This window comes from Cajanus cajan, chromosome 8 (genome assembly GCF_000230855.2).
Source record: "Cajanus cajan strain Asha chromosome 8, NIPB_CcT2T_4, whole genome shotgun sequence".
Classification (NCBI taxonomy): domain Eukaryota; kingdom Viridiplantae; phylum Streptophyta; class Magnoliopsida; order Fabales; family Fabaceae; genus Cajanus; species Cajanus cajan.
Window position 1 is genome coordinate 47,101,570 of NC_138524.1, and position 144,179 is coordinate 47,245,748.

General features: G+C 34.8%; 1 protein-coding gene and 1 long non-coding RNA gene across 10 annotated transcripts; both read right to left on the reverse strand.

Annotated features, from left to right (window-relative positions):
* Positions 1-25,412: 25,412 nt before the first annotated feature.
* On the reverse strand, positions 25,413-109,893 carry LOC109815502 (protein ZINC INDUCED FACILITATOR-LIKE 1). Of its 9 annotated transcripts, none has more exons than XM_020384906.3 (18): positions 32,135-32,355; positions 31,825-32,022; positions 31,088-31,128; positions 30,184-30,244; positions 29,993-30,095; positions 29,797-29,899; positions 29,576-29,629; positions 29,432-29,494; positions 28,653-28,702; positions 28,470-28,545; positions 28,083-28,271; positions 27,874-27,961; positions 27,315-27,400; positions 27,122-27,229; positions 26,952-26,996; positions 26,776-26,864; positions 26,272-26,315; positions 25,413-25,883 (listed from the first exon to the last, which is right to left on the reverse strand). In XM_020384906.3, exons 2-18 carry the CDS (start codon positions 31,976-31,978, stop codon positions 25,771-25,773), a joined length of 1,467 nt encoding a protein of 488 aa, XP_020240495.2. In that variant the 5' UTR covers positions 31,979-32,022; positions 32,135-32,355; the 3' UTR covers positions 25,413-25,770. The 9 variants fall into 9 exon arrangements, with proteins under 9 accessions (XP_020240495.2, XP_020240494.2, XP_082918391.1 ...); XM_020384905.3 differs by having other exon boundaries at positions 32,139-32,352; XM_029274803.2 differs by lacking the exons at positions 25,413-25,883; positions 26,272-26,315; positions 26,776-26,864; ... (13 more) ...; positions 31,825-32,022; positions 32,135-32,355 and adding exons at positions 94,445-94,828; positions 104,040-104,083; positions 104,369-104,457; ... (13 more) ...; positions 109,475-109,666; positions 109,763-109,893.
* LOC145950942 (uncharacterized) lies at positions 73,971-74,934 on the reverse strand. The gene is made up of 2 exons (XR_014428768.1): positions 74,376-74,934; positions 73,971-74,195 (listed from the first exon to the last, which is right to left on the reverse strand). It is a non-coding gene; the product is annotated as an uncharacterized LOC145950942 (long non-coding RNA).
* Positions 109,894-144,179: the final 34,286 nt, after the last annotated feature.

Genomic DNA, 144,179 nt, shown 5'->3' on the forward strand with positions numbered 1-144,179 from the left:
CCCTTGATCATATTATATGTTAGATACATCATGGAAGAGGGTGTAAAGAGTTTAGAAAAGTCATAGAATCTAATTTGGTCTTGAAGGGAAGTAGTATAGTTAAGTTCAAAGAAGTTTGAACTTCCCTTAAGATCAAAAATAGAAAATAAGACACCATGAGATGTATCTAATAAACAATATAAACCAAAGGTTGGGTGCTTTATTAGAACAACTAAAGAAAGAGAAGTCCTAAATAGACAATGGCTGTCTACTTTGGGCACCACCAAAGTAGTAGCATAAGAAGTAGAACTAGGTGAAGTCCACTCCTTCTTCACAAGACTAAGAACTTGGGATCCTTTATTTTCAAAAATGTTTAGGTTGTGGATCTTAAGCTCTAAGGTTGTGGCAGCAGTAGAAAAAGAGCTAAAATCTTTGTGAAGAAGAAAAGTCTTTTTACAATCATTTTGAATTAAAAAGTGACTTTCCTTTTGCACAAGATTTTTGGAGGAGACACTATCCTCCTTACACTTTTCCAAGAGTAGTGTCTTTTTAGTGTTAAAAAGGTGAAGAGGTTGTTCAACTAGAAGACATTTCTTGATAGAATGTTTTATTAAAAATTGACTTCTAGGAACAACTTTCTTGGAGGAGACACTACCCTCCAACTCCAGAACCTTCTTTTTCTCCTCTTTTCTTTTTTTTGATTTCATAAATACTTGATCCTCCAACACTTGTGAAGGTGAAAGAGGAGTCAAGGTGTGTTTCTTTCCTAGGTGGACTAGGCGAATTTTATTTGTAACACCATCATGAATGGCCTTCCTATCATGTTGCCAAGGCCTTCCAAGTAAAATGTGGCTTGCATCCATTGGAATTATATCACATAAAATTTCATCCTTGTATTTTCCAATGGAGAAAGGCACACTTACTTGATCCTTAACTTCTATAGGTCCATCCTCATTAAGCCATTGAAGTTTATAAGATTTAGGATGGGCTATAGTAGTTAGGTTAAGCTTATCAACCAACCTTTGGCTTACAAAGTTATTACAAGATCCACTATCAACAATGAGAGAACAAGTTTTCTTAAAAATTTTGCATCTAGAATGGAAAAGGTTCTCTCTTTGTGATTGGTCTTGATCATTGGGTTGGTTGGTAAGTAACCTTTGGACAACCAATAGGTCACCTTCACATGGTGCTTCCTCACTAGAACTAAGACTAGTATCTTCTTCACTTGAGGAGGATGAAGAAGATGAAGTGCTTTCTTCACTTAGGATCTCATTACCCCTAATGATCATGGTCTTTTTTGTGGGGCATTGGGAGGCTATGTGTCCCCTCCCTAAGCACTTAAAGCACTTAATAGAACTAGTTCTAGGCTCATCGGAAGGTTTTTCTTTTTGTTTTTCTTTTAGTGGCCTTTCTTTTGAATAGGAGGGTTGATCCTCCTTCTTGAAGTCCTTTCTAGGGTATGAGGTAGATTCCTTCCTAAGGGTAGGCTTTCTCCTAAGTTGTTGTTTGATGTATGAAAAACCGCAAGTGTACGGTTGTCGTCAAGTAATAAATATCGAATCACAGGGACTACGTGTTTGACCTAGAATTACTAGTATTTTAATTTGAATTTTAAAACAGATGGAATTTCTGTTTTGATATGATAAGATCAGATTTCATGGTAAAAGAGATAGTAATGCAATTAATGAATAAGATAAAACTTTAAGATAAGATAAGGAGATTTCCGGGAATCTAGGGTTCGCACAAAGAGTTCCAACATTATTGAATTATTATTTTCATTAATTAATTCTATTCCATCTTGAAGGTAGTCTTAACCTAATTTAATCCTTGCACCTTCTCAGGCTACGAAGACGTGTTTAATTAAAATTAATCCCTACTCTCGTGGTAATTACGTTCAATTAAACCCGTTAAGATCTTTGTTAATCTATTGCTCCTCGAAAGCTTAAATCTACTCTCGTGATTTAACACTCAAGTCTATTCCTTTAGGTTCCGATAATTAGGTTCTCCTCTCAGTTCATCCCTAATTATCTATGATTATGAAAATTAAGATTAATTGTTTATCATAATTATAATCAAGTTCTCCTCTCAGTTCATCCTTAATTAATGTTATTATGAAAACAATAATATTAAAGTTCATATATAAAATATAAAAGAACAGATCAAGAATTGGAATAAAATTAAGAAACTGAATAATGCATTAATAAAGAGGTTCTCAGAGGCTAAGCCCTGATCCCAGAAAAAGGGAAACTACTCACAGGAGTTCATAGTAGTTCTCCAAGAAGAAAAGAATAAAAGAAAAGCAAACCTTAGAGTCGATGGCACAGGCGCCCAACCTTCTCCAAGTGTCAAAAACTAAAAACTCTCTCCAAAAAGCAAAAGTCCTGTTCTAGGCTAACCTCATCTAATTTATAACCTAAAAGGGTAAAAAGGTAAAACTACCAAGATAAAAATTACAAAGATAAAATAAAAAATAAAACATAAAACTTAAAAAGCTGGGACGCGAAGTGAATCACGGCCGTGACTGAGAATCACGACCGTGATCTTCTCTGGAGCACATCTATGAAGGGTCAGTGGCGTTCACGGGTGTGATTGGGAATCACGGCCGTGATTTTCTCTGGTGAATCACGGGCGTGATTTAGAATCACGGCCGTGATTTTCCCTGTAGCTCAGCATTTCCTCTTTAATTCTTAAATCTTGATCCTGCTCAGAGAAAACACAACACATACCAAGAAAAGCATAAAATAGGAAAATGATATAAAAATTTATTAAAAACATGAAAGATATGCATGATTATGCTATGAATTCTTGTGAATTAAAGTGCTAAAATATGAGTAAAATACACAACATCATTGTTCTACTCTCACACAAAGTTGAACAAGCTCATTTAGATCTCTATAGGGTAATAGTTCAACTTTATCCCTAATCTCTAGGTTTAGGCCACTTTGAAACCTAGCTATGGTGGTCCTCTCCTCTTCCCTAATTCCAGCCCTCATCATAAGCAACTCCATTTGTTGCCTATATTCCTCAACACTAAGGTGTCTTTGTTGGAGTCTTTGGAGCTTGTCCATCAACTCCCTCTCAAAATATGGAGGAATGTGCCTTCTCCTTAAGGCAATTCTAAGCTCATTCCAATATTGAATTGGAGGCTCATGATGAGTTCTTCTTTCTCTCTCAAGGGAAGTCCACCAATACATGGCATACCCTTGAAAGCTTAGGGTAGCCATGGGAACCTTTCTCTCTTCACTCACGTTGTGGCAAGTGAAGAGTTGTTCAACCTTCATTTCCCAATCTAAGTAATCATCAACATTATCTTTTCCATGGAAGGGAGGAAGGTCAAACCTAGGTTCTCTAAGAGTAGTTGCATCATGCCTAGGCCTATGATGCCTAGGGGGTCTTTGATAGTAGCCATCATCATGGTGACTACTATGAAACCCTTCACTTGTAGATGAGTGAGTGTGTGTTTGATGGCTTTTGGGCCTAGATGACCCATCATCATGTGAGTTTCTATGAGACCTAGAGGGCCCCTCATTATTATGTCTTTTGGGCCTAGAAGGTCCATGACCCTCATTGCCATGGGGTTTGCTAGTCTCACCCACCACAAGCTTGTTTAACAACTCTCTTATGGTTTCATTATTTTTTTCATTTTCTATATCTTTTTTCCTAATATAATCCCTAAGTTCTCTAAGTTCATCTTTAGTGCTTTTATGAGTCCTAGGAGAATGATGACCATGCACACTACTCTCATGATAATGATCACTCATTTTTGCAAGTTAAAAGGTTTTCACAAGTCGTAAAGAATTTTGCAAAGTGAGTGATAAAGATTTTCACAAAGATTTTCTCTTTTTGGTGCAATACTAAGTACTTGGAGGTCTAAGTATACAAGTTGCACTATCAAGGGAGGTGAGCTACAAGGAGCCACTTAATAACCAAGCCTTTTCAAGTGGAAATTACTAAACCCCCTTATACTTTTCTTACAAAACAAGTTTTTCACACAAGTAAGCAAAGTAGTTGTGTGTGTGTGCACGAAACCCCTAGTAGGCAATGGAAGCCTTCTAAACGAACTTAGAAGCTAAACAAGTAAAAAGAAAGCAAGTAAAGCATATACTAGTCGTAGGGTCCTAATGTGGAAGTCCAAGTGGCACTTGAAGCTTTTTGGGACACTTCCACAAATCTAAACGAAGTATGAAAGCAATAAAGCTAGGCGTGTCCTAATGGAAGCCCAAATGGCACTTAAAGCCTTTGGGGACCCTTCCACATGTACTAACCGAGTATATTAGACTTTATTTAGAACTATTTAGGAAGTGGTGGAACTTAAACAATGTTCCAAACAACCACTCCTAAATGTAGGTTTGTATACAATAGCAAAATTAAACAAAACTAACCCAAGGTAGGGTTAATGAGTTACAAGACAAGGAAACTAAACAAAACAAAATCTTCTTGAAGAATTTTCCACCAAGGGCAACTAGGACAGGTTTGGAACAGCCTTGAAGTCAAGGGGAAGCTTCCCAAATTGGTCTCCACCAAGCCTTCACCAAGTTAGCCAAATCCGTCACTAATGGCTTCAAATCCGTCACTAGTTTTGTTTCCAAATCCGTCTCTAATTTGTGACCTAAAATGAAAACAAGTCTTGGCTGCAAAACAACAAACAAATTAGCCTATCCAAAGGTGTTTCACTCAGGTTGGGTGTACCTCAATCTCCTTCAAGTATAAACTCCTTTGAGATGATCCAATATGTCTCAATTAAGCCTTCCTTCCAAGTGTGATGGCTTGAAGAAAAATTATGTCTCACAAGGAATAGCAACCAAACAAGAGAGAATAGAGGCCAATGAATGAAAACTGAAAAGCACAATTTAGAAAAGGCTATACTCTAATAGGAATTAGTGTGACAAAACAAAGAGAGCCAAGAAGACACAAAGCAACAAATAAAGGCAATTTTCAAAGGCTAGCACACAAAGGATTAAACCTAAGAATGGCACTAGAATGGATTACAAAAATTAAAACAAAAATTTGTGCAATGTTTTGATGGTTTTAAATTCTTTTTCCAGCCACTGGACAGCAAGCAAACCTCACAAAAATTCACACAAAAATTCAAGGCCAAGTGCTACAAAATTTTCTTTGTTTTCACTTTAATTTTTCTAGGTTTTCTCTTTTGTTTTCTTTTCTTTTTCTTTTCTTTTTGTCACTTTTCTTTCTTTCTTTTCTTTCAATAAAGAGTGTAAGCACTTCAAACAGAGGCCAAACAATTAATAAAGAGGTTTTCAAGTGGTGGAGAAAAGAAGAACAAGAAGAGTAGAAGTGTAAGTGTACTAGTCAAAAATTTCAACACAAAATGTTACTAGTTTTAGTACTAGTTTGTTATCTTCTTTTGTACACTTTAATTTTCGTTTTCAATACACTTCTACCTCTGTTTTCTTTTATCAAAACAAGCACAAGACACACTAGGAATTGCTGGTCACAAATTGCTAAGAAACTATTAGCAAAAGAAGTTCACAAAAATTGACTCTAGAACATGTTAGGTCTAATAACATGCATTGGAATCTTTTATGAGCACTCTAAGATTTATTTAATGTCCAACCAGCAATAACACCATACAAGAACAGAGGTTAACACATTAAGATTCAAAAAGAAAAAGGTACAACAAGGATTTAATGACAAGAAAAACAACTACACATGACTCTAAGACAAAACTAGTAGATTAAGAAATGTAAAAAGCTTGTAATCTTGTTTCTTTTTAGGAATTTCTTTATGACCGAAAATTATAGGAGTCCAAAGGAAGATATAAGCAGTCCTAAAACAATTAAAAAGACATACAAAGATTACCTAAAGGCACATACAAAGATTGATTCACAAGAAATTATAAAATGAATCAAGAAAAGCAAGACAAAGTGAGTGTGTTCTATAGATTTATAGTTGTGACACAAGAACCACTCAAGGCACACAAACACAAGACTCAAAAAGGAAATACATGTAGGAACAGCAAAGACACATATTAGGATGATATGAACCGAACAAAACAAGACAAAGAAGCATAGGAACGAATTTACCAAGGAGACCTAGCTCTTGATACCAAATGATGGAAAACTTGTTGGAGAATCCGGATTGATGTTGAATTCCCTTCAAGCTCCTCCCTAGATCTTGAACTCCTTGATTCTTCCTATGCTTGGTTAAGGCTTCCTATGGAGGAGGAAGCCTTAAGGCCACCACGGTTGGTGGAAGAACACTCCCAAGAGGCGCCACTCCTTGGAGAAGAGATAAGCCCCTTCAATTCTCACCACACTCTTCTATGGAAGGGATAAGAGAATTGGATGCACTCAAAGAGGTTTAGGGACTTTTGGAAGAGAGAAATCTGATCTCAACTCAGAAAATACAATCTCTAATTCATCAAAAGTGTTTTACAAAGAGGGAAAAACGAAAATATAGGACTAGGAAGCTTGGAGAGTAAGCTAGTCTTAACCATGGTTCACTAGGAACCATGGTAAGGTCTAGCTAACCACCCATGGTCTAGAGGCTTGGAGAGCAAGCTCCTCACTTAGCTTGCTTGGTAAGCTAGCTAAGGAGAAGTTTGTGCTTCAAGCTTCCAAGCTTGAGAAGAACCAAGCTATTTGGCCAAGTGTGAACACAAGTGTGAACACATATAGGTGGGTGGCTCTTTGGACTTAATTTACTCCAACCGGTTTTGAAATTGATAATTTGGTTTAGTTAGGTTCATCCAATGTGAATGGAACCTAGCTAAATCAAATCTATGAAAAATTAGGAGTAAAATGAGTCCAATATGTAAATTTTAGCCTAGGACCACCTTTTGGCTAAATTGCTAGTAACACTCTCTAGCTTGCTAATGGCACTCTCTAGCTTGCTAATGCCACTCCCAATCCTACTACTAGAAAACTAAGAAAAGAATGTATTTCTAGGTTAGGTTAAATGGAGTCCAAGTGTCCAAGTAACCTACCCTAGAAACAATATACAATAGCTACTAAAAAGGAAATAAAGTGCCTCACAAATACAAAGGCAAAAATACACCTATACAAGTATCTACTATATACAAGGTACAAGAAAACAACTATACAAGTATGTACAATGGAAACTTAAGATACTTCTAAGAGGAATCATAATCAATGCTCATGAAGAGCAAAGGTCTAAGAAGCACCTCCTCTTTAGAAGCCTCTTCTAGCTTCCTAACCATGGACCTTGTCAAAGGTCCAATGGCCTTCATGGGTGAGCCTCCTTGGATCATCCTTCACCCTTCTTGGTCTTTCTTCTTCCAAAGGGATCCTTGGGGATTAGATTTCCATCAGAATCTCTGCCAACCATCCACTTCTCTACCCACCAACACAGGGGCACATCAAACCTTTCCTGCCCATCCACCTAGGGGCAGTCTTTCATCGCACAACACCATTGAGAAGACATCAAGTACAAGTACAAAGTGGGTTACCTGACCTTAGTGAAAGGGTTGCTAGATCCCCAAAACTAGTACAAAGTGGGTTACCTAGATCCCCAAACCCTAAACCCTAAACCCTAGATCCCCAAAACTAGAACAAATTGGGTTACCTGACCTTAGTGAAAGGGTTGCTAGATCCCCAAAACTAGAAAAAATTGGGTTACCTGACCTTAGTGAAAGGGTTGCTAGATCCCCAAAACTAGTACAAAGTGGGTTACATGACCTTAGTGAAAGGGTTGCTAGATCCCCAAAACTAGTACAAAGTGGGTTACCTGACCTTAGAGGAGGTCGGATGAAGCCTTAAAATATCAGTCCAACTTGGAGAGGCTGAGCTAAGAAACTACTTTAATGACAAAGTGGGTTACCTGACCTTAGAGGAGGCCAGCTGAAGCCTTAAAATATTAGCCATCTTGGAGAGGCTGAGCTACGAAACTACCTCAACGAAAAAGTGGGTTACCTGACCTTAATGAAAGGGTTGCTAGATCCCCAAAACTAGTACAAGATTGAAGAGGGTTACCTAACCTCAGAGTGAAAGAAGCTACAAATAAAGGAACACATTATCACAAGGGAAACAACGCAGAAGCACCAAAGAGACGAAGAGAAGACCCGGACGAAATGTCTACGTCTTTCCTTGCCTTTGGAAAAGCAACACATTACTATTCCAAAGGACAAGTAAAGAGGGGCAGCTGTAGACACCCAATTTCGTCCGGGGGCATACAAACAAGGAAATTGACCTCTATTATGGAGGGAAGGAGCTCCCGAAGCATGCAAACATCAAGACAAGACCTTAGAAGGCCCAAAAGCCCAAACAAGTTGATTTTAAAAGACTGGATCGGGCTGTTCCAAAACTGGAACAGGTCGTTCCCAATTTGGAACGGGCCGTTCCAAGTTTCTAAAAGGGCCAAAAACCCTAAATTGGAACGGGCCGTTCCAATCTTATAAAAAGTGGGTTAAAACCTTTACTAGAACGGGCCATTCCCAAACTAGAACGGGCCGTTCCAAGTTAAGAAAAATGCCTAAAAACCCTTCTTTGGAACGGTCGTTCCAACCTAACCAACATTGTGTTATTCTCATCGCTGGAATGGGTCGTTCTAGTTTCAGAACGGGTCGTTCCAATTATAAAATTTACACAGAACGGTCATATCCGGAACGGGCCGTTCCGATTTTGGAACAGGCCGTTCTGGACCCTTTCTGAAGTCTATAAATAAACTGCTTGGGCTCATTTCTCAGGACTCCAAAATTTCGTCCAGACTCCTTAGAGTACGAAATTTCTCTCTTTTTCTCTCTCCCCTCTCTTTTGTATTTCTTGAGATTTTGTGAGGCATTGTAGTGTGAATGGTTGCCACAAAGCACCTAAAATCTTCCTGTTTTGAAGATTCAATAGAGCTCATTCAAGAGGTATTTCAGTTAATCTCTTTTTCCCTTTTTTTATTTATTTTTTCTCTATAATAAACATTTTTATAATAAAAATAATCATGTAGACATTTTAGGATTAATTGTATAATTTAAATTTCAAGCATGTAAATAATTATTAATAAAAGGGGATTTAATATTTATATTATTATCATTTATAATGCTAACTTCACCATAGGGTGCCAATTAAGGGCGTTGTAGGGGTGCTTAATACCTTTCCTACACGTAACCGACCCCCAAACCCAATTCTAGTTATCAAGGCTATTATTGGATTTTTTAAAAAAACCTTTTCTTTTTCCAATGTTTTGAGTAAAACATTAGTTGCGACTCCATGAACTCATTTTTTAAACCATTAATTAAGGATTAGTTTGGTGTCCGGGCATTCCTTAATTGATGAGACTTTTAAAAGGATGTCTAAACCATTAGTCGTAAGATCGGAAATTTTCGGGTTGCGACAACCCTTTTACCAACGTTGAATATTTTATTCTTTAGTTTATTTACAAGATTTATTTATGTATGTGTTGGGGGTAGTAAGGGTGTCACATTTAGTGGTATCAGAGCAGGTCGATCCAATCGACCGTGAGTTATGAGTCTACTATGCTTGTTTGGTAGATAATTGATGGAATGAATTGATTGTGGAATTTGTTGATATGTTAGTGCAATGATTGATTATGTTTGTTGTTTATTTAATTAGAGTATAATTGTTAACTTTTCTAGAGATCAAAAAAATAATGGCAGGAGGTAGGAATGATCGTGCAATCGCTAATGCTCTACAAGCGATGGCTCAGGCTCTTGGTAATATAAACTAACGACCAGAGGTAGATTGGCTGGAGAGATTCCAGCGAAATAATCCACCAAGCTTCTATGGAGGTTATAATCCTGATGGAGCTGCTGACTGGATTTTTGAAGTTAAAAAGATATTCCAAGCTATGGGATGTCCTTTGATACAGAAGGTGACTTTGGCTGCCTTCATGCTTTCTGGAGAGGCTGGCATCTGATGGCAAGGTGTTTTACAAAGAATGATAGCTACATGTACCCAAGTGAACTTGGAGAATTTCAAGCAGCTATTCTTGGAGAAATACTTTCCCCGAGATGTGAGACATAAGAAACAGATGGAATTCCTTGAGTTAAAGCAAGGAGAAAATTCTGTGGCTGAGTATGTGACTAAGTTTGAAGACTTGGTCAGATTCTGTCCTATGTATGATGGTGTGGGCAATGAGGAGGAAAAATGTGTGAAGTTTGTGAGTGGTCTTCGCCCTGAGATTAAACAAGTTTTCAATTACCAAGGGATCACTCAATATCATGATTTGGTGAACAAGTGTAGAGTCTATGATGAGGACAACCATGCTAGAATAACTCATTATAAGAGTGGAGGACCCATAAGGAATCATAATAAGTTTGGGTCATCTAGTAATGGTAAGCCTTACACCAAGTCTGTTGGAGATTCGAGTTCTAAAGTGAATAACCAAGGTTCTTTGCAACAAAAGAGTCAAGCTCCAATGACTAGCCAAACTTCTAAAGGGGGAAGTGTGGGTTCTGTTCCACACAACAATTGATTCAAATGTGGAGAGCCAGGTCATAGGGCATATGAGTGTCAAGCATCAAAAGTAATAACATGTTTTAATTGTCAAGAGAAAGGACACAAAGCTCGTGAATGCCCTAAGAATAAGAAAGGAACAACAGAAGTTGGAGGGAGCGCTAGCAAACCTAGGGCGATGGGAAGGGTGTTTGCCTTGAGTGGTGCTGAAGCTACTCAATCCAAAGACTTAATCTAGGGTATGTGTTTCATCGATGGAACTCCTCTAATTGTCTTGTATGACTCTGGTGCGACTCACTCTTTCATATCGCATGCGTGTGTCCAAATTAAAATTACCTGTTTCTGCTTTGTCTTTTGAATTAATAATAAAGTTTTCCATAAACTTAGTACCAGGAACAAGACCTATTTCTATTGCACCTTATAGGATGTCACCCGTAGAGTTAGTAGAGTTTAAGAAACAAATAGAAGACTTGTTGGAGAAGAGGATTGTGAGGCCTAGTGTATCACCTTGGAGAGAACCCGTACTCTTAGTCAAGAAGAAGGATGGTAGCATGAGATTGTGTGTAGATTATCGCCAATTGAACAAGGTAACCATTAAGAATAAATATCCATTGCCTAGGATAGATGATCTTATGGACCAGTTGGTGGGTGCTTGTGTATTTAGTAAAATTGATCTTAGATCGGGGTACCATCAGATTAGTGTTAAGGGTGAGGATGTACCTAAGACAACATTTAGGACTCGTTATGGACACTATGAGTATCTAGTAATGCCTTTTGGTGTGACGAATGCTCCTGCAATTTTTATGGATTACATGAACCGAATTTTACATCCGTATTTGGATAAATTTGTAGTTGTCTTCATAGATGACATATTAGTTTATTCCAAGACTAAAGAGGAGCATAAGGAACACTTAAAGGTAGTACTTCAAACCCTCAGGGAGAGACAAATTTATGCCAAGTTGTCTAAGTGTGACTTTTGGCTAGAGGTGAGTTTCTTAGGACATGTGATTTCAAGTGGGGGTATAGCAATAGATCCATCTAAAGTTGAGGCAGCGCTTAAGTGGGAGACACCTAAGTTAGTTAGTGAGATTAGGAGCTTCCTTGGATTGGCTGGATACTATAGAAGATTCATAGAGGAATTCTCTAAGTTAGCATTACCCTTGACAAGTTTAACTAGGAAAGGAGTTGTGTTTGTATGGGATAGTAAATGTGAGAATAGTTTCCGAGACCTTAAGGAGAAGTTGACTAGTGCACCTGTTTTAGTGTTGCCTGACCTTAGTAAGACTTTTGTGGTTTATTGTGACGCTTCTAAGATGGGTTTGGGTGGAGTGTTAATGCAAGAAGGAAATGTCGTATCTTATGCATCTAGGCAATTGAAAATGCATGAGAAGAATTACCCCACCCATGATATTGAATTAGCAGCTGTAGTATTCACACTTAAGATTTGGAGACATTATTTGTATGGTTCAAAATTTCAAGTGTTTAGTGATCATAAGAGTCTTAGGTATTTATTTGACAAAAAGGAATTAAATATGAGGTAAAGAGATGGTTAGAGTTCCTTAAGGACTATGATTTTGATCTTAGTTATCATCCAGGCAAAGCCAATGTGGTGGCTGATGCTTTAAGTAGGAAATCTTTGCATTTGTCTTCCCTTATGATTAGAGAGATGAATATTTTTGACTCAATTAGAGATTTAAGTTTGGCTTATAAGGTTACCCTTAGTAGTGTGAGACTAAGTATGACTTGAGTAACGAATGGATTGTTGAAGAAAATTGGAGAAGCATAATTAGTTGATTCATTTTAGTGACAAGATATGAGGCTATAGGATAATGTGATGGATAAAAGTTTGACTTGGGTGTAGATGGAGTGGTGAAATTAAGAGATCTGATATGTATACCTAGTGAACCTACGCTTAGGTGCTTGATCTTTAGAGATGATCTTAGAAGTAAAACCAATATTGTGGCAGATGCCTTGATTATGATGACCTCTGATATATCATTTTTGATGATTTAAGGGTTGGATTTGATTGAAGAATTTAGAGACTTATGCTTGGTGTGTGAGATTATCCTTAGGAGCATTGAATTGATTATGTTGAAAGTGACTAGTGAATTAATGGATGAGATTAGAGAAGCCTAGGAGTCAGATCCTGTCTTAGGGAACCAAGTGGAGAAGATTGGTAGAAGTATAGATAATCATTTCCGAGTAGAAATCGACGTTATTTTGAGGTGCAAGAACAAACTTAGGTGCTTAGAAACCTTGAATTAAGAAAGATGATCTTGGAGGAATGACATAAGAGTACTCTTAACATTCATTTAGGAGCTATTGAGATGTATCGGGACCTTAGGAGGATGTATCAGAGTGGTGCAGCGGTAGCATGGTGGCCTAAGATAAAGAGAGGAGTAGAGGAATTTGTATACTCGTGTTTAGTATGCTAGAAGTCTTTAGGAATTTTTGTAGCACTTAGACGTCCCATTTTGGAAGCGAGATGGTGTGTAGATAGACCTTAGTTATAGGTTTGTCTGAGATGCTTAAGAAATTGATTCTTTTGGATTATAGTGGATAGACTCACCAAGTTTACTTGTTTTACCCTTGTTGATAATAGACATTCCTTGGTGAAATTGATAGAGATGTACATCTATAAGGTAATGAGGTTGCATAGGAATTAGAAAGCAAGATGCAAGGAGTCTACCATTACAAAAATTTCGGGAACGAAATTTCATAAACGAGGGGAGAATTGTAACAGCCCAATTTTCACTAGGCCAAGAGCCCAATTAAGGTGGTTTAGTAGCCCAGAACGGGCCGTTCCAAAATTGGAACGGGCCGTTCCAAATTACTAAATATACCTACTTTTGGTAGCCTAGAACGGGCCGTTCCAGAGGTGAGAACGGGCCGTTCCGAAATATGACCGTTGTGAGTATTAAATGCACCCCAGAACGGGCCGTTCTAGTTTGAGAACGGGCCGTTCTGGATGTGATTTTTACGCATGATTTAAGGGTCCAGAACGGGCCGTTCCGGATTTGGAACGGGCCATCCCGGCGAAGCCTGATGCCTATAAATTTTGCTCTCTGCCACTCCTAAAAGGCACACCTCTCATTTTCTGATTTCTTTTCTTCTTTTCTCTCTTCTCTTCTTCTGTACTCTCTGAAGACCGAGAGGAACCCAACGGAGGAGATCAACCAGATCCTTAGTTTCAGCTACTATTTATCCAGGTACGGGAGAAAAGGGAATTATTTATATGTAAAGCTACATGAGGGAATTGGATAGAGGAAGAGTCCCTTAGGATTATGAGTAATTTTATAATTATTTCTGTTTAAGGAATTATTGATTCCATTAGACTGTATATGTATTGAGGATTAGAAATATGCTAATAATTTGTACAAGTGATGATCTGGGAGAGAGAACGAAATTGTAGAAAAGTGTTTGTGAGTTAGGTTTTGGAAAAATTGGGGGTTTTATTGTTTGGGTTAAGATTATATTAAATTGCTAATTCCATTGATTATTATACTAATTTATGAATGTTATTGTTATATTATTTGATAAAATTGATGATCTAGATGAGGATTCATGGTGAATTACTTGAGGGGTATGTGAACCACTATTTTGTGTGGATTGTGTATGTATTGTGGAATTGTGATGTGGATGTGGATATGGATATGAATGAGAATGTGATTGTAGTTCCTCACACTTGTGACCAGGGGTGGCATGACCTTAGGCAAGAAATGCTACAGGCGTGACCTTGGCATAGGATGGGATGTGTGAGGCAATTAATGCTTATGTCAGGGGTGGCACGACCTCGAGCAAGAGATGCTATAGGCGTGACCTTGACAAAGGGTTAATTGTAAGATTTGTGTGGATTGTGATGGATTGGTGTAATTGTGAATTGAGATGTGAAGATGAATGATTGATAGAATGATGATATATCTATAGAATGCTTGTACATAACATTCCAAGTTATGATAAAATGATGTTGTGAATTTCTTTGTGTGCTTTATATATAAATATTTTCTTTTCTCACCGTACAATTTGAGGATGTTTTAGGTGAGGAAGATCCAGCTGTGAGTGGCATCTAGAATGTCAACCGTTGAGTTGTGGGTGTGCTATGATATTGTGACATCAGGGCAGAGAATTCTAGGATAAATTTTTATATGTATTTTGAGTTATAACTTCTCTTTTGAAAGCAATTTGTAAACTCTCAAGTTTTACTTTCTAAATTTTATTTTTAATTATTTTGGTTATTTATGAAGGTTTTATGTGAACCCTTTTACCAACGTTGAATATTTTATTCTTTAGTTTATTTACAAGATTTATTTATATATGTGTTGGGGGTAGTAAGGGTGTCACATTAGTAGCCCAGAACGGGCTGTTTCAAGAGCAGAACGGGCCGTTCCCAAGACCGGAATGGGCTGTTCCCAAAAAGGAACGGACCATTCCAAAATAGTTTTTTATAAGCAAGATTTGAACCCAGAACGGGCCGTTCCACTTTAGGAACGGTTTTTTCTAGATTCTTATTTTTCCTATAACAGACTTGCCCAGAATGGGCCGTTTTAATGTTGGAACGGGCCGTTCCAAATCATCAAATGGGCCTAAAACGCTAGTTTGGAACGAGCCATTCCGGAACAACTTGTTGTAAGTTAAATTCGAACCTAGAACGGGCTGTTCCACTTTTGGAACGGGCCGTTCCAGATTCTTATTTTACCCATAACAAACTAGCCCAAAACGGGCCGTTCCAAATTCAGAACGGGTCGTTCTGGCCCTCATCTGATACCAATAAATAGAAGTCTTGGGCACAGTTCTCAAGGCAGCCAACAAAATTTCGAATAAGACTCCTTTGAGCATGAAAATTCCCTATTTCTCTCTCTCCTATTGTATTTCTTTCTTGAGATTTGGTGAGGCAATTGTAGTGTGAAAGGTTGCCACAAAGCACCTTGATTTTTTCATATGTGAAGATCTAACAAAGCTTGTTACGAGGTATTTCAATTAATCTTCTTCTCTATCTTTTATTTCTTATCTTTATCTTCTTCCCTATCTTTTATTTTTCATCTCTAATAGACATTGTTATAACAAAAACAATCATGTAGATATTTTAGAGTCAATTGTTTAATTTAAATTTCAAGCACGTAAATAGTTATCAATAAAAGGGGATTTAATATTTATATTATTATTGTTTATATTGTTAACTTCGTCATAGGGTACCGATTAAGGGCGTTGTAGGGGTGCTTAATACCTTCCTTACACGTATCCGACTCCCGAACCCATTTCTGGTTATCAAGGCCATTATTGGACTTTAAAAAAACCTTTTCTTTTTCTAATGTTTTGAGTAAAACATTGGTGGCGACTCCTAAGAACCTATTTTCAATACCATTGATTAAGGATTAGCCTGATCTCCGAGCATTCCTTAATTGATGAGACTTTTAAAAGTATGTCTAAACCATAGGTCGCAAGATCAGAAATTTTCGGGTTGCGACAGATGGTGACTCTGCTAGGGAAGTTTAAAGAGGGTCAGACCCATATAAATGATGAAGTTAATAAAATAAGAATAATAATTTAAATATTTTTCCCCTTTACTTTGTTTGTTTTATTTGCTTGGCTTTCATATCTGTTTGCCTGTTTAAATTCAACACTTGTTTGAATAAAAATTATACACAAACCTTTGCACACAACAGTTCCCCCTACACCCGGGGGCATGAGGGTATTAAACATAGGGAGTGGTTGACGTACGACCGGCCCAAGTTTGGCCTCGGAGCCTACGAGCCTTGTCGGAAATCACACTCAAGGTGATAACCGGTTACTCTAGCCCGAAATGTTGCGAAAGACCTTAGAGTTTGTCAGGTGTCAGCGACAGAGATACTGGGTCCCTATAATGGGGGCACCTTGGGGACCTTAAAGACCAGTGAGATTAGAACCATCCTATACAATGCACTTTTCTCGACAGGGACCACAGACCAAGGATTTGAACATGATCGTTCGTGGGTGTACGTTGATTGAGCATGTGTGTGTGGATTTGTTTGCACTATTTGTTCTAATAAGAGTGAATTGGAATTTTAAAACAAGCAAACTGATAATAAAAATATAAAAAACTAGAGAAATTTATACCTCTTTCGTACATTCTTAGGCCATCATATCATAGCATCATATAAGTAGTTTCCTTTCCAAAAAAATATACGTATAATAGCTTTAAAAAATATATATATTCGTATCATGCATCATATCCCATAGTTAATCAAAACATGATAAAGTTTAAGCAAAAAAAAATGGCATGCATTCTAGGTTAAGATTAGGTAGTAGCAACATGTAGAGAAAGTTAAGAAAAGTGAATGCTCTAACATATGACAATGTTTGCACTCTAAAGGAAGAAACCAAATCAATTTTTTTAAAAAAATAAGCCCTTGCTTTGATATGTTTATTGAAGCAAGTCTTCTTAGAATCCAATATAGATTCTCGCTTAATATTGTCAATATCTATTTAAGCATTCATAGATAAACAAATCAATGAGACTGATATTTATCAATTCTCAACTTTCTTTACATTATGCATTACATTCATTTAGAACATATCCTTCCTTGTAAAAGAATAAATGAGAATAAAAAGGGAAATTAACCTATGTGCGTTAGTCAGAAGTAACGGAAAGTAAGTCACTAGTAGCCAAATCGACACGATGGAACGGGGCACGCTCAATGGTGAAACTAGTTATTATCCAAGGGGCAAAGGGATAGGAATGCCAAAATTAACTATCAAGACGTCGGGCCTTTTCCCATACAACAAGGATGAAGCCATGTCGGGGGTCCGCGAGAATCCAAGCATCATCATCAAAGGACCCATCCAGCATTACTAAGGAGGAGGACAAATCTCAAACGTGTAGGGCAAGTGGATAGAATTTCCATATCAAGATAATTACAATATGGAAAAGGAGTATCATGTTTAAAGACATTGTTTGTCAGAAGCCCATTAGGACGAAAACCCGCAAAGGGCGTCCTAGGCAAAAATTAGGGTTCAAAACAAAATAAAAAAAAATAAAGAAAGTCAAAATTCCCGATAGGATACGTCCTATGCAAAAGTTAGGGATACAAAAAAGTAATATCTTCCAGAGTTGAAAGTCGAAAGGCAGCTTAGGTATCCTTTTCAAAAAATAATGGCTTAATACGCGATAAGGAACTCATAAAGATCAATCAAATTTGACATGACTTGTGGATAGAAGTCCAAACAAAATGAGTGCAAGGGGCATCCCTCTTTAATGAAGGAATGAAGAATGATCACAAATGTTGCAAAAAAAATAAAAGCCCGGCAGGAAACCCACTAAGGGGGCTGCGTAAAAGTTAGGGCAAGGTATGCTAGGAGACTCACGAACAAAAAGGGTAACCTAGGCAAAAGCAAGGATCGAAAAGGAAATGTCTGCTAGGAAATACATCTCAAGTTACCTAGACAAAAGTTAGGACAAAGCAGCATCCCGAACTGAAAATCGAGAGGCAGTTCGGGAAGATCATTTAATCAATAAGCAACCTCAAGTCATCGTTTAACTTTGAAAGGAATATTAAGCTAATGCAGAAAATGGTTTCCTTCCTTTGAATGTGCTTGTTCATCAGCCTAAACACTAGCCAACCTCGGCCAGCCGTTCTTCTAAAATCAACAAAAAAAATCCTTTTAAAACAAATCTTTTGAAAAATAAAAAATATCCTTTTCTTTCTCTTTTCTTGACCGATATGGCATTAAGATAGTATTGAGAGATACACGGAATATGCACAGTGAACACTCATAGGGAAAAGTTGGAGGTAGGTACACCTGATCTAAGAGCTAACATATCATATCCAGTACAAACGAGAGGGCTGAACTACACAAACCTCAAGTTCAAGTAGCAACACTTGGAATGAATTCGACAGGACTAAAGGTTGACAATCGACACCATCGATTAATGCGCATAGATTAATTTCTTGAAAGCAAAAAAAAAAACAAATTTTCATTTTAAGCATTAGCGTAGAGACATCATTGCATAGCATGCATACGGAACAAGGATTCACAAAAAGGGTATATATATATAAATAAATAAATATATATTAGAAAATTCAATCCATTCCTGCCTTCCATTTTCATGTGCAGCCATGCATCCATGTTTTATACTTGCCATGGAGCATCCACAACCATCCATCAACAATCAAACAATCAGTCATCAACAAACTGAAAAGACTCTGCATCACGCTTGGAGAGGCATCACAATACTCACACGACAGGGGCAACACCAGAATTCTTGTCACCCATCCACTTCTTTGCCCACCAACACAGGGGCACATCAAATATCTCTTGTCCATCCACCTAGGGGCAGTCTTTCATCCCACAACACCAACAAGAAAAGCCAAAAAAGAAACACAAATTCCAATTGATAGCATTTGAACAATAGACAAAAACAACCCAAATTAGAGGCATCACGAAACACCATCCTGCCCAACATCCTTGGGGCAATATCTACCACAAGTCAAGCAAACCAATGAGGGCACCGACAGTTTCCTCAAAATACAACAAAGGTCTGGAGAGACTATACTCACATCCCAATCTGGTATACGACAAAGCCGTGAGGGAAAGGTCTGGAGAGACTGTACTCACCTCCCAATCTAGTATACGAAAAAGCCGTGAGGGAAAGGTCTGGAGAGACTGTACTCACCTCCTAATTCGGTATACGAAAAAGCCGTGAAGGAAAGGTCTGGAGAGACCGTACTCACCTCTCAATCCGGTATACAACAAAGTCGTGAGGGAAAGGTATGGAGAGATTGTACTTACCTCCTAATCCGGTATACGACAAAGCCGTGAGGGAAAGGTCTGGAGAGACTGTGCTCACAACCCAATCTGGTATACAACAAAGTCGTGAGGGAAAGGTCTGGAGAGACTGTACTCACCTCCCAATCTGGTATATGACAAAGCCGTGAGGGAAAGGTCTGGAGAGACTGTACTCACATCCCAATCCGGTATACGACAAAGCTGTGAGAGAAAGGTCTGGAGAGACTGTACTCACCTCCCAGTCTGGTATACGATAGAGCTGTGAGGGAAAGGTCTGGAGAGATTGTACTCACATCCCAATCCGGTATATGACAGAGCCGTGAGGGAAAAGTCTGGAGAGACTGTACTCACATCCCAATCTGGTATACGACAGAGTCATGAGGGAAAGTTCTGGAGAGACTGCACTCATCTCCCAATTCGGTATACGACAAAGCTGTGAGGGAAGCTAAGCTACAAAAAATACTCCCTCTTCAACAAGCTACAAGTAAAAGAACGCACTATCACAAGAGAAACAATGGAGACTCTACTTGAAGACCGAAGGTCAAGTGTACAGTTCGTCAGCCTTGTTACCCAATAGAGTACGCAACAAACACTCAACTGCTCTAAAGGGCGAGGATACAAGCAAATACACTTATCTAAGAAAAGCAACGTAGAAGCACCAACACAAAGAGACAGAGAGAAGACTCGGATGAAATGTCTAAGTCTTTACTTGCCTTTGGAAAAGCAACACATAGCTATTCCAAAGGACAAGTAAAGAGGGGCAGCTGTAGACACCCAATTTTGTCCGGGCTCACAAAAGCAATGAAATAGACGTCTATTATCAAGGAAAGGAGATCCCGAAGCATGGAAACAACAAGCCATGACATCAGAAGACCTAAAGCCTAAATAAGCTGGTTTTAGTAGCCCAGAACGGGCTGTTCCAAAACCGGAACGGGCCGTTCCCAAGACCAGAACGGGTTGTTCTCAAAACGGAACGGATCATTCCAAAACAGTTTTTTATAAGCAAGATTTGAACCCAGAACGGGCCGTTCCACTTTAGGAACGGTCTGTTCCAGATTCTTATTTTGCCCATAACAAACTTGCCCAGAACAGGCCATTCTAATACTGGAATGGGCCGTTCCAAATCATCAAATGGGCCTAAAACTCTAGTTTGGAACGGGTCGTTCCGGAATAGCTTGTTGTAAGTAAAATTCGAACCCAGAACAGGTTGTTCCACTTTTGGAACAGGCCGTTCCAGATTCTTATTTTACCAATAATGGACTAGCCTAGAACAGGTCGTTCTGACCTTCTTCTGATACCTATCAATAGAAGACTCGGGCACAGTTCTTAGGGCAGCCAAGGAAATTTCGAATAAGACTCCTTTGAGCACGAAAATTCCCTATTTCTCTCTCTCTTATTGTATTTTTTTCTTGAGATTTGGTGAGGCAATTGTAGTGTGAAAGGCTACCACAAAGCACCTTGATTTTTTCATATGTGAAGATCTAACAAAGCTTGTTACGAGGTATTTCAATTAATCTTCTTCTCTATCTTTTATTTCTTATCTTTATCTTCTTCCCTATCTTTTATTTTTCATCTCTAATAGACATTGTTATAACAAAAAAAAATCATGTAGATATTTTAGAGTCAATTGTTTAATTTAAATTTCAAGCATGTAAATAGTTATCAATAAAAGGGGATTTAATATTTATATTATTATTGTTTTTATTGTTAACTTCGTCATAGGGTACCGATTAAGGGCGTTGTAGGGGTGCTTAATACCTTCCTTACACGTAACCAACTCCCGAACCCAATTCTGGTTATCAAGGCCATTATTGGACTTTAAAAAAACCTTTTCTTTTTCTAATGTTTTGAGTAAAACATTGGTGGCGACTCCTAAGAACCTATTTTCAAAACCATTGATTAAGGATTAGTCTGGTCTCCAGGCATTCCTTAATTGATGAGACTTTTAAAAGGATGTCTAAACCATAGGTCGCAAGATCGAAAATTTTTGGGTTGCGACAGTTACCTAACAAACTTTAAGGTTTGTCGCAGTATTTTGGGCTAGAGTAACTAGTTATTACCCTGAGTGTAATTTTTGACAAGGCTTGCAGGCTCTAAAGCCGTTCTTGGGCCGGTCGTACGTCAACCACTACTTATATTTACACGTTCATGCCCCGGGGTATAGAGGGAATTGTTGTGTGTGAGCGTTTGTGTGCAATTGTTTATTTCAAACTTACAGATATAAAATCCATATAAAACAAATACATACAAAAACAAACAAGGTAAAGGGAACAAATATTTGAATTACTATTCTTATTTTGCTATCTTTAAGCTTCCCTAGTGGAGTCACCATCTGTCGGAACCCGAAAAATTTTGATCTTACCAACAGATGGTTCACTTCCCGATTGAAAATATCATCAATCAAGGAATGCCCAAATACTATACTAAACCTTAATTGAAGGTTTTGAAAACTAGTTCGTGGGAGTCGCCACCGGTGTTTTGCTCAAAACATCGGGAAAAGGAAAAGGTTTTCAAAAAATTCCAATTTGGCCTTTATAACCAGAATTGGGCTTGGGAGTCAGTTACGTGTAGGGAAGCTATTAGGCATCCTACAACACCGTAAATTGGTACCTTGATGATGAAATTAGAGCAATATGGAGAAATAATTTAAATATTTAGTTTCCTTTATTGATTATTATTTACATGCTAGAATTTAAATTTACACAATTTACCCTAAAACATCTAGATGGTTGCTTTTAACTGTAGGCTTATTTATGACTGAAGAAATAGATAAAGGGAATTAGAGATTTGATGAAAATACCTCTTTGAGCACTTTTATAAATGCCTTGAATGTCGTGGTCTTAAGGAACTTTTTGGCTACCTTTCACACTACAATATTCCTCACAACTATCAAAGGAAAATACAAGAAGAATTAGAGAAAGAGAATACTTCTAACTATAAAAACTTTAATAGACAGTCTACTCTACTGTTTTCGGTCCCTGAACACTATGCATGAGGCTCACATTTATAGGCATGAAAATCCACCAGAACGGGTCATTTCAAATATCAAAACGGGCCGTTTTGGAGGTATATGTTGCATGCAAAATTTAAAACTAGTGATGGAAGCTCCCTTCCATTGATGAAGGATGAGTCAATGGAGGAGTCTCCTTTGTCCAAGGATCACAACACACCAAGAGAGTCTAGCCTTCAAGGATGATTTGGACATTCAAATGGAGGAAGGAAGAGGCATGGAAGGTGGAGGCTCTTATGGTAGGTTGGCACACTCTAAGATGAAGATAGAGGCCACTCTAGGGTTTATCACTCACCAATGGTGGAGATATGAATAGTTTAGCCAAATTTAACCTAGGGACTAAGGATAAGATTTTGAGGCATGAAATGCTCACTCAATATCATAATAATCCAAAGTGTTTACAAGATGGATAGCCTAGGGTATTTATAGAAGGGAGAAAGCATTTAGGGTTGCATTTGAGAGTGCATGGCCAAGTAATACAAGCCAAATGCACTTCAAAAGCACCCTAAATTAACCCTAGATGCTACTTGGTGGCCAAGGATGAAATCTTTGGGTTTGGTTAAGCTACAACTAGGTGCATGATAAGACCATGCAACCTAGGTGCCCTCCTCTTGGACCTAAGCCTTGCCAAGTCCAAAATAAATCCAATGCTCACCAAAAAACACGTCTAGACCTAGTTTTCAACCTTAATAAAATACCCTAGTTACAAAATAAAATCCCATAATCTAAGGCACCCGATAATACAAGGGTAAAATGAGAAATACAAGAAAAGAATAAATCCTATGTTTAAGGTACCCCAAAATACAAGGGTAAAATAGGAAATACAAGTAAAATAAATCCTATGTCTAAGGTACCCAAAATACAAGGGTAAAATAGGAAATTAAAGACAAGGGCAAAATAGGAATAAAATATATTCTATTCTAACAAGGCTTAGGAGAATGATCAATATTCTATAGCCATAAGAAGCATGTCTCTAGGGGTGTTAGCTCTCATATCCTCTTCTAATCTCCTAGAGACTAACCTAGTAATGGGTCCCACATGAAGCTCCAAGGATGGTCCTCCATCAATTGGAACAGCCCATTCCCAAAGCGGAATGGCCTATTCCGGAATTAAATTTTGAATGTAACAAACTAGGTCAGAACGGGATGTTCTAACCTTGGGTTATAGGCTTTTTTCAAAGCTTGGAATGACCCATTCCAATTTGAGAACGGCTTGTTCCGGGCTCCTAATTCTGGCCCTTTGCGTCTTTGGGCCTCTGGATGCCATGTTTGTCTATTTTGATGTTTTTTTCGGGCCTTCGAGGGCTCTTTGTTCTTATGTTAAAAGTACACTTCCTTGTGTATTCGTCCCGATCGAAATTAGGTGTCTACAGGCACTTTTTTGCAGCCTTGCACTCTAGAAAGTCCTCACAAATCTCAAGAAATACAAAAAAAGGGAGAGAAAGATAAGCTTTTGAGCTATATAGGACTCTAGTAGGCAATTTTTTCCAGTCTCGAGCACTGTACACGAGGCTCATATATATATAGACGTTATTCTTCATCGGAACGGGGCATTTTAGACTAGTCTGTTATGAGCAATTTTTGAATTTGGAACGACCCATTCTAAAATCGAAATGACTCGTTCCGTATTTGATGGTAACTTATAACAACCTGGGCCAAAATGGCCCGTTCCGGATTGGTAATGCCCCATTTTGACCTAGGGTTTCTAGACCATTTTAGAAGTTTGGAACGGCCCATTCCTGGCTCCTAATTCATCCTTTTGGGTTTTTGGGTCTTCTGATGTCTTTTTGGTCCATTCTGATGTCGTACTTGGGCCTTCAAGAATTCTTTATCCTATACTAAAGGCCCATTTCCTTGTTTTCATGTCCTAGATTAAATTAGGTGTCTACTACATGCAAACAAGGAAATGAGCCTTTAGTACGATACAAAGGAGTTCCTAAAGGCTCGAATATGATGTTAAAATGGACCAATGTCACATCAGAATGACTCATTGGCATCAGAATGGATAAGGATGATATCAGAAGGCCCGAAAACCCAAAAAGAATGAATTAGAAGCCCAAAACAGGCCATCCAAACTTCTAAAATGGCCTAGAAACCCTAGGTCAAAATAGGGTGTTCCCAATTCGAAACAGGCCGTTTTGACCCAGGTTATTTTGAGTTAACTTCAAATTCGGAACGGGCCGTTTCAATTTCAGAATGGGCTATTCCAGATTCAAAAATTGCTCATAACAAACTAATCCAAAATAACCTGTTTCGGTGATCAAAACGGCCAATCCAGTTAAGTTTGACGTTTATAAATACGAGACTCGTGCTAAGGGGAAATTTCCTACTAGGGTCATATATAGCTCTAAAAAATTCTCTCTCTCTCTTTCTCTCTTGCATTTCTTAAGTATTGTGAGAACATTTGTTAGTGCGAAAGGCTGTTAAAAAATGCCTAACCCCCTGCCCCCCACATTTGAAAGAAGAATACTATAAAAGCTCACTTCAAAGGTATTTTTTAGTAATTCTCATCTCTCTTTTTTATTTAAAACTGCTTTATATACATGACTTTGCCATAGAAAAACTGTAATCATATAGACATACCATTTTCAAACGTATGGGGTCTAACCCCCTTATTTTTTTATATATAAATAATCATAATTTAACACATAAATGATGATTAAAAAGGGGAATAAATATTCAAACTATTATTTCTTTATTATGCTAATTTCATCATAGGGTACCGATTTAGGACATTGTAGGGTGCCTAATACATTTCCTACATGTAAACGACCCCTGAACCTAATTCTGGCTATAAGGCCCATTTTGGTAATTTAATTTTTTTTTCTGATATTTTGAGTAAAATATCGGTGGTGACTCCTTTAAACTTTTTTCTAAAACTATTGGTTAAGGATTAGTCTGATTTTTGGACATTCTTTAATTGATGAAATTTTCAAACGAAAGTTCAAACTATTTGTGAGCAAGATTGAAATTTTTTAGGTTCCAACAGTCATTTATACAAATATTTGAGAGTGGGCCCTAGTCATTCATATACTCGCTAGCTATATATTCCTATGATTTGATTGATATTTACAATAAATAACATTTCATTTTGATTGATATACTTTTACCATAAAAATTTTCGTTAAAGTCGACTATTTAAATTATTTTAATTTTTTTAATATACTTATTAATTATTTGATTATCTATAGTTAGATGCCAGTAAAAAACCTTTATAACATTAATGAATAATTAACTCCAATTAAATTCATATATACACACACTTGAGATTCAATATAATGGAAGACAAACAAAAAATTGTTAATTCAAATAATTTGATAATTGTGTTATTTATTTAAGAACCCGACAAAAACCAATAAAAAGGAGTTGGTGGACCGTAAACATTCTGTATTCTTTTTTAAATTATTGTTATCACTTGTTCTTTCTAGTTTGTTATTTTTTGTGATGCTTTTTTTTTCTTTTTCTTTTCATTATTATTTTCTTGGAAAGTTACATATTGAATTGGTTCCATCAATTAGCTTCAATCATCGTTGGTCCCCGTGATGACTAAGTTGATGCACCAGTTACCATCACTGAGCAATAATACACAACAACTGAGAATATGCTATAATGACTTAAGCAAAATGGATTGGTATCAATGTAACTGATCTGAGTGAGTTTTCTTCTTTTCAGCAAGGAATGGTTTGAAAAGCATTAGTATTCCAATTCCTTCAACAATATTCAGGATAGAGAAGACCATATGTGTGCCTGCAGTTAAATGTACAACAGTAATTAAGCTCTAGTAAAAGAAACTATGCTCTGTTCAAGACTAAAAGACTTTTAGCTGTTGCCAAATGTGAGAAGAAAAACTATTGTCATTAAAGTTACAAAAAATAAATTAAGCTTCTACATAAGATAAAATTGTCTATACAAGTTAAAAAAATATATTTTTGAAAAACTACTATGAGAGAGCTCCTACAAATTAATTTATGTATTAACTAATTTTTAATTTTGGACAAGCTTATTACATTTTTCCATGATATTTTCTTTTTTTATGAATACATGTGGAGAAGTTTATCCCAATAGATCCTTAAAGGTTCCCTTCTGCCATAAATTAAACAGAAATCAGCACAAATAAATTAGTTGAGCATCATACCTGGGAGGAATGAAGCATCCAACCGCTTTTGTGACCAAGTTAATCTGCATTCACCATGATCATATAAGAAAATTGGAGATAATTTTTAATGTATCAAACGTTTAGTCAGAAATTATGTGGTTAAAAACTTCTACTGATGAGAAAACTGTTAACTGGTAATGGATTAAAGTGGAGTGAGGGTAATTTCTATTAAATATCTTAATACACCAATAAGGCTCAAGGTATTAACAGAAAACAGGCTACCTATATCATTCAATCTAGTGAACTAACAGTTAGGCATGAAAAACCCATATCATAAAGGAACTTAGCATGAAGTTTCAAGCACAGATGAATTTGATTAATCTATGTTATTACAGATCATATATGAAAAAAACCCGTACATTGAAATGCAAGTGGTATAGCAATTATCGTTTGAAATATCTATCCCGTTTAGATGTCTAGATTGACATATTTGAACTGACAGGTAAGTTGAACAAAAGCCGAAGAAATTATAGGAACACTCACATGACACCACCTGTAGCAGGGCCAATAGCTTTGAACAGAGACATGCCTGTCATAGAAATGCCATTAGCTGCCCCCCTTTGGTGTTGTTCCTGTTTTCCAAATCAACATGGCATCATCAACAACTAGTCTTAACCATTTATAGAAACTATAGACAATGAAATTATCCAAAAGTTTACCACTGCTCGGTTTTGCAAAAGGAACAAACCAGTTATAATAGTTGTCTGAATAAAAAAAAAAACGAGTACAATCAGTCATATTTCTAACAAACTGAATTTCAGTATATCGAATTCAATTTTAAACCTTCAAAGTTACAAATAAATGATTAAATAAATAGAGGTGCACTTACAGACAAAACATTCTTCAGAATTGAAGCAATACTTATCACTATGTATAATGCTAAGCCTGACAGCAATGCTATGAAGGGGTAGCTTTGCAAAAGAGGTATGGATAACATCTGCATATGGGACCAAAGTAACAGCACATATTTCAAATAACAAAAATTGAAATGCAATAATTGCCACAATTAGATGAAAACTCACCCCTGAAATGCGGGCAATACCAATAGGTCCAAAAGCTTTTTCCACAGATGGGTATGTGGTAAGTTGGTAAATTATAAGTGCAAGACCTGAACATTTGAGAAGTAATTATACATAATAGCTATTATTCAATAGGAAGACAAAAAACAACACTAAATCTACAATTTTTCTAAATCTTTGTCACTTTCAAATCCGAAGTACAAACAATTTTTGCTAAAAGTATAGGACAGAAGAAATAAATTTAATATGGTTCAGGTGCTATTGTATTTTGTCAATACTGTTCCAAACTGATTATCATGCAAACTTGCATATTGTTCATGAATCCTGCTTCCTATTATATAAAGATAAAAGAAATAGGGGCCTGAATAGATGTACTGCAACATTTGGAGTTCAATTTGACCAACCAATATAACATTTTGGGATCAAAGAATTCTTTTACTATATATAACAACTGACTAGTCTTGATTTAGGCACTCAAAGATATGATATTTGAAAGTAAGTTAGGAAGGAAACATGTAAGGCCAACAGTAATAAGCATCTGTTGTTAGTTCCAGAGATGCACCTGATATTGCAAGAACATTACCAACATCATCCGTTGTAAAGTTCAAACCCCCTAGCCTTTGAGGACTGACAGCCCATAAGGAGAAAACCTAAAGAAAGCATGATGAATGAATATTTTTGACATAAAAATGCATTAAAATCATGAAAATCCAAACAAACATGTATTAAAGGAGTTGCAAAGACCATTTTTAACATCATTAAGTATCATACCTCTTGATAAGCAATATCATGAAGTGAAAAAACACAATAAGCAATGATAGATGACATTAAGGGCCAGTTCAGGAGGAGGTTTTCATTCTTTCGGATTATCTTGTCTTTAGCTGCCCCACTGCTTCCATTTTCTAAAGCTTCGGCATTGTCTATGGATTCATCACTACAATTGTGGTTGTGAAGTGTTTCCTGCAGGTATTTTAAACAATTATATTGATGTGAGAGACAGACTAGACAATATACACAATGAAGAAAAAGCACAACTGAGCTGAAAAAATCATATAAAAATGGATCTACATTATAAAATGTCATAATAAAAAACACAAAACATGAAGATAGAAACATATACATTCAATGAACATATATGTTAGAACCTGAGATACTTACCGGAATCCAGATACAGACAATAGCTACTACAACTGCAAATACTGTTATTATAAAGCTGGGCAAGAAGTATGGAAACCTGAAAAATGATTTATGTTTGGGAAAATGAAAATCAGCACATCATTAAAGAATAAAAGGACAGAAAGACAAAGGCGAGAGAAAAATTAAATCCAAAAGTCCACTTACTTATCCAAAAAGGAATCCTTTGGAAATACATGAGGGTACTTCTCAACAGGCTACAATGAAAAATTTCCCAAACATTAAAGAAACAAGTGATAAATGTAAACATAAATGTCTGTCACAGTCCTTGTGCATGCACACTTGCACAAAACTTAAGTACTTAACAATAAAATGTTAAATAGATGCAAAAGACCATTTTTTTTTTATGATGGAAGATGGGTTATTTCAAAAAATTCTCTTCCTCATTTAAATACAGAATTTCAGGCATCAACCTTTACAAAAATTCATAATTCTTTCAATTCAATCAAAACAATTCATTTTAATTCGTTAGAGCAGTAAAACTTTTCCTTTGTTTTTTTACGGTTGTAATTAATTATTATTGTTTGTATTAGTGGGTAAAGTTTTGTTATAATTATGCTTACTTACTCCAGTGGGTAATATCTTGCTAGGTATCTGAGTTTATGCAAAACTATATACTTAATGATGGTGGGGACATGCGTTTTACTGACACCATTTACGGGCTCTATATATGGCTGTCATTTTTCATGTATTTACCTTATATATGAATGAAAAATATGTAAAATGGTATGGTTATCCAGAAAATACAAAATTGCTCTGTTTCATGGCTTTTCCTCTTCTCTTGTTTAATGGTTTTTATGTTTTATACTTTCGCTGCCCATTGCATGCCCTAACATAATTACATCACAAACATATACAAAATTCAAGGCTTTATGCAAGATGCATCTTATAGTTATACTCCAGATGGCAAAGAACATAGATAGTACCTGAGCCAAATAACCTCCCAATGCTGGGCCTATGATTAAACCTATGCCCCAAGCTGCACTGACCTAAAAGCAAATCACACTTTCAATTATTATTGTGGAAATATAGTTCTAATAACTAATAGTGTAAGAGTTGGTGATGCTTACAGTTGAGAGTCCTATAGCTTGGTGTTCTTCTCGAAAAAGTTCAGCGGCATAGGCCTGTTAAATGGAGAAGTCAGGCAAATAAATGTACAAATGGAAGTTTGAACAAGTTATATACTTATATATCCAATTTTAGTGCACAGCACACATATTCAAAATTTATATCCTGATGCTGGTAGATGAAACATGAAAGTGCTAACTATAAGGAGTTAAAAATATGATACCTTCACTGGTCCAAGCAAACCATTAAAAACTCCCAGAAGAAATCTCATGATAACAGCCATCCAAAAATTTGTGCTGAGGCCAAATAGTGTATTGAAAATGATTCTGAAATCAAGTAAGCATTGATAATTATGGGAAGGTGCACAACATAACTTATAGAAAGCTTACAAATTCCAATTCATTAAGATATATACTTACACTGAAATAATCCCTATAATTAAAACAGGCTTCCTTCCATAGCGATCAGCTATAATTCCCCATAATACAGATGTAAAACATCTTCCAAGCATGTATGCAGAACCTACAACATTTTTTATCATACAGGCATCACTAATAAATAACTTGCTAGAATTGTTAAGACTTAAAAAAACGGAAATGATAAATCGTACCCACATAACCAGCATAAGAACTAATATCAGCTTCTGTTTTTGCAATATTAAAATCCCTTACCTGAAAATATATGTTTCATTGTTGAGGATTATGTTATGTGCATCAGCATAAAGTTAAACATTAATGAAAGATTTGATTCCATGAATATTTCATTACAAATGACAAAGCAGAAGGGAGAGCAATAAGAAATTAAAAATTTACTAGAGGTACTTGAACTACTAGAAAGTTCATGTTTTTTTATGCGGATTGGTATATTGAAAAAAATATTCTGATTAATGACTCAGAGTCAGAGGCTTCTAAATTATTTGGATTGAACATTATGCACTTCTTGAGACCATTGATCACCAAAATTGCAATTTGTTTAAGTATAAGTGGTCTCATTGGAGGAGTAAAAATTATTCACATTGGCCAAAGAGTAAATTGCTATTCGCAATAAAACATACTTTCCATTAATAGCAATTTTTTTTCAAAATTAAAAACCTACCACCTCATGCATCTCTTCCTTCTTAGTAGTAGTGGGAACCAGTTACTGGTAGATGACTTTCTTCAAAAAAATTTAATTGTTTTTAAGACTGGAACAAAGATTTGAAGTATAAGTTTATCCAAGTACAGTAAACCCAACATTATGGAAAGAATTATTTATATTATATATATAAAGATGTGTAAACAGGGAATTGATACTTAAATTCCTTTTTGAAAGGCCAGAAAAGAGATGATGTCAGAATTGAGGGGTGTGTGCACTTCTTATCTTCATTTTTTAATTATCAATACATATATAAAAACTGAAGTTGAAGAACTCAATAAATAAATATTTGCTCACACAACTTCTACCAATGTCAAAAAATCAGATTATACATCAAGTCAAAAAGGTAAGAGTAAATCCCAGATGATAGTTAAACTCACCATGAAATACAGGAATGGAAAGAGAGATGATATAGGCAGAGCTGTAAAGAAGAAAATAAAGTAACATCAGAAAGGACAAAGTAGTTTCAACTGATTGAGAAGGACAAAAAAGTGACAACTAGTAACACACACTATCAAATACTGATTTTCCTTTCAAAATATTAAAATTGGAAATTCCGTGAAACGATTTAGCATTGGGGTGACCTTTTTTTTATGTTTATTTCCAAGAAAAACGACCAGTATTGCTATTCTGTTTCTGTTTTGTAGGCACCAACTTTTATGCCGACCTGGCTTAACTTTTAATATTTTAGCAACCTCTGAAGGCAACATATGCATCTAAAGTGTAATTAAAAACAGGCTATACACAAGGATGAGTTATAAGCTCTTCTTTTTTTTTTGGTAAATACTATCTGCTCTTCTGTTAGAGACAATTTTGTTCAAGTAAAGTAAAACTACCATGAACGGCAAAATCTCTCATCTGAATATTTAATACAATTGTGTATCCGGTACTTAAACTCCAATCATGTAGCAGTTGATCTACGCGTTAGATGGTGGTATAAACTCTGATACCATATTAAAGTTCTTAAAAAATCAAATGACTGTAAGAGAAGTTCAACAGCCATGTATGCTGCACCACAAGGCAACATGGACTTTCCAACACAAAAATGTCACAAAAAGGCAAGCAACTTTTTCAGAAGTGAAAATACTCAGAACTCAAAATGGAGTTAAATGCATACCAGCACACAGCACCACAATCCATATGATCAAAAGATTTTTAACGGGTACACCCTGTCCCTCACTCAGCTCTTTGGCTTGATCTACTTTGCAACCAGGGCAGTCCTCATAATACTTCCTCTCCAACAAAGGCTGTTTGACATTATCCTCTCCCATGTTTGTGAGAGAACAACAACAACACTTGTTGTTTCACTATATCACTTTACATGCATCATTCAATTTCAAACCCAGAAAAGATGATCAGAAAAGATGACAAGGCACTTTGTCTTGAAGCACAAAACATGGAGAAAAACAAAGGTTTTGGAAACTAACATACAGTGCCAAAAGAGAAACTGTTGGACTTGCCCTTGATTTGAGAATGCAAAATAGAACTTGAACAACACAACGTCTGGTCTCTCACATTTTATACGAAGACAAGGGACACTTGTTCTTTTTCCTATAGCCACAACTTTAGACAAACGTGAATAATAACGAGGAAAAAAGACCAATGGGGACAAAGATGGAGCCAAAGTCGTATAATTAAGAAAAATTAAAATATTACCGGGCATGAAGCTATTCAATCTCCATTATCTAACACATGTTAAGGATTAAAATGCAAGAAACTGAGAAATAACAAACAAAAACAAAAGGGTCTTACGCCAACAGAAAAAGATGGCTTGCAATTTTGGTCTAATATGTTATATAACTCGCTTTATACACACGTTTTTTATGTTTAAGTTAAGCATAAAATGTCTTCAGAGTCTATCTAATCGCATCACCTGCTATTGAAAAGTTATTAAATCACTTGCAAATGTGCGGTTTATAGTTTGCGTTTCAAATCTTCATTTTTCGACATGAAGCATTTATTTTAAGATCCATATCAACAAATTAATAAGGCAAAAATTAAATAATGATGTAAATCTGTGATAAATCTAATCATAAAAGACCATTTTGTAGGTTCTATAATAAAAAAAAGAATGTACAATTTTGGTTAACTCTGACATCCAATATTTTACAGAATTGTCAATATGATATACTAGTAAAGTGTGGGATTAACATGTGTTATATACTAATGTAACAGTATCATGTCAATATTTTTATAAAATATTAGATGTTAAAGTTAGTAAATGAACTAAAATTACATAAATAAAATTATGGAGAGATTAATTACATAAACTAATAAAAAAATGACAAAACAAATTTAAGAAATGAGGAGAATAAAAAACTTCAAGCCATTTAAGTTAAAAATATAAAAACAAAATAAGAGCATAACAACGTGGAAAAACCAGACAACAGAATCTATCAAACACGGATTGCTTCACATTTTGAAGTGGATATTTATGGCCTTTGTAATTGTTTATATAATATATATATTGATATTTTATATGTAAGAACTAAAATGATGAGAATCTTGTTAGAAATAAAATTAATTAAATATGTATCAAATAATTAATACTTTAACGAATTTATCATTTTTTTTCCATGTCACTTTCAAAACTAATTTATAGTATAATTTTTAATAAGCCAACTTTTCATTCTCACCAAATTTTATAGATGGTCGAAGAAAAATGAGTTTATAAGTGAAGGGCCAACTGCTATGTATGAAAGTTCTGACAGAACTTAAATTTGATGCTATAAAATAATAAATTGTTACCCAACAAAAAAAGTTGCTATAAAAATGTATAAGATTAAAAGTGCCACGAAGTTTCTTTATTATCTAATAAATTGGATCGAGTGATTCTTGAATTCGTCAATCCTTGACCACACGAAATCCAGATCCAATTTGCGCCAAATACAAAGTATGGACAAGCTAGAAGAATATTTAGGACTGAGTTAAATCATACTCATATTTTTAAGATTGGTATTGTATTTTATTATAATAATTATTGTATTAGATTACCAGTTTTTGGTTTGAGCAGTGTTAACTCGTGATATGAATAAAATAGTATATAATGATATAAAATACGATCACATTTATCTCTTTATAATATAAAAATTGAAAAGTGAACTATAAAATCGACACATAAGCATGAATATTTGTTATTTTTAAGTCATGTTGTCATTAACTTTATTTATGAAGTCATGCCATCTTGAACACTCTACAAAAACCACTTTTATATTTCAATTTTAACTATATTAATTAATTAATAAATTTAAATTATTTTTAAATGAATGATATTAATTAATAATAAATTTTTAGTTTTTACTCCTAATAACTACATTCATATCACAATAAGGAAAGAAATTGGATGTTCTACAAAAATTCACCTCTTATATTATGTATTTAGACCTAAATTTTGTTTTCTCATATCTGAATGCTCTAAAATGTATTTCTCAATATTTCTTTTTACTTTTATTTAACTATATAATTTCATTCCTATTTTGATTTCTACATTATTTGATTTCACTCTTTTGTTGAATAGTCTTTCTTTACTATAAATCTTTTTATTCTCGACATAGATGTTAAGTCGAAAGGTAACCCCTTAAACTCAAAGTTTTAATGCTAACAAAAAGAAATGTTTTTATAAAAATACTTAATGTTCCATATGATTATTCTTCTTGTTGCATCTGACTAGCGTTACTACCTCACTGCAGAAAACGTGCAATTTTTTGTTATATCCTATTCAACCCTCCTTCTAGTGTTTATCTTTTCTCCACAGTTTGGTATCAAAGCTCAGTCTTTGACAAGGTTGAGCATCTAACCATGCTAAAGGACAATGACCCATTATGAGAAACAATGAAGGACAATATCTACCAGAAGGAGCCTCTCTTACAAGGCCCCTGCCTTTAATGGAGTGGACTACCTGTATTGGAAGGATCGAATGGAAATGTTCATCAAATCCATCCAATACCACCTTTGGAGAATCATCACTCAAGGTGATGTTTCTGTTACCAAGCCATGAGAATGAATATCCTCAGGAAGACTACAACACATTGCAACTCAATACCAAAGTAAGATACATCCTTGCTTGCTCTTTATCCAAAACAAAGTACAACAAGTTTTATAGTTGCTCAATAACTAAAGAAATGTAGGATGTCATTAGGGTAACTCATGAGGGTACTAAAGATGTAAGGATCAGATGAGCTACCACACTTCAAAGACACTATGAGTTGTTCTCCATGAAAGAAAATGAATCCATAGACGAACTATTTAGAAGATTCCAAATGATTCTAAATGGTTTAAAATCCCTGAGAACCAAGTTCTCCAAAGCTTAAAATAATTTCAAGATCTTGGATAGTCTCCCTGAGATCTGGGAACCCAATGCCATAACCATCTCAAAAGCATATGATCTTAACGTTCTCACTCTTAATGAACTTCTTAGAGCTTTATAAATTCATAAGGTTCATTTGAACAATAGAGATCACCCTAAAGCAAATGACATTATTACTTTGAAGGGTGATGAGAACAGTAAGAGAAGAGTAAAAGGGAAAGAACTTAAGGTATAATTTGAGCTCAACAACTCAAATGATAACTCCGAGGACTCTATAGACGATGATATATCTCTCATGTCTAAGAAGTTCAAAGACATGTAGAAGAAGAAAGGAAGATTGGGAAACTTCCACAGAAAGAAGGTTAGGTTCAGAAAGCTCAGTCAAACTAACAACAAAAAAGTTGTCTGCTATGAGTGCAAGAAGCCTAGTCACATGAAGATTGATTGCCCTTCACAATGGAAGAGGTGGTCTTCCAAAAGGAAGGCCAAAAAGAGTCTAATGGCCACCTAGGAGGATCTGGATAGTAGCGAAAATAGTAGTTCAAAAGATGAGAAGGCCAACATATGCCTCATGGCAAACACTGAGTTAGATGCTACAAATGTAAAGGTAAAATCTAACTTTAGCTCTTAATCATTTGAATTTGATGATGATGAGATGTCCTATGAGACTCTCCCAACAAACTTTCACGTGATCTCTCTTAAATAAAAGAAACTTAAAGAAAAACAAAATATCTTAGAAAAACAAAATCTTGAACTGAATGAGAAAATGTCAAACGCTATAGGGGAGATAAAGTCTCTCAAGGAAAAGATCACTAGCTTCATCCCACTTAAGGTTACAACATTAGAAGTTGAAAACCTATAACTCAGGAAAGACTTAGTCAAGTTTGTTGACAGATGTTCTATGTTAAACATACTTCTAAAGCATTAAAGACTTTCATTTGACAAAAGTGGTCTTGGCTTTAACCCTAGTTTAGGGACATCTCAAGCCAAACCCAAGGTCTCTCTTTGTAAAGCCAAGGTCTCTCTTTTGTAAACCTATGAAGATAGAGCTCTAGGTAGATAAACGAATATGACCAAGGGAATGGGACTAAAAGAAAAGAACCTAAGAAAATCTGGGTACCAAAATCTCAAATAATCTCTATTGTAGATATCCTTATTGGGAAAAAGAAATCATTCCCACTAATACCTGGATAGTGGGTGTTCAAGACACATGACGAGAGAAAGATCTATGTTCCTAGAGCTCCAACCACATGAAGGATCAGTCTCCTTTGAAAGTGAAAAGGCAAAATCAAAGGTATAGGTAAGATAGGTAAAGACTCTATACCTATTGTAAATAATGTCTTATATGTTGAAGGCCTAAAGTATAACATTTTTCTAATTAGCATACATCAATTTTGTGATAGTGGTATACAGTAGTCTTTGACAAAAATGTATGCATAGTCAAACAAGATGATGAATCTATATTTTTATTGCTTAGAGAAAGAATAATCTCTATGAGATCAATTTGACTAGTTTGAGCAAACAGAATGTAACATGTTTAGTATCTAGAGAAGATTAAAAATGGATTTGGCTCAAAAAGCTTGTACATGTCAATATGAAACACATTTCAAAATAAACCAAAAAGGTTTTAGTAAAAGGCCTGCCTGAAATTTCTCAGAAAACACATTTTCTTTCACTAGTACAAAATATGGAATTTACGTCACTGTATTCTCGTCGGATAGAGAAAAATACGGCGTTAAAAAAATGCAGTGACAAACGTAAAATATCTACAAATTTCCCCGCGCCACTTCCTCTTCTTCGCGCGCGTCAATATTTAAACAACAGATCTTTGAGTGTATGTGCAAAACGAGTCTTCTGAGTTAACATTTCGTTTGAGTGCATTGCATTTGAGTGTACGTTTGGGCGTTTGGGTGGTTCTTGAGTTTTTGACCGATTGCATTGGGCTTGCGTTTGAGGTTAATTTGGAAAATCCTTTCTTAATATATTAGCTAATTTTTTGAAAATAAATGTATGTATTGATCTATTAATATATTAGTTAATATTATCCTCTTCTTTGCGTTTGGGTGGATCATCATTTGTTAATATATTAGTTAATATCATGTGGAACAGCCTGTTCTCCAAGCAGAACGGCCCGTGCTTCAATCAGAACGGCCCGTTCTCCAAGCAGAACGACCCGTTATTCAAGCAGAACGACCCATTCTGCTTGCACTCGTTATGTTTTTTTTTTGGTTTACAACTTTTTTAGGTCGGGTCTTGGCAATGTCCGACGTAAATTTATGTCGGCTATCACAACCGATGTAAATTTACGTCTCCGCATTAATGTTGGACTTTTTTCTGACGTAAAAAGCTTAAAATAACAGACGTAAATTACCCTTTTTGTACTAGTATTTGTGAAGTATGTTAGAAAGGGAAACATATTAAAACATCTTTTAAAGCCAAGAAAATTGTTTCCACTTCTAAACCACTAGAATTATTGCATATGGATTTGTTTGGTCCAACTAGGAAACTCAATCTAGGAGGTAAAAAGTATGGATTTGTCATTGTAGATGACTATTCTAAATATACATGGGTACATTTCCTATGCCATAAACTTGAGTTGTTTAAGGTCTTTGAAATATTATGCAAACGTGTCCAAATTGAAAAAGGATTTTGTATTGTTGCCATAAAAAATTATCATGGAACTGAATTTGAAAATTCTAATTTCAAAACCTTTTGTGAAAAACATGGTATCTTTCACAACTTCTCCTCACCGAGAACACTACAACAAAATAGGGTAGTTGAAAGAAAGAACTAGATTTTACAAGAAATGGTAAGAACTCTCCTTTGTAAAAATTATTTGCCAAAATACTTTTGGGAAAAAGTCGTGAACACAACGTCTTACATTCAAAACAAGATATTGATAAGATCATTACTAAATAAGACTCCCTATGAAATGTGGAGAGGAAGAAGACCCAACATATCATATTTCCATGCTTTTGGATGTGAATGCCATATCTTGAATACTAAGGATCGATTGCGAAAGTTTGATTTCATAGTGGACAAAAGTATCTTCCTTGGATATTCAGACACCCCAAAGGTCTATAGAGTTTACAACTCTAGAACCTCTATGGTTGAAGAATTTATCCATGTAAAATTTAATGATGCATTGAAAATTGATAACAAACAATTAGATCTAGAAGAAGATTTTTTGAATTGGAGAAGGGCAAATGAAGGAACTAGACATTATAAACCAAATGATGGACCCTCTTGAATAATAGACGAATTAATCCACCAGACCTTAGAGAGACTGGAAGTTTGTCGACTATCATCCACTACAATAAATGTTACATATAGTGACATACAAAAAGTGTCACTATAAGTATAATATATGTAGGTATATATCTATTTGGCATATAGCTACACACAATTTTAGTGTTGATTTTGAATGAGATTTAACAACATATTTTGTGTGTCACTATAGCTTATACCCACACTTTTTAACAATATACCAACATATATTATATTTATTATGTAGGTAAAAGTAGTTTTTAGCGACACTTATGTTACTATAGAATGTATGTCACTATACGACAATTTCCTTGTAGTGATCCTAATGATCGGATCTTAAGAGATAAGACTAAAGGCTTCAAGACTATATTTGCTCTTAGAGATAATGCCTCATGTGCTTTAGATTTTGAAAAAAGAACCAAAGAACATAGATGAAGCATTAAGAGATAATGACTAGATCATTGCCATGGAAGAGGAGCTCCATCAATTCGAAAGAAATGACGTTTGGACCCTAATACCAAAGTTTGAACACCAAAATGCAATTGAAATTAGATGGGTATTTAGAAATAAATTGAATGAACAAGGTAAAATGGTAAGGTATAAGACTAGATTGGTAGTTCAAGACTACAATCAATAAGAAGGTGCTGATTTCAATGAAACATTTACTCCTATTACTAGACTTAAAGATATTAGGATCATGTTAGCCTTTGCCACTCACAAAAACACAAAGCTTTTTCAAATGGATGTAAACAACACATTTTTATATGGAATAATTGGGGAGGAAGTGTATGTTAAACAACTTATGAGTTTTGAAAATCCTTATTTTGGAGAACATGTTTTTAAACTTGAAAAAGGCTCTTTATGATCTAAAACAAGCTCTTAGAGCTTGGTATGATAAACTAAGTAACTTTTTACTTAGCAATGATTTTATGAGAAGTAAAGTCGATAGACCCTCTTTAGAAAAAAAGGTTTGAACAGATTTCATTATAGTTCAAATAAATGTACATGATATAATATTTGGTGCTACTAATGAATCTTTATGTAAATATTTTTTCCAAGTTAATGTAGATAGAATCTGAGACAAACATGATGGGTAGACTGATGTTCTTCTTGGGACTTCATATCAAACAAATAGATGAAGACATCTTCGTTCATTAGCAAAAATATACTAAAGAACTTCTTCAAAAGTTTAGAATGAATGAGTACAAGCCAATGTCCACAACCATGTATCTTTCTATAAGTCTGTCAAAAGATGAATTAGGTAAATAAGTAAATTAGATGATCTACATAGGTATGATAGGATTCCTACTCTAACTAACTGCAAATAGACTTGATATCATGTTCAACATCTATCTTTATTTTAGGTTTCAATCTGATCCCAGAGAGTCACATCTAAAAGTTATCAAACTAATATTTAGATATCTTGCAGGTTCTACTAACCTTTGTCTATTTTATGAAAAGAATAATAATTTCAGGCTAAAAGAATTTTGTGATGTTGACTATGATGGAGATAGGATTGAGACAAAGAGTACAAGTAGAGTTAGTCAATTCTTGGGAAGCTGCCTTATATCTTGGGAAAACAAGAAATAGAACTCTATAGCTCTTTCAACTATAGAGGTAGAGTATATTTCAGTAACTGGATGTTGCTCACAACTCTTATGGATATTTATGGCCTTTCACTAATGGAAAAAAAAACTTTTAAAATCGGTCATTTTTTACTTTTAAAATTGGTTCTCTGACCGTTTTAAAAGAGTCGATTTTAAAATGTTGCACTTTTAACATCAGTCATGCATAAGCCGATTTTAAAAGTCATACTTTTAACATCGGTCATGCATAAACCGATTTTAAAAGTTAGACTTCTAAACTGGAACAGGTCGTTCCAGGTTTCTCAAAAGGCCTAAAATTGTAGTCTGGAACGGCCCGTTCTGCAATCAGAACGGCCTGTACTGCAACTAGAACGACCCATACTGCAACTAGAACGGGCCGTTCTGGTGTAGTACAGGCCGTTCTGATAGCAGGACAGGCCATTCTGGTTGCAGTACAAGCCGTTCTGCTTGCAGAACGGGCCGTTTCAAATTCGATATTTACCAGAATACAGCAAACTAGAGACATGAAAAGAGAATGAGAATGTTACCTGGATACAGTAGTCTTGCAAAGAAAATGAGAAACTAGAGACTTTAGATGAGAGCACGAGAGAGTAATTAAAGAAAAAGTTCTGACATTTTTAAAATCAGCTATTCAAGAACCAATTTTGTATGTAGTATACAAAATCAGTTCTTGAACCGATTTTGTATACTATATACAAAATCGGTTCTTAAATAGCCGATTTTAAAAGTAGCACTTTTATAATTGGCTATTAAGAACTGATTTTAAAAGTAGTACTTTTAAACCCGGTTCTTAACTACTTTTAAGATCGGCTACTTAAGAACCAATTTTGTATACTACATACAAAATGGGTTCATAAATAATTGATTTTAAAAGTAGCATCAGAGACTTTTTAAAATTGGTTAAAAGATAGCCGATTTAAAAAGTAATGTCATTATTTACGAAATTGTCACCGCGTCACTTTTAAAATCGGCTACTTTATAACCGATTTTAAAAGTGATTTTTGTACTAGTGTTTGTAACTATTTATTTTTATATAATATATATATATATATTTTGATATTTTATATGTAAGAACTAAAATGATGAGAATCTTGTTAGAAATTAAATTAATTAAATATGTATCAAATAATTTATACTGTAACAGATTTATCATTTTTTTCCCATGTCACTTTCAAAACTAATTTATAGTAAAATTTTTAAGGAATCAACTTTTCATTCTCACCAAATTTATAGATGGTCGAAGAAAAATGATTTTATAAGTGAAGGTTCTGACAGAACTTGGATTTAGTGCCATAAAATAATAAATTGTTACCCAACGAGAAGAGTTGCTATAATAATGTATAAGATTAAATGCGACAAAGGCTCTGACTGATATAGGTAAGGAGTATGGAATTAAAATAGAAAATGTGCAAACTTTCTTTATCATGTGATTGTTGAATTCGTCAATCCTTGGCCACACGAAATCCAGATCCAATTTGCGCCAAATACAAAGTATTGACAAGCTAGATGAATACGATCACATTTATTTCTTTATAATATAAAAATTGAAAAGTGAGCTATAAAATCGACATATAAGTATGAGTATTTATTATTTTTGAGTCATGTTGGCATTAACTTTTTTTTATTATGAAGTCACGTCATCCTGAACACTTTACAAAAATTAATTTTATATTTCAATTTTTAAGTCTATTAATTAATTAACAAATTTAAATTATTTTTAAATGAATAATATTTATTAGTATTAAATTTTTAGTTTTTACTCCTAATAACTACATTCATATTACGGTAAGGAAAGAAATTGGATGTCCTACAAAATTCACCTCTTATATTGTGGATACTACAACAAAATTGTCAAATAATGACATCTACCATATAGTGACACTATACATGTCACTAAAAATTACTTTTACTCACACAATAACTATAATATATATTGGTATATTATTAAAAAGTGTGGGTATAGACTATAGTGACACACAAAATATGTTGTTAAATCTCATCCAAAATCAATACTAAAATTTTGCGTAACTATATGTCAAATAGACGTATACCTAAATTTCTTGTAGTGATTTAGACCTATATTTTGTTTTCTCATATCTTAATGCTCTAAAATGAATTTTTCAATATTTCTTCTTACTTTTATTTAATTATACAATTTCATTCCTATTTTGATCTCTAAATTATTTGATTTCACTCTTTTGTAGATAGTCTTTCTTTGCTATAAATCTTTTTGTTCTAAACATAGTTGTTAAGTCAAAAGACGATCCCTTAAACTTAGAGTTTTAGTGTTAACAAACAAATTATTTTTTTGATAAAAGGTACTTAATGTTCCATCCAACTATTCTTCTTTATGCATCTAACTAGTGTTACTATCTCACTACAAAAAATGTGCGAGTTTAGGGTTTAGGGTTTAGGGTTTTGTAACTAGTATTTAGCTTTACTCCACAGTTTGGTATCAAGACCTAGACTTTGATAGAGTTGAGCATCTAACCGTGCTAAAGGACAATGATTCATTATGGGAAGTAGTGAAAGACAGTACCTACTTGAAGGAGTCTCTCTTACAAGGCCTCTTGCCTTTAATAGAGTTGACTGCCTGTATTGGAAGAATCGAATGGAAATGTTCATCAAATCCACCCAATACCACCTTTGGAGAATCATCACTCAAGGTGATGTTGTGTTACCAAGCCTGAGAATGAATATACTTAGGATGACTACAACACATTTCAACTTAATACTAAAGTAATATACATCCTTGCTTGCTCCTTATCTAGAACAAAGTACAACAAGTTCTACAACTGCTTAATAACTAAAGAAATGTGGGATGTCATCATGGTAACTCATGAGAGTACTGAAGATGTAACGATCAGACGAGTTGCCACACATCAAAGACACTATGAGTTGTTCTTCAAGAAAGAAAGCGAATCCATAGACAAAATATTTGGAAGATTCCAAACAATTCTAAATGATTTAAAATCCCTGGGAACTAAGTTCTCCAAAGCTCAAAATAATCTCAAGATCTTGGATAGTCTCCCTAAGATTTGGGAACCCAAAGCCACACCCATCTCAAAAGCACATGATCTTAAGGTTCTGGCTCTTGATGAACTTCTTAGAGCTCTACGAGTTCATGAGGTTCATTTGAACAATAAAGATCACTCTAAAGAGAATGACACTATTTCTTTGAAGGTGGTGAGACCAATAAAAAAAAAAGAAAAAAAGAAACTGATGAAGGCAAAATTTGAGCCCAACAACTCAAATGATAGCTTCGTTGACTCTACAAACAATGAGATATCTCTCATGTCTAAGAAGTTCAAAGACATGTTGAAGAAGAAATGAAGATTGAGAAACTTCCACAAAAAGAAGGATAGGTCCAAAAAGCTAAGTCAATCAAACAACAAAGAAGTTTTCTACTACGAGTTTAAGAAGCCTGGTCACATGAATGTTGATTGCCTTTCACAATGGAGGAGGTAGTCTTCCAAGAAGAAGGCTAAAAAGAGTTTAATGGCCAGTTGGGAGGATTTGGATAGTAGAAGAAGCAACAATTTAGAAGATAAGAAGGCTAACATATGCCTCATGATAGACACTAAGTCGGGCATTATAGTCATAAAGGTAAAATATGATTCTAAGTGTTTGCCAAACCCATCAAAATTCATGTTCACAAAACTTCGTCTGACTCAAATGATAAATCCTTGCCCACCATCTTCATCGAAAATCCTCCACCTCTAGGCTCAAAGTTCTCTTTTAGCCTCATCCACCAATTTCATCCTTTATCCAACCATCTCAACCACCTCTTCAACCTCAACCCCAGCCACCTCAACAAACCACCCTAGAGCCTCCCCTAGCCTACAAGTGATGTGACACCCTTACTACCCCCAACATATACTTATATGTAACAATGTAAATAAACTAAAGAATAAAATTTTCAACATTGGTAAAAGGGTTCAAATAAAACCTTCACATTTGTTCTTCAATATCCAAAATAATTGAAAATAAAACTTGGAAAGTAAAACTTAAGAGTTTACAAATTATTTTCAAAACAAAAGGTACAACTCCAAATACATATAAAAGTTTATATCCTAGAATCCTCTACCCCGATGTCACAATACCAGAGCAAACCCACAATTCAATTGTTGGCAATCTAGATGTCAATCAAAGCCGGATCTTCCTCACATACAACATCCACAAATTATACGGTGAGAAAAAAAAATATTTATATGTAAAGAAAATACAAACACACCACAATGTAATCTCATCATAACTCATTACATAATGAAATATTTACAATCATTTCTACATATCATAATTCTATCAATCATGCATCAACTTTACATCACAATTTCACAATCACACCAATCCATCACAAATCTTGCAATTAACACTATCATTTTCACATTCAAAATCCACACAAATCTTACAATTAACATTATGCCAAGGCCACACGCCACATCTGACATAAGTGATACTAGTTAATTGCCTCACTCATCCCACACTATGCTAAGGTCACGTCGTCCTTGTAACATCACTTACCCAAGGGTCGTGCCATCCCTGGTCATTAGTGTGAGGAACCACAGTCACATCACAATCAACATTCATTAAACATCCCATCTCATAACTCAAATTCCATATCACATACAAATAAGTCTACACAATACAATGATTCACATACCCTTCAAGCAATTCACCTTGAATACTCATCTATAACAATAATATAACAATAATATTTATAAACTAATATAAAACTCAATTAATTCACCAATTTAATACAATATTAAATCAAATAGTAAAACTCCCAATTTTTCCAAAACCTAACTCACAGGCACTTTTCTACAATTTTGTTCTCTCTCCTAAATCATCATTTTCACAAATTAAATATATATTTCTAATCCTCAATACATGTAAAATCTAATGGGATCATCAATTCCTCAAACAGAAATAATTAAAAAATTACCTATAATCTTAAGGGATTCTTCATCTACCCAATTCCCTCATGCAACTCTGCATACAAATAATTCTCCTTTGTCCCGTACCTCGATAAGCAGTAGCTGAAACTAAGCAGGATTTGTTTGGTCTCCTCCTCTGGGTTCCCCTCGATCTTTAGAGAATGTAGAAGGAAAAGAAGTCAGAACTGAAAGAAGTCAAAACTGAAAGGTGTGCCTTTTGGGAGTGCCAGAGCGCTCTATTTATAAGCATCAGGCATCGCTAGAATGACCCATTTCAAATCCAGAGCGGCCTGTTCTGGACTCTGATGGCATGTGTAAAATTTCACATCCAGAATGACCCATTCTCAAACTAGAACGACCCGTTCTGGGGTTGAATTTTAACCCATAACGGTCATGTTTGGAACGACCAATTCCCAACTAGGGTTATAGGCCATTTTGGTGGTTTGGAACGACCCATTCTGGGCTACCAAAAAATAGCTCTTTTTAGTATTTTGGAACGACCAGTTCCAGTTTGGGAACGACCCGTTCTGGGCTACTGAATCACCCATATTGGGATTTTGGGCCTTCGTACAATCTGAGAAATCTGTGAAAATTGGGCTGTTACAATTCTCCCCTCCTTTTAGAAATTTTGTCCCCGAAATTCACCTGAAATCAGACATAGGTAGTCTCCTCGTATCTTTCTTGCTAATTCGTAAGTCATAGTGTCTCTAGTCCCCTTTCAGAAACTCTACTAGTAGGAAAATTCAAAATAACCTTACTACCTCACTGATGTACATCTTTATCAATCTCTCTAAAGAATATCTAATATCAATAAGGGTAAGGTGAGTAAACTTGGTGAGTCTATCCACTATAACCCAAAAAGAATCAAATTTTGTAATCATCTTAGGCAAGCCTACAACCAAGGTTTATCTACACACCATCTCATTTCCCAAAATGGGACGTTTGAAGGTTGCAAAAGTTCTAAAGACTTCTAGCATACTAAACACGAGTACACAAATTCCTCTACTCCTCTCTTCACCTTAGGCCACTACACTTCCGCTGCGCCACTCTGATACATCTTAGTAGCTCCTAAATAAATGCTAAGAGTACTCTTATGTCCTTCCTCTAAGATCATCTTCCTTTATTCGAGATTATTAAGAACCCAAGTTTTGTTCTTGCACAACGTCGATTCCTACTTAGAAAAGGTTATCTATAATCCTACCAATCTTCTCCACTTGGTTCACTAAGAAAGGCTCTAACTCCTGGGCTTCTCTAATCTCATCCATTAATTCACTAGTCACTTTCGACATACCCAATCCAATGCTCTAAAGGGTGAGCTCACACATCACACTTAAGTCTCTAAATTCTTCTATCAGATCCAACCTTAAAATCATCAAAGATGATAGGTGAATGGTCATCCTAATCAAGGCATCTGCCACAATATTAGTTTTACTTCTATGACTCTCTCCAAAAATCAAGTGCTTAAGCATAAGTTCACTAGTTACACATATTCAGTCTTAAAGTCTTACCACTCCATCTATACTTAAGGCAACTCTTATCCATTATCATGTCCTATAGCCTCATATCTGGTCACCAAAATGAATCAACTAATTATGCTTCTCCAATTTCTTTCAACGACCCACTTGTTACTTGAGTCATACCTAGTTTCTCATTACTAGAAGTAATCTTACCAGTCGAACTTACACCCCTAATTTGAGCCGAAAGATCCATCCCTCTAATCATAAGGGAAGATAATATAAAGGTTTCCTACTCAAAACATCAGTCACCACTTTGGCTTTGCCCAAATAACAAATAAGATCAAAATCTTATTCCTTAAGAAATTCTAACTATCTCCTTTGTCTCATATTCAACTTTTTTGGTCAAAAGATATTTAAGGCTCTTATGATCACTAAATACCTCAAGCTTATAATCATATAGGTAGCGTCTCCCAATCTTAGTATAAATATTACAACCGCTAACTTAAAGTCATGGGTAAGGTACTTCCTCTGAAGTCCAACTTAGAAGCATCACAAAATACTTACCAAAATCCGGTAATATTTGTTGAGCTTAGGAGAGCTTAAAGAGTTTTGATGATCACAACATGAGAACAACCACTTGGAGCACAAAAACAAAGTCAAAGAAGAGTCAAGAAAATGCTATGAGTTGGAGCTATGTAATAGAACTTAGGATATAAATTGTTGTGAATGTGTTTCTATATTTTGTGTGCTTAGTATGCTTTGTGCATAATCAAATCTTATCTAAACCAAGTAGAGAGTATATGATGATGAGTTAAGAACATTGGAAAGTTATTTTGAGTCTTAAAATGAAGTTTTAAGAACTAACTCAAAATAATCGATTATTGTTAAATATAATCGATTATTTCAGCAAATAGGCTAAGTGGAATGCCTTGCTGTAATAATCGATTATTTTCCGAAATAATCGATTATCCCAGGAACAACTCTCTGGAATAATCGATTATCCAGCTAAATAATCAATTATATTGTTCTTGGTTGATTTCCAGAAAATCTGAAGAACAAAATAATCGATTATTCTTTAAAATAATTGATTATCTGTGTCTGAAACTTTTATAAATAGTTTGAACTTTGAGAAACTTCAGACATGAGTTAGAACTAATAAACAATTTGTGAAAAACATTTTTGTGAGTCTTTGTGACATCTTGGAGAGTTTTCTTTGTGAAATCCAAGAGTGAAAACGTTTGTGAAAAGCATTGATAAAAGATCATCATCATCATATTCTTGAAAGGGGAAGATAAAGATTTGTTCAAGAATTCTAGGTGAATTCGTTCCTTTTATTCTTTGTGAATCTTTGTGGAAAATCTTGAGAAGGGTTTCTCAAGTAATAAGGTTTCTTGTAGTGGGTTCTACAAGGGGTGCTTTCTTGGGGTCAAGAAAGTGGTTATCTTTAGTATAGAAGTATATGCATGTGTGTTTGCTTGTAAACCTTCTTGATTAAAGATAGTGGAACAAATCTTAATCAGGTGTTCATTAAGGACTAGATGTAGGTCACATGTGGAGTGGCTGAACCAGTATAAAAGACTTGTGCAATCTTCTTCTACCTTATCTCTTACTTTGAGTAATTGCTTAATTGAATATTAAAGAAGATAAAACTTGATTAACAAGTGTATGTGAATCCTGATGGTTTAAATCTGTAATTGAACATTATTGTTGAACCTCATTATGTTGTAATCAAGTGAGCATATTGCATTCATATTTTTGTAACAAGTCTTTAGAAAAGCTTCATTTGGAAATTCTGTCATAGAAAAGTTTTGATTGAAATTAAGATCCAAAATACTCTGATAAATTTTAAAGGGTCATTGAATCCAATTCACCCCCCCTCTTGGATTGTGCCATTCTTTTCTATCAATATTAACATTGACACACTAGTTAATCTTTTCTTAAAAGTTTGGAAACTACTCTCACATGTACTATCCCACACAAAGACAACATTCTTCCTAGTCAATCTAGTCAAAGGTAATGCTATCTTAGAAATTTACTCAATAAATCTCCAATAGCAAAGAACTAACCCAAGAAAACTCCTAACCTCACTAATAGACTCAAGTATATCCCACTTAAGCACAACTTCTATTTTAGATAGATCTACATTATACCTCCGCTAGAAATTTCAGGGCCTAGAAAACTCACTTCATGCAATAAAAAATCACACTTAGATAACAACATAAAACCATCTTGGATACATCTTCATCCTCATCTACAATATGATGATATCACACCCTAAGGTTAATCTTACTAAACACATAAACACTCGCTAATTGATCCATAAGGTCATTTATCCTCATATCAACATACATGCATATCAAATCATATTAGAATACCTACTTTAAACCTTCATATATACCATCCCTAACCATGTACGAATCAACCACTGTTTACATCATATAGCATGTACATGAACCAACCTTACCACATAGCATCATACCATCTTAAACAACCTCTCAATGAAAACACCTCAGAACATCATATCCAAATCAGTTTTTATCCTTGTTATGCCTAATAACTCAAAAACATCATGACAACATACACCGCCCTTCAACAACTGTCAAAGAAAATGACACACAGAGATTTATACTTATCCAAATGATCTCAAACCTATCTCAAAAGAAAGCTAAGAGAATAAGCTATAACTCTTATGAAGACATAAGATTCTAAAAAGATCATCTTCTTAGCTAAAAATTCAAAACCACAACAAATATATTCAGCGATTATAACTAGACTTTTGATCACCAAAGCAACTATAACTGGAATTCTAGACCTTTGTTTTACTTGATTCTAGTTCCATTAGAAAGATAACGTCCAAGGCTACAACTTTTATGAAGACAACAAAATCTAATTCTATCAATATAACACTTGTAGTGGGACAATAAAACTGTAGTGCAAACATTCCCTACACCAGACAGCAATAGTGTATCAACACCTAATCCCACTAAAATATCTCAATCCTTCCAAACCCACTCCTTTCCACCTCAAACTCATATCCAAGCTTCCCACTATAATCCTAAACCAAAACAACTCACATATTCATCACAAAAGACTTAGAAAATAAAACTCACATGCTACCTAAACCATAAAAGGTTAACATGCAAGCACCAACTCCAGAAATCATCAAAACTTCAATCTCTCCTTAAGAATACCAAAACCCCAATTCTCAACATACAACCTCCTTGGATTCAACTGCTACAACTTTAGATTTCAGAAACTCCACCAATCGTAAACTCTTAATACACTCGATAAATCAATGTCTCACCCACATCCAAGGTTCTAATAGTTCTAGTTGGTTAACACAAGGCTTCGTCCATTACTACTGGTACATATGCTCGCAACACGAGCGATACCACTCAACCACTACTTCTTACATAAGAAAGAAGTATCAAAAAAAATAAGCAATCATGAATAGCATCAACTAAGCTATATCATGTCTTTCAGTCAAATTTTGAGACAACAATGTACAAGTAAGCACAACACAAGGGAAACATCAACATCAACATCATTATCCTCATCATAAAGCAAAACATTGTTAGAGTACACACAATTAAATAACAACAAACATAATTAATCATCATACTAGCATATCAATAAGTTCCACAATCAATTCATTCCATCATTCATCTACCAAACAAGCATAGTAAACTCATAACTCACGGCCGATTGGATCTACCTACTTTGATACCACTAAATGTGACACCCATACTACCCCAACACATATATATGTAACAATGTAAATAAACTAAAGAATAAAATTTTCAATGTTGGTAAAATGGTTCACATAAAACCTTCACAATTATTCTTCAATATCCAAAATAATTGAAAATAAAACTTGAAAATTAAAACTTAAGAGTTTACAAATTATTTTCAAAAGAAAAGGTACAACTCCAAATACATATAAAAATTTATATCCTAGAATCCTCTGCCCTGATGTCACAATACCAGAGCAAACCCACAATTCAATTGTTGGCATTCTAGATGCCACTCAAAGTCGGATCTTCCTCACCTAAAACATCCACAAATTATACGGTGAGAAAAGAAAACATCTATATGTAAAGCAGATACAAACACACCACAATGTAATCTCATCATAACTCATTACATAATGAAATATTTACAATCATTTCTACATATCATAATTCTATTAATCATGCATCAACTTTACATTACAATTTCACAATCACACCAATCCATCACAAATCTTGCAATTAACACTATCATTTTCACATTCATAATCCACACAAATCTTACAATTAACACTATGTCAAGGCCATGCCACATCTGACATAAGTGATACGGGTTAATTGCCTCACTCATCTTACACTATGCCAAGGTCACGTCGTCCTTGTAGCATCATTTACCCAAGGGTCGTGCCATTAGTGTAAGGAACCACAATCACATCACAATCCACATTCAATAAACATCCCATCTCATAACTCAAATTCCATATCACATACAGATAAGTCTACACAATACAATGATTCACATACCCTTCAAGCAATTCACCATGAATACTCATCTATAACAATAATATATCAATAATATTTATAAATTAATATAAAACTCAATTAATTCACCAATTTAATACAATATTAAATCAAATAGTAAAACTCCCAATTTTTCAAAAACCTAACTCACAGGAACTTTTCCACAATTTCGTTCTCTCTCCCAAATCATCATTTTCACAAATTAAATATATATTTCTAATCCTCAATACATGTAAAATTTAATGGGATCATCAATTGCTCAAACATAAATAAGTATAAAATTACCTATAATCTTAAGGGATTCTTCCTCTACGCAATTCCCTCATGTAACTTTGCATACAAATAATCCCCATTTCTCCCGTACCTCGATAAGTAGTAGCTGAAACTAAGCAGGATCTGGTTTGTATCCTCCCCTGGGTTCCCCTCGGTCTTCAGAGAATGTAGAAGGAAAAGAAGTCAAAATTGAAAGGTGTGCTTTTTGGGAGTGCCAGAGTGCTCTATTTATAGGCATCAGGCATCGCCGGAACGGCCCGTTTCAAATCCGAAATGGCCCTTTCTGGACTCTATTGGCATGTATAAAATTTCACAACCAGAACGGCTTGTTCTCAAACCAGAATGGCCCATTATGGGGTTTCATTTTAACCCATAACGGCCATGTTTGGAACGGCCCATTCCCAACTAGGGTTATAGGCCATTTTGGTGGTTTAGAACGGCCCGTTCCAATTTAAGAACGGCCCGTTCTGGGCTACCAACAATAGATCTTTTTAGTAGTTTGGTACGGCCCGTTCCAGTTTAGGAACGACCCATTCTGGGCTACTGAATCACCCATATTGGGCTTTTGGGCCTTCGTACAATCTGGGAAATCTGTGAAAATCGGGCTATTACAAGTGACACCTCATGCGTGGCCCCAAATCAACCCAAGCCTTAGAAGAAGAGAAAGTTGAGCATCTAAAGCTTTGATCAGGAATGTACCCAATCAAATGCAATGAAATTTTTGTTGAGATTCATGGATGATGAATCAAACTTAGCTCTGAAGTTTGAGAGTTTTGATGATAACAAAGAACACAAGCTAATCAAGAAAGGAAGACATGAAGATCATGAAAGAAGATAATATGTAATATGAGTAGTTTACATGATCTTATATGTTGAGTTGCCTTGTTGAGTTTATTCTGCATGTGTATGCTTTGTGCATGAGTTAATCAATCTAAATTTACTAAGTGAGTATGATGATGATTCAAATAACTTGGAAAGTTTTCTAAAGTGTGAAATTGGATTTTTGAAAACCAACTCAAAATAATCGATTATTACTAACTATAATCTATTATTCCAGCAAGAGGTTCAGAGAACCTTGATGTAATAATCGATTATCTGTGAAATGATCGATTATTCTAGGAAGTACTCTCTGGAATAATCGATTATCCTGCAAAATAATCGATTATTCTATTCTTAAGTAATTTCTAGAATTCATGAAGAACCAAATAATCGATTATCCTTAACAATAATCGATTATCTGGGTCTGGAAAACTTTATAAATAGTTTTCACACTTTGAAATAAGAACAGAGAGGAACAGAGAACAGAAGAGATTATACTATTGATTTTGTGAAGTCTTTGTGACCTTCTTGGAGTGTTTTCTTTGTGAAACCAAGAAGAAAAACATTTTGTGAAATGCTTTGAGAGAGATCATCATCATCACTACATTCTTGGAAGATAAGGATTGAGATTTGTCAAGAATTCACATTCTGATTTTTTCAACTTTTAGTTGAATTCGTTCCTTTAATTCTTTGTGTAATGTGTAAAGAAATCTTGAGTAGGTCTCTCAAGTGGTAATGAATTCTTGTAGTGGGTTTCTACAAGAAGTTCTTTCTTGGGTGCAAGAAAGAGTCTATCTTGAGTGTTGAAGTGTGTGCATGTGTGGTATGCTTGTAAAACTTCTTCATTGAGATAGTTGAACAAATCTTGATCAGGTTATGATTGAGGACTGGATGTAGGTCACATGTGGAGTGGCTGAACCAAGATAAAACACTTTGCACTCTTTTTTCATCCTTATCTCTTTACATTGAACAATCTTTAATTGAATGTTAAGATGGCTGGCTTTGATTAGTATGCTTGTATAATTAAAATGGTTTAAACTGGAACATAAGCATTGCATGTTAGTTGTTTGTTATGCTAATTCAATAAATATTAAGCAAGAACTCATATAGGAGTCATTCCCATTTACAACAGGTTCAATTTGTTAGAAAAGAATGGCTTAATCCAAGAGGGGGGTGAATTGGATTTTATGACACTTAAATTTTTTTTAGAGTTCTAAGGATCTTTATTTCAACTTAAACTTTTCTAATATGAATTCTCAAAGAAGTTCCTTGAAAGACTTTCCAATGGGAATGAGTCATATATGCTATCTTGATTAATCTTGATTAAGTTCAATGTTAAGAACAACTAATACGCAATACTTTGATTCAGTTTAAAGCAATGTTATGCATACAAACATATTAATCAAGACCAGCCAATTTAACACTCAACCAAGATTTTGCTCAATGTAAAAGATAAGAGTGAGAGAGAAGAATGCACAAGTATTTTATCCTGGTTCAGCCACTCCACATGTGACCTACATCCAATCCTCAACCATAACCTGATTAAGATTTGTTCCACTATCTCAATGAAGAAGTTTTACAAGCATACACACATGCATATACTCTTACATTCAAGATAACCACTTTCTTGCCCCCAAGAAAGCACTTCTTGTAGAAACCCACTACAAGAATTCCTTACCACTTGAGACACCTACTTAAGATTTCCCTTACACTTTACATAAGGAATTAAAGGAACGAATTAACCTGGAAGCTGAACAAATCAGATTGTGAATTCCAAAAGCAAATCTTAATCTTTCTCTCCCAAGAATGTAGTGATGATGATGATTTCTTTCAAAGCATTTCACAAAATGTTTTTCTTCTTGGTTTCACAAAGAAAACACTCCAAGAAGGTCACAAAGACTTCACAATATAGTTTTCTCTCGTTGATTCTCAATTCATTCTCTGTTCTGAAGTTTCAAAGTGTGCAAGCTATTTATAAAAAATTTCAGAACTAGATAATCGATTATTTTAAAGGATAATAGATTATTTTGCTCTTCATTATTTCTGGAAATCACTCAAGAACAGAATAATCGATTATTTTACAGGATAATCGATTATTCCAGAGAGTGCTTCCTGGAATAATCGATTATTTCATAGATAGTCGATTATTACAGCGAGGCTCTTTTCACCTATTGATGGAATAATCGATTACACTTAATGATAATCGATTATTTTGAGTTAGTTTTCAAAAACTCAATTTTATACTTCAAAAATCTTTTCAAGTATTTTAAATCATCATCATACTCACTCTCAGTCAATTTAGATTAAAATTAACTCATGCACAAAGCACACTCATGCAAAATAAACTAAGCAACACAATACAACACATAAGAACTTATGAGCTACTCCTATTACACATCATGATTTTCATATCTTCCTTTCTTGTTTGTATCCTTGATCAGCTTCAACTCCTTTGTTATCATCAAAACTCTCATACTCCAAGTCTGAGTTGATTCACTGCTCCATGAATCTCAACAATCTCCCCCTTTTTGATGATGACAAACCACTATGTTTTGCAAACCAGCATTCCACATTGTTAGATATGAGTAGCTTATTATGCCTTGTTCATATTTATACCTACAAAACAACTCAAACCTTTCTCCCCCTTTGGTCAACATAAAAAACAAATAGGTACATATTTGTATGTCCAGATATAGAGAAATAAATTTTGCAGATTGCACATGTATAGATCCATGCACAAGAGTCACTTGCCCAAGATCAATGTCACAAGACTAAATTGATAACAAGAAATCAATCAAGCAACTTTATCATAGACATTGTTCCAATCAATCCAAAGTAATACCAGATTTTATATAAGAAAATTTGATACATCATGAACACATGTATTTCATACATAATTGATTCCACATGATACCTCAACTACAATAAGCATGATCTCAAGTATACTAGTAAACATCAACAAATGTGCATTAATTCAATCAAAAATGCATACCAATGCTCAAACCTGAATGTGGCAGTATCAAAAATTCAAATCAATGTGACCATAATCAAATCATACCAAACACAATATAACAACACAATTAAATTCAAATTGTACCAGAATTAAAATTGTTCAACCCAAAAACAACCAAAATAACCAAATTGTTCAGACTTTAAAACTATTACAACCCAATTGAAATTTTGAACAGAAATTTAAAAACTAAAATTTGAACCAAAAATCTAAACTCCTAAATCAAAACATTAAACTCCTAAACGCATCACTCTGAATCCTCTTGTATTCCAAGCTGAGCCTTAATCCTTGCAATCTCATGATCAAGGTTATCAAACCGATCAAGAATGCCAGAATAATGTGACTCATGTTTCCTAGACATTTCCAGCACAACATCAAGCTTGTTGATCATAATCTGTTCAAACGGAGAAAACGTTTTAGGTTCCAATTCTTGCTCTTGCACTGGTTTAGGTTCCACTTGTGGTAGCAGTTCCTCATCATGAGATGGAACTCCATCTTCGTTCGTTGCTGGTTCCGGTTTTGGAGGAACATCACCTTTGAACACCCATTTATGTTCTTGCTTTAGCATCCCCATATGATGCAAAGAAGATTTTTCAATGTTGTTTGAGGCATGGAGAATTATATTTTTCTCCCCTTTAAGATCCACACCAGCTTTCTCAAAAATTCTAAACAACAATAAAGCATAGGGTATTGGACCATCATTCTTTCTCCTAGCCTTCCAAATACAATCATTCACAACTGAAACCCAGTCTATCCTTACCTTTTTCTTAATGACATGCATCAGCAAAATATCATCTCTAGACATTTGAGCATGGTTATGAAGCCTAGGTTTAAGCATCCAAGCTATTATAACCTAGAGTTTTTCTTCATAGTTCTTCGGGTTCCTTTGACAATCCCGAAAGGTTGTCAACTCTTCAAAGTCACCAAAATTGAAGGGTTGGGGCTTCATACTTCCTGTTCCACTAAGCCCAACCACTTCTTTCAAAGTTGGTCCATCAAGCTTAATGAGCTTTCCTTTCACCGCTGATTGCATTATTCCCTCATTACTTAAGGCAAAACACAAGAACAGCCTAATGAGCTTCGGGTAATACGGACCTTCCAACTCCAAGAACTTCCCAAGCTCTTGATGCTCCAAGAGAGAAGGAAAACTGAAACCCTCACTCTTGAACCACTCCAACTTCAAAGTCTTTGGAGGAATGATTCTCCTACCCGCATACCACTCAAAGTAGTAGTCTTGGGTTTCTTTGTCAGCAAACCATTTGGAGATTAGTTGCTCAGCTCTAGTGGGCAGAGGTCTTTTGCTTCCCTTGAGTTCAAGCTTCTTGATTCTCTTGGAAGATGAGGCCATTTTGTGATTAAAGATGGGTTCATGGTTGGAGAGGAGAAGATGAAGAAGAATGTGAGATAGAAGGGTTAGGGTTTGTGTGTGAGAGTTGAGAGAATGTGTGGGTTATTTGTAGAATAAGAGGGTTAAGTGATATTAAAGCCCTAGACACCGGATTGGGTAGAAGAGAGGTGCCACTTATGAAGGAAAGTGGGAGGTTAGGAGTTGGCACGAATAAAACCGTTCAACAACCGTCTGGAAATCAACTTAAAAACCCTATCTGCACTAAATAATTGATTAATCCAGAGACTCATGTCTCATTTGTGCTTCCATATAATCGATTATTTCCAGAATAATCAATTATTCCAAAAGCTTATTCTTTCAATCCTTCCCAGATAATCAATTATGTGCCAAATAATCGATTATTCCAAAGACTTCTGGAATTCTATTTCTTCCTAGATAATTGATTATTTTCAGAATAATCGATTATTTTCCTAGTGTTACTTAAAATAATCGATTAAATTTTACAATAATCGATTATTTTAGAGAAGTTTTGTTTCTCTTACTTTAAACCTTTTAAACCATTCCTGATCCATTTCAATTCTTAAACCACTCTTTTATACACCATATTTCAATGTTCTATACACACATCAATCAAGTTTTATTCAAACAATCACACTCAAGTGCACATTCACAATCAATTCAAACAAGACTCATTGATAATTCCAAGTTCAATTCTCAATTGATTAAATCTTTCTTTTGGTAGAGGTTTTGTAAATATATCAGCTAATTGTTTATTTGTTTTAACAAACTCTACTACACAATCATTATTTTGAACATGATCTCTTAAAAAATGATGTCTTATTTCTATATGTTTTTTCCTAGAGTGTAAGATTGGATTTTTGGTTAGATTGATTGCACTTGTGTTATCACATCTTAAAGGAATTTTGTTCAACTCAGTTCCATAATCTTTTAGTTGTTGTTTCATCCAGAGGATTTGTGCACAACAACTGCCAATGGCTATATATTCAGCCTCAACTGTACTTAAAGCAACACATGCTTGCTTTTTGCTATGCCATAAGACAAGTGCAGTTCTAAGTAGGTGACAAGTACCACTTGTGCTCTTCCTATCAAGTCTACACCCAGCATAGTTTGAATCTAAATAACCTATCAGACTCCTTTTGGATACCATAAACATACATTCGTTGTTCCTCTTAGATATTTAAGAATTCTTTTGACAGATTTCATGTGAGACTCTTTTGGATTTGCCTGAAATCTTGCACATAAGCACACAACAAACATTATATCAGGTCTACTAGCTGTCAAATATAAAAGTGATCCAATGATACCTCTATATTTTGAGTTGTCAACAGCTATCCCTTTCTCATCCAAGTCAAGATTGCATGAGTTTGATATTGGTGTTGTAGTCTCCTTACACCCTTCCATACCAAAATTTTTCGATAGTTCATTGCAATACTTGCTTTGACTTATAAAGATTCCATCACTCATTTGTTTGATTTGCAACCCCAAGAAGAATGTAAGCTCTCCCATCATGGACATCTCAAATTCACCTTGCATGGTCTTAGCAAATTCTTTGCATAGAGAGAGATTAGTAGATCCAAAAACCATGTCATCCACATAGATTTGAACATACATTGTATCATTTTTAAATTTCTTCACAAACAATGTATTATCTACTTTACCTCTAACATAGTCATTCTCAATAAAAAATATGCTCAACCTATCATACCATGATCTTGGAGCTTGTTTCAAGCCATAGAGTGCCTTTTTAAGTTTGTACACAAGATTAGGATACTTAAATTCAACAAAACCAGGTGGTTGCTTCACATACACTTCTTCTTGTATTAAACCATTTAGAAAAGCACTTTTCACATCCATTTGGTAAAGCTTGAAATTCATTATTGAAGCATAAGCAAGAAGTAATCTAATGGCTTCTATCCTTGCTATAGGGGAAAAAGTCTCATCATAATCAGTTCCCTCTTCTTGATTATACCCCTTAGCCACTAACCTTGCCTTATTTCTTATAATGATTCCAGATTCATCAAGCTTATTCCTAAAAACCCATTTAGTTCCAATAATTGGATAATCACTTGGTAATGGCACTAAATCCCAAACTTCATTCGTTTCAAATTGGTTTAATTCCTCTTGCATAGCCATTAACCAATGTTCATCATGTAGTGCTTCATCTATTGTTTTGGGTTCAACTTGTGAAACAAAATCCATAGTGTTACAAATATTCTTGATGGATTTTCTAGTTGACACTTCTTTACCAATGTTTCCAATTATATTTTCAATTGATAAGTCCTTAGAAGTCTTCCATTCCTTAGGCAATTGTTCACTTGACTTTTAAATGGTTTCAATTGATTCACTCTCTTTAGGCATTTCACTTTGTTCATTTTCTAAGAGAGGTTGATCAAGCAAATCAGTCAAGTCATCCTCTATTTCAGTTTGCTTTGTTTCTTTCTTGTTGGTCTCATCAAACACAACATGTATTGATTCTTCAACTACTAGAGTTCTCTTGTTATATACTATACAGGCTTTGCTATTTGTCGAATAACCCAAGAAAATTGCTTCATCAGCTTTAGCATCAAATTTACCAAGTTGTTCCTTACCATTATTCAACACAAAACATTTACAACCAAATACTCTAAAGTATGAGATATTAGGCTTTCTTCCATTATAAATCTCATAAGGTGTTCTTTTTAGAATAAGCCTAATTAGAACCTTATTTAACACATGACATGCTGTGTTAATTGCATCAGCCCAAAAGTATTTAGGTAGTTTAGTCTCATTCAACATAGTCCTAGCTAATTCCTCAAGAGACCTATTTTTCCTTTCCACAACCCCATTTTTGTTGAGGTGTCCTAGGTGCTAAAAAATTATGATTAATGCCATGTTCTTCACATAATTTTTGGAACAAAACATTTTGGAATTCACCTCCATGATCACTTCTAATTGAGGTGATATTTGTGTTTTTCTCATTTTGAACAAGCTTAGCAAATTTCTTAAAAGCATTGAAAGCTTTACTTTTATTTGCAAGAAACATAACCCAAGTGAATCTTGAATAATCATCTACCATAACCAGCCCATAGTAATTCCCTCCTAGACTCATGGTTCTTGAAGGACCAAACAAATCCATGTGAATTAATTGTAAAGGTCTACAAGTTGAAATCAGATTTTTACTTTTAAAGCTAGCCATCAATTGCTTGCCTTTTTGACAAGCATCATATAGTTTGTCCTTGCTGAACTTGAGTTTAGGTAATCCAATTACTAACTCCTTTCTACTAAATTTGTTCAAGTGATCCATGTGAATATGTGCAGCTCTTCTATGCCAAAGCCAAATATTATCTTCTTTGATTATCAAGCACTTGGTGTTAGAAATTGTAATTGAATGTTCTAAGTTTAGCATGTAAATGTTGTCAATTCTTTTTTCCAATGTATCTAATTTCTTTTGTCAATTTATCACAGATTAAACAACAAGTATTATCAAATTCAATTTTAAATCTTTTGTCACTAAGTTGGCTTATACTAAGCAAGTTATGTTTCAGCCCTTCAACAAGCAATACATTTTCAATCAATGTTGAGGAGGAAGAGTTACCAATATTTCCATGACCAAGAATCTTCCCTTTGTTGTTGTCACCATATGTAACAAATCCTTCATTCTTTAATTTCAGACTTAAGAATTTTGAAGGATCTCCAGTCATATGCCTTGAGCAGCCACTATCAAGATACCATAGCAAGCTTTTGGCTCTCAAGCATTCCTACAACAAAATCAGAAAAATTGATTTAGGTACCCATGTGAAGGGTCCTTGATGGTTAGTTCTCAGCCTTTGACTCTATTTAATCCAAATCATTTCTCCATTTGGAACACCATATTTCTTAGAATAGCAATTCCTCATTGTATGTCCTTTCTTACAACAATAAAAGCAAGTAGTTTGTTTTATGAAATTGCCTTTGAAATTTCTAAAAGATTGTTTTCTATCAAAAACTCTTTCCTTTGATTTTAATGGCATGTTCATGCTTTGATTAAAACCAAGTCCACTTCTATCAAAAGCATGTCTTTGCTTTCCCAAAATGATATTCAAATTTGCATTTCCCTTTGTAAATTTTGCAAGAGAGTTTTTCAAATCATCATTTTCCTTTTCCAAAACCTTGCAATTTTCACAATCAACTTTTGAAGAAGGGGAGGTTTCACAATGAGTTTCATTGAAGTTTAAAATTGTTTGAAGATTTTCATGTTCATTTTTCAAATTTCCAAGCTCTTGTTCAGCTCTAATTAAAGCATTTTCATACAATGACAATTTGACTTTAAGCTTAGAATTTAAAGCATATAATTTCACAGCCTCTTTGTGAATTTGAATGAAAGCTTCTTGAAGTTGATCATAATCCGGATTAGATTCAAGATCAAAATCACTTACTATCATGTCTTGATCAGCTCCATCCATCAAACATAAGTTGTTTTCCTCAAATTCAGATTCATCACTTGTTATGCTTGAGTCATTGTCTTCCCAAGCTATGTAGGCTCTTTTTCCTTTGTAATTTTTCTTCCCTTTCTTTTCCTCTTGTTGCTTCTTTAGAAGGTTGGGGAATTCAGATTTTATGTGGCCTGGTTTTCCACATTCAAAACAATTGTAAGAGGATATGTTTCCTTCCTCTTTCTTGTTGGCCTTCTTGTTGAACTTGTAGGGGGAACTCCTCTTCTTTCTTAGGAATTTTCTGAACTTCTTCACCAGCAAGTTGAAGTTCTCTCAATCAGAATCTTCAGAGCTTGAGTCTTCACATATTTCTTTGTCTTTGACTGATTTTAAGGCTTTTAGAGACACACTTTTTCCCTTTTTGTCTTGCTGTTCATTTTCTTAAAAAATGTGCAGATTTTGGTCATGCTCTCTTAGCTTTCCAAAGAGAGTTGCATGGGTCAATGAAGTTAAGTCCTTTGATTCTTCTATTGCAGTAAACTTTTCTTGCCAAGATCTATCCAAGCATTGTAGAACTTTGAAATTTAGTTCTTCTTCTTCAAATTTCCTGCCATGATAAACAAGGTGATTTATCAAGTGTGTAAACCGTTTTTGAAAATCAGAAATTGATTCACCATGATTCATTCTCAACAATTCATATTCTCTTATAAGAGTATGCTTTCTAGATCTTTTTACATCACTTGTTCCTTTATGAGTAACTTGTGATGTGTCCCACATTTCTTTAACTGACTTGCATTGAGAAATTCTAAAAAACAACTCATCAATAGACAATGCAAATGTTATTATGTTCTTTGCTCTATAGTCATATTGAGCACTCTTTTTCTCATCATCACTCCACTCACTCCAATGTTTTTCTCTCTTTCCATCAACATCTTTGGTCATAGGGATATAGGGTCCATTTTCAATTGCATCCCACATAGCAATGTCAATTGCTTCAATGACAATTCTCATCCTAATTTTCCAATAGACATAGTTTTCACGATTGAAAATAGGAGGTCTGTGAATAGACACACCCTCACCATAAAGTAGGTTGTTGTTGGCCATTTTTGAAATCTTGATTAACACTCAAGAACCTTGCTCTAGATACCAATTGTTAGAAAAGAATGGCTCAATCCAAGAGGAGGGGTGGATTGGATTCTATGACACTTAAAATTTGTTTAGAGTTCTAAGGATCTTTAATTCAACTTAAACTTTTCTAATATGAATTCTCAAAGAAGTTCCTTGAAAGACTTGCCAATGGGAATGAGTCCTATATGTTTTATTGATTAGTCTTGATTAAGTTCAATGTTAAGAACAACTAATATGAAATACTTTGATTTAGTTTAAAGCAATGTTATGCATACAAACATATTAATCAAGACTAGCCAATTTAACACTCAACCAAGATTTTGCTCAATGTAAAAGATAAAAGTGAGAGAGAAGAATGCAAAAGTATTTTATCCTGGTTCATCCACTCCGCATGTGACCTACATCCAATCCTCAATCATAACCTGATTAAGATTTGTTCCACTATCTCAATGAAGAAGGTTTACAAGCATACCACACTTGCATATACTCCTACATTCAAGATAACCACTTTCTTGCCCCCAAGAAAGCACTTCTTGTAGAAACCCACTACAAGAATTCCTTACCACTTGAGACACCTACTTAAGATTTCCCTTACACTTTACATAAGGAATTAAAGGAACGAATTAACCTGGAAGCTGAACAAATCAGATTGTGAATTCCAAAAGCAAATCTTAATCTTTCTCTCCCAAGAATGTAGTGATGATGATGATTTCTTTCAAAGCATTTCACAAAATGTTTTTCTTCTTGGTTTAACAAAGAAAACACTCCAAGAAGGTCACAAAGACTTCACAATATAGTTTTTCTCTCGTTGATTCTCAATTCATTCTCTGTTCTGAAGTTTCAAAGTGTGCAAGCTATTTATAAAAAATTTCAGAACCAGATAATCGATTATTTTAAAACATAATCGATTATTTTGCTCTTCATGATTTCTGGAAATCACTCAAGAATAGAATAATCGATTATTTTACAGGATAATCAATTATTCCAGAGAGTGCTTCCTGGAATAATCGATTATTTCATAGATAATCGATTATTACAGCAAGGCTCTTTTCACCTGTTGCTAGAATAACCGATTACACTTAATGCTAATCGATTATTTTGAGTTAGTTTTCAAAAACTCAATTTTATACTTCAAAAATCTTTTCAAGTATTTTAAATCATCATCATACTCACTCTCCGTCATTTAGATTAAAATTAACTCATGCACAAAGCACACTCATGCAAAATAAACTATGCAACATAATATAACACATAAGAACTTATGAGCTACTCCTATTACACATCATGATTTTCATATCTTCCTTTCTTGACTGGTTTGTATCCTTGATCAGCTTCAACTCCTTTGTTATCATCAAAACTCTCATACTCCAAGTCTGAGTTGATTCACTGCTCTAGGAATCTCAACACAATTAACTTCATTGAAAATTAGTATTAGAAAAGTTTTAATTGAAATAAAGATCCTTAAACTCTGATAAATTTTTTAAGTGTCATTGAATCTAATTCACCCCCCCCTTGGATTGAGCCATTCTTTTCTATCAATTTTTGTTGTACTAGGAAGTGACTTCTAGGTCGTCTCTCAAGGAACAACAAGCCAAGCAAAGGTTCTCGCAATACATAATAAACACACAAATGGGGGGTTTGCAGATTCAAAATAAAACAGAGCGTTGTAGACACCTAATTTCGTCTGGGTCTGTAAACAAAGAAATGGACTTCTATTATGAAGAAAAAGAGCTCCTGAAAGCCTAGAAACGATACGATATGACGTTAGAAGGCCCAAAGCCCAACAATGGTGATTTAGTATCCCGAAACGGGCTATTCCAAACTACTAAAAAGGCTTAGAAACCCTAGTTGGGAACGGGTCGTTCCAATCCCAAAATGAGCCATTCCAACACAAGTTGTTATGAGTTAAATTCAAATCCAGAACGGGTCGTTCTGACATCGAAACAAACTATTCCAAATTCAAATTTTAATGTTAGCAAACTGATCCAAAACGGGTTTTTCTGAAACCAGAATGGGTCATTCTGGTTAGATCTGACGTTTATAAATAGCAAACTCGGGCACTGCTCGCGAAACGGAAAAATGATATGAAAAAAGTCCCATAGAGCTCGAAAATTCTCTCTTTCCCCTACTATAGTTCTTGAGATTTTGTGAGGTAGTCTATAGTGTGAAGGGTAGCCAAAAAGCACCTAAAAGTGTCCATATTTGAAGACTCAATAAAGCTCGATCGAGAGGTATTTCAGTAAATATTCTTTTCCTTCCCTTATTTCCTCATTTTGATAAATATTATTCTATATAAAAGGAATAATCATGTAGATTCCTTAAGGTAAATCGTGTAATTTAAATTTCATGTATGTAAATAATCATCAATAAAGGGGAATCAATATTTAAATTATTAATTCTTATTATGCTAACTTTGTCATAGGGTACCAATTTAGGGCATTGTGGAGGTGCTTAATACCTTCCCTACACGTAACCGACCCCGAACCCAATTTTGGTTATTAAGGCCATTATTGGATTTTTGATCATCTTTGCTTTTTGAGTAAAATATTGGTGGCGACTCCATGAACCTACTTTCAAAACCATTAATTAGAGACTAGTCTGGTCTTTGGGCATTCCTAAATTAATGGGATTTTTCAAAATGGTAGTCTAAAGCATTGGTCGTAAGATCAGAATTTTTTGGGTTACGATAGATGGCGACTCCACTAGGGACGTTTAAAGAAGGTCAGGCCCAAATAAATGAAGAAATTAGCAAAATAAGAATAATATTTTAAATATTTCTTCCCCTTTACTTTGTTTTTTTATTTGTGTGACTTTAATATCTGTTTGTCTGTTTAAATTCCGCATTTGTTTGAATTAATATCTATACACAAAACGTAGCACACAACAGTTACCCTATACCTGGGGGCATGAGCACGTAAACATAGGGAGTGGTTGACATACGACTGGCCCAAGTATGGTCTTACAGCCTACAAGCCTTGTCAGAAATCACACTTATGGTGATAACCGATTACTCTAGCCTGAAATACTGCGACAAACCCTAGAGTTTGCCAAGTGATGGAAATAGAGATACTAGGTCCCTATAATGGGGGCACCTTGGGAGCCTGTAAAGACCAGTGAGATTAAAACTATCCTATACAATGCATTTCTCTTGATAGTGACCAAAGACCAAGGATTTTGATGTGACTGTTCGTGGGTTACATTTGTTGCATTTTGTTTATTCAAATTGTTCATTTATTTTTTTATAATTCCCCTAAGATAAGGAAAATACAAAATACATTATCATGCAATGATGTCATGGACTCGAGTCATAAATGCATGCATGTGGCGCTAGTCATGTGTCTCATAATCACATATCACATGGAATGCTGCCGAAGCAACATACTTAGAGTAGTCTAGGAGTACATGTCGGCTCAACCACACAATCTCAACTAGAAAGATGTACTGCTAGGATGTACTGCTAGGGTCTCGTCGGGATAGCGAAGCCACACAAGATACGTCCTATGCACACAAATAGGCATAACTGGGCCTTCTAAACCGCGTTATCCCCTAGGACTTCTCCAAGATGTTTTACACGTAGAGGGTCTTCCCTAACGGTGTACTCCATATCGTACCCCGTCACATAAATGCATATGATGCACGTCACACATTCACAAACTCATGGACTCAACATTTCACTTGTCATATCAGGTCTCATGTCACTTGTTCACATTTCACATTTCTTATACTCATAGTCACAACGTCACATATAAGAGATTCCCATCCTCATCATGCTCATAGGAAACACATCACTTGCATTAACATAATAATAAGGCAGTTCTCACACCATTAGCACCTTCAAACATGGCTTAAAACTTATTTGTTTTTCACTCCCCCTTACCTTGTTGAGTAGAATAAGATGAACGATCAACTCCAGGGTGGTTTTCTCCTCCTTCAGGTTCTCCAAGCTCTGAAGTGCGTACGTGAAAAGTGAAAACCTAAAATTTGAGATATTTTCTCTCTTTTAAAAACTTAACCTCCCTTTGACCCTTTAGTAAAAATACTTTAACCATGATTATCTTTTTCTTTCCCTCAAATATTAAAACTTATAATTAAATAATATATTTAATAAACATATTTCTTCCAATCCAAATAATTATAATAAAATACAATATTTAATAATTAACAAATACATAATATATAAAATATATCTATTTCTTCCAACACAATTATAATTAAAAATATATACATAATTACAATAGAACACATAATTTTCTCCAAATACTTATCATAACAAAATATCATAAGAATACATAGTTCTCTAATAAATATTATACAAAATAATTTTCATAAATATTTATTATTTAATTAAAATACTCATAATTATTAAAAATCTCTAAAATATTCTATAAAACCCATTTAATTAATTAAAATAATTATAAGAAAATAATCCCAATAAATATAAAAATAAATAATAATTAAACAATTATATTTGTAGAAAATTTGGGATGTTACAACAAGGTAGTAGACAAAATCCCCACCACATACGTAGAGTTACTGCCCCAACTCCTAGAGGCTTCAATGTTAGTCCGACTTCCTCCAAGGAAGAAGATGGACCCTCCTTACCCACCGTGGTACAAACCTGAGGAAAGGTGTGACTATCACTCCGACTCTCTGGGACACTTCGCGGAGCAATGCAAGGCCCTACAATTTTGTGTGCAAGGACTTATAGACACTGGGTGGTTGAAATTTGACACCAACACACCTAACATCGACAAGTATCCGTTGCACAAGCATGACGAGGAGTGACCTTGGAGTAGGAAGTTGAAAGGTTACTAGAGTAGGGGTTCCAGTAGGACTTGTTTTCTTTCTACCCACGACTTCCGCCGAAAGTTGTGGGTTCCCATAATAAAGGAGCTTGTAAAGTTTTCTTTAATCAACAATAAGCACGTCATTCTTGCAAAAATCCTCTTTTCTTATTCTTTTCTCGCTCTTCTCATATATTAAAACTTTAAAATCCAAAAATGAAACCCAAAAAGCAAACATGACTGACGAGAATGAAATTAAGCAAAATCTGAACGTCCACAATGCATCACTCGAACTCGAGATGGATCTCTCCTCAGATATGTAAGAATTACTAGACCAGAAGGTCGAATAATCCAACCTCATCAAGAGGAAAACCAAAAATTAGCTGAGGGCAAGAGGAGAATAAGAAAGAATTCCTCATCAAAATGGCAAAAAATAAAAATATAAATAAAATAAATATATATATATATATATATATGTAAAATCAATCCCGTTGGGATACGTCCTAAGAAAAATCAAGGATAATACAAAAGGCAAGCGATGAATACCCAGATTCAAAATCAAAAGGCAATTTGGATACCCTATCAAAGAACCTAAGCCCTCCGATGAATCCATCTAGAGCAAAATATTCGATACGAGACAACTAGGAGAATGATTACTTTTGTTTTCTGAGGGATATGTTTGCTTACGCCTAAACGCCAACCTACCTCAAACAGCCCATCTTACTAAATTCCTTTTATAATCCTTTCTTTAAAGCTTTTGATTTAAATAAAGACATTCTTTCTTTTCAATTTCTACTTGACCCTGCTAAAATGACGTGTTCTATTAATGATTAAATGAAAGTCAAACAATTTCGAATGAAGAAAAAAAGAAATAAATAAGAAAAAAATCCCTTATGAGCCCCTGACAGAATGCACTATAGTGCTCGGAAAAAAAAATCGCTCCACATGGCAGATGAAAGAGAAATGAAAAGTCACCTTCTAGAGATGACAGATAATGAAATGTATAAGTGCACACTGCATATGCATGACACACATATCATACAAGACTTTTTTAATATATCTAGGGTGAATTAGCTAAAGAATCAACGAACAAAATTTAAATTTCCCAGCAAAGCATGCATTTATTATCTGTATAATAAACAAAGAAAAGATAGAAAAGTCAGAAAATGGCAAATAGAGGAAAAAGGCAAAGCTTCTACACAGAAAAAGTCGAAGCTAAAAAAAAGAAGATACTCACCACAAATATCCAATACGCACATCAACCCCATCAATACAAGCAAGTCAAATAAAGCAAAGATCTAAGGAGCCAAACATATGTAATCATTGTACTAAACCCTAAACCTTAAACCCCATCAACCTTCCAGAGGTATATTAGATGATGTTGTGCAATTGCTATGTTTAAACCATAAACATGTGTAATCATTGTACTAGTTAATATTGATAACTAGTTGTGGAATGTGAGTATGCTATAGATATGCTTATGAGCTATGTATGAGTTATAGCAATGTAATTCCTTATGCAATTGACTACTAACATTTAATTGATATAGTTGAATTGTTGATTGCCATATTGAGATCACTTGATAGTGAAATGATGTGATAATATGATATGATAAGACTTGTGATATGTGAATTAGTGAGATCATGTGAGTTGCTATGCATAAAGTGCATTTTAAGAGTATGATATAGAATATACCGTCAGGGAAGGCCCCCTTGTTAGAAAAGAATGGCTCAATCCAAGAGGGGGGTGAATTGGATTCTATGACACTTTAAAAATTTTCAGAGTATTTAGGATCTTTATTTCAATTAAACTTTTCTAAAAATGAATTTTCAATGAAGTTTCTTAAAGACTTGTTATTGAAGAATGAAACCTATATGCTTTCTTGATTAACCAATAGAACAATATGTAATACTCTGTTCAAATCAATATTACTCATGCAAACATGTTAATCAAGAACAATCTTTTCAATACAAAATCAAGATATTACACAAAGTAAAAGATAAGGGTAAGAAAAGATTGCACAAGTCTTTTATCCTGGTTCAGCCACTCCACATGTGACCTACATCCAGTCCTCAATCATAACCTGATCAAGATTTGTTCCACTATCTTAATGAAGAAGGTTTACAAGCATACCACACATGCATATACTCCTACATTCAAGATAACCACTTTCTTGACCTCAAGAAAGCACCCCTTGTAGAAACCCACTACAAGAATTCCTTACCACTTGAGAAACCTACTCAAGATTTACAAGTATTCACAAAGAATTAAGGAACGAATTCACCTGGAATTCAAAAGCAAATCTTAATCTCTTTCCTTTCAAGAATGTGATGATGATGATCTTTTTATTGAACTTGTAAAGGGAATTCTTCTTTTTCCTTAAGAATTTTCTGAACTTCTTCACCAGCAAGTTCAAGTTCTCAGTTTCAGAATCATCGGAGCTTGATTCTTCACACACCTCTTTGCCTTTGGCACTTTTCAAGGCCTTTAGTGAAACTCCTTTGCCCTTCTGGTCCTGCTGTTCATTTTCTTCAAATATGTGCAACTTTTGCTCATGCTCTCTTAGCTTCCCAAAGAGAGTAGCAAGGGTCAAAGAGGTCAAATCCTTTGATTCTTCTATGGTTGTTACCTTTGCTTGCCATGATCTGTCCAAGCATTGCAGCACTTTCAAATTTAGCTCTTCTTTTTCAAATTTCCTGCCAAGGTCAACAAGGTGATTTATCAAGTGTGTAAATCTCTTTTGAAAGTCAGAAATAGATTCACCATTGTTCATTCTAAACAATTCATATTCTCTTATGAGAGTGTGCTTTCTAGATCTCTTTACATCACTTGTTCCTTCATGAGTGACTTGCAAAGTATCCCACATTTCTTTAGCAGATTTGCATTGTGATATTCTAAAAAACTCATCAATAGACAATGCAGATGTAATAATGTTTTTGGCTCTATAGTCATATTGGGCTCTTTTCTTTTCATCATCACTCCACTCACTCCAATGTTTTTCTCTCTTCTCATCATCATCTTTTGTCATGGGATATAGGGTCCATTTTCAATTGCATCCCACACAGCAATGTCAATTGCTTCAATGAAAATTCTCATCTTAATTTTCCAGTAGACATAGTTTTCACCATTGAAAATAGGAGGTCTATGTATAGACACACCCTCACCATAGGGTAGGTTGCTATTGGCCATTTTTGAAATCTTGAATAACTCTCAAGAACCTTGCTCTAGATACCAATTGTTAGAAAAGAATGGCTCAATCCAAGAGGGGGGGTGAATTGGATTCTATGACACTTTAAAAATTTTCAGAGTATTTAGGATCTTTATTTCAATTAAACTTTTCTAAAATTGAATTTTCAATGAAGTTTCTTAAAGACTTGTTATTAAAGAATGAAACCTATATGCTTTCTTGATTAACCAATAGAACAATATGTAATACTCAGTTCAAATCAATATTACTCATGCAACCATGTTAATCAAGAACAATCTTTTCAATACACAATCAAGATATTACACAAAGTAAAAGATAAGGGTAAGAAAAGATTGCACAAGTCTTTTATCCTGGTTCAGCCACTCCACATGTGACCTACATCCAGTCCTCAATTATAACCTGATCAAGATTTGTTCCACTATCTTAATGAAGAAGGTTTACAAGCATACCACACATGCATATACTCCTACATTCAAGATAACCATTTTCTTGACCTCAAGAAAGCACCCCTTGTAGAAACCCACTACAAGTTACCACTTGAGAAACCTACTCAAGATTTACAAGTATTCACAAAGAATTAAGGAACGAATTCACCTGGAATTCAGAAGCAAATCTTAATCTCTTTCCTTTCAAGAATGTGATGATGATGATCTTTTCTCAAAGCTTTTCAAAAATGTTTTTTCCTTCTTGGTTTCACAAAGAAAACTCCCAAGAATGTCACAAAGACTTCACAAACACGTTTTTCTAATTTTGATTCTCAATTCTAACTCTGTTCTGAAGTTTCAAAATGATCAGACTATTTATAAGTTTTTTAGAACCAGATAATCGATTATTTTAAAGAATAATCGATTATTTTGTTCTTCAGGTTTTCTAGAAACCAACCAAGAACAATTTAATCGATTATTTTGCTGGATAATCGATTATTCTAGAGAGTCATTTCTGGGATAATCGATTATTTCACAAATAATCGATTATTGCAGCAAGGCATCCCTTTTTGCCTGTTGCTGGAATAATCGATTATATTTAATGATAATCGATTATTTTGAGTTAGTTTTCAAAACTTTGTTTTAAGTCTCAAAATAACTTCTTAAACTTTTAAACTCATCATCATACACTCCCTAATCAGATTAGATATAGATTTAGCCAAAGCACAAAGCAGAAACAAAAGATAAACTCAAACAAAGCAATTTTATAAACTATAAACTACTCCTATTACATAGCATTTTTCCTTTGACTTTGTTTTTGACTTCTAAGTTGTTGATGTCCTGGTCAGCTTTGTTCTACACATTTGTTATCATCAAAACTCTTAATCTTCAGAGGTGATCTCATCAATCTCAGGCTCCCCCAATCTCAACACCCCTTGTGTAAAAGCTTGGGGATTAGTCATTGGGGATATCTTGGTTTGGAAGTCCTAGTCTCGCCCTTGTGTGCATGAGATGTATCTTGCACGACTTAGCTATATATCCCAACTAGACCTTGGTAGTATATCATCCTAGTGAAAGTGCATTGAAGGTGTGATCCAACATGAACTCATAGGCTACTCTATGTGTATTACAAGCGACAATGCACAACTGAGATATGTGATGTTTTTACTAACGCCACATGCAGGATAACATGAAGTCCGTGTCCATTGCATAATGCATCTTAATGCTATGTGGTATTTAGTTGTTACATCGTGAGTGAATGGAATATGTTATATGATCAATATGTTTCTGTTATGTTGATATATCCTGTTTGTGTTTGACTGCCCAGCTACATCTTACGTTGTGAAACAAAGTGAGATGTTTCTCACTCCCCTTGTTTTGTGTTGCTCTTCTTTTATGTTGTTGTAGGTGATATTTAGCATGATGTTGAGGATATTGGTGATGAAGCTTAGTCCTCATAAAAAGGTTATGCTCTGATAGAATGTGACATTGGGACTTAATTAGAGATTTCAGTTGATTTTATTTTGTTAAAAATGTGATACCTTCTGTATTGAACAGGTTGAATTTTATTTGTGAAAAACTTTTCTATTCATTTTTAATTATTTGTATGTAATGATATGCGCAATAGAGAGTGCTACATCTTTTGACATTATATTGAAATCCATGCACTATTGTATTTAACTATTTTAAGCAATATTTATCAATTTATATTAAAATGTTACTATAAATTAAGTTAATAAATTATTGCATTTCTTTTCCAAAAGATGTTATTATATATAGATAGAGTAACATTTTTTTTGTCTCAATTATTTTTTCAAATTTTTTCTCAAATTTAAGTCTTATTACGTCAAAAGAAGAATGACACAAAAAATATATTTCTTGTATTTCTAATTATTTTTCAAAATTATAGTCTCACATTAAATAAAAGAATAACACATAAAAATATATATAAATATAAAATAAAATAAATAAACTTTGATATTTCATATAGATTTGATGGTAATTAAATTATAAAATCTCCAACTTTAAAGGACTTGGAGGAGTCATAAAATATATAAGTAGAAACATCGTTTATATTAAAGTTAATTATCAATCATTTTATAAAGCTTACAAAATCTCATAAACATTATTAAAAAGTTACAAAATATCACGTAACATTTTAAAAATATAATCATTAATTAATATATAAAAATATCATTAAAATTGTCACTGGAAACATAAATTAAATACAACAATTTGTCACAAAATAAATTAACAATATTTTTTAAAACGTCACTATAACAGTAATTTAAATTAAGGTCAAACCTCTCTCAATAAAGGTTTATATACATATAAATAAATAATTCTGACAGATACAAAAACAATTCAGATACAACGTACTAGAAAACTGAAGCAGAATTGTTTGCAGCCAAAATCCAATTTGAACACGGAAATAAGTAATACGACAAATTATCTTCGGTTGGGATACGTCCTTCAATCTCTTATACTTTATTAATCTCATCCAAACCCATGCTAAGCACAAGACACAATATATACATATTAGGATACAACAATTTTAATTTTATTTATTTCACATAAATATCATACATGATACGTTTCAGTGTAAAATGTTGACTTCAAATTCATTTAAATAAGTCCATGTGGTATGTATTTTTGGTTTTGACTTAGAGTTTTATATGAACAAACATAATCGTGCTCTAGTGGCCTAAATCGATGACTAAATTTCCTTGCAAGAATTTAGATTCATAAATTATCAAGTTGCATCTTCTAGTTGTAGTATGAATTGGACACTTATTCATCCCCAACCCTACATGATTTGTGCATCGGTTGACCATGTGATTCACATTATCTAGCTGTGAATGATATATTAATTCAAGTTCAAAACAACGTACGCAATGCGAGTTTTGATTTGGGAAAATTTTGTCTTTTCAAGATAGCCTAACTTATAATGCTACGTTTTATAATTTTAAACCAAGTTTAAACGAGTCTAAATTTGAACAAGACCAACTTACTTAGGCTAGCTATACGCAAATCCAAGTTTAGTGAGTTATAAAAGAACTATTAAGATCGATCTAGTAGTGATGATTGAAATAATATACATAGGATCTTAGGTTTGAATTTTAGTTATTGTTGTAATTTTTACTTATAAAAAAACTTAACAAACTACAAATCTAACTAATTTAGTGAGATTATATAACCGAAGTAGTAAACTAATTATTTATTTTAATTAGTAGTATAAACTTAGGATACTAACTAATATAATGTCCTAAACTAATTATCAATGTCCTAAACTTAGGCTTCTAACTAATACAAGTCCTAAACTAATTATCTAAGTTAATAATTAATATACTAAACAAAACTATAATTATCTACTTTGGATAAAAAAAATTTATAAAAAAAACCTTAGTAACTCATACATTACACAAAACATCTAAACAACTAGCCACACAAGTCCCATATAGGAGAGCAAAAAATAAAAGAACTAAATTAAAAAAAAAAAAAAATACAAGTCTTTTAAGACATTTAACCAAACACATGATATGCATACAAATAAACGAACAAAAGTAGCCCCTCCATCCACAAAGCAAATCTTTAAAAATGGAAAACAACCAACCCACAACAATCAATAACAATCAACATACAAATGAGAGGAAAACAAAGAAGAACAAACCAAGATTGGATTGCAACAAAGAAGAAAACGAGCACGAAAGGGTAGTAAAACATTGCAAGGGAGAATTCGAAGGTGGTCAAAAATGGGAAGAACGAACAAGAACTGTATCAATAAAAAAAAATGAGAGTGCAAACACAAAATGGCATCACAACAGTGTATTAAAACACTACACTACAATAGTTATAGTTTAACCGATGTATTATAATTAATAGTGTACATGTAAAGGAATACTTCTCTCCCTCTTACTGATGTCTTCACTCCTTTTTACTCTATGATTCGATATTTTGTCCGTGCCGAGGGAGGTTCACCTGCAAAATACATTTTGAGGCTCAAGTAAGTTACCCTATGAAAGTATTAAATGCAAATAATGAACATTGACTTTTACCTTGAGATACAAACTATTGATACCGACCATAATGGACCTCAATCCCAATGGGCCATAAGTTAAGGTTATCAATTAGGTAATACATTGATAATTAATTTCATACCAATGATTAAGTCATAGTCGCCTTTGTCATCATAATTCATGTTGCGGGTCTCCATGTCCCATTTGGTCCTATCGCCCATTGACGAACAAAACTTGTTTGTGTGAACCCTTGGGCTACCAAAGGTTCTAAGGGGGTTGAACTTGTTTATGTGAACCCTTCAGTTGTCGAGGGTGCTAAAGGGGTTGAACTTGTTTGTGTGAATCCTTCGATTGTTGAGGGTGCCGAGGGGATTGAATTTTTTTGTGTGAACTCTTCAAGTGCCGAGGGTCCTAAGAAGTTGAACTTGTTTGAGTAATCCCTTTAACTACCAATGAATTTGAAAGGTGTGGTTAAGGTTTTATTCATATGATCGCTTTGGCTACTAATGGTGCCGAAATGGGTAATTGCATCCTCATGGGATTCTTTAGTTATCAAGAGTGTCGACAAGGTCTTAAATTTGCGGATTTTTGGTGGTCGAATGGCCTACTGATATACATGTCTCCCAACCTTAGAGAGAGAAAAATTGAATAAGGGTAGAAATAAGAAGTAGGGTTTGTTAAGGGACTGTCGCAATCCGAAATTTCCCGATCTCGCGACCTACGGTTTAGACATCCTTTTAAAAGTCTCATTAATCAAGGAATGTCCGGACACCAGACTAACCCTTAATTAATGGTTTTGAAAATAGGTTCATGGAGTCGCCACTAATATTTTACTCAAAATATTGGAAAAAGAAAAGGTTTTTTAAAAATCCAATAATGGCCTTGATAACCATAATTGGGTTCGAGAGTCGGTTACATGTAGGGAAGGTGTTAAGCACCCCTACAGCGCCCTCAATCGGTACCCTATGATGAAGTTAATATAATAAGAAATAATAAATTAGATATTAGATCCCCTTTTATGAATTATTATTTACATGCTTGAAATTTAAATTAAACAATTGACTTTGAAATATCTACATGATTGCGTTTATTATAACAATATTTATCAAAAATAAGAAAAAACGAGAGAGAAGAAGATTTAATTGAAATACCTCGTATCAAGCTTTGTTAAATCTTTCGATATGGAGTCTAGGTGCTTTGTGGCAACCTTTCACACCACAATGACTCACAAAATATCAAGAAATACAAGAGAGAGAAAAAAAGAGAAAGAGAGAGAAATTTCGTATTCTAAGGAGTCTGGACGAAATTTTTGGACCCCTTGAGAAATGAGCCCAAGCAGTCTATTTATAGACTTTAGAAAGGGTCCAGAACGGCCCGTTCCAAAATCGGAACGGCCCGTTCTGGATATGGCCGTTACGTGTAAATTTTGTAACTGGAACGGTCTGTTCTGAAATTGGAACGCCCCGTTCCGGAGATAAAATTAACACATCCTTTGGTAGACTAGAACGGGCGTTCCAAACAAGTATCTTTAGGCTCTTTTTGTAACTTGGAACGGCCCGTTCCAGTTTGGGAACGGCCCGTTCCAGTTAAAGTTTTAGCCCTCTTTTGAAGATTGGAACGGCGCGTTCCAATCTTGGAACGGCGCGTTCCAATCTTGGAACGGCCCGTTCCAATTTAGGAACAGCCCGTTCCAAATTAGGGTTTTTGGCCCTTTTAGGAACTCGGAACGGACCGTTACAAATTGGGAACGGCCTGTTCCGGTTTTAGAAACAGCCCGTTCCAGTCTTCTAAAATTAGCTTATTTGGGCTTTTGGGCCTTCTAAAGTCCTGTCTTGTTGGTTGCATGCCCCCGGACGAAATTGGGTGTCTACAGTTGCCCCTCTTTACTTGTCCTTTGGAATAGCTGTGTTGCTTTTCCAAAGGCAAGTAAAGACGTAGACATTTCGTTCGGGTCTTCTTCTCATCTCTGTGTTGATGCTTCTACGTTGCTTCCCTTGGATAGGTGTATTTGCTTGTATCCTCACCCTTTAGAGCAGTTGCGTACTCTATTGGGTAACAAGGCTGACAAACTGTACACCTGATCTTCAGTCTTCGAGTAGAAGCTCCATTATTTCTCTTATGATAGTGAGGTAAAAATTCGGATCTTCACTATTGTTTTGACAATAGATACCTTCACGTTGTTTCCTTTGGGTAGACGGTGTTCCCTATATCCTTGCCTCTTGGAGCAACTAAGTGTTGGATTGTATGCTCTATTGGGTGTCAAGGATGGTGAACCGAAACATCTAGACTTCAAGATCCATGTGAATGCCCTATGTCGCTTGCTATGTCTGAATCTTCTCCTTTACTTCAGCAGTGTAGATGCCCCCACACCATTTCTTTCGGGTAGATGGTGTTTACCTGTATCCTTGTCCCTAAGAGCAACTGAGTGTTGGTTTATATGCTCCGTCGGGTGATAAGGATGGTAAACCAAAACATCTAGGCTTCTAGTCTTGATGTAGATGCTTCCTACTACTTCTGCTTGTCTCATGGTAATGTGTTTCTTTATTTGTGGCTTGTTAAAGAGGGAGTATATTCTGAGCTCAGCCTCTCCAAGCTGGACTGATATTTAGGGCTTCAGCCGGCCCATTGCTAGTTTTGGGGTCTAGCAACCCTTACCGATCTTGTACTAGTTTTAGGGATCTAGCAACCCTTACCGATCTTGTACTAGTTTTAGGGATCTAGCAACCCTTACCGATCTTGTACTAGTTTTAGGGATCTAGCAACCCTTACCAATCTTGTACTAGTTTTAGGGATCTAGCAACCCTTACCGATCTTGTACTAGTTTTGGGGATCTAACAACCCTTACCGATCTTGTACTAATTTTAGGGATCTAGCAACCCTTACTGATCTTGTACTAGTTTTGGGGATCTAGCAATCCTTTCTGATCTTGTACTAGTTTTGGGGATCTAGCAATCCTTACCGATCTTGTACTAGTTTTGAGGATCTAGTAACCTTTTCTAATCTGGTACTAGTTTTGGGGATCTAACAACCCTTACCGATCTTGTACTAGTTTTAGGGATCTAGCAACCCTTACCGATCTTGTACTAGTTTTGGGGATCTAGAAACCCTTTCTGATCTTGCACTAGTTTTGGGGATCTAGCAACCCTTACCGATCTTGTACTAGTTTTAGGGATCTAGCAACTCTTACCGATCGTGTACTAGTTTTGGGGATCTAGCAACCCTTTCCGATCTTGCACTTGATGTCTTCTTGTGGGTGTTGTGGGATGAAAGACTGCCCCTAAGTGGATGGGCAGGAGATGTTTGATGTGCCCCTATGTTGGTGGGCAGGGATAGATGGATGATAGGGATTCTAGTGTTGTCCTTGCTATAGGAGTATTGTGATGCCTCTCCAGGCGCTGATCTTGTGGTAGAAATATTTTCTAAACTTTATTTTGCTTAGCTTTGGCTTTTTCAACATGTATGAAGCTTGCCTTTTTCTATTTTATCTTTTATTGTCATCATTGGTGGAGGGATCCCATCCCATGATGATGTTATTTGCTCAATCTTTATTGATGAGTATTATTTTGGAAGCCACTCCTGGCTTTGGTAAGGAAAACATTCCTAGTCTTGGCATTCTCTTGGATCATCCTTCATTTGGTAAGGAAGTAAGGCGTGATGGCCTCTTCCTGCTTATAGGCTTGCTTATTTGGTCGATTCCATTCTATTCCACTATTGATATGTCTTTGCTTAGTGGACACATAGAATCACTTGGGGTTGCCATTTGACACCGCTTCGACTCATGCTTGGCTATTGAGATTTTACGAGTGCTTTGTCCTAATGACTTCTTCTGAACCATAGCAAGTAGCATGCATGGATGCATGGATGCAATGAAAATGCAAGACAGGAATGATTCTTTTATTTATTTTTTGTGTAATGCCCTTCCATATGCCCCTAACTCATATGCATGCGATGCAGTTTATGCTCATGTGTTTGTTCCTAAAGATGCAATTCATTTTTTTTATGTCGGGAAATTAACCTGTACGCATTAAGGTTAATGATGACGATTCCTTTTTATCCATGTCATTTTTTATTATTGTAGGGATATGTTCCTTTGAACCCAAGCTTTTAGTGGCTCATTGATTATCCAGTTGATGTGTAGTCAAGCGTCTCCCTGCTCTGTTTGGGGACATCTCGATCTTTCCTCTGTGAGTATTCATTGTGCATTCTCCATGTATATTTTCGGTACCATTTTAATGCCATAAGGGTCAAGAGAAAAGAAAGAAAAAAGGATGGTTGTATTTTTTCAAAAGGTTGTTTAGAAGGGATTTTTTTTTTCAAAAAGGATTTTTAGAAGAATGGCTGGCCAAGGTGGGCTTTAGTGTTTATGGCTATTAAACAAGGCATATTTGTTACAAAGAAGCTATCATTGTTTTTTAGCCTTTTGGAAAGTGGAGTGATGACTTGGGGTCGCGCTTTGATTGAATGGTTACCCTGAGTTGCCTTTCAATTTTCAACTCAAGTTGCTGCTTTAATGTCCTAACTTTTGCCTAGGTCACTTGGGATGTGTTTCCTAGCAGACATTTTTCTTTTGATCCTTACTTTTGCCTAGGTTACCCAATTTTGCTTGTGGGTTGCCTAGTAGATCTTGCCCTAACTTTTGCGCAGCCCCCTTAGTGGGTTTCCTGTCGGGCCTTCATTTTTTGCAGCGCTCGTGAGGTATGGGATACCCTATTTTATTAAACCCAGTCATGTTTGGATTCTTGATTGTTCCTTTATTATCCTTTCCATGCTATTATTGAGTAACATCTTTGTCGTAAATAGATCTTGTTTATTAAGGGTTAATGGATGAGGCCTAGAGTGAATATTTTAAAGGGAGAAGAGAAATGAAAGAATGTTATGGCATTTAAAACAGTACTTCCAATTTACACGTGCCCCTTTAGCAAAGCTCGGAGGCCCGGGCATGCCCCGAGTTCGTGATTCGTACACAGAGAGATTAACCAAGGTTGCCCCCTAGAGAGGCATGGTTGACGATTGGTTGAACTACGTTAGGAACGCATTCCCACTTGATTGAATGTGGGTGTTTCAACTTCGGAGAGAAACCTTTATGAATTCTTGCTTTCTAAAGGGAATACTCAAGCCGCCTTTCAGTTTTTAACTCGAGCAAACATTGCTTTTTTTTATATATATATCCCTGACTTTTGCGTAGGATGTATCCTATCGGGATTTTCATACTTTTTCTTTACCCTAATTTTTGCCTAGGACGCCCTTTACGGGTTTTTATCCTAGCGGGTTTTTTGTCGTGCAATGTCTTTTATTCTTCAATTGGGTTTTGTCTTGTAATTCCCTAGAAGCAAGGATTCATCCATTCTTGATCATTCCTCTTATCCCAACAGTTGTTATTTTCGCATGGGGAACTCTCAATGTTTGAATCATCAATTTGGGGGTGTTATGCCCCCTAGTCTTCTTGCGTAATTACTGGTTTTTTTAAGTGCTTCCAATTTGATGTATCAAATTTGCACTTGATTACCAGTGATCTCATTATTCGATTAACATGCACAGGTTAGGTTTCCCTTTTTGTTCTTATTTATTATTTGCCGGGAAGACATGTTATCTATATGAAGTGCAAAATAGGATGCAAAGATGATTGAGAAATTCAACAAATATCATTCTCATTGATTTGTTTGTTTAGAGAACACTCTTTGTACAAGATCTTTCGGTGCACTTTGATGATGTTGTTGCAGGCTACAAAAGCTCATGCTTGAATGATATCCCTATAGACATGCTTGCTCGTTCATTGATTTGCAATTAATCTTCGTTTCTTCTCAGATTCTCTTCTTGTTATTCCCATCAGAAGTAACCGTCAATAGGATCTTCGGGTTCCCCACTATTTTGGTGATTACCAAAATTTTCATCTTTATTGACGAGTTTGATGAGTCAGAGAAGAAAGATGTGGTTTGGAGTGATTTGATAATGAATTGGAGGTGTAAGGGTGCTTATTATCAAATTATGTTCTTTTGAAGCAAATTCTTTTTCTCTCTTTTTTTTTTTGCTTCAATTTCTTTTTTTTTTATTTGCGTGCCTCCTTTTTGAAATTTCAAATAATCTCCTATTTGAATTGAGGAATGACATCTTTCTAGATTGGAAGAAGTTTGAGAAGATGTAGAATTTGCCTTCTTTTGAAAGGATGACGAGAGTTCAAAGTCTAGTAGGCCTCCTTAGTATAAGGACACACGATTCTTGTACTTTAGAATGTTCTCCTTTATCAAAAATCTTTGCATGCTATTTGTCTTCCATTTTTAATGAATGTATATGCTAAATTAAAATATGCATGATATTTGTTTTCTACCTAAATTTTATCATGTTTTTGACTAAGGGTTATGATGCATGATGATTTTTTTTTGCTATTTTTTTTTTGTTTTTTTTTGTGTTTTTTTTTTGAAATAAAAAACCCTATATGATGCTTTAGAGTTAGGGTATACAAAAGGGAGTTAAAAATTTTATCATATTTTTTTTATTAATATCTATTTTTTTTGTAATTCTTATCCATTTGAAATAAATAAACACGAACAAATGCAACACACATATGCTCAAACAAATGTACACCCACGAACAGTCACGTTTAAATCTTTGGTTTGTGGTCCTTGCAAGAAAAGTGCATTGTATAGGATAGTTCTAATCTCACTAGTCTTAAGGCCCCCAAGGTGCCCCCATTATAGGGACCCAGTATCTCGATCGCCATCACCTGGCAAACTCTAAGGTTTGTCGCAGTATTTCGGGTTAGAGTAACCGGTTATCACATTGAGTGTGATTTCCGACAAGGCTCGCAGGCTCCAAGGCCAAACTTGGGCCATTCGTACGTCAACCACTCCCTATGTTTATTACCCTCATGCCCCCGGGTGTAGGGGGAACTGTTGTGTGCAAAGGATTTTGTACAATTTTATTCAAACAGATGCAGAATTTAAACAAACAAACAGATATTAAACCCAAACAGATAAAGAAAACAAAGAAAAAGGAAAAAATATTTAAATTATTATTTTTATTTTATTAACTTCATCAATTAAATGGGTCTGACCCTCTTAAAACGTCCCTAGTGGAGTTGCCATCTTTCCAACCCGAATTTTTCCAATCTTGCGACCTATGGTTTAGACAACCTTTTAAAAGTCTCATTAATCAAGGAATGCCCAGATACCAGACTAATCCTTAATTAATGGTTTTGAAAATAGGTTCATGGAGTCGCCACCAATATTTTACTCAAAATATTGGAAAAAGAAAAGGTTTTTAAAAATCAAATAATGGCCTTGATAACCATAATTGGGTTCGGGAGTCGGTTACGTGTAGGGAAAGTGTTAAGCACCCCTACATCGCCCTCAATCGGTACCCTATGATGAAGTTAATGTAATAAGAAATAATAAATTAGATATTAGATCCCCTTTTATGAATTATTATTTATATGCTTGAAATTTAAATTAAACAATTGACTTTGAAATATCTACATGATTGCGTTTATTATAACAATATTTATCAAAAATAAGAAAAAAAGATAGAGAAGAAGATTTAATTGAAATACCTCGTATCAAGCTTTGTTAAATCTTTCGATATGGAGATTCTAGGTGCTTTGTGGCAATCTTTCACACTACAATGACTCACAAAATCTCAAGAAATACAAGAGAGAGAAAAAGAGAGAAAAAGAGAGAAATTTCGTATTCTAAGGAGTCTGGACAAAATTTTTGAACCCCTTAAGAAATGAGCCCAAGCAGTCTATTTATAGACTTCAAAAAGGGTCCAGAACGGCCCGTTCCAAAATTAGAACGGCCCGTTCTGGATATGGTCGTTACGTGTAAATTTTGTAACTGGAACGGCCCGTTCTGAAATTGGAACGCCCCGTTCCGGAGATAAAATTAACACATCCTTTGGTAGACTGGAACGGGCGTTCAAAACTAGTATCTTTAAGCTCTTTTTGTAACTTGGAACGGCCCGTTCCAGTTAAAGTTTTAGCCCTCTTTTGAAGAGTTTGGAACGGCCTGTTCCAATCTTGGAACAGCGCGTTCCAATCTTGGAACAGCGCGTTCCAATCTTGGAAAGACCCGTTCCAATTTAGGAACAACCCGTTTTAAATTAGGGTTTTCGGCCCTTTTAGGAACTCGGAACGGCCCGTTCCAAATTGGGAACGGCCCGTTCCGGTTTTGGGAACAGCCCGTTCCAGTCTTCTAAAATTAGCTTATTTGGGCTTTTGGACCTTCTAAAGTCCTGTCTTGTTGTTTGCATGCCCCCGAACGAAATTGGGTGTCTACAGGGACACATCATTAGTAACTACTACGTTAGTTACATTTCTCGAGACGGTTGAGATGAAGAGTCATGTGATTTGCATCATTGGATCACTTAGATCTAATAGTTACAATAAGGGATTTCATCTTGCCTTCTCTTGTAGAAATACTATATGTTTGTGTGAGTGGTGGAGTCCACTTTCACCATTAGTATTGTTGTCTAAATCTGAGTGATCATACTATGTTTATTGAGCCGAGTGTTTTAGGGTTCAATCGATATGTATACATTTATTTATTATGGTTGAAGGGTCTGATCATGCTTCGATTCGAGAGTCTTTGGTAGGGTTATCTCTATTAAGTCTGTCATCTGAGTTTTCTAAACTATTATCGTCATTCTTTGCATCATTGAGTGGTACAACAAACGGGGAGGGGGGAAGGGCAGTTGATTGGAAGTGATCTAGAAGTGATTTCCATTGAGAGTAAGGGCACAGTGGGTCTAAGGGGTGGGGAAGATAGTCTGAGGAAGCCTTCGATTAGTGGTTCGGTAAGTCGGCCAATGCATAAGCGAGTGCCCAATCAAAAGCAATATGGACCAGTTGTGATACCTAGATTTACTTGGGTTAATGGGAAATGGCAACCTATTTATCATGATATCGAGATACCTGGATGATTGCCAACTTCTTGGAGTGCACCAAATGCTTGACTTTTGATGATTCAGAGGTTCCCTACCTGATAAGCACTATTGCTTACCAAAACAATGCATCATCGTATCTCAATTACGTCTTTTTAAGGAAACATGAAGCTAACATGGATTTTTTTTTGTTTATGATTATCTGTTTCAAGACCTAAAAGTGAAGTTGTCGTTTGATGACTTCACGATGGTGGTTTTGAGAATGTTGAACGTGGCGCCAACTCAACTACATGCTAAAAATTGGGCCCAATTACAAGCATTCAACCATTTTTGTCTGTGCTTAAACATAGTGTCAATGCCGTCATTATTTTTACATTTTTACTATACTTAACCAGTCGATTTGGTAAAGGAGTTCTCGTTGATCAAGGTCTCAGAACAACAACTATTGGATAGTTATACTTCTTCTTACAAAAACATCAAGGGTGGTTTTTTTTAGAATAACCATTAGGATGAAAGATAGGCGTTTTTTTGTGACAGGGATGAGAAAAGTTAATTTCCTTTTTATTGAACTTGTGTCCCTCGACTTTATGACACCTTACCGAGAGAAGATCTTTCAACCAAAGAACATGTCGGGCTGGACTTGTTATTACACCTTACAAGGCGCTTGCCTACTAAGCATTTAATTAACATGATTGAATCACCTAAGCTTGAAAATCACTTAGTAAGATATTGTTCCTATTGCTTCCCAGAGGTAAAAATTCTATCGATGTTGACTTGGTTGTTTTTACAGGGATAATGGTGACTAGTGGTGGAGACGAGTTGAATATCCTGAACTTGCTCTCTAGCCGAACCTAATAGGCTCGTCAATCTAGGATTTTACAAGGGAGGGAGTAAGGGACAATCATAGTGCCGAGGCTAGTGATTGATTGATGTATGCCTCCCAAGTTGAGCCGCAAAATATAAGGAGAAGAAGGGCCATAAGGATAAAGACTCCCACCAAAGTGGTCATCACAAGAGGAAAGAAGATAGAGTGCAGGCTGAGAAGGTGAAGAAGATGAAACAACAACACTTCTAGATTCTTCTAGATTCTTCGTGATGGAACCTGTCGGGGAGTTGGTGAGCATGAAGAATAATCTTGAAGATGCCAAGACAGCCACAATTGAGGCCGTGTAAGAAATTGTTAAGATTGTAGATGAGAATAAGAAATTTTTGCAGTTATGCTCAATAGGCTTCAATATGAGAATGACACGATGAAGTTGGACATTTGCATGCTAACTAAATAAAGGAGAAGGAACATAAAAGAAGTCAACTACATTAAGGCCAATTTGGCCAGCTTCAAAGAATATGCAAAGAGTAAGGTCATGGCACGACATGAGGCTAGGTTCAATCAAACCATTCAACAAGAAAAGTTTTTTTGTCATCTACTAGAAGACTTTGAGTTTGACATAGGGCAAGACTTCTATGAAGAAGCTTTCATGCCATTTGGTGAGGTTCCTGAGGGAGCCACACCAAACCTTGATGGCCCTATGTAGAGAGAAGGAATTGCAGCCATTGATAAAGATGAGACTCGCCTTGAGACTGAGGGCAATCAAGCCAAAGAGGAAGATAACGCTGATGAGGAGCAGAATGTGGTTGACCAATAGGTATTTTATTTATTTCATGATGTTGTATACATGGGTCGATGGTGTCCTTTTTGATTGTAGACACTCACTTTCGTCCGGAGGCACACAAACAAGAAAATGGACCTCCGTTATGAAGGGAAGGAGCTTCCGAAGTAGGCAAACAACAAGACAGGACATCAGAATGCCTAAAGGCCAAATAAGGTGGTTTTAGTCGCCCGGAACGGGCTGTTCCAAAATCAGAACGGGCCGTTCTGACCCCCGGAACGGGCCGTTCCAATATCAGAACAGGTCGTTCCAACAAGACTAAAACACCTAAAGAGTCCCAGGCTGGAACGGGTCGTTCCAATACCAAAACGGACCATTCTAAACAAGTCAAATTTGGAACGGGCCGTTCTGGAAAGGGCAACTTTGTGTTAATTTCCACTCTGGAACGGGCCGTTCCAAGGTGCGTAATTTGCACATAACGATTGGCCTAGAACGGGTCGTTCCGAATCCGGAACAGGTCGTTCTTACCACCTTCTGATTCCTATAAATAGAAGCCTCGGGCACAATTCTCATGGCAGCCAGAGAAATTTTGAATAAGACTCATTTGAACACGAAAATTCTCTATATCTCTCCCCTCTATTGTATTTCTTGAGATTTGTGTTGCATCTCTATCTTCTTTCTCCTTTCTATTGTATTTCTTGAGATTTGTGAGGCATACTATAGTGTGAAAGGTCGCCACAAAACACCTTCTCCATATTTGAAGATTCAATAAAGCTTGTTCAAGAGGTATTTCAGTCAATCTTCTTCTCTCCCTTTTATTTCTCATCTTTATTTTTTTTTTGTTATGTAGATATTTTAGGGTTAATCGCTTAATTTATATTTTAAGCATGTAAATAAACATTAATAAAGGGGATTCAATATTTAATTTATTAATTCTTATCGTGTTAATTTCATCATAGGTACCGATTTAGGGCGTTGTAGGGGTGCTTAATACCTTCTCTACATGTAATCGACCCCCGAATCCAATTCTGGTTATCAAGGCCATTATTGGACCTTAAAAACCTTTTCTTTTTCCAATGTTTTGAGTAAAACATTGGTGGCGACTTTATGAACCTATTTTTAAAATCATTAGTTAAGGATTAGTCTGGTGTCCGGGTATTCCTTAATTGATGAGACTTTCGAAAGGATGTCTAAACCATAGGTCGCGAGATCATAAATTTTCGGGTTGCGACATTGATCTATTAATCAAGTAGCTTTTTATGGTGGGATGACATTGCCCATATTGAATGAAAATAATGTTTCATTTTGTCCTTTTATTTTTAACAAAATATGTTGAAAATGTTTTAAGGTAAAATTTGGCCAATTGATAAAAGTATAATGCCTCCTTGTTTGAGTCGTGTTGGGATAGATAATATTTACTAACAATTGGACCGAGTGAGCATTCTTTTACCGAGTGAGTACCTAAGAGGGAAACTTAACATGACATCTAGAGGCACTTCCTTGGTAGAGTGGGTACTCTGGAGGCAAACCTGTTTAAAATTTTGTTGAATGTACATCCTTGGCTGAGTGGGTGTTTGAGAAGTAAACCTTATTTACAATTTGCCAAAAGTACATCCTTGGCCGAGTGGGTACTCGAAAAGGGAACTTGTTTAAAATTTTGCAGATGGTACATCATTGGATGAGTGAGCACTTGGGAGGGAAACCTTGTTTAAAATTTTGTGAAGGTTCATCTTTGGCCGAATAGGTACTTGGGATGGAAACCTTGTTTAAAATTTTGCGAAAGGTACATCCTTGGCCAAGTGGATACTTGGGAGGGAAACCTTGGCACAATTTGTTGAAGGTACATGAACACAACATATTTGTCACAACCCAATAAATTTTGATCTTGCGACCTATGGTTTAGAAATCCTTTTGAAAATCTCATCAATTAAGGAATGCTCGGAGACCAGACTAATCCTTAATTAATGGTTTTGAAAATAGGTTCATGGAGTCGCCACCAATGTTTTACTCAAAACATTGGAAAAGGAAAAGGCTTTTAAAGATCCAATAATGGCCTTGATAACCAGAATTGGGCGGGGGTCGATTACGTGTAGGGAAGGTATTAAGCACCCCTACAACGCCCTTAATTGGTACCCTTATGATGAAGTTAGCATAGTAAGAATTAATAATTTAAATATTTAATCCCCTTTATGAATTGCTATTTACATGCTTGAAATTTAAATTACACGGTTAATCCTAAAATGTCTACATGATTGCTTTTATTATAAAAATATTTGAAATAAGGGAATAGAGAAAAAGAGAGAATCGACTAAAATACCTCTTAAACGAGCTCTGTTAAATAGTCAAATATGGAGATCTTTAGGTGCTTTGTGGCAACCTTTCACACTACAATATGCCTCACAAATCTCAAGAAATACAATAGGAGGGAGAGAGAGAAAATTTTCGACCTCAAAGGAGTCTTATATGAAATTTCCCGACCTGGAGAACAGTGCCCGAGTTGTCTATTTATAGACGTCAAAACTGACTAGAATGGCCCATTCCAGATTTGGAATCATTCTGGGCCAGTCCGTTATGGATAAAATATGAATTTGGAATGGCCCGTTCCAAAATTTGAACGGCCCGTTCTAGGTTCGAATTTTACTCATAACAACCTATTTTGGAATGGTGCATTCCAAACTAGGGTTTTAGGCCTTTTTAGGAACTTGGAACAGCTCGTTCCAATTTAGGAACGTCCCGTTCCAAGTTGGGAGCGACCCCTTCCGATTTTGGAACAACCTATTCTGGGCTACTAAAACTAGCTTGTTTAGGCTTTAGGCCTTCTGATGTCGTGTCCTATTGTTTCTATACTTGGGAGCTCCTTTTCTTTAATAATGGGTGTCCATTTCATTGCTTTTGTTGGTCTAGACGAAATTGGGTGTCTACAGCTACCCCTCTTTAATTGTCCTTTGGAATAGCTATGTGTTGCTTTTCCAAAGGCAAGTAAAGACGTAGACATTTCATTCGGGTCTTCTCCTCGTCTCTTTGGTGTTGGCGCTTCTACATTGTTTCCCTTCGATAGGTGTATTTGCTCGTATCCTCGCCCTTTTAGAGCAGTTGAGTGTTAGTTGCATACTCTATTGCGTAACAAGGCTGACAAACCGTACACCTGATCTTCAGTCTTCAAGTAGATGCTCCATTGTTTCTCTTGTGATAGTGCGTTCTTTTATTTGTATCTTATTGAAGAGGGAGTATTTTCGTAGCTCAGCTTCCCTCATGGCTTTTTCGTATACCGGATTGGGAGGTGACTACCGTCTCTCCAGACCTTTCCCTCACGCCTATGTCGTATGCCAGATTGGGAGGTGAGTACCATCTCTCCAGACCTTTCCCTCATGGCTCTGTCGTATATCGGATTGGGAGGCGAGTACCGTCTCTCCAGACCTTTCCCTCACGCTTATGTCGTATACTGGATTGGGAGGTGAGTACCATCTCTCCAGACCTTTCCCTCACAGCTCTGTCGTATATCAGATTGGGAGGTGAGTACCGTCTCTCTAGACCTTTCCCTCACGGCTTTTTCCTATACCGGATTGGTTAATCATTGGTAAGGAATAAATTATCAATGTATTACCTAATTGGTAATCCTAACTTACGACCCATTGGGATTTGGGATCACTATGGTCAATATAAATAGTTCGTATCTTAAGGTAAAAGTCACTATTTATTTTTGCATTTAATACATTGAGAAGGTAACTTACTTGAGTGCCATAGTGCCTTTTGTAGGTGCACCCCCTTCTTGCAGACAAATAATCGGATCGTAGAGTAAAAAAGAGTGAAAGCATCAACAAGAGATAAAGAGAAGTATCTGTTTAGAAGTATATTTTAGCACTCACCATGGGGCCCGAATAAAGAGAAGGCCCATCATCGTTCTAATCATAATTCAAGTTACGAGCCTCCACATCCTATTTGGTCCTATCGACCACTGACAATCAAAACTTTTTTGTGTGAACCCTTTAGCTATCGAGGGTGCCGAGGGTGTTAAACTTGTTTGTGTGAACCCTATGAATGAAGAGGGTGCGAAAGGGGTTGAATTTGTTTGTGTGAACCCTTCGCCTGCCGAGGGTGCCGAACTGAAGGGGTTGAATTTGTTTGCATGAACTCTTCAACTATCGAGGGTGCTGAAGGGTTGAACTTGCTTGAGCAATCCCTTTGACTACCAATGATGCCAAAAGGAGTGGTTAAGATTTTATTCATGCGATCCCTTTGGCTACCAATGGTGCTGAAGGGGATAATCACATGTTCATGGGGGTTCTTTAGTTATTGAGAGCATTGAGAGGGTCTCAGATTTGCTGGTTTCCAGTGGCTGAATGACCTATCTAGTATAAATAGTATTATTTTCAAAAATGCACTATGCCATATATTTCATGTGTTGTAGGGAAACCTGTGACACTCTTTTGCTCCAAAATGTTTTAACATTATTATGATAATGAAAGGCAAAAATTTACTATAATAAAACTCAAGCATTTAATAACAAATAGGGAATATTAGTTGCAAAATAAAAGATATTTAGGCACTAAAATGGTCTTTACAAATCCTCAAAGAAAACATATTATTCAAACCATAATGAAACATGTTCATAAACAAGAACAAAAGTCTAACTAATCCCAACCTTGATGTCAAAACTATCAGAGCAACCCAAAAAATGAATAAAAGCCTAAGCTTTATCTTTTGTAATATCATCCTACTCAACATGATCATGCTAAGTTGTATGACAATTTTTCCAAATAATAAAGCAAGCAAAAACAAAAGGAGTGAGAATATATCTCATACATGTTAAGAATATACAAGAAAGTCATATAGTACCTAAAAGCACATCACAAAGTCACATCTCAAGCACAAACACACTCCCCATTGAACACATGAGCACATGAATTCTTATGGTCTTATCAATATGAATGTGGTAAAAATTTTAATTTGCACAAAGTGCACGCATATGAAGTAGTCTAGGAGTACATGAGCAAAAAAATAATTACCACACAATCAGTAACCAACACGTGGTCCACCCTCTCAAGAATAAAGATTTATCATGAGCTAGTTGGGCTACTATGGTTGCTCATGGTTTCCCTCATCCCACTCATAGATAAGTAGTTTCCCACAATAAAACCCACCCTTGGGACCAAGGAAAAAGTTCATAAAGACCCTTTCACAAAGACTCGCATCTATCTCTAAACAAACTATACATGTATGCATGAATTAAAACACATTAAATAAAAAAATGACCTTAGATCCCTCAGGGTTTTAAATATAACAAACTTAAACATTTTTTCAGATAAAAGTTTTTTAGATCATACCATAAGATGAATTAATATAGATGATTGGTTATGCTAACGTGTAGTCTCTCAAATTAATAAATTACACCGTCTATAAGATGAATGCATTTGATATATATCATTTATGATATATGATAATCAAATCATATTATTCTATGACATTCCTTAACAGATCGAAAGAAATAAAAAAAAAACTTCTTCATTTCTCGCACTTCAAAAAGGAAATAAGACATGAATTGTGTTAGAGAAAAGACAAGTAAATCCCTCAAAGCATGTGAAATCTCAGAAAAAGTCATTCTAGACTATCATATTCAAAAATTGCTTTCATTTGGTAACAAAAATGTGATAAGTAACCTCCTTGATAAGATAAAAAGTGACAATTTGGTGAAATGCAATTAATGCACCAATAGACACATTTTCTCATAAGGAATACAAAGACCAATGAAGCAAGCCTATGAGAGATGCTCAAGGATTTGAAATGGTCATTTTCATGAAGCACCTATATAAAAAAGTTTGAAGATTCAAAAATAAGAGAAAATAATCATTGTAAAAATTTTGTATTCATTCTTTTTATAAAAAGCTTTATACTAAATTGATTATATAGTAAGATAAAACAAGTGTTTTTCCAACTTTAAATCTGTGTTATTTCTTGAAGCTTGGAGAGGCTTGTTGTTAAAGAATACTTGGTTTTTGAAGCCTAGAGAGGTTTTATTGTTATAAAATACTTGGTTGTTGAAGCTTGGAGAGGTTTCATTATTCAAAGAATACTTGGGTAGTTACTTGAAAAGCAAAGATAAAGAATAATTAGGTTGATCCAAAAGTGGCTTATGAAAGAATACTTGTACCTTTGTAAAAGATAGTGAAACTTGATTAGGTTGATCAAGAACTGGACGTAGTCTCAGTGATTGAGATGAACTAGCTAGTATATAAATACTTTGTGTTGTGTTCTTTTCTCTTGACACTTTGTCTACATTTGTAAGGTCTTTAATACTATTTTACTGTTTCAAAAGGTGTTTAGTTTTTTATTGAAATTATTTAACCTTCCTTCTAGTATCTCTCTTTTCTCTACAAAACACATCACACACACCAAAATGATGCCTAACTCACATATCACGCTTATCACCCTGCTAGTTCAAGCCTAAACTTTCACCTAATTAGACAATTGTCTAAACTTCACAAATGACCAAGCATAACATGGATTTCACATTGCTAAGTCATTGTTTAGTCTTAACTTGCATCATGCACATAACTCATAAAACACACATAACTCATAACACAAGCAACACTTCATTTAATATATCAATCACATAACTTTTTCACGTGGCTCAATATAATAACAAATATTGTTCATAACCATATACATCTCAAACACATAACTTTAACCCTTAACCCTTAACCCTTATCATTTATATATCTGAATTACTCTTTAAACACTCACGTAACAACTCATAATGCTAAGTTCCTTTCACTTAGCTCTTAGTTCTTAACACTCACCATTATAACTCACAAAAACTCTTTCCTTATCTTAAGCTTCCATGACATCATTTGGTGTAAATGCAATATCTAGAGTTATATCTATGTTATCAAGTTGATATTAATTTTATTAGAAAGCTAAGACAATTATGACTTCTGTGTTGACTCCTAAGTGTTGGTTTTACCCAATATTTTTAAAATTGAACCAGTCATTAAACCAATCAAGACATCGGTTCAAGATTCAATGATTTAATCGTGGTTGAACCTATATTAATAAAATAATAATAATAATAATAATAATAATAATAGTTAAAAAATACAAAATAATATTACATAAATATAATATCATATTTTCATAAAATTAAATATTAAAATAAAACATCATTTTATATATTTTTATTTTTTAAAGTGCATGTAAAAGTCTAAATATAATATTTAAGTATAAATTTTCATAAAATATAACAATACATATTAACAAATACATATTTAGAGTAGAAAAATCTTAAATTATTATAATATAAAATATCATGATATAAAAGTTATAAATTAATATAAATGACTAAATTATATCTTTATAAGAAAATTATTAAAAATAAAAAAAATAACATTATTTATTCTAATTTAAATTTTTTATTAAATATATTTATTTATTTATCATAAAATTATTTTAAATATTTTATAAAAAAATTAAAAATACTGGTTCAATCCAATTTTCTAGATCGATTCTAAACTAGTTTTGAGTCCGTTCATCCAGTTTTTAATCAAGAGAGAAACTAAAGAGACTTTAGGATTGTCTCACTACCTAGAATTCTCATATATGCAATAAGTAAAGACAATCTCACTCTCCCTCTTACCTAAAAACATTGGAATAACATTTGCAACTAAGAAAAAAAGATACACAAGCACTACTAGGAAAAATAATTTTAAGAGTGGTTATTTCTTACTTTTAAGACCGGTTAAAGAATCTATCTTAAAAGAGACGATCTTAAAAGTCCAACTTTTAAAATTGATTGTTTCATAATCGATCTTAGAAGTATCAATTTTTAAGATGAACAACAGTGGCTAATCAAAGGTTGTGTTCAAACAAAACACTGCCAGAGATGAAGAACACACGTTCAGGCTACATTCATAGAGTGAAGGAGACATGCATAAGGGAGAATGACCAAGGGAGAGCGATGGAGGCACGAGGGGTTGCATTCATGGTGTGAGGGAGACTTAGTGAGGGAGAACAATCGACGAGGAGCGACGAAGGCACAAGGGGTTACATTCATAGAGCAAGAAAGATTGAGCAAGGGAGGTGCATGTGAGGGACAACGACTAACGTGGAGTGACAAAGACACAAGGGAATGCGTTCACAAAGTAAGGGAGACCATGTGAGGGAGGCACGCTCATGGGAGAACAACCGACAAGGAACGACAGAGGTGCGAGGGACTATATGTTCGCAAAGTAAGGGAGACTGAGCAAGGGAGGTGCACACTAGGGATAACAACCAAGGGGGAGCATTTCATACATAATTACGATACTTTTAAGATTGATTAAATTCTAACCAATCTTAAAAGTTATGTCTAATACAACTTTTAAGATCAAATATTAACAAAATCGATCTACCATTTTTAATATCAGTTCTTTTGTAACCAATCTTAAAAGTTGTGCCAAACATATCATTTAAGATCAATCATAGAATAATCAATCTTAAAAATGTTCACATTATTTACAAAATTATCATCACGTCACTTTTAAGATGAATTATCTTTTAATTGATCTTAAAATCCTAATTTTAAAACTAATTTTTGCACCAATGAAACTTCCACCAAGCACCGAGCTCCTTACTCATTAGGAAAGTGAAAAAGAGACACACATTTCTATCATCATCCTCAACATTTATTTATTATCAAGTACCTTATGTACGTTCTTATATATTTTAGGACTTATATATTTCATTGTCTTGATGCGACTATGATTAAGCAACTTCAGCTACGCATTGTTACAAGATAAGTTTAATAGAACACAAGAAAAAAAATATTTAGATTTATCAATAAAACCAATATCAGCAATACAATGAATACCATAAAATTTAAAACAGAACAATCAGTAACAACTAATTAAATACAAAGAGTAAATTAAAATATTAAATAATAAGTTTAGAGTAGCTTGGATTAAAGCACGCAGAGCACTATCCTTATAGGAAAACGTCCCTACTGCACTAGTAATTTTGAGTCTTATAGTGCGATCCTCTCCCAAGATACGTCAACTCGTTACCGTTCGAGTGCAGCGAAATATCCCCAAAGCAAAAAACACCGCTCCAAAGAATATATTTTAATAGTAAAAATAATTTTGAGAAAGAGATAAATAAACTTGTTGTGTATCTTTCTATCTTTTTATTTTCGCGTACCAATGTCTATATATATAAGCACAATATTAAAGACTTTTTATGCAAGACAAAGGATGTACACCACTCTTAAAGTGTAAGTTGTGCACTTGGATATTGCTAACCAATTAGAAAATTGGAGACTTGGTCAAAGTAAAAGAAAGCCATAATAGTTTTTGGTTTTTGAAACTTACAAATATTAAATAAAAACATAGATTAATTAAATTAAATATTTAACTTAAATTTTAAATTATGATAATTTCTCAAAATATATATATATATATATATATATATATATATATATATATTCTCATGTGGTGCTGTATAAATTTTATTTTTGAAATTTAAATTCGGTTATTTGTAATCATTATTCTAAATTTTATGTTTTATAGCTCTTAAATAATATGTAAAATGCATAAATTGAAATAACAATTTCAAAATTTTAAAAATAATATATCACACTGGTTATAATGAATTAAGATCAAGCTCATCCATATACTTTCACATCAATGGTTCTTGAAAAAGTAAAACGGTCCATCAATTAATGCTAGAAAAACTTGGTCTCGTATGGTTGGAATCAGTAGCATAAAGAATGACAATGTAGTTTCATTTGAAAAACCTAATAATGAATAATTCCCTTTAAGCTTTTGCTTCCCTACGTTAACGTGTTAAAATAGATAGTCACCCAATAAAGTAATATAACACGTTACAAAGAGAACTGGGGCCACCAATTTGACTTTAATCATCATTGGTCCCCATGATGACAAACTTGATGCACCTAGTTACCATCACTGTCTGCAATAGCAAACAACAGTTTAGGGATATGTTACATGTGTCTTGAACAAAAAAGATTGGTATTAGTGTAACTGATTTGTGTGGGTTTTCTTTTTTTCAACAAGGAATGGTTTGAACATCATTAGTAGTCCAAGTCCTTCAACTATATTCAGGACAAAGAAGACCATATGAGTGCCTGCAATTTAATGTACAATAGTAAGTATGATCCTAGTAATACAACTATCAAAGGAATCAATAATGCTCTTGATAAATATTGTCATCATAATCTAGTTAGACAATAGTTTATTTTACCAGGACAAACTACTCAAACACGAGGTTAGATAATTCACATGTGATTCAGTTCTACATTTGGTTTTCTCTTTGTCCTTTGTTTGTATTAGATTAATAGAAATATATGCAATATATCTAAACTTATGTGTACACAAATTAAAAGTTACTTCTAATGAATGAAGGCTAACAGACCATACACTGTTGTTGAAATGTTAAAAGAAAAACTATTATTGAACAATAAATGTGATTATTACCTCTAAATATATTATTAGGAGAGTCAACCTGAAATCCCTTAAATGAGGGAATTTATTTAGAAAGTAATTAGGAACTTTTTTTTTTCATTTTTATTTATCATTTTTTGATTGATTTTGTTTCCTTTTACTTTATTGTATCACATTATATGTATTTGAGATACAATCTCATTTAATCAATATCAAAAAATAGTTTTAATTTCATCTTTCACTTGCACAATTGTTGGAACTTTTTCTCTTTCGTGTCCTAGGGTGACCTTAATCATTGTACCCATGTCCTTCCATTAAGGAACCTTGTTTAATTGTTGATCTACCTAAAGACAACCTTAATTGTTGCATGGTTCCATCTTAGCAAAAAGCAAATCCACAACCTTCGTGTATTGGTTTTATAAAATTTTGGGTGTTTCCCCTTATCACCATGTTGAAAGTAAAATTAGAAACCACAATGACGAGTCCAACTCAGTTAAAATAATTGGATAATTACAAAGTATTTGAGCTCTGCATCGCTTGAATGGAAAGAACTATTTAAAATTATCCTAATTTCTCGAGACCTATCTCAAGGGAAGAGGACTTCTTTCTCATCTCTTGTCTTCTAGTCAAGACAAAAATGACACAAAATTAGACAATGCAAACACTCTAAAAAAGAAGTTCATTGCAAAAGATTGTGTATATGATTTTATGACTAGACTGAAGCCTAAATTTGACTAAGTTCGGATTCAAATTCCTAATATAGGCACATCTTCCTTAGAAGAAGCAATATCTATGCTTCGTGCACAATAAAGTAGGATATTATGCTTAAGCCTCAAAATATAAAGGCCAAGGGAGAAAGGACAAGAAGGAAGATCTTGGCTTCTTGGTTGTAATGTGTTATATACTCTCTCAAAGGCTAATTCGCCCCTTGTTAAATCCTTTTGAGGTTGGCCTTGCCTTGGTTGTGACAAAAAACAACGCAAAATTTCTCTTATAATTAAGATGGCCTGTGTCAACCGACTTTGATTCTAGAGACTGGAACTACTTGACAACAATATGTGCTTGAGCAAAAGAGGAAAAGCTTGAAAGCTCCATGGTCTCGTGGCTCGATCCTTTATAAGATAGAGTTGACTCGAATGCAGCTAGATGATCATTTGGGTCGAAAGATTCGTCGTATAACTCCATTGCAGGAAGCTATTGGAGTTGTTTTGGCACCTAGAAACTGATGAACAACTTATTAGGAAAAGGGCTAAGTAAATGAGATTTTTCTCATTATCATGTTGATTGGGGAAGACTTCATGAAAGAGAGCGAGCAACTGAAGATGCTAGTCATGATGTGAATGTGGTGGAGCTAGGACGGAAAGGAGATACATACTAAGAGACAAAAATATTAGAGAGGCCATGACATGGTGGAGTTTGTATGAAAGTGAAGCATCCCGAATTTTCTACTAAAATAATTGTTTAATTATTATTTATTTTTATATTTATATTAAGGTTATTTTCTTACAATTATTTTAATTAATTAAATAGATTTTATAAAAAAAATTAAACTTTAAATAATTATATAAATATTTGTAAAAATTATTTTATATAATATTTATTAAAGAAATGTGCTTTATGCCAATTTAATATTATATATATACATATATTATTAATTACTATTATTGTATTTTGTTCTAATTAATTGAGCTTATTTTAATAATTGATTTATTTATTTTATTAAGTGACAAAAGAGTTTTGTAATTAGGGTTAAAATGTTTAGCTGTTGGGTTAAAAGAGAGGTGAATTTTAAAAAGAGAGGTTTTTGAATAGTTATATTTTATGTTTTTCGGTCTTTCTTATCACGTGTTTACGCTATGAAGGCTTGGGAAAACCAGAGCTTGTAGGAGAACATTTTGGAGATCCACGTCCATCTTCTAGTGCTCATCAAGGTAAGCAGAAGTGAGTAGTCTCGCTTTGGGTGTGAGATGTATGTTGGGTTGTGAAATTGGCCTTCAACCTCTTCTCTATTGCTTGTATTCTATGAAGGGGGTTTTCACAATTAATTACATTAATCTTTTTTGGTCTTTTATATGATTTCTTATTATTTTTTTTTATGTTACATAGTTGTATATGTCTCCAATTTCGTGATTGAACCCATAATTGTGAAGTTTGGATTGCTTGTAAGTTCTTATGGGAATCCTAAATGGTTATTGTGTGAGTAGTTAATAGGGACATGTAATTAATTAGAATGTGAAATTGAGGTTGAATTTGAGTAATTGATGATATAATATGGTAGTATTAAGCTTTAATCGTGATTTTTACTGATTGAATTGAAATTTTTGATTTTTTGATTCTTATTGTACAACTTTCGCACAGTCCATAAGTCTCCTATGAACTGATATTGTGCCAAAAGTCAAATGGCCTGCATCGGATGCCATTTGATATTGTCCCTACAAGTTTTGGCATCCAGCGTGACCTTAGTCACGCAAGGCACAAGTGTGATAGAGAGGTTGTGGTCATCTTCACACTGAGCGCAATAATCACCACGTCGAGTGCGGTATTCTAAGAATTAGGTTTTTGACCTTCATAAGAATTGTAGTTCTAGATGTTAGCTTTCAAATGTCGTTAGAATAAACAAAAAAAGATGTCTAAAACTCAAGTTATGATCAAATTACTGAACGAATGTCAAGCTAACAAATTTAGGTTGAAACATAGCAATTTTGCGTGAATGGCATAATTAGCTCTTGAGATCAACATAGAAGTTGTAGATAATTGTCTTAAATTTCTAATAAAATTAATATCAACTTGATAACATATGTATAGCTTTAGATATGGTTTTTGGACTATATGAGGTCTTAGAAAATTAAGTTGTGAAAATGTAGTTTGTGAATGGTAATGAGGAATTGTTTTACCCTTTAAGTGTTTGATCTTACAAATGGTTTGAGGTAACTATATCAATATTTAGGAAATATAAATCATAGGAGAAAACAAGTATAAATAATTTATGATGTAAGTTAATTGTTAATGATTTAAGGTATTTTGGTGATAATGATGTCTAAGGACTTAATGTGTGATATTCATGAGGTTGCATGACTAGTTAAGTTATTGATTTAAATGCTTAGTGATGTTAATTTCTTAGTGACTATGGTTAATGTCTTAACATATGATTAGACAATTTCATAATGATTCTATCTTAAGCTGTATCAAATGATGTTGTGCAATTGTTTTGTTTGAACTATGAACATGTGTAATCATTCTTCAAAGTAATGTTGATAACTAGTTGTGGTATGTGAGTATGTTGTTAACACAATTTTGAGCTATATAGAAATTGATTGATATGCTCTAGTATTGATATAGTTGATGTGTATGGATTTTGTGAGGCTCATGTCATGAGAAGTCTAAGCAAGGTTTAGTTGCAATGTGATTATGAATTGAAAAGAGAATTGATGCACAATTGTGTGAATTGTTGTAATATGATAAGGCATTGATTCTTGGGTAACATGCATCATACGCATAACAATTGAGTCTTCGGGCAATAGTTGAGCCTTCAAGCAATAGTTGATAGTTGATTTGATTGGTGTTATATGTATATGCACTTTGAAATCTGTGTCCATTACATCATATGTATATGTATACAAGTGAATTTATATGATCATGACTTGTATTTGTTATATGATTTATGTATTATCAGTCAAATTTTATTTTGTTGTATCAATTAATCTGTATCAATAGATTTATATCTTTGTCTTTTTGCTTATGTTTGGCTATCCAATTATATTTTACACCGTGAGTCAAAGTGAGATTTTTCTCAATTCCCTTGTTTTGTGTATGTCTTTATTGAATGTTCTTGCAAGTGATTTACATCATGAGATTAAGGATGTTGCTGGTGAGGCCTAATTCTTATAGTTGGGTTTATGTTTCGATAGAATGTGACATCGGGACTTACTTAGAATTTGTGTTGATTTTAGTTATGTTTTTAGATAATGGTTAATTTAATGTATTATATTTTCTTTGGATATTAGTTGATTTTATTTTGTTAAAATGAGATACTTTCTATGTTGAACATAGTGAATTTTCATTATGATAAACTTCTTGATTTAGTTTTATTTATTTCAAATATTATGATATGTGGGGTAAAAAGGGTCACAAAAGGAGGAGCAGAGCCTCTCTTGCTCTGCTTGCAACTCTACAATTAGACACCTATGTTGATCCATAGTTTCTCGTTGTTGTTGAAGGAGTGCAACAAATTTAGCAAGGGACATCTCTAGAGGGGGCAATGTGGATGAATTCATGTTAGATGTCAAATTTACTTGAATTGGTTATTTAAAAGAAGACATCTAGTTTTTCCAAGCTTTTTTCTTTGTTTAAACCTCAAAATTAGTTAACTTTTGTAAGTAATATAAATAATAAATTATTTTTTATATTTGTAACTATTTAGCTAATTTATCCCAATTATATTTTTGTACAAGGTGCAAACTAAATCAAGTGGAAAAAACAAGACTCGGGAGAGGAATGCAACAAGATCACATTTTGAAACCAAAATAAGAATAAACAAAAAGATGAAAAATTGGCCAGGCCAAATTTCTATGGTCCAACCAAATTTGGGCAACAAGCTCCAAATTTCAACTAGAGCATAATGTGGCTAGGTGAAATTCATGTGGCTCGGTGAAATTATTACTTTAGGATGAAAAAGCCATAAATTTTCCTAGTGAAATTAATTTGGTTGGACAAATTTCTTACCTCAAGAAGAAAAAAAAACCTCAAATTCATTAGGAAAATTTATTTGGCTGGCCAATTTTAGCATAGGAAAAGACATTTTTTCTTGTTATAAAAGGAAAAAAGATTCATATTTGAGGATAATCTCTCACACTCTTTACTCTCAGACTCTATCTCTCTCTAGAATTTAGGCTTGGTGCAAGGAGGGAACTCACACCTGTTGTTCTTGATCTTGTTCTTGATCTTGAAGAGTGGAAGCTAAAGCAAGTGATGTAATATTTTGTAATCTTGAGTTGGCACTCCTTAATATGAGTCGCTAACTTTCCTTTTTGTTAGGATCAAATTTAATCAATTAACTTCAAGTATTTCTTTTGATCTATATACATATGTTTAGTTTCTATTTACTTTCATCAGTGATTCTCTTCTATTCTTATGTTTGTCTCATCTTGATTGTTTGTGACATGATTTATGATCTTGGATTGATTTGAAAATGGTTCTTGAATCAAGAATTGAATTGAATCATCTAATGAATAAAATTGCTAGGAATTTAATTCATTAGATGCCTAAATTGTCCCACTTAATGCAAGTTTTCTTCATTAATCATGCAAGGGATTAATGATCTATGAAGGTGTTGAACTAAATATCAAGGAAGAAATGTTTAGATATTATTTTCAATTGCATTGATGGAATAAATATGAGTTAAGCATGTGTTTTAGAATTATGAGTACATTGAATCTTGATTGGTGAAGTTTGAATTAAATATGATTTTACTACTTGTTGCATTTTATCATTAGTTTGAATTCCAAATTACAAAATGAAATATGTCTTATGTTAATAGAACTATGGATAGTAATTTCTTACTTAATTAGCTTGTGTGTGAAATTTGATCAAAATATCTATCAAGTTCATGTGGAGATGACTCATACTCACTACTAATTACAAGTTGATATTTGTACACTCGCCAAAGGATCAACAATTCACCACCAAATTGATGATGGCGAGGTATTCCAACCACAACACCTATATAGGTAATACATGTAGATTGGAGGAGTTCCCCTCTAGAGTAACAAAAGTTTACATTCTCTCCACAAAAGGTGGTGTAGAGAGAGACATATGAATGTTCTCTAGTAGTTTTTCGCTTCACGTGTTCACCTTTTGTACAAAAAAGGGAATAATAGGTTCCCACATATGATGTCAATGTTCGAGCAATGACCATGAAATAGACTAGTGAAGCAAGGTTCCAATGAATCTACACTAAGCAAGTAGGCTCAACAATGGTGACCACCTGCAAACACTCCAATGCTCAAGTCACCATGTGATTTAGTAGAGTAACAAGGTAAACTTAGAGTGTAAAAATACCTGAGTATGATATTGTTTATCTAGAAACTAGATAGTGACAAAGAAATGAAGAGTTAGTTAGGTCATGTAAGAGTTTGTTAGGATATTCCCGACATAAAGCACGATGAGATTGCCCATGACATGGAAACCATGAATTGATCAGTTTCATAATGATCTCAAACGATGTCTCGGTCAAACCCTAGGTTTATATGTTGGCTAGCCTATTAGCCGATTAAAGTATGAAAATGATAGGCGAATAATGGAAAAGGATATTTTGACTAGGATTAGGTCGGTTTGACCTTATATTGTAACAATTACTAAGAAACTTTTACCCTAAACATAGAGATGAATACTCTAATATGATGTGTCTAATGCATTCCTTCATGGTGATTTAATTGAGAAAATCTATATGAATATTCCACCTAAATTTGAAGGTGACAAAGGTTGCAAGGTGAATACCCTAGGCTCTTTGCGGACTAAAATAGTCCCCTAGAGCATGGTCTAGGAGATTCAAAAAAGCTATGAAATTGTTTGTGTATAAGCAAAGTCAAGGTGATTACAACCTTTTTATTAAATGCACAATTGCAAAGGGAGTAACTACACTCCTAGTTTATGTTGACAACATCATTATAACATGAAATAATGAAAAAGAAAAAGGTGATTTGAAGTAGGGGTAACAAAAAAAGTTGAACCTGTCAGGTCAATTTGCTTGGTCCTGCCAAAAATAGAGGTGAGTTAGGTAGTTCAATCCAATAACCCTACACGCCTAACCCACTTCAATGGGTTAAAAGTGAGGTAGGACAAATTAGCCCATCAAGTTAACCTATTTAGTAGAGTCTCAAAGTGAGTCGGGACCCGTGGGTCAACCCGGCCCACCTTGAAAACGGATCGGGCCGGGCCAAAAAAATTTGAAATTTTATAGTAGGTGGGTATATCTCAACCCAACCCACTTTGACCCGTCCCACCCGGGCTAAACCCGTGGTGGGCCGGGTAGCCCACCAACCCACCATTTTTTTTTTGCAACAAAAATTTAAGCATGATTTGTAGTTAATTTTGTATGATGGGATATTAAAAAAATTTTATTTTAGACTTTTATCATGATTTGTATTTAATTTTGTATGATGAATCATGACTTATGACTATCAATGATGCTAATTTTATGACTATTGTTAATTTATAATTAATTTTAAATTTTAAGTTTTGTTGATAATTTTTTTTTTACTTTTTGGTGGGCTGGTGGGCTGGCCCGTATAGCCCACCAACCCGTGGTAGGCCGGGCCGGGCCAAATTTTTTTTTAAAAAATTAAAAGTGGGCCGGGTTGGGTTGGCTCGTTTTTAAAGTGGGCCAAGTCGCTTATTCAAACCAAGGGATCTTTATATCCAACAAAAATATGTAAACGATTTACCAGCAGAAACTAGGAAGCTTGGATGCAAACTAGTCACAACCCTTGTTGACCCAAATACTAAATCGAGAGAAGCCCAAAAAAAATCAGTTGTTGACAACCAAATGTATCAAAGTTTGGTGGGGAAACTTATAAAACTTGCTCACACAAGGCTAGGTATAGCATACTCTATGAGTGTGTGATCAGCCAATTTATGCAGAATTTGTAGAGAATCTAACCTGCAATCTATATAAATGCTTTAAAAGGAATTTTCTTCAAGAGGAATAGTACCCTAGCCTTAGAAGCGGATGCTGACCAAGTAGGATCCTTGGTAGATAGAAGATCAACTTCTGGTTAATATGTACCTTTCTTAGGGGGAATTTAGTAAACATGGGGAGCAAAAAACATATCCTAGTAGCCAGGTCATCAACAAAATCTGAACTTAGAGCAATTGTTCAAGGACTATGCGAAATACTACGGCTGAAAATTATTCTAAATATTTAAGAATCAGATTGAAGGGTACAATGAAGCTATGATAAGAACTCAACAATCAACAATGAAGCATGATAAGACCAAGAATAATGAAATTGATAAAAATTTCATTAAAGAAAAGTCGGAGGAAGGCCTAGTGTATGTGTTCTATGTTTCATCACAACAACAATTAGCTTATATTCTTACAAAGGGGCTGAACATATCATGTTTTTGTCATCTTATATATCATCAAGCTGGGAATTGATGACATCTATTCCTCATCTTGAGAGGGAGTATTGAACAGTACTTGTAAGAGGGAATATTGAATAGTAAATATGTAATGATTAGTTGTAAATATATAAGGAAAGTCAACATGAAATCATTAAATCAGGGGATTTATTTAAAAAGTAATTAGGCAGTTTTTGTATTCCTTTTTATTAGGATTGTTTTTGTTGAAAACAGAACATGAAAAATAAATGTGTATGACTAAACAAAAATAGAGGTATAGATTAGAAAATCTGTAACATCACACATACAAAAGGGGCAAAAACTAATCTAATATATTTGACTTATGAACTCAGTTTTGTACACGTTAAAAGTATTTACAACAAGTGCTTAAATACTAAATCTGACTAACGCTTGACTGGATAAAGCAGACAACAAAATATGACTAAGCTAACAAGTAAACATTACTTGCATGCACAACTTAGTTTTTCTGAATATAAGCAATCTTTAACCAAACTTACAAGCAAAACAGAAAATTGTAGAGATTTTAAAATATTTAATTAGAACAGTGGAAAAATCTCAACTTCCAACAATTTTTGCTATGTTTTTAACTTTATCGTATGACATTATATATTTGAGGTACTATCTCATTGAATCAATAACAGAAAATAACTCTGCTTCCATCTTTTTCACAACTATAGACTAAAATTAGAGAAAAGGTTCCCATCTGCCATATATTAAACGTTAGAACCAGCACAAACAAATTACTTGAGCATCATACCTGGGAGGAATGAAGCATCCATCCGCTTTTGTGACCAAGTTAATCTGCATTGACCATGGTCATATAAGAAAATTGGAGATAATTTTTAACTATCATATATGTAGTCAGACAGTATGTGGTCAAACACTTCTTAGCATGAAGTTTCAGGCACAAATGAATTTGATTAATCTATCCTATTATAGATCGTAAATGAAAATACCTGTACATTAATATGCAAGTGTTATAGCAATTATCGTATGAAATATTTATCCCTTTTAGATGTCTACATTGACATTTTTGAACTGACAGGTAAGTTGAACAAAATCTGAAGAAATTATAGGAACACTCACATTGCACCACCTGTAGCAGGGCCAATAGCTTTGAATAGAGACATGCCTGTCATAGAAATGCCATTAGCGGCCCCCCTTTGGTGTTGTTCCTGTTTTCCAAATCAACATGTCATCATCAATAACTAGTCTTAACTATTTATAGGAACAAAAGACAATGGAATTATCCAAAAAAATTACCACTGCTCGGTTTTGTAGAAGGAACAAACCAGTATTAATGGTCACCTAAATCCGATAAAAAAGAGTATAACCAGTCAAATTTTGTAGCATAAAGAACTTTTCTGAATCAATTAAACTGATATCATGAGGTTTATTGAATCCAATTCAATTTTAAACCCTCAAAAACACTAATATTTGGCTAAATAAATAAAAAGATGCACTTACTGATAGAATATTCTTCAAAATTGATGCAATACTTAAGACTACGTACAGTGCAAAGCCTGACAACAAAGCTATGAAGGGGTAACTTTGCAAAAGTGGTATTGCTAGCATCTGCATATGGACCAAAGTAACAGAACATATTTCAAATAACAATAAAAGAAATGCTGAATGCAATAATTGCCACAAGTAGGCTAGAACTAACCCCTGAGATGCGACCAATACCAATGGGTCCACTAGCTTTTTCCACAGATGGGTATATGGTAAGTTGGTAAATGATAAGTGCAAGACCTTAACATTTAAGAAGTCAGTAATTCTACAAAATATCTATTATACAATAGGAATACAGAGATCAACATTAAATGTAAATTTTTTCTACATCTTTGTCACTATCAAACCCAAAGTACAAGCAATCTTGATAAACGTATAGAACTAAAGGAATAACTTCAATATAGTTCAAATGGTATTGTATTATTCAATATTGTTCCAAACTGATTATAATGCAAACTTTCCTATTATTCATGCTTCCTTTTTTATGAAGATAAAAGAACATTTTTGTCAAAGTAATTGCATCTTGAAGTGTGGTAACTAGAAAATATGATTAAGATTATATTCCAGATGTCTACAGCATTTGATATCAAAATATACATATGTTAAGTTACAAAGCCACATTCAGAATATGATCCTAGGTCAAGAAACTCATTCTCAAAATTATGGCCATGACCCCGACTTGTCCAAACATTCCACCAAAGTTTGGAAACCCAAGTCTATAAAATTCATTGATCACCAAGACTTGAGAAAAACCCTCTCAGGAAGCTACCATATGGCCTTGTGTAAATGCATAAAATTTATGAGCAATCTTTAGGGAGGGAAAATTAGGAAGGAAACATGTATGCCCAACGTTAATAAGCATCTATTGTTGGTTCTAGAGATGCACCTGATATTGAAAGAACATTACCAACATCATCAGTTGTAAAGTTCAAACCCCCCAGCCTTTGAGGACTCACAGCCCATAATGAGAAAACCTAAAGAAAGCATGATGAATGAATGTTGTTCACTTAAAAATGCATGGATAAATGAAGGAAAATTCAATTTATTAAAAGAGGTGCATAATCCATTTTTAGCCTAACTAGGAATCATACCTCTTGATAAGCAATATCATGAAGTGCAAAAACACAATAAACAATGATAGATGACATTAAGGGCCAGTTCAGGAGGAGGTTTTCATTCTTTTGGATTATCTTAACTGTGCCAGCCCCTCTGCTTCCATTTTCTAAAGCTTTGGCATCATCTATGGATGCATTGCTACAATTGTGATTGTGAAGTGTTTCCTGCATGTATTTTAAACAATTGTATTTATGTGGTGGGAGACACACCAGACAATAGACACAGTGAAAACAAAGCAGAGTTGAGCTGAAAAAAATCATATAAAAATGGTTTTACATTATAAAATGTCATCATAAAAATGTTAAAAGTAAAATCCACAATGTAAAGAAGATAAAAACAACTTTAGTCAACAAACAGATATGTAAGAATGTAAGATAGATACCGGAATCCAGATACAGCCAATAGCTACTACAAATGCAATTGCAGATATTATAAAGTTGGGCAAGAAGTATGGAAACCTGCAGAATGATTTGTTTTGGAAAAGGAAAATCAGCACATCATTAAAGGAATAACGATAGAAAGACAAAGACAAGTGGAAAATTGAATCCTTAAATTTTATAAAATCAAAAGCAGGAGAAGTCCACTTACTTATCCCAAAACGAATCCTTTGGAAATATATGTGGGTACTTCTCTACTGGCTATACAATGAAAAATTCACAAAGTATTAAAGAAACAAGTGACAAATGTGCACATAAATGTTGGCCATAAACCCCGGCCCCCGCATGCATGCACTCTCTCAAAGAAACTTATGTACTTTTTTCTTGTGTACAATGATTGCAATGAGGTTAAAACCTATGACTTCATGTATATTATCCCAATGTACTTAACAATGCAAAATGTGAAAAACATGCAAAAGACAATTTTTTTTGTAAGGCAGATGGATTTTTTCAAAAGATTTTAATCCTCAATTAAATACAGAATTTCTGGCATTAACCTTTTTAACAGCCAGGCGTCTTTCAATTTAAAAAAAAAAAAAAAAAAATCATCTTATGAGAAAACAAAATTCAAAGGTTTCTGCAAGATTCATCTTATACTTCAGATAGCAAAGAATATTGATATTACTTGAGCCAAATAGCCTCCCAATGCTGGGCCGATGATTAAACCTATGCCCCAAGCTGCACTGACCTAAAAGAAAACCATACTTTCAATTATTATTGCACAAATGTAGTTTTAAGAACTAATAGTATAAAAGAGTTGGTGATGCTTACAGTTGACAGTCCTAGAGCTTGGTGTTCTTCTCGAAAAAGTTCAGTGGCATAGGCCTGTTAGGAAAATAGATGTACAAATCGAAGTTTGAATGGGTTTGAACAAGTTATATATCCAAGTGCACACACATCCAAAATTTGTGTCCTGGTACTGGGGGATTAAACATGAATGTCCTAACAATTAGGAGTGAAAAATATGATACCTTCACTGGTCCAAGCAAACCATTTAAACTTCCTAGAAGAAATCTCATGATAACAGCCATCCAAAAACTAGTACTAAGGCCAAATAGTGTGTTGAAAATGACACTGAAATCAAGTAAGAATTGATAATTATGGGAAGCTGCATAGCATAATTTAAAGAACGAATTCAATTCATTGACAGGTAAACTTACACTGTGATAATACCTATAACTATAACAGGCTTTCGACCAAAGCGGTCAGCTACAATTCCCCACATTACAGATGTCAAACATCTTCCAAGCATGAATGCAGAACCTACAACATTTTTTTATCATACAGGTATTGCTAATAAAGAATTTACATGAACTATTAAAGACTTCAAACAATGGAAATACTAGAAGCAATATTACCTACATAACCAGCATAAGAACTTATATCAGCTTCTGTTTTTGCAATATGAAAATCCCTTACCTGAAAATAAATCTCGCATTATTGATGATGTATATTAAGTGCATCAGCACAAAGTTAAACATTAATCAAAGATTTGATTTCTTGAGTATTTCATAACGAAGGACAAAGCAGAAGGGAGAGCAACAAGCAGTTAAAATTTGACTTTGGCACATATAACAGGTTGCAATTATCAGTCCCACGGCAAAATTATTATTATTATTTAGGAAAACTAATTGTATACTGAAGAATAAATTGATGTTGCAATAAGATATACTTTCCATTAATAGCAATTTCTTTCTAAATTAAAAATCTCCCATTCAAAATATCTCAAATACATCTCTTCGTTCTGTATGTAATCCATGGCCATGGGCATTCCAACAAACATAAAACTAATTTGACTTGGTTATAGTGGGAACCTGCTACAGCGAAAGGACTTTCTTTTTCAACCATTTAAAATTCCTTTTGTGACTGGAATAAAGATCTAAAGTATGAGTTTATCCAAGTACAGTAAACCAACATTATGGACTATGGACTATGGAGCCAATTATATATATTATATATAAAAAAAATGATGATTAAACAGTGAATAAAATTTCCAAGAATTGTGTTCAGACAACTTCCAACAATGTCACAAAATCATAGTATAGATCAAGTGAAAAGGTAACAATAGTAAACCCCAATAGATAGTTAAACTCACCATAAAATAGAGGAATGGAAAGAGAGATGATATAGGCAGTGCTGCACAGGATAAAATAAAGGGACATCAGAAAGAACAAACTGGCAAAGTAGTTTCAACTGATTGAGAAAGACATAAAAATGCCAACTGGTAAAACATGGAATCAAACACTGATTTTCCTTTCAAAATATTAAAATTGAAAATTCCATAAAACATTTTAGCATTTAATTTTAATTCTCCCACACTACTCATCACTGCTTTTTGAGCTATGGTACACAATTTCGGACATTCAAGAGAAAGCTTAAATAATCACATCAATTCAATCAGTCACCAGTCACCACTAAGGGGTGGCCCTTTTTCTTATTTTCTCCAAGAAAAGAAAGGGGATGAACCGAGGTTAGGAAGCATACAACTTAAAAAAGACTAGTATTGCTGTTTTAGCTGAAAAGGTTAACTGTTTAGGTAACATCTCAGTTTTATATTCAGTTTCAGTTCTGAAGTTTGGATCCAATTTTTATGCCAAACTCCCTGAACTTTGAGCTACTTTAGCAACTCCTGTAGGCCAACTTTGTTCGTCTGATGCAAAAGCACCTAAGAGCAGGCAAAAACATCAGATGATTCTCATGAGAAAGGACCCTGACACCACAAGTTAAGGAACCTAAGTACAATTCATATTAGATCATCAAAAATAATGTTGATATAATTGAAATAACAACTAATGTGATTTTAGATATAATATATTCATATGTTTAGTCTCATGCTAAAGAATTGATATTTACTTGAAACAACATAAGGTAGTTCTTGTTTTTGAATAAAAAATATATATATTTCATTAGCAAGTACTTCACTTCACAATCAATTTTAACAAAAATCAGATTCATTCAAAATCAGTTTGGTGACTGCTCAACCAAACACTCAATAAGCATTTAGTTAGAACAGTAGCCTTAATAAACATGGCAGTCACACAAACACCCCAAAAGTCCCAAAACGGTAGAACTGGAACAAGCAACTTTTCCAAAAGTGAAAATACTCAAAATGGAGTTAAACGCGTACCAGCACAAAGCACCACCATCCATATGATCAAAAGATTTCTAACGGATACACCTTGTCCCTCACTCAACTCTTTGGCTTGATCCACTTTGCAACCAGGGCAGTCCTCATAGTACTTCCTCTCCAACAAAGACTGTTTAACATTACCCTCTCCCATGTTTGTGAGAGAACCCCACCACTTGTGTCGCTATATCACTTTACATGCATCATTTAACCACAAACAAGATAGTCAGAAAAGGTATCAGGCCACTTTGTTTCGAAGCACAAAATGTAAACAAACTTGCACCAAACCAAAGGAAAAACTCTTGGACTTGTCTTTGGTTTAAGAATGAAAAAGGAACGTGAACAACACAAGGTCAAGTCTCACACGAAATATAAATAAGATCCACATATTGGGATTCAATCAAATTCCCGCATTTAAGACGATAAACATGATTTACAAACATACACCGAGTCTTCGTTAGTATAAGGTATCGATCGATGCCACATGTCATGGATTCGATAAAATAATTAAGAATTAAATATATTTAATTTAAGATAAATTTATTTTGAGTTCTTCAAATTTAAAAAAATTAAATCCTAATTCTTATACTACTAATTGTGATTTTGTGACACTTTACATTAAGGGAATTCATGTGCTGACTGACCGGTTAAATATGGAGCAATTCATGAAGATAACTTGTTAGCTTGGAATGAGTGTTCCTAGACATCTCAAATGGAAGCAACTCATTTGAGTTGCTTCATACATTGAAAAATAAAAAAAATGATTATTAGTGTGCTATGTCAGTATTAAGCAACTCAAACACAAATTTATTCTAATGATAAGAAACTTTAAAAAATTCAACTTTTAAAATTTTTTTTCTAATTATTTATGAACCAAATTTAAATTTTTATTAAAAAGGATAATTGTACTACTGTTTACGGTGGAAATTCGTTTTATGGATCCTTTTTATTCGAACTAGCACTATAACGGTTTCAATTTAGGTATGTCAGTGTGTTTATAACTTTACTAAGAACAAAGACGGAGTGGATGATTTTAATAATTACTTGTTTCCAAATATTCTTCAATGGTTACCAGTAAGTAACGTCCATGCACGCAAATAATGATACGAACAGAATGAACAATACATATATTTCCAATACAAATCATGGTTCAACTTGCATACTGTTCTAGAATTACCATATCAAAGTGCTATAACTACGTGATTAACAGAAATAACTAAAAGAACTAGGCTAATCCTACTCCTAAAAGCGAAAGAAAAGTGGCCGAGAAGTGGTCATACCCAAAAATGATTCCTCGCATAGAAGCCATGTGTGCAGGCAGAGAATGCTTCAGAATTTGGTTCAAGTATGAGTTTTCCGACCCTGTGACAATGCAGGCTTCTTGATTTTATAGAGTGAATCAATGACGGTTAACTCACTCAAATGTTAGTGCACGTAGGCCACTATGAGATAACCGCTACCCACTATGCTCATTAGGTGGCTTCTAAAGTGTAACTTCTCATAACCGTTCTTCGCGTATACTAACTTCTCGACTTGGACGCTAACTGTCTTTGTATGGTCATCAGTACTCACACAACTTCACCAAGTCTCGAGCATTGTTCAACTCGAAATAATTATCTTCGATCTCAAATCAACTATTATTGACAGGGGTTAATCTCAATTTTTCGAGAAGTTTTATATATGCTTCAAAGTTTTTCGACTATATTTCTAACATGAATATATAAAACTCCTAATACGTTCCAGATAGGTGTTCATCCTCCTCCATCTTTCAATTAGCTTCATAAGTATATCTTTCGATTTCCCTGGTTTTCGAGTAGCCCCAACAACTACAATAAAAAAAATACGAGAAAAATACACAATAAGTAGATATTAAAAATAAAATAAAACAAAAGTAAATACATAAACATTATACGAAATTAATTTTCATCATTATTATTTATTATTTCTGAAACGTTCCCAAATATGTTCAATAAGATCTGTTTAAAATCTGGTAAGGATTAAGGGACGGTTGTTTGAGGAAACAACTCTCTCTCTTCTTCAGGCAACTCATGTTGCCATGTCAGAGTCCTCCAATGATAAGAAACCGAGGCTTGAGTTACTTCATGGGCCAAAGAATTTCCATTGAAATTGCTCTTAGATCTTTCCTATTTGTTAGCTGATATGATGGGCGTAACCCACGTTTGCTCTTAATCCTCTTGGTTTGTTTTCTTTCGTATCTGATATACATAAAAAAATACTACTAATTATCTTTATTATGAAAACATTACAATAAACTTAGTACATAATATATAATTATTTTAATGTCACTTTTATATATATTATTAATCATCTGTAAACTAAAACAAGAATTTTAAAAATTACATAAATTATAAATAATAATTTTAAATTTAAGAGGTAAAAAGAAATTTACTCTAAATTGAAAAGAATAAAAAGATATTTAACTAAATAATTAATTACCTTTGCTACTCGTCGACAGGCACATGACAGTGCTCTTTATTTGGGGGCACTACAGTGAAAAGGACTCATGAGTCATGTGTCCACAAGAAAGTGAGTTATTTTCTTTCTTGTTAGTAAACTTCTATAGTCTTTTACAGATCAGAAAAGAGATGTCCACATGTGACCATCAATGCACGCAGTACACGTTGAAAAATGGCCAATGGGGAGAATGCTGATTGGGAATTAAGTTATTCAATCTCCGTATCTAACACGATAAAAAATGGGAAGAATACAAAGGGAAAGGATCTTGCTTTGCATCAAAAGTCAAATTTAAGACATAAAAGCTTGTCCAATTGGTTAAGAACCGAAAAGTACCTTAAAAAATTGTGACTTCGATTCTTCTAGATATGAAGACTTGATTCATTAGTTAGTGTTCTTTGAATACATCTATAACAGCTTATTATTGAACCTTGAGATGTGTTCTTGGTGAGACCAACTTTTCTAAACTTTTTCAAATCAAATAAGTAGGGATGACAAATAAACTCGTACTTGTGGATAATACTTGAACCCGTCTTGATTTTGATGGTAAATATCTAGTATGACCGGATGCGAGTACGAGTAAAAGTCGATATGTTAAACTAGGTACGGGTACGGATATATACATACTCGCCTCATACGCGTACCCGTTCCTGTCCACGATTGAATTATGTTAAAAAAATTTAATATTTTATTATGTGTAATTATTTATTATAATGAAACATTTATAGTTGTTTAAATATTAAAAAATCCCTTAATTAAAATATGAGATAGAAAAATATTATAATTATAATTATAATATAATAAAAAAAATAATTTAAAAATATTATGTATTTTTTTGTAAAAATAATAATAATAACTTTTTACAAGTACAAGCACGGGTACAAGTATTCCCGATACCCAACGAGAATGTGGACGAAAATTACATATCTAGGTACGAGTACTGATACAGAAAGATGAGTTTAAATCGCGAGAACGAAAACAAATATCATAAAACTCATACCCGACGAACCTCGTTTCCATCCTACAAATAAGAAAGACCAAATATAGGAATTAAGAACATGATGATGCGTGAGAAGATGACACGACAAGATTTGTCAAACTTACATGGTTAGTTCTTTGGAAGTGGACCGAATCTGTGTGGTGCTGCTGATTCCAAGTTTTCTTTTTTCTTTTTTCTTTTTTCTATAGAACACAGTTTTCCACTACTGTAAGCGATGTTATTTAAGCATGTGGTAATCCGTTGATATCTGTTTATGTTTAATAACAAAAAAAAATTAATCCAGAACAGAGAGTAAATAGCAAAAGTTTAAAATATTTTGTTTAGTTTATATTTACTTTACCTTATTTCTTATATTTATATTTATTTCTTATATTTATATTTATCGATTATCTTTATAATTTAAAATAAATTTTTTAATCTTTATACTTTAAAGTTTTTAATTTTTTTAAATATTTTTAAACATAATAAAAATATTAATTTAATTTTTCTGTATGTTAAATTTATTTTACTAAAATTATTGTACATTTTGTATTTCTTTTGTATCTTCACCATCATTTATGTTTTTCGATAAAACACTTTATTTTTATTCTTAAAAAATTAAAAACTTTTATTATATTAATATAAAAGGGATAAAATTATTAAAAAAAATTAATCATAAAAAATTAAAAAATAAATATGAATACTTTAAAAAATAATATATCTTAAATTATAATTAAGAGGTAAAATAAATTAATAAATATAAAACGAAGTGAGAGTATTAATGTGCAGTGGAGAACAACGTAGTTGCAGCATCCTTGAAGGGAGTGCCCGAAGTTTGCTCCTGAGTTCTTTGGCAGCCACGAGAAATCCTGAATCACATCATCTTTAATTAATTTTTGTATGATATGTAATTTAATGTAATTATTATTATTTTCAAAGTTGAAAATTTTAAATTAATTCTATGCAGAAGTTACGAGATCATGGATAATTAATGGTCATAAACTATTACTTATCATCTGCTTGATATATAATTTAATGTAAATATTATTATTTTCAAAGTTGAAAGATTTAAATAAATATTATGCAGAAGTTATTACGAGATCATAGATAATTAATGGTCATAAACTATTATTACTTATCATCTGCTTATAGTAATATGTTATCACATTGTAATATTCTTTATTGTCAGGTCAATAAAAATGTTTAAATGTAACTTTTATGTAATGTTCTATTATATCTCCTTTTTTAATAAATTATTCTATCCAACTCATTTTTCATTCTAAGTTTTAATCTAATTATTTATTCAATTCATCTTTCATTCAAAAATTTTAATCTAAATTAACTTATTCCATCATTTATATCATACAACACTCATTTTACATTGCAATCGTCATAAAAAATTAAGGATGGTATGAATAAATGAATCAAAAGTATGAATAGATGAATCAAATGTATAAAAATGAAAAATCATTGCTAGAAGAACATTAATCACGTTATTTTAAACCCAATTAGAATAAAATTTTTAATTACAAAATTTCATAATTTTGTAAAGATTTCTTTTTTGAAACAATATGTTAGATTTTTCAGGGAAAATAAATTTTTTAAATTATGATTATATATATATATATATATATATATATTAATGATTATATTACTTTTTAATACTTGATAAAAACTAAATTCATTTTTACCTTAAGTACCATATATCTTTAATTTTAGGGATTTCTTTCTTATTTTTATTAAGATTTTGTTCTCCGATATAACCACCAATTTTATTTCAAGAATGAATATATAAAAATGTTTTCATCATTAGATATATTGTAATGGAGCAGTGAAATAGGAATTAATAGATGAATCAAAGATAAAATATGAAAAATCATTACTTAAAGAACATTCATCACATTTTTTTAATCCCAATTAGAACAAATTTTTTATTGCAAATTAATGATAAATATTTAAATTTTAATTAAATTATTATCTTAATTGAATTTACTTATTAAATATATTTAATAATTTATAAGTGCTAATTAAATATAATTTATAATTATCGATTATTGATTATCATATATAACAATTAAGTGTAATTTATAACTACTAATTACTAATTATATATATTTTAAAATTTTATATATTATGATAGTTGTCTAGATTATTTTTTTATTAAAATATTTAATATAATATTTAATTTCATTATTGTAGTATTTTTTTTATTCTAATAAACATGTTTTTTAAAATTAATTTAGATTTAATAATTAAATTTATATTTTTATAATACTTCTAAACTTAAATCTATCAACATAATTTCAATAAAAGAATAATGTAACTTAATAATTCAAACTTTTTTGAAAGGAAAAATTGTTCAAGATTACAATCATATTTTATAAATTTGACATCATATAACAACTTTTTTTAAAAATAACTTTTACAATTTTCTTAATCTGCAAATACATAATGAATAATTTATAATTATTTAATCATATAACTTAATAAAATATTTTTCATTAATTTTAATCTTTTCAAAGTATATCATATTGATTTATTCATAAACCGTGTAATGTGTGTCTATATCTAATTACCTAACAGTTTTTGATAGAGACAGCATACCGAACGGACGTGAGAGAATAGTGTGTTTATTTTAAAGTTTGGTACAATTCCCGCTACCCTCCAAACTCTAAGCACGTGTTTGGTATCAATTTTATATCACAATTTCTTTTTCTTTCTTTACATTCAAATGTCTTATTTACATGAAAATTAGTATTTATCATTTTAAATTCAAAAAAACACGTCAAAACGTAAATGCAAACAAACACTAAGATTTAAAGTCAACTAACGTTTTTGGAGTTTCTAAACCATAAACCAAACACGTTATTGATTTCTCTCTTAACTTGATTAGAGGTTGAGAACATTAGTTAAGTTTATTTTGAAGGTTCTTCTCAACACAGTCACAAAAGTCAAAATTGACGACCCTACACTAGAATTATTATTTAACATTTGAATGATGTTGTTATGTGTTGTTTAATTTTTTTTAAAACTTTATTATATGATTATAAAACTTATCCTAAAAAGTTGGTAAAATTATTATTCTTATAGAAAAATTAAAGAAGTTTGTTAAATATAGTTTTAGTCTCTTTATGATAAATGAATTTTGATTTTGGTGATGTAAAAGACTTCTTTAATTCTTATAAAAAAATTTTAAATATGAGGTCTTTGTTTTTGTGTTTATAAGATAATTTTATTTTGGTTTCATCTATTGTAAAACAAAATTATTTGATTTTCATTCTTGCAAAATTTGAATAACTAATTTTTTATTTTAAACACTTATTTAAAAATAAAAATAAAAGTCACTTGATACTGAAAAGTACTAATAAGTGTTACTTAAAATAATCTCGATTAACCCATAATTAAATACATAAGTAGTTAATATAACGATCCGACATGTCATTATATTATTATTGAACAACTACTATGTAGTGAAAAACTAAACAACATATATCATAACTAAAGGTTTTAATACAAAATACAATATTAGGTACAAAATAAACCTAGGTGTCAGTCGATATATCTATACAAAACCCAACTATATAAGAGTAGCCTTAAACAAAACTAGTCACCTCCAATGTGTCTATCCTCTAAATTGTATAAGTCATCCCTCTAATCCTATTTTACTTTCATGCCAAGTATAATCATTATAGTTCAATCACAAGGAAAACACAGGAAAAAGCTTGTGAAAAGAATTGAACCTAATAACTTATAAACAACATTCTCATAACATGTTCAACAAATAATCAACATTAAACACCTTTCAATGACTACCACATAATCAACATGAAATCAACATCACCCTCATATCAACATGCAACAGATCACATCATAACAACAATTTTATCATAACAATTTAATCAACTTCAGTGTATTCAACATTTCAACGTATACCTTGCACATTTAATGCATTGTCACTCATGTCAACTACAGAGATCTCCTACATCTTATGGTGAGCAATGTTAAGTCAGACGAAGAAACTCCTAACAAGGTTTTGAACATGACAAATATAATACATATTGTTATTTCTAACATGTATGCTAGTGTTTCAAATAAATATAAGAAAAGGCAAAACTGAAGAACGAAGTATGTGTTATTACACATACTATGGTCAAATCAAACGAAGCCTAGTTGAGCTATACAAAACATCAAACGATCAAAAGATAGACGAAAACACAACACATACAAGACAAGTCATACTACTAGTTGTAGGTCAACCATGTATCAGACGATGGAAAACACAAGACGAAGAAACATTCTAGACGGAATTAAAGTCTTTCAACTTCACGACTGATCAGATGAAAGGAAAAGTCAAACTAGACAAAAGGAAAGGTCAAATCAAACCAAAGGAAAAGTCAAAGTCTATCTCTTAGACGGAGACTCAAATTCTAGACACAGATGAAGAATATTGAAAAGCGCCTGAAGACCACTATTCACAACGAGAAATATTAAATATCGTCTATACTCACAGAAGAGCACACGAAGTCATCAAAAGTATGAAAAGAAAGAATAAAAATAGACGAGCGCGAATCCACAAGTCAAAGTTGTGTGTGTCATAGAAAGTACACCTACTTTTCAGAAAAAGACAACGCCTCTACAGCTACAATGACGGAAAGAGAACAGATATACTTAGGTTATGATTGAAGTCAGGCATAAAAGTGAACAAACTACGCAAAAGACTTCACATAACACAGATTCGGCAAGCAAACATTTAATGCAAGATCAAATGCATTAAATGAAAAGATCTATATAGCCATGAACAAACTGCTATCTGCACCAACGAGAAGCTCTGCTCCAATGAACACTTTCAAATTTAAACAACGGGCATATTTACCACGAGGCTATAAATATCAAGACCAAACAAGAGAAGAAAAAGAGAAGAGAAGCAACAAGCCATAAGCAAAAGCGAAGTTAAGAGAAAACTTACATCTCTTCCTGTACAGTCTTGTATATCTGTGTAGATCTAAGATAGCTTATCTTAGTGAGTGTTGAAATTATACTACCCTCTTTGTGAGAGTAACACACACTCAAACTACACATCTTTGTAAAACTAAGGTTGAATACCTTAGCGAGTGAAGAAATTATCCTATCCTCTCTGTGAGAGTTATACACACACTCAAACCATTCATCTTTTTTAAAGCCTGAAGAGGCTATTTGAAAGAATACTTGGAGAACCAGGAGTTGTAACGTAGTTATTAGACTAGAACGGGCCGTTCCAAACTACTAAAATAAGGGTGATTTAGTAGTCCAGAACAGGCCGTTCCTAAACTGGAACGGGCCGTTCCTAAACTGGAACGGGTCCTTCCTAAATTGGAACGGGCCGTTCCAAACTACTAAATAGGCCTGTGAATCTTGGACTGGAACGGGCCGTTCCAAAGTGGTCATTATGAGTTAAATTGAACTCTAGAACGGGCTGTTCCAGTTTTAGAACGGGTCGTTCTAGACGTGCCAGAACGGGCCATTTTGGTTTCAGAACAGGCCGTTCTGCATGTGAATTTTACACATGATGAAGGAACCCAGAACAGGCCATTTCCTTGTTTGTATGCCCCCGGACGAAATTGGGTGTCTATAGCTACCCCTCTTTACTTGTCCTTTGGAATAGTTCTGTTTCTTTTACAAAGGCAAGTAAAGACGTAGACATTTCATCTGGGTCTTCTTCTCATCTCTATGTTGATGCTTCTACGTTGCTTCCCTTGGATATGTGTATTTTCTAGTATCATTACCTTTTAGAGTAGTTGAGTGTTGAGTTGCATACTCTATGGGGTAACAAGGGTGACAAACTATACACCTGATCTTCAGTCTTCGAGTAGAAACTCCATTGTTTCTCTTGTGATAGTGAGGTGAAAACTCGGATCTTCACTCTTGTTTTGATAATAGATACCTTCACATTGTTTCCTTCAGGTAGATGGTGTTCCCTATATCCTTGACCCTTGGAGCAACTGAGTGCTGGGTTGTATGCTCTGTTGGGTGTCAAGGATGGTAAACTGAAACATCTAGGCTTCAAGATCCATGTGAATGCCCCATGTCGCTTTCTGTGTCCAAATCTTCTCCTTTACTTCAATAGTGTAGATGCCCCCTACATCATTTCCTTCGGGTAGATGGTGCTCTCCTATATCCTTGCCCTTTGAAGCAACTGAGTGTTGAGTTATATGCTCCGTTGGTTCTTCAAGGATGGTAAACCGAAACATCTAGGCTTCTGGTCTTGATGTAGATACTTCCTACTACTTCTGCTTGCTTCATGGTAGTGTGTTTTTTTTTTATTTGTAGCTAGTTGAAGAGAGAGTATATTCTGAGCTCGGCCTCTCCAGGCTAGACTGATATTTAGGGCTTCAGCCGACCCACTGCTAGTTTTCGGGTCTAGCAACCCTTACCAATCTTGTACTAGTTTTAGGGACCTAGCAACCCTTACCGATCTTGTACTAGTTTTAGGGATCTAGCAACCCTTATCGATCTTGTACTAGTTTTGGGGATCTAGCATCCCTTATCGATCTTGTACTAGTTTTGAGGATCTAGCAACCTTTTTCGATCTTGTACTAGTTTTGGGGATCTAGCAATCCTTACCGATCTTGTACTAGTTTTGAGGATCTAGCAACCTTTTCCGATCTTGTACTAGTTTTGGGGATCTAGCAACCCTTACCGATCTTGTACTAGTTTTAGGGATCTAGCAACCCTTACCGATCTTGTACTAGTTTTGGGGATCTAGCAACCCTTACCGATCTTGTACTAGTTTTGAGGATCTAGCAACCTTTACCGATCTTGTGCCAGTTTTGAGTATCTAGCGACCTTTTCCGATCTTGTACTAGTTTTGGGGATCTAGCAACCCTTACCGATCTTGTACTTGATGTCTTCTTGTTGGTGTTGTGGGATGAAAGACTGTCCCTAAGTGGATGGGCAGAAGATGTTTGATGTGCCCCTATGTTGGTGGGCAGAGATAGATGGATGACAGGGATTCTAGTGTTGCCCCTACCATGTGAGTATTATGATGCCTCTCCAGGCGCCTGCTTGTGGTAGGTTTCTTTTTTCTGAATTTTATTTTTTGTTTAGCTTCAGTTCTTTCATGTTTAAAGCTTGCCTTTTGTTTTTTTGCTATTTTTTTAAAAATGCTTCGGCTTTTTCAACATTTACGAAGCTTGCCTTTTTCTCATGTTTTTTTGCTCTTTATTGTCATCATTGGTGGAGGGATCTATTCCCATGATGTTATTCGCTGAATCTTTATTGATAAGTATTATTTTGGAAGCCACTCCTGGCTTTGGTAAGGAAAACATTCCTGGTCTTGGCATTCTCTTTGATCATCCTTCATTTGGTGAGGAAGTAAGGCGTGATGGCCTCTTTCTGCTTACAGACTTGCTTATTTGGTCGATTCTATTCTATTCCACTACTGATATGTCTTTGCTTAGCGGGCGCATAGAATTACTTGGAGTTGCCGTTTGACACCACTTTGGCTCATGCTCGGCTATTTTGCTTTTACGAGTGCTTTGTCCTGATGATTCCTTCTGACCCATAACAAGTAGAATGCATGGATGCATGGATGCAATGAAAATGAAAGACAGGAATGACTATTTTATTTATTCCATTTTTTTGTGTAACGCCCTTCCATATGCCCCTACCTCATATGCATGCGATGTAGTTTATGCTCATGTGTTTAGTCCTAAACATGAAATTCAATTTTTTTTAATGTCGGGAAATTAACCTGTGCGCGTTAAGGTTAATTTTGACGATTCCTTTTTATCCATGTCGTTTGTGATTATCGCCGGGATATGTTCTTTTGAACTCAAGATTTCAGTGACTCCTTGATTATCTAGTCGATGTGTAGTCAAGCGTCTCCCAACTCCGTCCGGGGACGTCTCGATCTTTCCTCTGTGAGTATTCACTGTGCATTCTCCGTGTATATTTTCGGTACCATTTTAATGCCATAAGGGTCAAGAGAAAAGAAAGAAGGGATGTTTGTATTTTTTCAGAAAGGCTGTTAAAATGGATGTTTTTCCCAAAACGGTTTTTTTAGAAGAATGGATGTTTGTATTTTTTTTAGAAGGGTTGTTAGAATGGATGTTTTTTCCAAAAGGGTTTTTTAGAAGAATGGCTGGCCAAGGTGGGCTTTGGTGTTTAGGGTTATTAAACAAAGCATATTTGCTACAAAGAAGCTATCATTGTGTTTTAGCCTTTTGGAAAGTGGAGTGATGACTTGGGTCGTGCTCTAATTAAATGATCCCTCCTGAGCCGCCTTTCGGTTTTCAACTCAGGTCTCTACTTTAACGTCCTAACTTTTGCCTAGGTCACTTTGGATGTGTTTCCTAGCAGACATTTTTGATCCTTACTTTTGCCTAGGTTGCCCTTTTCGAATGTGAGCCCCTAGCAGATCTTGCCCTAATTTTGCATAGCCCCCCTTAGTGGGTTTCTACCTGGCTTTCATTTTTGCAACGTTTGTATGGGACACCCAGTCATGTTTGGACTCCTGATTGTTCCTTTGTTATCCTTTCCATGCTATTATTGAGTAACATCTTTGTCGCAAATACATCTTGTTTATTAAGGGTTAATGGATGAGGCCTAGAGTGAATATTTAAAGGGAGAAGAGAAATGAAAGAATGTTATGGCATTTAAAACAGTATTTCCAATTTACACGTGCGCCTTTAGCAAAGCTTAGAGGCCCGGGCATGCCCCGAGTTCGTGATTCGTACACAGAGAGATTAACCGACGTTGCCCCCTAGAGAGGCATGGTTGACGATTGGTTGAACTATGTTAGGAACGCATTCCCACTTTGATGGAAACTTGTTGGAGAAACCCGGATTGATGTTGAGTTCCCTTCAAGCTCCTCCCTAGATCTTGAACTCCTTGATTCTTACTATGCTTGGTTAAGGTATCCTATGGAGGAGGAGGCCTTAAGACCACCACGGTTGGTGGAGAAACTCTCCCAAGAGGCGCCACTCCTTGAAGAAGAGATAAGCCCCTTCAATTCTCACCACACTCTTCTATGGAAGGGATAAGAGAATTGGATGCACTCAAAGAGGTTTAGGGACTTTTGGAAGAGAGAAATCTGAACTCTATTCAGAATATGCAATCTCAAATACATCAAAAGTGTTTTACAATGAAGTAAAAATGAAAATATAGGAGTAGGAAGCTTAGAGAGCAAGCTAGTCTTAACCATGGTTCACTAGGAACCATGGTTGGGTCTAGCTAAACCGTCCAAGGTCAAGAGGCTTGGAGAGCAAGCTTCTCTCTTAGCTTGCTTGGTAAGCTTGCTAAGGAGAAGCTTGTGCTTCAAGCTTCCAAGCTTGAGAAGCACCAAGCTATTTGGCCAAGTGTGAACACAAGTGTGAACACATCTAGGTGGGCAGCTGTTGAGATTTCCGTTGAAACACTTTTGTTAATATTTGTAAATTCGTTTAATTCTATCAACGGTCTCAAACACGGCAAGTATACCGGCCGTTCAAGTAGTAAAAATATCGTATCCACAGGGATTAGAAGGTAATATAAGCATTTATTGACTATTCGTGACTAAAGAATAATTCCAATTTCATAGTTTGTGCAGTGAATGCAAAGTTGTGACTATTGGAATGAAAGCTGTAAATAAATATTGTTTTGTGAGTGGAAAAGGTAAGGAATGGTATTGTGGTATTGTGAGGTTGTGGGGGTCAGATTTCACCAAACGTAACACTAATGTATCCTTAATCTCTTGTTGAATTCATTGCTTAGTCAACCCATGAGTTTACTCAAACCTAATCCCTTAGAGAAAGAGCCTAGGTGCGGATATTGAATATCAATCCCTTGAGTACCCAATATCTACACCCGCATTACGGGCTAGGGTTTAAGACTACTGATGGGTCAAGCTCTATCCCTAGATACAATCACCACTAGGCATATGTTTCAGAACTAGTTTCACAGGTTATTTTCCAATACCCATGGAACCTTAAATCATGCAAAGGGTGATCAATCCAAAGCAAGCATTAAGAATAGAAACAAACACAACAAAGAATAAAACAACATATATATATATCATTAAAATCGTAAAGATTACAATAGAGTACGTTGGTTACATCTAACCCCACAAAATGGGTGAAACCACTCAACAAAGAGGGCAAATACAAAATAGAGATGAAAGAGGAAGTGAAGAACCGAAGGAAAGATCCGCACACGGACGATCCCAAGCCCTGGGAATCCCTTCCGCAGCTCCTGGAGGCGCCCAATGTGAGAGTGAGGGAAAAACCCTCGAAGTTCTCCTAAAATACGAGCCTGGGAGGTCAGATTAGGGTTTCGCGCCCGGCGCGTAAGTCTCCGCGTCCGGCGCATGTTCTTCTTCTTCAGTCTCTGCCAAGCGTCACGCCCGGCGCAATTCTGAATTACGCCCGGCTCAATTGCTTCCAGATGTGAGATGCTCTGTTTCGCTCAAGCCCGGCGCAGATCATCTTGCGCCCGGCGCAGCCACCCTGCTCTGCTCCTCAGCTTCTTATATTTCCAATCCTAAGAGTCTTCAATCCTCAATTCTCTAGCTCAATACCTACACAAAAAATGAGGTATATTAAGGTATTGAGGTAAATATGGGTTAGTTATATCTGCACACAAAATGAACCAAAAAGAGAACAATTATATTGCAATGGTTCATAGGATGAGTGGAATTTGTCTAATAAGTCTCATCCAAAAAGAGGTAAAATTGAGACTTAACAACTCCCCCAAACTTAGAACCTTGCTTGTCCTCAAGCAAAAGGTAATTAATCTAGCAGATAACAAGCAATGCAAGTGAGTCAATTTCTACATCCTAGTTTACTTGTATCTTCTTTTCGCAAGCATGAACCTCAGATGAATTTCCAATCACAATTATTGCAATAGAACATGACAAGATGCAAACAAAGGTTTCAAAAGAGATCAAAGAGCTGAGAAGAGTAATGACTATCTGTGTATGCATCCTCATTAGGAAAATGTTTCTCTCTATGCACACTAGTGTATCAGGGTGAGTGTTTCTCTCTAATTTACTACTCACGCCACATAATTCAACTTTGCTCTTCGTTTCCAAATGAAACCAGTGGTAAAACAAATGCAGACACTTATCACAAGGTCTTTATTAGGGCTGGTGGTTCAAGCAGGGTCAAGCAATAGCAGTCTTATGGTTTTTCAAGAATTGAAGGTGCTAAAGCTTAAGAGAGCAAATAAGATTTTACAATGATGTCCCTCTCCATACCCCATTACAACAATTTGGCACATGCCCTTTACCTGATCCAAGCCATTCGCCTTTATGAGATGCATATTTACATTTTTGCATCTTAATATTTTTGTTTTTGTTTTGCTTTGTTTTTCTCTTTTTTTTTTTTTTTTTTTTTTTTTGATTTTGTTTTGTAATGGCTGACCACATACTTTCTTCTTCCCAAAATTCCCCATTCTTCAACTCCCCCAAACTTATTTGATGTCATCAGTTTGCTCTCTTAACCAAAGCAAGGGTTATGGTTAATTTTTCATGGTTTGGGACAAGTGGAAGGTGTGGTGTTTAGGCTTAGAAAGGTATGGGTCAAGTGAAGAGTGGAGATGGCTTTTTGGCTTAGATGGTTAACAAAAGATGGAAATGTGAATGCCTTGATCATATAAGTGCACAACATAAGCAAACCACCAGGGAAACTCAAGCAAAGTCTATCATGCAACCTAAGTGTAGTTCACTCATAGGTATTTAGGCTCACACCTCACCCGGCTATGCATGCACAACTATCAAACTCAACTCAGTTCTATGATCAACATTGAAACCCGTATGCAACTAGTTATGAACTAAAGATCTAATGTGACTTGAAAATGTCTAGGGTACATGCACCATAACATCAAGCAAACTACAATCCAGAATTGACCACAAGCAACACAAGTATCAACAAGATTAAAACCTGTGCTAAAGCAGAATATTCACAAAAAGAACCAACAGTGTAATCACCAAAAGAGATAGATATAAAAATAGTTAAAATACTGAAAATAAAAGACAGAAAAATAAATTGCAAGAAACAAAGGCAAACTAAGGTGAGCTCCATCTGCTTCCATCTATGGGGTCTGGTCATCATCATCTTTAGGGGCTGCTCCACCATCAACGGCTCCGTCTGCATCAGCAGCTCCACTCCCCCAAACTTAGGAGCCTGGTCCCCAGGCCAACCAGTATATGCCTGAAAGTCCTAGAAACCAAGAGTGGTCGCAGAGTATAAGCATGAAAAAGAATGGTGAGCACAAAAATGTATACATAGTGATGACCAAGCGACTATAACACAATGGAGAATATCCTTAGACCAAAATTAAGCACAAAATGCATGTACACAGAAATGGACTAAGACAATGCAACACAAACAGAATACAAAGAAACATGAATGAAAAATAGTTAAATACAAGGTATCAGGAATGCTTTTGCGCCGGGCGCAAAACAGATGCGCCGGGCTTCATATCAGTAAAACTCAACGAGGTCCAAAATCTGATATCGCGCCGGGCATGCATTAAACGCGCCCGACGTGGTGGTTCCAGAGACCAAAAATTGAGTACTAGGCCGGGCGCAAAAGAGTCACTTTAAAAGGTCAATTTGCCCAGGTTTTAAATTAGGATCAGGCCTTATTTCCACCTAGACACAGAATTGCCTCATTCCTCACATTCCAAACAAAATGTACCCTATATTTACCCATTCAAACATGATTCTAACAACTAACACATAACACAAACAACATATACCACAAAACATATAACACAAAACACAACACATAATACAAAACAACACTTATAACACAGAACAACATGCAACAAAAATCTAAAACACAGTTCAGATCTCTGGGTTGCCTCCCAGGAAGCGCTTGTTTACTGTCCCGAGCCTGACGGTGACCAACTTGAAGTGCTCTACTCTCCTTCTCCTCCTGTTGCTCTTGTTCCTCCTTGCTTTGTGCTCAATCTCATGATTGCTCAACAATTGCTCAGAGGGATTGGTCAATCTTGTTCATAGTACCTAGCATACAAGAGAAAGTAGAGGACTAGAGCGCCCAGGTCAGCTTCAACAATTCATTGCTACCATAAAATGAAAATAAAAGTTAAAGAATAAGTCACAAATAGCTATAAATACTAAATCGCCATTCTAATCCCCGGCAACGGCGCCAAAAACTTGTTGAGATTTCCGTTGAAACACTTTTGTTAATATTTGTAAATTCGTTTAATTCTATCAACGGTCTCAAACACGGCAAGTATATCGGCCGTTCAAGTAGTAAAAATATCGTATCCACAGGGATTAGAAGGTAATATAAGCATTTATTGACTATTCGTGACTAAAGAATAATTCCAATTTCATAGTTTGTGCAGTGAATGCAAAGTTGTGACTATTGGAATGAAAGCTGTAAATAAATATTGTTTTGTGAGTGGAAAAGGTAAGGAATGGTATTGTGGTATTGTGAGGTTGTGGGGGTCAGATTTCACCAAACGTAACACTAATGTATCCTTAATCTCTTGTTGAATTCATTGCTTAGTCAACCCATGAGTTTACTCAAACCTAATCCCTTAGAGAAAGAGCCTAGGTGCGGATATTGAATATCAATCCCTTGAGTACCCAATATCTACACCCGCATTACGGGCTAGGGTTTAAGACTACTGATGGGTCAAGCTCTATCCCTAGATACAATCACCACTAGGCATATGTTTCAGAACTAGTTTCATAGGTTATTTTCCGATACCCATGGAACCTTAAATCATGCAAAGGGTGATCAATCCAAAGCAAGCATTAAGAATAGAAACAAACACAACAAAGAATAAAACAACATATATATATATCATTAAAATCGTAAAGATTACAATAGAGTACGTTGGTTACATCTAACCCCACAAAATGGGTGAAACCACTCAACAAAGAGGGCAAATACAAAATAGAGATGAAAGAGGAAGTGAAGAACCGAAGGAAAGATCCGCACACGGACGATCCCAAGCCCTGGGAATCCCTTCCGCAGCTCCTGGAGGCGCCCAATGTGAGAGTGAGGGAAAAACCCTCGAAGTTCTCCTAAAATACGAGCCTGGGAGGTCAGATTAGGGTTTCGCGCCCGGCGCGTAAGTCTCCGCGCCCGGCGCATGTTCTTCTTCTTCAGTCTCTGCCAAGCGTCACGCCCGGCGCAATTCTGAATTACGCCCGGCTCAATTGCTTCCAGATGTGAGATGCTCTGTTTCGCTCAAGCCCGGCGCAGATCATCTTGCGCCCGGCGCAGCCACCCTGCTCTGCTCCTCAGCTTCTTATATTTCCAATCCTAAGAGTCTTCAATCCTCAATTCTCTAGCTCAATACCTACACAAAAAATGAGGTATATTAAGGTATTGAGGTAAATATGGGTTAGTTATATCTGCACACAAAATGAACCAAAAAGAGAACAATTATATTGCAATGGTTCATAGGATGAGTGGAATTTGTCTAATAAGTCTCATCCAAAAAGAGGTAAAATTGAGACTTAACAGCAGCTCTTTGGAATTATTTTACTCCAATCACGTTTTAAAATTGTTAATTTGGTTTAGTTAGGTTCATCCAATGTGAATGGAACCTAGCTAAATCAAATCTATGAAAAATTAGGAGTAAAATGAGTCCAATATGTAAATTTTAGCCTAGGACCACCTTTTGGCTAAATTGCTAGGAACACTCTCTAGCTTACTAGAGACACTCTCTAGTTTACTAATGCCACTCCTATTCCTACTACTAGAAAACTAAGAAAGAGTGTATTTCTAGGTTAGGTTAAATGGAGTCAAAGTGCCCAAGTAACCTACCCTAGAAACAATATACAATAGCTACTAGAAAGGAAATAAAGTGCCTCACAAATACAAAGGCAAAAATACACCTATACAATTATCTACTATATACAAGGTACAAGAAATCAACTATACAAGTATGTACAATGGAAACTCAAGAGACTAATAAGAGGAATCATAATCAATGCTCATGAAGAGCAAAGGTCTAAGAAGCACCTCCTCTTTAGAAGCCTCTTCTAGCTTCCTAACCATGGACCTAGTTAAAGGACCAATGGTCTTCAAGTGTGAGCATCCTTGGATCACCCTTCACCCTTCTTGGTCTTACTTCTTCCAAAGGGATCCTTGGGGATTAGATTTCCATCATACCCTCCCCCTTCGAAAGGATTTGTCCTCAAATCCAGTGGTCCTTCCACAAAGATAGCATCACCTACAATGAAAATAAGAAATAAAGCATTAGGGATGACATATTCATATAACATATGTGGAAAGTGCACCCTATGAGGAATTCCTTCTATAGTCCTAGCAAGGGTCCTTAGACTAGGAAGGATGGGTTCTATAAGAATAGGATCCTCACTATAGTGTAGTCTGAGTGTAAAACTAAATCCTAAAAATGTTAAAGTGCTAAAACTATAACAAACTAATTAAGTAGTCCTATATACTAAGATATCTTGCCTAAAGTACCCTATATAGTAACCTAGGCTTCTACAAGAAAACAAAGTGAATATAATAAGGAAACTACCTAGACAACCCTTGATCATATTATATGTTAGATACATCATGGATGAGGGTGTAAAGAGTTTAAAATAGTCATAGATTCTATTTTGGTCTTGAAGGGAAGTAGTCAAGTTAAGTTCAAAGAAGTTTGAACTTCCCTTAAGATCAAAAATAAAAAATAAAACACCATGAGATGTATCTAATAAACAATATAAATCAAAGGTTGGGTGCTTTATTAGAACAACTAAAGAAAGAGAAGTCCTAAATAGACAATGGCTGTCTACTTTGGGCACCACCAAAGTAGTAGAATAAGAAGTAAAACTAGGTGAAGTCCACTTCTTCTTCACTAGACTAAGAACTTGAGATCCTTTATTTTCAAAATTATTGAGGTTGTGGATCTTAAGCTCTAAGTCCGTGGCAGCAATGGTAAAAGAGCTAAAATCTTGGTGAAGAAGAAAAGTCTTTTTGCAATCATTTTTAATAGAAAAGTGACTTTCCTTTATCACAAGATTTTTGGAGGAGACACTATCCTCCTTACTCCTTTCCAAGAGTAGTGTCTTTTTATCATTGAGAAGGTAAAGAGGTTGTTCAACTAGAAGACATTTCTTGATAGAATGTTTTATTAAAAATTGACTTCTAGGAACAACTTCCTTGGAGGAGACACTACCCTCCAACTCTAGAACCTTCTTTTTCTCCTCTTTTCTTTTTTTTGATTTCATAAATACTTGATCCTCCATCACTTGTGAAGATGAAAGAGGAGTCAAGGTATGTTTCTTGCCTAGGTGAACTAGGCGGATTTTGTTTGTAACACCATCATGAATGGCCTTCCTATCATGTTGCCAAGGCCTTCCAAGTAAAATGTGGCTTGCATCCATTGGAATTATATCACATAAAATTTCATCTTTATATTTTCCAATGGAGAAAGGAACATTTACTTGATCCTTAACTTCTATAGGTCCATCCTCATTAAGCCATTGAAGTTTATAAGATTTAGGATGGGCTATAGTAGTTAGGTTAAGCTTATGAACCAACCTTTGGCTTACAAAGTTATTACAAGATCCACTATCAACAATGAGAGAACAAGTTTTCTTGAAAATTTTGCATCTAGAATGGAAAAGGTTCTCTCTTTGTGATTGATCATTGGGTTGGTTGGTAAGTAACCTTTGAGCAATGAATAGGTCACCTTCACATGGTGCTTCCTCACTAGAACTAAGACTAACATCTTCTTCACTTGAGGATGATGAAGAAGATGAAGTGCTTTCCTCACATAGGATCTCATTGCCCCTAATGATCATGGTCTTTTTTGTTGGGCATTGGGAAGCTATGTGTCCCCTCCCTAAGCACTTAAAGCACTTAATGGAACTAGTTCTAGGCTCATCGGAAGGTTTTTGTTTTTGTTTTTCTTTTTCTAGTGGTCTATCCTTTGAATAAGAGGAGTGACCCTCCTTCTTGAAGTCCTTCTTAGGGTAGGGAGTAGTTTCTTTCCTAAAGCTAGGCTTTCTTCTAAGTTGTTGCTCTACCCTCACACAAAGTTGAACTAGTTCATTAAGGTCTCTATAGGGTAGTAGTTCAACCTTGTCCCTAATTTCTAGGTTAAGACCACTTTGGAACCTAACAATGGCGGTTCTCTCTTCTTCCCTAATTCCAGCCCTTAGCATAAGCAACTCCATTTTTTGCCTATATTCCTCCACACTAAGGTTCCTTTGTTGGAGTCTTTGGAGCTTGTCCATTAACTCCCTCTCAAAATAAGGAGGAATGTGCCTTCTCCTTAAGGCACTCCTAAGTTCATTCCAATATCTAATGGAGGGCTCTCTCATAATTTGTTTTTCTCTCATTAGGGAAGTCCACCAATGCATGGCACTCCCTTGAAAACTAAGGGTAGCCATGGGAACCTTTCTCTCTTTACTCACATTGTGGCAAGTGAAGAGTTGTTCAACCTTCATCTCCCAATCCAAATAATCATCAACATTATCTTTTCCATGGAAGGGAGGAAGGTCAAACCTAGGTTCTCTAGAGGTTGTTTCATACCTAGGCCTATGATGCCTAGGGGGTCTTTGATAGTAGCCATCATCATGGTGACTACTATGGAACCCTTCACTTGTAGATGAGTGAGTGTGTGTTTGATGGCTTTTGGGTCGAGATGACCCTTCATCATGTGAGTTTCTATGAGACCTAGAAGGCCCCTCATCATTATGTCTTTTGGGCCTAGAAGGTCCATGACCCTCATTGCCATGGGGTTTGCTAGTCTCACCCACCACAAGCTTGTTTAACAACTCTCTTATGGTTTCATTGTTTTTTTCATTTTCTATCTCTTTTTTCCTAATATAATCCCTAAGTTTTCTAAGTGCATCTTTAGTGCTTTTATGAGTCCTAGGAGAATGATGACCATGCACACTACTCTCATGAAAATGATCACTCATTTTTGCAAGTTAAAAGGTTTTCACAAATCTTAAAGAATTTTGCAAATTGAGTGATAAAGAGTTTCACAAAAGATTTTCTCTTTTTGGTGTAATACTAAGTACTTGGAGGTCTAAGTATACAAGTTGCACTATCAAGGGAGGTGAGCTACAAGGAGCCACTTAATAACCAAGCCTTTTCAAGTGGAAATTACTAAACCCCCTTATACTTTTCTTACAAAACAAATTTTCACACAAGTAAGCAAAGTAGTTGTGTGTGTGTGCACGAAACCCCTAGTAGGCAATGGAAGCCTTCTAAACGAACTTAGAAGCTAAACAAGTAAAAAGAAAGCAAGTAAAGCATATACTAGTCGTAGGGTCCTAATGTGGAAGTCCAAGTGGCACTTGAAGCTTTTTGGGACACTTCCACAAATCTAAACGAAGTATGAAAGCAATAAAGCTAGGCGTGTCCTAATGGAAGCCCAAATGGCACTTAAAGCCTTTGGGGACCCTTCCACATGTACTAACCAAGTCTATTAGTCTTTATTTAGAACTATTTAGGAAGTGGTGGAACTTAAACAATGTCCCAAACAACCACTCCTAAATGTAGGTTTGTATACACAAGTAAATTTAAAACAAAACTAACCCAAGTAGGGTTAAAGAGTTACAAATCAATGGAAACAACTAAATCAAGTCTTCTTGAGGAATTTTTTTCACCAAGGGCAATGAGAACAGGTCTGGAACAGCCTTGAAGTCAATAGGAAAAGTCCCAAGTTGGTCTCCACCAAGCCTTCACCAAGCCCTCCAAATCCGTCACTAATTTCCTCAAAATCCGCCTCCAATTTGTTTCACTTTCCGTCTCTAATTTGTGTCCTAAAAATCAAACAATTCTTGGCTGCAAAAATAACAAACAAATTAGCCTATCCAAGGGTGTTTCACTCAGGTTTGGTGTACCTCAATCTCCTTCAAGTATAAGCTCCTTTGAGATTAGCCAATATGTCTCAATTAAGCCTTCCTTCCAAGTGTGATGGCTTGAAAAATATTATGTCTCAACAAGGAATAACAACCAAACAAGAGAGAATAGATGCCAATGAATGAAAACTGAAAATCACAATTTAGAAAAGGCTATACTCTAATAGGAATTAGTGTGACAAAACAAAGAGAGCCAAGAAGACACAAAGCAACAAATAAGAGCAAATTTCAAAAGGCTAGCACACAAAAGGATTAAACCTAAAAATGGCACTAGAATGGATTACAAAAATTAAAACAAAATTTGTGCTATTGTTTTGAAGGTTTTAAAGTCTTTTTCCAACCACTGGACAGCAAGCAAACCTCAAAAAAATTCACACAAAAAATTCAAGGCCAAGTGCTACTAAATTTGTTTTGTTTTCACTTTGATTTTTTTCTAGGTTTTCTCTTTTGTTTTCTTTTCTTTTTCTTTTCTTTTTGGTCTCTTTTCTTTCTTTCTTTTCTTTCAATACAGAGAGTAAGCACTTCAAACAGAGACCAAACAATTAATAAAGAGGTTTTCCAAGTGGTGGAGAAAAGAAGAACAAGAAGAGTAGAAGTGTAAGTGTACTAGTCAAAAATTTCAACACAAATTGTTACTAGTTTTAGTACTAGTTTGTTCACTTCTTTTGTACACTTTAATTTTCGTTTTCAATACACTTCTACCTATGTTTTCTTTTGTCAAAACAAGCACAAAACACACAAGGAATTGCTGGTCACAAATTGCTAAGAAACTATTAGCAAAAGAAGTTCACAAAAATTGACTCTAGAACATGTTAGGTCTAATAACATGCATTGGAATCTTTATGAGCACACTAAGATTTATTTAATGTTCAACCAGCAATGACACAATATAGGAACAGAGATTAAAACATTAAGATTCAAAAAGAAAAAAGGCACAACAAGGATTTAATGACAAGAAAAACAACTACACATGACTCTAAGACAAAACTAGTAGATTAAGAAATGTAAAAAGCTTGTATTCTTGTTTCTTTTTGGAGTTTCTTTTAAGTCCAAAAATTATAGGAGTTCAAAGGGAGATAAAAGGAATCCTAAAACAAACAAAAAGACATACAAAGAATACCTAAAGGCACATACAAAGATTGATTCACAAGAATTTAAAAGATGAATCAAGAAAAGCAAGACAAAGTGAGTGTGTTCTATAGATTTATGGTTGTGACACAAGAACCACTCAAGGCACACAAACTCAAGACACAAAAAGGAAATACATGGAGGAACAATATAGACACATATTAAGATGATATGAACCGGACAAAACAAGACAAAGAAGCATAGGAACGAATTTACCAAGGAGACCTAGCTCTTGATACCAAATGATGGAAACTTGTTGGAGAAACCCGGATTGATGTTGAGTTCCCTTCAAGCTCCTCCCTAGATCTTGAACTCCTTGATTCTTCCTATGCTTGGTTAAGGTCTCCTATGGAGGAGGAGGCCTTAAGACCACCACGTTTGGTGGAGAAACTCTCCCAAGAGGCGCCACTCCTTGAAGAAGAGATAAGCCCCTTCAATTCTCACCACACTCTTCTATGGAAGGGATAAGAGAATTGGATGCACTCAAAGAGGTTTAGGGACTTTTGGAAGAGAGAAATCTGAACTCTATTCAGAATATGCAATCTCAAATACATCAAAAGTGTTTTACAATGAAGTAAAAACGAAAATATAGGAGTAGGAAGCTTAGAGAGCAAGCTAGTCTTAACCATGGTTCACTAGGAACCATGGTTGGGTCTAGCTAAACCGTCCAAGGTCAAGAGGCTTGCAGAGCAAGCTTCTCTCTTAGCTTGCTTGGTAAGCTTGCTAAGGAGAAGCTTGTGCTTCAAGCTTCCAAGCTTGAGAAGCACCAAGCTATTTGGCCAAGTGTGAACACAAGTGTGAACACAAGTGTGAACACAAGTGTGAACACATCTAGGTGGGCGGCTCTTTGGAATTATTTTACTCCAATCACGTTTTAAAATTGTTAATTTGGTTTAGTTAGGTTCATCCAATGTGAACGGAACCTAGCTAAATCAAATCTATGAAAAATTAGGAGTAAAATGAGTCCAATATGTAAATTTTAGCCTAGGACCACCTTTTGGCTAAATTGCTAGGAACACTCTCTAGCTTACTAGAGACACTCTCTAGTTTACTAATGCCACTCCTATTCCTACTACTAGAAAACTAAGAAAGAGTGTATTTCTAGGTTAGGTTAAATGGAGTCAAAGTGCCCAAGTAACCTACCCTAGAAACAATATACAATAGCTACTAGAAAGGAAATAAAGTACCTCACAAATACAAAAGAAAAAATACACCTATACAAGTATCTACTATATACAAGGTACAAGAAATCAACTATACAAGTATGTACAATGGAAACTCAAGAGACTAATAAGAGGAATCATAATCAATGCTCATGAAGAGCAAAGGTCTAAGAAGCACCTCCTCTTTAGAAGCCTCTTCTAGCTTCCTAACCATGGACCTAGTTAAAGGCCCAATGGTCTTCAAGTGTGAGCATCCTTGGATCACCCTTCACCCTTCTTGGTCTTACTTCTTCCAAAGGGATCCTTAGGGATTAGATTCCCATCACACTTGCTTGAATATGGGTGTTTCGACTTCAGAGTGAAACCTTTATGAATTCTTGCTTTCTAAAGGGAATACTCAAGCCGTCTTTCGGTTTTCAACTCGAGCAGACATTGCTTTTTTTATATATATATCCCTGACTTTTGCATAGGATGTATCCTATCGGGATTTTGATTCCTTTACCCTAATTTTTGCCTAGATTGTCTTCTACGGGTTTTCGTCCTAGCGGGTTTTTGTCATGCAATTCCTTTATTCTTCAATTGAGTTTTGTTGTAATTCCCTAGATGCAAGGATTCATTTATTTTTGATCGTTCCTCCTATCCCAAAAGTTGTAATTTCCGCATGGGAACTCTCGGTGTTTGAATCGTCAATTTGGGCATGTTATGCCCCCCAGTCTTCTTGCACAATTACTGGTTTTTAAGTGCTTCCAATTTGATGTATCGAGTTTGCACTTGATTACCAGTGATCTCATTATTTGATTAACACACACAGGTTATGTTTCCCTTTTTATTCTTACTTATTATTTACAAGGAAGGCATATTATCTATATGAAGTGCAAAATAGGATGCAAAGGTGATTGAGAAATTCAACAAATATCATTCTCATTGATTTGTTTGTTTAGAGAACATTCTTTGTACAAATCTTTCGGTGCACTTTGACGATGTTGTAACACGCTACAGAAGCTAATGCTTGAGTGATGTCCCTATAGACATGCTTGCTCATTCGTTGATTTGCAATTAGTTCTTGTTTTTTCTCAGATTCTCTTCTTGCTATTCCCATAAGAAGTAACCGTCAATAGGATCTTCGGGTTCACCACTATTTTGGTGATTGCCAAAATTTTCATCTTTATTGACGAGGTTGATGAGTCAGAGAAGAAAGATGCAGTTTGGAGTGATTTGATAACGAATTGGAGGTGTAAGGGAGCTTATCATCAATTGTTTTTTAACTCCCTAGGTTCGTTCATCAACAGAGTTTTCTTTAGCTTCCCAAACTATGTTCTTTTGAAGCAAATTCTTGTTCTCTCTTTTTTTGTTTTTTTTTTGCTTCAATTTCCTTTTTTTGCGTGCCTCCTTTTCGAAATTTCAAAATAATCTCCTATTTGAGTTGAGGAATGACATCTTTCTAAATCGGAAGAATTCTGAGAAGATGTAGACTTTGCCTTCTGTTGAAAGGATGACGAGAGTCTGAAGTCTAGTAGGCCTCCTTAGTATAAGGGCACAAGATTCTTATACTTTAGAAAGTTCTCCTTTCTCTAAAATCTTTACATACTATGTGCCTTCCATTTTCTAATGAATATATATGCTAAACTAAAAGATGCATGATATTTGTTTTCTGCCTAAATTTTATCATTTGTTTTTTACTAAAGGGGAATGATGCATGATTTTTACTATATATTTATTTGTTTTTATTTTATTTTTTTAAATAAACTATCCTATATGATGCTTTGAGGTTTGGGTATATAGAAGGGAGTTAAAATTTTATCATATTTTTTTATTAATATATATTTGTTTGTAATTCTTATCCATTTGAAATAAATAAACACAAACAAATGCAACATACATATGCTCAAACAAATGTACACCTGCGAACAGTCACGTTTAAATCCTTGGTCTGTGGTCCCTGCAAGAAAAGTGCGTTGTATAGGAAAGTTCTAATCTCATTGGTCTTAAGGCCCCCAAGGTGCCCCCATTATAGGGACCTAGTATCTCTGTCGCCGTCACCAGGCAAACTCTAAGGTTTGTCGCAGTATTTCGGGCTAGAGTAACTGGTTATCACCTTGAGTGTGATTTCCGACAAGGCTCGCAAGCTCCAAGGCCAAACTTGGGTCGATCGTACGTCAACCACTCCCTATGTTTACCTGCCCCCGGGTGTAGGGGGAACTGTTGTGTGCAAAGATTTTGTGTACAATTTTTATTCCAACCAAGTGCTGAATTTAAACAGGCAAACAGATATAAAAGCCAAACAAATAAAACAAACAAAATAAAGGGGAAAAATATTTAAATTATTATTTTTTATAATTCTAATTTCATCATTTATATGGGCCTGACCCTCTTAAAATGTCCCCAGCAGAGTTTCCATCTGTCGCAACCCGAAAATTTATGATCTCGCGACTAACGGTTTAGACATCCTTTTGAAAATCTCATCAATTAAGCATTGCCCGGACACCAGACTAATCCTTAATTAATGATTTTGAAAATAGGTTCATGGAGTCGCCACCAATGTTTTACTCAAAACATTGGAAAAAGAAAAGGTTTTTAAAAGTTCAATAATGGCATTGATAACCAGAATTGGGTTCGGGGGTCGGTTACGCGTAGGGAAGGTATTAAGCACCCCTACAACGCCCTTAATCGGCACTCTATGATGAAGTTAACATTATAAATGATAATAATAGAAATATTAAATCCCCTTTTATTAATAACTATTTACATGCTTCAAATTTAAATTATACAATTAACCCTAAAATGTCTACATGATTATTTTTATTATAACAATATTTATTATAGATAAGAAATAAAAAAAAAAAGAGAAAGAGATTAACTGAAATACCTCTTGAATGAGCTCTATTGAATCTTCAAAATAGGAAGATTTTAGGTGCTTTGTGGCAACCTTTCACACTACAATGTGCCTCACAAAATCTCAAGAAATACAAAAGAGAGAGAGAGAGAAAAAGAGAGAAATTTCGAGATCTAAGGAGTTTGGACGAAATTTGGAGCCCTGAAAATTGTGCCCAAGCTGTCTATTTATAGACTTCAGAAAGTGTCCAGAACGGCCCGTTCCAAAATCGGAACGGCCCGTTCTAGATCCGAATGTTGTGTGTTAATTTTGTGACTGGAACGACCTGTTCTGAAACTGGAACGGCCCGGTCCAGAGGTAAAATTAACACACAATTGGCTAGACTGGAACGACCGTTCCAAAAGGGAGTTTTAAGGCCTTTTTAATAACTTGGAACGGGCCCTTCCAGTTAAGGTTTTGACCCTTTTTTTAGGAGTTTGGAACGGCCTGTTCCAATCTTGGAATGACCTATTCCAATCTTGGAACGACCCGTTCCAATTTAGGAACATCCCGTTCCAAACTAGGGTTTTTGGCTCTTTTAGGAACTTGGAACAGCCCGTTCCAAATTGTGAACGGCCCGTTCCGATTTTGGAATAGCCCGTTCCAGTCTTCTAAAATCAGCTTGTTTGGGCTTTTGGGTCTTCTAAAGTCTTGTCTTGTTGTTTGCATGCTTCGGGAGCTCCTTCCCTCCATAAAAGAGGTCTATTTCCTTGTTTGTATGCCCTTGGACGAAATTGGGTGTCTACAGATGCCTATTGCTGTAAAGTTGTTAAGATGCCTATTGCTGCATATGTGGATTTGTGATGCTAGCCAAGGCCGTGGTAGGCTCATACCCAAACCCTTCTGTCCTAACAGTAGTACTGGACCTCCGAGTCTAAGTGGAACACCTGAGAAATCGCCTATTATTGTCTATACCTGGTTCTCTTCAGATTTCCTAATGCTGTTCTATACCTGACCTGGTTGAGATAGGTTAAACGCTGGATTCGGTAGGGTTTATGCCACTTAGACTGCTCAACCTCAGTTGTTGGAGATCTTCGAGTTGAAATGCGTGATGATGCATAAGTTGTTGATAAAAGTTGTATCTATGTTGTTATGTTGTTAAGTTGTGATTGTGTTGTATGTTGATCCTATTGAGGATGATGATAGTGCTGTTATGTTGTAAGTTGCTTAATTGTATACAAGTTGATGATGATGCTAGTGTTGCTAGATTACCTGTGTTGTAAGTTGTTTTAAACATGTGTTGTTGAGAGGTGTTTATACAACGTTGATATGTGGAATCAAGTTGAAATGATGTTAAGATGTATAATATATGTGTTGTTTATCTTTTGTGTCAGATGTGAAGATGATTATATAGTTGTGTTTCATATTTGATATTTATGAGTTGTTTATTGTCTCTAGCTTACCCTTGCATGTTTCCATGTGGTTTGGATTGCGATGATCATATGTTGGTATGGGAGTAGGGGATAGGCTGGGAGATAGCTACTAGAGGTCACAGGAGGTGCCTGGAGATGAATATTTTTCTTGTAGGCTACCTTATAGTAGAATATTTTGTTGTATATAACTGGTTGTTGTTGGTTGCTTGATTAGTAACTTGTGTTGTAAATATTTTATTATACTATTCTAGTATATACTTTCCAGTAGTGTGTTGTGTTGTTGCATAGTGTGAAGGCCACAACGGGTTGTTACAGGAGTGGTTGAGAATACTCGGTGAACCAGAAGTGATTTAAGAATACTAGCGTTGACGAGTGAAGTTAACGAACCAGGAATGATTGATAATACTTGGGGAATCAGAAGTGATTTAAGAATAGTATCGTCGACGAGTGAAGTTGACGAATCAGAAGTGATTGATAATACTTGTAATCCGTTGTGATTAGTGGAACCCTTTAGTTGAAGGAGATTGGATGTAGCTCAGGTCGAGCGAACCAGTATAAAACTCTTTTCATTCTTTATCTATTTCCAGACGCAATTTTATTTAGCTGTTATATCATACTGAAATCTTCGTCCACTTCTTATTTTTCATTACCACTATCTTACGAAAAAAAAAACTTGCATAATTTATTATCTTAAAAAACATTTTCATTTTAAGAAACATTTTCCTTGTGCAGACGATAAACCTTCAGACGGAAAATCTTTTGTTGAGCCAACTTCGCATAGCTTTTAAGTGTTCAAGATAATATTGCTTTTAGATGGAAAAGAGTCTCTTTGTGAAAACGGTTTTAAAATTCCTTCATTCTCGCACACACGCATTCAACCCCCCTTCTGTGTGTTTTTCCGCTAACTTCAATTGGTATCAGAGCTTGACCCTTAGGGTTGAGCATCTAACACTACAGGGGTACGATCAATGGAAAACGAAGGACAGGCAGTGAACTGCCCACCTCTCTTCAGAGGAACAAACTACGACTACTAGAAACAAAGAATGATTGCATTCTTTGATGCATTTCATATAGACATGTGGGATGTTGTAGAAAAAAGAGATTACATTTCGCTTGATGAGGCTGGAAGGGAGATACCTAAAGCACGTTGGAATGAAGAACAGAAATAGAGATTCGTGCTGAACTCCAAAACTCAAAATGCACTCATGTGTACTCTGACTGAGGAAAAGTACACTAAAGTACACAACTTCAAGAGTGCCAAGCAGATGTGGGATACCCTAGCTCTAACCTACGAGGGGTCCTTGGAGGTAAAATGCAACAAGTTGAGCTTGTTGGTTCGTAAGTATGAATTCTTCAAAATGGAAGAGAACGAGTCTATCCAAACCATGTTTGGAAGATTCCAAACTATTATAAATGAATTCTCTTTTGTAGGTAGAACTTATGATAATTTTGATCATATTATCAAACTACTTCGCAGTCTACCCAGGAAATTGAGTCCATAGGTTATGGCCTTGAGTGTGTCCAAAAATCTCGAAAAGCTCTCGTTGGAAGAACTCATAGGGCTACTCAAAGTCCATGAGCTAGAGCTACAACAAGATGACGTTGGAAGAAAACAAAAGTCCATTGCATTGAATGTGCAAAAGACAAAATCTACACCATCATCTTCGAAAGCTTTAAAGGCGGATGAAGAATCTGATGAGAGTTGTGATGAAGAAACATGTGACTCAGACGACGAGATATCTTTCTTGTCAAGAAGGATACACTCTATGATGAAGAAAAAGGGAGGGTCACGTTGGAGGAAATTCAACAGAACTCCAAGAGACAAAGCACAACCATTGTGCTTCGAATGCAAGAAACTAGGACATTACAAAATAGAATGTCCAAAACTGGAAAAAGAGAAGGAGAAAGAAAAGAAGAAGTCGACCTTCCACAAGAAGAAGAAGGCCATGATGGCCACCGGGAAGATCTAGACGCATCATCGTCTAAAGATGATGAGGAAGCAAATATCTATCTCATGGCAGACACAGACTCATTATCTGAATCTGACGATGAAGAGGTTAGCGAATTTGATTTTAAAACTCTTCAACATGCATATAAGCAACTTTAAAATTTGATTTTAAGACTCATTATTTTAAAGTTTGGTACAATTCCCGCTACCCTCCAAACTCTAAGCACGTGTTTGGTATCAATTTTATATCGCAATTTCTTTTTCTTTCTTTACGTTCAAATGTCTTATTTACATGAAAATTAGTATTTATCATTTCAAATTAAAAAAAACACGTCAAAACGTAAATGCAAATACACACTAAGATTTAAAGTCAACTAACATTTTTGGAGTTTCTAAACCATAAACCAAACACGTTATTGATTTCTCTCTTAACTTGATTAGAGGTTGAGAACATTAGTTAAGTTTATTTTGAAGGTTCTTCTCTACACAGTCACAAAAGTCAAAATTGACGACCCTACACTAGAATTATTTTTTAACATTTGAATGATGTTGTTATTTTTGTTTAACTTTTTTAAAACTTTATTATATGATTATAAAACTTATCTTAAAAAGTTGGTAAAATTATTATTCTTATAGAAAAATTAAATAAGTTTGTTAAATATAGTTTTAGTCTCTTTATGATAAATGAATCTTGATTTTGGTGATGTAAAAGAATTCTTTAATTTTTATATATATTTTTTAAATATGAGGTCTTTGTTTTTTGTGTTTATAAGATAATTTTATTTTGGTTTCATCTATTGTAAAACAAAATTATTTGATTTTCATTCTTGCAAAATTTGAATAACTAATTTTTTATTTTAAACACTTATTTATAAATAAATAAATAAATAAATGAGATTTATAGTAATAATTTAAAAATAAAAATAAAAGTCACCTGATACTGAAAGTAATAATAAGTGTTATTTAAAATAATCTCGATTAACCTATAATTAAATACATAAGTTGTTAATATAACAATCCAACAAGTTATTATATTACTATTGAACAACTATCTCAAACCTATCTCAAAAGAAAGTTAAGAGAAAAAGCTACAATTCTTATGAAGACATGAGATTCTAAAAAGATCATCTTCTTAGCTAAAAATTCAAAAATCATCATAGATATATTCAGCACTTACAACTAGACCTTTGATCACTAAAGTAGCTATAACTAGAGTTCAAGACCTCTGTTTTACTTGATTCCAGTTCCATTGGAAAGATAACGTCCAAGGCTACAACTTTTGTGAAGACCATAAAATCTAAATCTGTCAATACAGTACTCATACTGGCATAACAAAACTGCAACGAAAATATCCTCTACACTAGACAACAATAGTGTATCAATATATCTAAGGCCACAAAAATACCTCAACCCTTCCAAACTCACACCTCAAGTTCATATTCAAGCTTCCCACTACAATCATAAACCAAAACAACTCACATATTTAGCACAACAGACTTAGAAAATATAACTCACATGCTACCTAAACCATAAAAGGTTAACATCCAAGCACCAATACTCAAGGAAATCACCGACATTTCAACCTTTCATTAAGAACACTCAACTCCAATTCTCAACATATAACCTCTTAAGATTCAATCGCTACAACTATAGGTTTTAGAAACTCCATCAACCGTAAACTCTTAATAAACTCGACAAATCACTGTCTTACCCGCACCCAAGGTTCCAATAGTTTCTAGGACGTCTAAAGGCTATAAAAATCTTAAAGACTTCTAGTGTTCCACCTTAGACTTCTGGCATACTACACATGAGTACACAAATTCCTCTACTCCTCTCTTTCATTATAGTCCACCACGCTTCCGCTGTGCCACTCTGATACATCTTAGTAACTCTTAAATGAATGTTAAGAATACTCTTATGTCTTCCCTCTAAGATAATCTTCTTAAATTAAAGATTACTAGGCACACAGATCCTATCATTGAACCCCAAAACACCATCAACTTCCACTCGTAAAGGGTTATCCATACCCCTACCAATCCTCTCCACTTGGTTCACTAAGAAAGGATCTAACTCCTAGGCTTCTCTAATCTCATCCATTAATTCACTAGTCAATTTTAACATACTCAATTCAATGCTTCTAAGGGTAAGCTCACACATCGCGCTTAAGTTTCTAACTCTTCAATCAAATCCAACCCTTAAATAATCAAAGATGGTAGGTGAATGGTCATCTTTCTCAAGGCATCTGCCATAATATTAGCTTTTCTTCTATGACCCTCTCTAAAGATCAACCTCCTAAGCATAAGTTCACTAGGTACACATACTCGATCTCAAAGTTTTACTACTCCATCTATACTTAAGGCAATCTCTTATCCATTATATTTTCCTATAACCTCATATCTTGTCACTAAAATGAACCAACTAATTGTTCTCCTGCGATTTTCCTTTGACAACCCACTAGTTACTCGAGTCATACTTAGTCTCACACTACTAAGGGTAACCTCATAAGTCACGCTTAAATCCCTAATTTGAACTAAAAGATCCATCTCTCTAATCATAAGGAAAGGCAAATGTAAAGGTTTCCTACTCAAAGCATCGGTCACCACATTGGCTTTACCTAGATAACAACTAAGATTAAATAAAATCCTAGTCCTTAAGAAATTCCAACTATCTCCTTTGGTCAAAAGATATTTAAGGCTCTAACGATCACTAAATACCTCAAGTTTAGAATCATATAGGTAGTGTCTTCAAATTTTAGTGTAAATGTCATAATTGCTAACTCAGGGTCATAGATAAGGTAATTCCTCTCATGAATTTTCAATTGCCTAGAAACATAAGCTACTACCTTTCCTTCTTGCATCAACACTCCATCCAAACCTATCTTAGAAGCATCACTATATATCACAAAAGACTTACTAGAATCTAGTAGTATTAACACTAGTCAATATTTTCTTAAGAGTTTGGAAACTACTCTCACACTTATTATCCCACATAAAGGCAACTTTCTCTTCCTGGTCAATCTAGTCAAAGGTAATGTTATCTTAGAAATTTCCTCAATAACTCCTATAATAATAAACTAATCTAAGAAAATTCTTAACCTCATTAACTGACTTTGGTATCTCTCACTTAAGTACAACTTCTACATTGGATAGACCTACGTTATACATCCACTAAAATTTAAAAGACCTACAAAACTCACTTCATACAACCAAAACTCATACTTAGATAACTTAGCCTAAAGTTGTCTTGGATAAATCCTCACTTTCAACTCCAATCTGATGATATCACACCTTGAGGTCAACCTTACTAAACACACAAACATCCACTAATTAATCCATAAGGTAATCTATCCTCGTATCAACATACACACATAACAAATCATATTAGAATACCTACTTCAAACATTTGATACGTATCATCCCTAAGCATGTACAAATCAATCACCATTTACTCCATATAGCATGTACATGAACCAAATTTACCACCTAGCATCATACAACCTTAAACAACCTCTCAATCCACATGAAAACATCTTAGAACATCATGACAAAATCAGTTTTTATCCTTGCATTGCCTAACAACTCAAAAGTATCAAGATACCATACATATTCCTTCAACAACTATCAAAGAAAATGATACCTAGAGAGTAATACTCATCCAAATGATCTCAAACCTATCTCAAAAGAAAGCTAAGAGAATAAGCTACAACTCTTATGAAGACACGAGATTCTAAAAAGATCATATTCTTAGCTAAAAATTCAAAAACCACCATAGATATATTCAACGCTTACAACTAGACCTTTGATCACTAAAGTAGCTATAAATAGAGTTCTAGACCTCCGTTTTACTTGATTCCAATTCCATTGGAAATATAACGTCCAAGGCTACAACTTTTGTGAAGACCATAAAATGTAAATTGTTAAGTCTCAATTTTACCTCTT

Excerpts from the sequence above, each read along its gene's own strand:
- LOC109815502 (XM_083062265.1), bottom strand. The coding sequence starts at position 109,628 with ATGGGAGAGGGTAATGTTAAACAGTCTTTGTTGGAGAGGAAGTACTAT. Across the intron at positions 107,767-108,442 it reads TTCCATTCCTCTATTTTATG|GTAAGGGATTTTCATATTGC; the intron begins GTGAGTTTAACT and ends ATTTATTTTCAG. Across the intron at positions 104,858-104,948 it reads GTATTGGTCGCATCTCAGGG|ATGCTAGCAATACCACTTTT; the intron begins GTTAGTTCTAGC and ends GTCCATATGCAG.